General features: G+C 42.6%; 3 protein-coding genes and 1 long non-coding RNA gene across 5 annotated transcripts; 2 read left to right on the top strand and 2 right to left on the bottom strand.

Annotated features, from left to right (window-relative positions):
* The first annotated feature begins 29,653 nt into the window (after positions 1-29,653).
* On the top strand, positions 29,654-41,296 carry MDH1 (malate dehydrogenase 1). The gene is made up of 9 exons (XM_084201702.1): positions 29,654-29,765; positions 35,155-35,253; positions 36,098-36,194; positions 37,162-37,337; positions 38,658-38,780; positions 38,888-39,064; positions 40,198-40,311; positions 40,522-40,611; positions 40,978-41,296. The coding sequence occupies exons 1-9, from the start codon at positions 29,763-29,765 to the stop codon at positions 41,101-41,103; spliced, it is 1,005 nt and encodes a 334-aa protein (XP_084057828.1). The 5' UTR covers positions 29,654-29,762; the 3' UTR covers positions 41,104-41,296.
* Positions 41,297-65,542: 24,246 nt separating this feature from the next.
* On the bottom strand, positions 65,543-69,129 carry LOC311152039. Its single transcript, XR_014616040.1, has 4 exons — positions 68,927-69,129; positions 68,447-68,553; positions 66,743-66,878; positions 65,543-66,115 (listed from the first exon to the last, which is right to left on the bottom strand). It is a non-coding gene; the product is annotated as an uncharacterized lncRNA (long non-coding RNA).
* A 482-nt stretch (positions 69,130-69,611) lies between these two features.
* Positions 69,612-90,196, top strand: UGP2 (UDP-glucose pyrophosphorylase 2). The gene is made up of 10 exons (XM_084203155.1): positions 69,612-69,877; positions 75,389-75,516; positions 76,055-76,162; positions 83,452-83,637; positions 85,071-85,204; positions 85,832-86,129; positions 87,124-87,321; positions 87,478-87,720; positions 88,102-88,206; positions 89,109-90,196. Exons 1-10 carry the CDS (start codon positions 69,859-69,861, stop codon positions 89,214-89,216), a joined length of 1,527 nt encoding a protein of 508 aa, XP_084059281.1. The 5' UTR covers positions 69,612-69,858; the 3' UTR covers positions 89,217-90,196.
* A 91-nt stretch (positions 90,197-90,287) lies between these two features.
* Positions 90,288-137,830, bottom strand: VPS54 (VPS54 subunit of GARP complex). Of its 2 annotated transcripts, XM_084203189.1 has the most exons (25): positions 137,723-137,830; positions 137,287-137,370; positions 128,864-129,025; positions 127,921-128,026; positions 127,785-127,829; positions 126,281-126,359; positions 123,614-123,648; positions 122,187-122,244; positions 119,353-119,738; positions 115,349-115,475; positions 114,202-114,309; positions 111,846-111,901; positions 110,293-110,389; positions 109,517-109,854; positions 107,524-107,653; positions 106,913-107,094; positions 106,094-106,206; positions 104,739-104,802; positions 102,688-102,793; positions 98,867-98,954; positions 97,829-97,950; positions 97,644-97,724; positions 94,281-94,388; positions 93,329-93,423; positions 90,288-91,403 (listed from the first exon to the last, which is right to left on the bottom strand). In XM_084203189.1, the coding sequence occupies exons 3-25, from the start codon at positions 128,997-128,999 to the stop codon at positions 91,298-91,300; spliced, it is 2,766 nt and encodes a 921-aa protein (XP_084059315.1). In that variant the 5' UTR covers positions 129,000-129,025; positions 137,287-137,370; positions 137,723-137,830; the 3' UTR covers positions 90,288-91,297. The 2 variants fall into 2 exon arrangements, with proteins under 2 accessions (XP_084059315.1, XP_084059314.1); XM_084203188.1 differs by having other exon boundaries at positions 122,187-122,318; positions 127,785-128,026.
* Positions 137,831-144,179: the final 6,349 nt, after the last annotated feature.

The raw sequence follows: 144,179 nt of genomic DNA, 5'->3' as shown, positions 1-144,179 counted from the left end.
TCAAACTATGTGACCATAAACCAATCCTCTTTCAATAGCAACACATTTAGACAGATTCCCCCTTTCCATTGAAAGGTCTTTCATACAAGTCTTTCACAGCCAAGATAAAAAAGGGAATTTTCCTGGTAGCATTCTTCACAAAAATGCTTTCAGCTAGAACTGGGAAATCTGGAATGAGGTAAGGTCAGATTGGTGAGGGTGGGGAGGAGAATCAGTCATGTAAACAGGTTTTATATTGCATTTATTACAAACTCCCCTTATTTTCAGTTGCTTCTTTGGAAATTAGCACAACCATGACTGGATTAATTCTCTGTGGGTTTCTCTCTGTACTGTTATTGAGCAGTCATGGGAAAACTCAGCCAAATGAGTATGGCTCTAGTGAAGCCATACATCTATGAGGAAGGGCAATCACCAGAACACAGGGTTTGTCTAAAAAGAGACATTCAAACAGATAGGGCACTTAAGCTGACCTCCCTGAAGTGATGTCCTCATACTTTATTTGAACTAAATTTTTGATGTCTTATGTTGCTGTAAATGAAAAGGAATAATTTTATAGAGCATGTTTGTTGGTTTTCTGGTTTTACAGATGTGATCCTACCTACCCTTCAGGCAGCCTATCACTCACTGCACTGCTTCACATCTGAGCAGGTCTTGCATCCATACCTGTGCACGCTACAAGACTATGTAGACCTGCTGAAACCTCTCTTTAAAGACAACCAGGAATGCATCCTTCCAGTACTATGAGAAACACAGAAACTACAAGAGCCACATCTTTTTCATTACCTACTGCTCATGAGAAAACAAAAGGCAAAGACTTTGCCATGCCTACTGCCACGTCCAGTGTTTCCTTCCCAGTGGTGCACAGTTGGTGCTCCCTTTCCACCGCTCCATGCCCAGAGAGGGGTGCCATCCTGGTAAAGAGCAGCACTGTTATCTCTATTTTTTTGTCCAGTGGTTTTTGGAACACAAGTCTTTACCATCTCCTGGAAGCTGCCTCAAGACATACTGCAGTGTCAAGACACCTCACACAAGTGTATCCATAGCGACTAAATTGCTGACATCTCTACTCCTCTGACCTACTCCCATGGGCAGTATCAGCTGGAGGCCTTAAGTATATTTGTCCATATCTGATGCTGTCTGCTTGTGGCATCCTATAAAATACTTTTTCCCATCAAGATTTTTTGCATAGGGTAATGGGAGAAGAGGAGAGAGGATAGGCATTTCTGCTTACCCAACATCGCTTAAATGTTTTGAGCACTCTATCTACAAAACATCCCCACTGCTGTTGCATTTCACAGCAGCCTCCTCCCTAAAAGCATCAGAAATTTCCACAACAGTCCCCGCAGCTGTTTCCCAATATTCAACTAGTTTGCAACTGAGGGAGCCTTCAGATGGGAATGGCAAAATGCCTGTTGGCACTGCCAGGAACTCCCCTGACTACCCAACTCACTGGAGTGAATTCAGGGATAGTCAGTGGCCTATGTTACACTGAATTTTTGCTTCCACCATTGGCCATCCCAGTTGTGCCTCATTACACTGCTTCTTCATATACATCAGCAACCAGCTGATCTATCCCTAAAGCAGCACTCCTCCAAACAAAGCAGCTTCTGATAAATATCCTGGGGAAGGAACTATTCTCTTCATGTACTTGCTCCCACTTCTTCAGTAGCTGTATGGCCACAACTTCAAAAGTTTTATGAAATCAGAGACCCAAAAACATTTCTCTACAAGACTAAACATGTGCAATCTAATTTCCATTAATGATTATCATGATCTATGACATATGCTCCGTGCTGCCTTACAGCAGTTCAAAATGAAATGGCAAAATTAATAGACGGGGGGGAGATGAACCATAAATTTTCTAGCTTCATTCCCAATACCAAAATTTCTGCAAGTATTACAGGCATTGACATATGAAGAATTGCACAAACATGTTAAAAAAAGCAACAGATCCACAGCATGGAACTGAGTAACACAACATTGCACGATAGGCCCTACCTCCAGGATACCCCGTGGTTAAATTACAAAAGCAGGGAACACAAAATACATCACTCCAGCACGCTGAAGTTATAGAGAGGCATTTCACTTTGACAGAGTCAAGTTGCTCCACATGGAGCAAACAAACTATTCTGGTTCCCCCAAGTGCTCTTCATATCTGACAACACCTTTCTATATAGATCCTTAAGGATCAGGAAGAGCCTGGATACTGCAATTCCTGCATCAGTATATGTCTGAGGACTTTTAAAGGTAGTTCATTACTGTGAAGTCTCACAGCTGCCCTGGCCTTTGTCCTTTCCAAGGATTTCTTCATGAGATGTGTGATACTGAGAACTACATTCCTCATCTGTCAGCCTTCATTCAGGATTGCAAAACACACACCTAAAAAATATTCCATTGCTCGATCACGCTAACACAAGTCATATTAATTAAGAATATGTTTGTGTAATTACATGGGAGAGGTGCTTTGCACAGCAGTTAAAGTGCATGCAACATCTATAATAAGCAACCTTGTGTGTAAGACATTATTACAGTACAGGATTCTTGGTCTGAAAGAAAGAAGTAATTTGAAAATTGATGCCAAGTGTTTGGTGTTTTCTAGGTCACATAAATTGTTATTAGGACCTGATATATTTAAGAAACAAAGCACATTAAATAATATTTTATCTGACTCAATAGGAACAATCATTCTGCAGCATTTGCTGAATAAAGTCAAACACATTTCTTCCAACAAGTTAATTAAAAATGTATCATTTACATACAGCAGCCAAATCTCAATGGCTATTGCAACATTTTGATTTTCTTTAGACCACTTTACCTAAAAGAATAAACATTGATGCAATCAAATTTTCATACCTTAAAGTTATAATGATTACTTTGGTTAGACCTAACTCTTCTCACAGATGCAATAAGCAGAGTTGAACACATTTTGTGATAGAGATTTGCAGGCTAAAAAAACTGTTAGCAGGACAGCTCAAATGTCCTTAGGGAAGCCAGCTCCCCAGTTACTGCCCAAACCAGAGAGCAATATATAGGAATAATGTGCACATGCTCAGCAAATCCATTTTTATGTTTTCTTTTTAATTTTAATATCAAAGTATTCCAAAGCTCAATTATGCTTCATTAGTGAAACTGTGACTATCCCACTTAATTATTTTAATATCTCAGGATTAGACAAGGAATGCAGAATTTTAGTAAAGCAGACAATGAAGGAAACATACTGACTGTTCCAAGAAAAAAAAGCTGTATTTCATGTTTTGAGCCAATCAACGATGAGCCACAGATATTGTATTACAGATGATTGCTTTAATCCTAAGGCATTTTAGGGTGTATTTGAAGTAACACAAGGGAAGCTTGTTTTGATATATTCACAATATAAAGCTGCTAGGAGATGTTTCATAGATTCACACTGTGAGTTAAGTTCTCTCTCCCCCTTTGAAACCAAAAAAGGAAAATACTTGCAAGCAGACTTAAAGTCAAAATAAAACATCAATTTATCACACAGCTCTTTCCTGAGAGATCCCTTTTCCTTCTGCGTATCACAAAACCAGAACTGCAGGCACACTCGCCTTCATCCTGTGCTACAAATCTTTCATTTAAAACTGCTAACTTCTCTGCACACATTTCTCACAAGTTTTTAAACACCATTTCCACCTTCACTGCCTTCAGGAACTCCACAGAAGCACAACTTTACACAATGGCACCACCTTGTGTTTCAAACACCAATTTCCAATGCTTGTGCTGACGTCAACTTCATGCCTTTTCCTCACAGTGGATGAAAAACAAACTTATTCCAATACAAACACATCAAATATGGTAATTAAAATTTTAATATCTTATTTTGTAATATAGAAATATAAAATATAACTATTTCTTTCAAATTAGACTTATCCCATTTTCCGCCAGTTTAAATTTGTGTCATTCACACCCAAAATTAACTACAATAAAACATCTGTGAGCACATTTTTAATTTAGGTTATTTTTCATATAAAATAAATGCTTAGATGCCGATAGATGAGCTATTTTGGGGTCAATTAAATTGTCTCTAAAGCAGGATTTACCTGCTTGGTTAAATGTAAATCACATATATGTATCTTAAACCATTATCCAAGAAATGGATAATTCAAAAATATAAGTCTTGAAAAAATGTTTACTTAAAAGATTAAAGGCAGACATTATAGTCCTAGTAAAACGTGTCATCCAGGGCCCAACCTTTTATTGTTATGGGCAGGGTGGTAGCCTTGCCTTTTAGACGTGGTAAACCACCTTACTAATCTTACAACTCAAAGTTGTGAATAACTTTGCAAATCTTCATCTGTGTGAGCTGAAACACGCGTCCTCACCAAGCTTTTTTTTTGGAAGTGGAAACTGAGGTAATTTTGTACCAAAAAATGGTTTAGTTGCTTACATTTTACAGCGTTAATCTTTATCTTTGAAACTCATTACTATACTTAGGCTGGATCTTAAAAAAAATTAATTTGTGACCTTTTCTTGGGGAAAACAACCATGTTCTTCACAACTGCTCAGTAAAAGAAATCGGTTTAAGTAAATAACATCCACAAAAGTTCCATTTCTACTTAGGGTGCTCCAGTGTCCCTCTTCTCAATGCTGATTTGACAGTACCTAGTTCTTTGAGCCCCCTCTTAAAGGCATTGTGCACCATGCTCTTCAGGCTCTTCATTTCCAATAAAAGCATTCTATTATTCCAAGGCCTAGTCCAATGTACACTGGATTCTGGGATTCAGAATAACCAACTTTTCACAATCTAAACTGTTAATGGTTCTCCTATATCTCATATGCTCCTCCTTACAAACCTAACCCTGGCTGCAGGTGCAGTCCTTCTTATTCTACTCTTCCACCTGCTATTTTCTTCTTCATCTTAATGTAATTCACATTTAAAAAACCTACCAACCACCACCAACAACAATGAAAAATCCCAGCTGTATTTTTATATTACTGGCTACACTCAAGTCAAATTTGCTCAATATAAATAAAGGCAGAATTTATAAAAGAAAATTTTGTCAAAAAAACCCTACACATTTCCTCAGATATTTACAAGGCATTCCACTGCACACTATTTGAGGCTGCTGATATAATGGCCACACATCCCCCTTGAGTCACCAATATCATGGAAATACCTGTTTTCTAAAACCTTCTTGTGCAGGTTTCTGCACACCTTTTGCCAAAATTTTTTAGCATTACATCTTTGAAGGAGCTCCATGACTGCGAAGGTCCTGACAACAGACCTCTTTAAAAAAAGCCAAAGCTGCTGATTTTCCTTCAGCTATGCTGGTGCAATTGCTTATAAGGCATGCAAAGGAAAATGTTCAATTTAGAACCAGTTCAATTCCATGAACCAGTGCACCAAGCAACTCTACAAGCAGTTTGCCAGTGCAATTATGCTAGTGATGCAAGGACAGAACGAGAGCTGTGTCAGCTGGCAGGGCTGCCAAAAAGATGACTCTTAAAACTGCATTCTCAGGAGAGATATAATGAGAACCTCTGATATGGGCAAGGCTTTTTCAGCTGGAGTAAGTGAGGCACAAAAGCTCCACAAGGAGAGGATACGTCAGAATGTGCCTGGAACAGTCCTGTTTCTCCCCAGCATAACAGCTTCTACAGCTGAGTGGACAGTGTGACCTAGCAAGTCTATCTTCTACCAATTATCTACCCTGAGACATCTGTACTCATTCCTTTTCCCCACTCTTCAGCCCTCTGCACTCCAATACCACAGATGTTGCATAAGAGTTGCTGAACAAACACAAGCCTGGCATATTAAAAGTAACCCCAACAAGCCAGAGTTTACATTAATATGCCAGACTATAATCTGGGATGATTCAATTTGTTTTTATAAGCAGCAGAGGCTGGAACAATGAGAGGCATCTTACAGTGACATGTTCCTCACAGACCAAGCCACACTTGCAGGCTTTGCTCTTCTGCTCTGCCCATTCTCTGTTGCAGCAGCAGCACCTCGGCATGCCCCAGATATCTTGCACTGAGTTATAGGCAGGTAAACAGCAGCTTTTTCTAGTCTTTTTTTTTCTCTCTGAAGAAAAGGCTGAGCAATGGTTATCAGTGGCCGTGGTTATCAATGGTTGTAGATATCTGTTCAGCCGCTGGAGAAAAAGGAGTGAACAAACTGAAGACTCTGACAAACATCTTTGTCCTTCCTGAATAAAATGGGATTGTAGGGAATCTGAAAATTTAAATTCACTGCATTGCTTGGTCACACCCCTGAAAAATGAGGCATACTGTGTCAGATGAAAATCAAAAGGCAAATTTAGGCACAAATTAACACAAGGCCACACAATAACTCCATCTCTGTGGACTGAAAGGCCATAAAGGTGACAAATTCCAAACCAAGTTGGTGATGATGACAAAGACAATGATAAAGAAAAAGAATGGTATTTTGACAAGGAGATATACTAAAAGCTGTTAAAGACCAGGCTTCTACAATGAAACCCAGAAGCATTGCAGTCACTACACATCCCATCCCTGCCAGGAAGAAGGCCTTTCACATTAGACTACTACTACCTAATTCCTTAAGTAAATATGGAATAGCAGAAAAATGAATACATACTCTTGATCAAATTCTCATAATCAGAGAGAACTGCCATTGACTGCATGCAAAATGCAATTGCATTTGCATGCCCGTCAGAGCCATGGCTCCTGTTCAACATAAACAAACTTATTAGATCTGAAGAAGTTTAAAATTTTTTGAGAATTCTTTGTTTGAGTCCTTTATAAGCAGAAAAATCCCAATAGCAAAACCCCTGATTTCCAAGCAGGTAGAGAAATTCTGTACATAAATTCCTTTAAAATACCTTTGTTACTGGAGGGGGTATCTAGAACATGAACCATGAAACTTCTCTGTGCAGCCAAGAATTGCAGTACTTAAGGCCTTAAATTGTTTATTCCTTGTCTACACTGCTTTTGATTGTGAATGCTGAAAGACTGAAGGAAAGGCTAAAGGATACAATTGCTCTAGTTCACTGTGCCAGTTCTTGAGCAGGGCAGATTATCACCAGACAAATGCAATAGCTCAATATCATTTGTACCCCTAATTCTCTTTTCCTTGGCACCAAAGGGGTTCTCACCCTGTTGCAGAATGGCTAAGCAGCTTGTGAAATTGGGATTTCACAGTTCTGCACTGATGCAAGGTACAGCTCAGTGCCAATGGTGCACTTGCACCAATTTCAGTTTTCCTCCATTTGTCAACTGTACCCTGTGGACCTGCTACGTAAGCAACTGAATTGTTCCCAAAGCAAAGGCAGCACAAGAACCACAACAATCATCCCAAGGTAAATTGTCCCAGATTGTGCATCAGATCCCTGAGGCACTTTATGCCCCTGTAAGCCCAGTTTAGAAGTAGCAGCATGTGGCACCCACTGACTGATTAACTCATACAATCCACCTTAAGGGGAGCCTGAACATATTGCTGAGAGTTTGATGAATCCATCACGCTGATTGCCTAATGCAGGTGGTCACACATGATCCTTCCTTTCCATGTAGATTTACATAGCAAACATGAAAGAAATAGTAAAAATTCCTTTGCATTCAGAAAGGGGATTTAAGAAAATTAGTTCCTTCTTAAAAAACAAAAAGCCTGTTAAACTGTTGTGCTGCCTTGCAGTAGCAATTTGTAGCCATGCCACTTGATATCCTACAGAAGGCAAACACTTATTGCTGTGTTCCAACATCCACTCTCACTCAGGGTGAACAGAGATTTCTCTTTGCCAAGCGATGACACAGATGGGAGTCCCAACAACATAAGGCCCTGTCTAATTCAAAGGATCCAAAATAATAAAAAGTTTAAGATAAGAGAAACAAACAGCAGTGCTGAAGCATATTATGTGCAAAAATCTTCCAGGGGCTCATGAAAGGAAAGAATTATTGACTTTGTTTTCAGGCTTTATATGCTGATCAATCAATTCCATATGACTCAATATAAGAGGAGGCTTTGCTGTTAGGCAGAATCAGAGCAAAAACTAAGGTAAAGAGGACAGTTTTCTGTATAAGCTGTGGAACAAAACCTCTTTTTTCATGCTGGAAAGAAGTCCAGAATTCGAGAGGCTCTTGCTCTGCACTGCTAACAGGCCATCAAGTTTTATTCAAGACATTTTTCTTTTCTTCATTTTTAGACTTCACTTTCTTCTCTTTGTAGCTCTCATCCCACCTGACAGAACAAGGCAGACTTCTTGCTCTGCCTTACAGTCTTCTGCCATTTCAGCGCAGCTATTGATAGGATCAGTCAGGATCAGTCTTCCTGAAGAAAGTCCAGCTATGTCTGTTGTGCCAGGAGTCAATTTCTGCTCATTCATGTGCAGGTGGGCCAGTGGCCCAAAAGTGAGACGAGTGCATTCTCTGAAGATGCAAGCTTTGGACAGCTAAATGGTGAAGGTCTCACAAACCACAAAGTCCAATTTTTCAAAACCTATTTAAAATGTCTGCTCCAAGGAACAGAGATATCAGTGTCTTCAGGAAGAGGGAAAACCTTTAAAATGTTAAGAAAGTGCTCCGCAATTTTTCCTAGCTTCACCCTTAAACAGACTGACATAATCTTTTTCCTTCTAAAAATCAAGAGCTGTAACATACTTCAGTTCTAGCAATTAAGGCCAGAAGCAACTGAAACTAAGTTCCTACAAAATGAATCAGGCAACCTTTCTGATCGCACCTTCAGCAAGTAATTCAACCTACTGAACAATTTCATTGTCAGTTACATACTGGAAATGTCATTTGTTCTTTTTATGTCACTAAATGACTCTCAAATTTATATGAGCTTGTATATAGATGTTATGCTGTACACAGTTAATAAGGAAAGTATACAATTGGTAGCAGGTAAAATCCTTCCTAGAACAATATTTATATTGTAGGGACTACATCAGTCTTTATCAAAAGTCGAAGTTTTGTACTTCATTAAATTGTGGTTAGTCTCTGTCCTTAAAAACTTAAAAGTTTTGATATCTTCTCATAAACAGGATGATAACAAAAATATGAAATTTTATGTTTCGGTTGTCTCTCTAGAAACAAACCAGCAATTACTATTCATTATTCAAGCCTATTTCTTATATTTAACATTACTGATATTAATATATAAATTGTATTTAAATGAGTTACCTGAGCTAGAAGAGGATCTGAATTCTGATTTAACTTGGGATGAAGTTATTCTTTGTTCCACAGAGAAAAAATGCTCATAATAAAATTATTGCCTGAAATCTCCCTTCCCTCCCTTCCAAAACCAAACCTGATATTTACATCTCCTTCTTCTGCAATCTGAGGAATGTTAACCATGCTTGTGTTCACAGGGACAAATAAAGAGGACAACCAAGGAAGCAATTACAATAAAGGTCTGATCGGCTTCCACTAAAACATATACTTCAGCTTCGAAACAATATGCCACTCAAATGGAATAAACCCTACTTGACACTAAAATTATCAATGTTTGTCATGTCTGAGCACATTTTTGGACTAAATTAAACAAGCAAGTATTGCCTTTATCAAGTGTCCTAAAAAAAATAACATTTAATGGCTTAAAAAGCAAGTCCATGTAGTGTGTTTCTGCCACTTCCTCTTAAAGAGAGAGTTCTGGGCACTTGTAAACTGTGATTTTTTAAATTTATTTTTAAAATGGCATCTTGATTCTTGGTGGATTTCACTGGCAGTTGTGTTTGCAGCTTTGAAGTCTCCTCCAGGTCTGTCATTTGGTAAGGCTGTTGATGGGTGCCTGGGGTGCTTTGTCCTCCGGGAGGCTATTTTCCTTTAATTCATCTCTGATTAGACGCAATTTATGCATTTTCATCTGTTTTATGTAAAGATCAAAGGGATCATGGTTCCCAATGTCGACCCTATTATAGACAAAAGGGGAAGGCTGCACATTTTTGCTTGGTTGCAGTTTAAGCCTCAAAGCACCCGTTCATACTATGCAGTTCTTATATCTCTCATAAACCCACGTTTTATATGGAGACCCATTTGCTTGCCTGTAAACACCTGCATGCTTTTATATTTATAGAAAACAAAATCATGGGGTGAAATTCCCGTTCTCAAATCTGCTACAATAATTTTTGCCCAATGAGAACAAAGAGATAAAAGTTTAAAATCAATATTGCCATAACAATACTCCTCTTACCAGTCCCATTGATAAATCTATGGTGTTTCATCTAATCATGAACTGACATAGCTGGCCCTGCATCAGAAAGTCTGTTCAAAGCTTTTCAATATATTTTTTCTGTCTCCAAGTTACAACAAAGGCTGACTTTTATGAAATTTAAATAGAAATTATTCTCAACACAAAGATAACTTTAAAAGGTATTCCAATAGAATCAATATCCAGTAAGCCTTGATATTAATGACACTGATATTAACACTGTTGTCAACAAAACAAGAGAAAAAATATAGATGTCACCAAAACTTACCTGAAGTGAAAAGACTTCTAAAATTAAGGAAGATTTATTTTATTACCATTTTTTTTAAGCAAACTCAGTACATACGCTAGCAAACATGCTGAGATGGGAAACTTCCAGGATATCATCCCAAGGCACTAAACACACACTGTAAATGCAAATGTCACTTCTCACTTCCAGTCAAACTGACTACCTCTGCATAAGGCTCAAATCTTCCTTTATCTCACTAATCATGCATAGAAAGAAGGAGAAAATATTGTGAAGGCAGATAGAAAGTGGGGAAAGCCCTCCAAAAATCCACTTTTTTGGAAGAGGCATAGCACTGTGCTTGGGAAGGCTTCTCACACAGCAACATCAGGAGAAAAAAGACTGCCTTGGTGGCTTATGATATTAAAGAATTAAAGAATTAGGATTGTACTTCATCAGCAATATCCAGAAGAGAATGTTCTAAATGAGGGACGCATAATAAATGGTGGCTCTTACCTTGAACATAGTGGAGTCTACCCTTAACAGATTTAGAAACTTTGTTAAAATAATTATGGTCATTCTCTCACTGGAGTGACAGAGGGGCTGCATAAATAAAGTGAGGTACAAGAAAAGAGCATTGAAAAAAAGATGCCCAAGAACTGTACAGCTTACTTGTTATGAAGAAGCAGACAAGAGTATTTAGAATTTATACTTTAAAAAATAGAAAGAAAAAATCTATCATATTGTAAAGAACTTTGCAATTTTCTGCTCCAGGCCAAGGTTTTTGCTCAACCTGAGTTACCACATGCCACTTAAAAAAAGAAAAAAAAAACCAACAACCCACCATCACTTCAGGGAAATGATGAAACTTATGAAACTTGTGACATTTGCTATGGATTAAAAGAAAATAATTCTTAAATGCATTACAATGTTCCCGTGTACTTGTGTTCTTCCATAGCAGCCATTGCTGGGATTTTGCTGGTAATTCCCAATCTCCCAGAGCCATGCATGGGGTAACTCATGGCCAGTGCAAACAGAGGAGAGATCCCAGTGTTCACTACAAGGTAATTGCTGTTTTTTCTTTTTTGCAATGCAAAATTGCCCTTTAAAACACTTAAAAGCCTTGAAAGCCACAGTCACAAAACAAGACAGGCTGATTTCTCAGTTTGCATCAGTAACACCACCACAATAAACTCCAGTCTTTGATAGTTTCAAATACATCAAACCCAAAGAACAGTCAGAAAAGGTACTAACACACATCCCTGCCCTGCCAAAACACAGAAAACTCCAACTTACAGGAAATTCAAGCAATAATTATGGTAAAGAACCTCAGGCTGTCAATCTTATCCATACTAAAAAAACAATAACTGAGCTCTTGGAAAACGTGTCTGAAATCAAGACAAATTCTAAGCAAAAATAGCTATAGGGAAAGAAACACCACTGACAAAGAAAACACAGCAGAGTTCTTGAAATTTCAACAGGCAAGGAAACTAATGAGGTACTTAGGAATGAACATTCCAGAAGAAATGGAAAGACTACAAAAAGAAAAAGTTAGGGGCTGCTTTTAAAAAACAAATATTACCTTGAGTAAATAGGTAAACATTCAAATTCATTTCTAGGGAGCAGGAACATTTTTCCTGTTTCAGGTCTGACTTGCCCCTTGCCCAGGGATCCCTTAAACTGCATTCAGAGACATGTAATCAAGTTTATATATGGTAAAAGAATGGAGAAAAAACTGCCCAAGGGCTAAAGGAAGGTCCTGTTTGGAGGAAGGCAGTGGGGCAGGGGGAGACCAGGTGAAGAACCCTTACCTTTCCTCTCAGAAAGTTGTTAAAAGGCCTTGTTTGATTTTTCTTAGTAGAATTCAGGGTCTTTTACTGCTTAACAGAATTCAAGAAGAGAAATTACTTTGGGATCTTTCAAATCTGAAAGGATAAAACTGAAATTCTACATGTAACAAACTGACGCAGGAAAAAAAAGGAACCAGGAATTAAATGCCTGTTGCTTGTGGATTTTTTTTTTTTTTAATCACTTTATGATTCTCTGAAACCATGAAAGAAATTTTCATGGATTTTCCTCTGAAACCTCAGACCAAGACATTTGAAAAAAAAAAAAAAAGGAAATGTGTGACTTGACTGGCAATGGTTTATTCTTTATGAAAAACAAAAATTTGTCTGCTAAAAGTAGTTAGCCTAGGTCTCTTCTTGTGGAATTCAAGAATTCACTCCAAACAATTTGTGGAAAAAAAGGCTCAGTTTGAATAATATTTCCAGCTCAAAACACTGATGCCTTCAAAGTGTTAATTCTGATTAGAAGGCCAAAATGGAATAGAGAGGCAAGAACTAAATTGTTTCTATATACTGCAACTGGAAAACAAAAAAAATATGCTGCCCACAAACAAATAAGCCATTCATCAGACTACTGAAAAAGTAAATTTACAAATTTCTCCCACCCATGCAGCAATTTCAGATAAAAAAATAATGAAGAATTACATTGTGACTACAGTGAAGTTTTCCAGGCCTATTTTAAAATACAGTAAGAAAACAAATTCCTTTAAAAGCAAACTGAAGAACAAAACATGATATAAAATGTTTTTTTTACTCTAATGAACACTGTTTTTTCAAATTCCATTTTTCTGGTTTAGGCAAATAAAGACAACAATAGGATTACAACGATATACTTTTAGTTTCGCAGCCAGGTGTCTAATAAATCACTCTAAAACCCCTTTAGCAACTAAAATTAAAAAGCTTGTTCTAGATAGAGATATGCAATTTAATGCAGCAGGCTTTTAGAAATAAAATCCAGTTTAAAAAAAAACCCTTTTGTTCTCAAGCGTTTACATCTCGGATTAATTTTTAAAGTTTTCTATAAATCTTCAACATTGTTCAGATATATAACCTAAACATGAAATGTGGCAAAAGTCGACAAGTTAATTTATTGCACCCTGTAATCAACAATCTACGCTGATCTTCAGAAAAGATAAACTAGAAAATAGTTGCTCGTTCTGTAAAGGAGATAAAAGCAAATGGGGAACTCTGAAAGTGTTCCAGAAATGCAAATGCATACATCATTTGTGCTAAAGGCAACACCAACAATCTCCCTCAAACGAAGCCATATATCAACGTGTAAGAACAAGGAGGCATTCTTCTGTCAGCAGAAAACAAAGGAAACATCGCCCATGATGAATAAGTGAGTTTTGAAAACAAAATGGCAACAAGAATTACATACAACTTAAAAATTTATTTTCAGTGTTCTTGTATGCCACAACACACACAGGTTGTAATCCAAAGGACATTGCAACTTGTCTGATTTTCCATGCATTGGTGACATACAAGCCCAGCCTCATATTCCCAAACCTCCATGTTAGGTTCCTCACTTTTTCCTCGAGTTTCCCAAATTCCTTCTACATTACATTCAGCTCATTCACTTCTTGTGAAGTGAATGAAGCCATGCCTTTCATTTCCCTTCTCCTTCCTCTCCTCTGACACTACATGCAACTCTGGTGCCAGCCAAGCACAAAGCAGCACACCATGGCTTCTGGAGCCTTCTCAGCCATCAGGACCTGCATAGTTCATGACTGATATCAAAGGCCAAATTGAAAAAAATCCTTGAGCTCAGGTTTTTTCTTGAACAGTCTGGGGAAGGGAACACCAATTTGCATTTCCTTGAATTTAAAAAAAATACATTTACATTTGAAGCTTCTAAGATCTCTACCTTATCCACCAAATGCCTTAAGTCAGCCAACATGCCCCAAAAATGAATGTAGGATGGAAGGTAGTGAATGTGTGAACTGGAAGGTAGACTGTGTGAACTTGTTCCTTCAGCGGACAATAAAAAATAATTCTGTACCCTGACTCAGCAGATTTTACTTATATAAGTCAAGTGATGATAAAAAAAACCAAGAAGGGCAGTAACAATGTTCTGGATATAGATGCATCTGTTATCTATCTGCAAATTAGGGCTGCTACTTCGAACTAAGTGTTTAGTTCATCATTGGAAGAAAGGAAAACTCTCAGGTACATTTCTTGTTAAATACCTAAGGTTGCAAAGCCAAATTAATTCTAGTATATATATATATATATATATACACATTATTTTAGTGCATCATATTTACTGATTTAAACCATAATCTCAATAGAGACAAAGACACAGTTTTCATGACCAACAGAATTATTATTTGCTCACACCAGAAGAGTAAATTTTTACAAACCCCAGCTTGAAATCTATTTTTGGCACATTCCAAATCTGCTTAGCTTTAACACTGACTTGCAAAAGTGTGTAACTTTTTAAAATCATCCATTAAATGATACAACATAGTCATTAAAAACACCCACTCTTCAAAGCTCTGAAAGATCTACTACAGGTAGTCATGTAGGGTGAGCAACATTCTGCTTGCTCCCTGCTCCTCCCAAAGTATGTTATCCCATTTCAGCTGCCACTACTGAAATAAGTATGTAAATCCATAGTCACATTTTACTTTTGAAAACTAGAGCACTTATAAATTGGCATTAGAACTCTGAATTTAAACACTCTGTGATTATGACAAAACTCCACTGTTTAAAAGGCATGCTACTGGGCAATAAATGCCATTCCCTGATTCATTTTCAAACAATGCAACATCTTAATAATAAAAAGGAATGTTATCCAGGCTCTGAGGAAAGATGTATGGATGAGTGATAAGATAAAGTATCTTCAGATAAAAAGAATGAAGGCTAACTCACTGTCCCCAGAAAGAAAAGGTGAAAATAGCAATGCATCTCTACCTGGTGAAAGCCATATGTATTTCAGGATTTTTTTTTTCTGCACCTTTTCTAAAACACAGGTAAAAATTAGAACAAAATTTGATTATTAATACAAAACAGCTGTAATAAGTATCACAAAACCTACTTTTTGGTGTGCATGGATATGCCTTTCCCCAGAGGGATAAAGCTCCTTATACCCTATATCTGCCATATCCAACCACAAACCTGGGCAGATCCACTTTTTCATCACTTATACTTTACAGCAAAAGTGTGCCCTGGAGCAACAATCCTAAAAGGCAAACAATACTTCATTTCATAGCTCTTGCTTAAGTGCAGAAAGTGAATTCTTTCTGTGTATTTCTCAGAATCAGAAAGAAGTGGCACGCATGAAAATATTGTCAAGTAAAACCTGGGAGAGGTCCAAGAACACTTGAAGGTGTCAACAGGACTTTGAGGGGCAAAAGCCACTCAATTTTTTCTGCACAGAGAACAGGACAATAGTTGCCATGCTAAGGAAGCTGCCTGAGTTCTTGCTGAGCTCATTCCTGCTCTCACATTTCCAAGCACCAACTGCAGTTAAGGAAAAAAAAAAAAAACAACCCCAGAGCTTTTTATTTTTTTCATACTGATTCATCAAGATAGTTGTATCTTTTTGCAGCATGATGAGTGCCTAATTACAATGATTCAAATCTCTTGTCACCTTCAGGCTAGACTACAGATAGCAATGGGTTTTAGGCAGAGCAGATAGGGAAAATGAACTTGACACAGCACGCAATGGTTTGTTAAGCACAATATAATATTAAAAACATCACTCCCCTTTTTAATCTAGCCAGGAGGAGGGAGAAAAATCACATGATTTTGAGTTCAAAGTTGCTAAATCCCTTCTTCAGCAGGGGAACATGCTTGTCTGATCACATTTTCAGGCTGAATGCATTTGTCACTCTATCACCTTTCTCCACATTCAGTCCTGTTTTGAGCCCTGTTTTGTTGGCTTCAGACAGCTCTTTCTCCTCCTAATATCACTGTAATTGCTCAGAAGTTCCTTCAGTCTACTCCCATTTTCCTTCTTGGGAAATGGTTATATGCACCCTGGGCCCTCTAGTGCATGGTGGTGCTAATGCATCACATTTCCAGGCTTTGTTTTCCTCTACCAAGGAACTTCTGTCAGGGCACCTATTTTGTTCAGGTGCTTTTATCAAAGGGACCCTATTTCTGCTTTCATAACTTCTAAAGAACGAGGAGTTGTCTGACTGACACCACTCTGACTGTCCTGTGGCTTATTGCCAAGACTCAAACTCAAGCACCTGGCTCCATGAATGGCAACTTCTGCTAAAACCCTGCAAAAAGAGCATCAAAAGCCTAGCAAGAAACCTGGGAGATGAGGACAGAGAAGCAGCTTCCTCACCAGGGACAAAAGTTCAGAACTTGAATCTACTCAATACTTCCAATACAGGTCCTTTCTGAGGCCAATGATGTGCACTACCTTTGATATCAGAGGGCTGCACACCACGGGCCATGGTGGGGGCTCTCCTTGCTGTACTTTCAGCTTTGGCTTAAGACAGAGAGTGAACCCCTGAGGCTGTGATTCCCTCAGTCACTCTGCTGCATGTCCTGTCCAAACCCTTCAGCATTTAGAAAACCATCTTGATGCTCCTCTACCACATTTTTGATTCCTCAGGTTCTATTTCAGGACCATTAACTTAATTATCCATATAATCTCAAACCATTTGCTTGTCTTTCACTTTTTGTTTCTCAGGATAAAAAGGACCTTGCTAACAGGCAAAACTGGAGATGATTAAAATGCTTTAAATAAAACCCCTGCAATTATACTTAGAAAACCCAGGTATTATTACATCACTTAAAAAATTTAGGTTTTTAAAGTAATGAGTGAAATGCCTTTAAAATAGGCAGTATTATGTACATAACTAAAATTTACACTGACAAAGCCTGCAATAGTCCACAGGGAAAACAAAACGTAGCATAATAAAGAAACTGGCAATGGTACAATTAGTGTGAATGGCATCAGAATAATCTGCATTGATTCTCAACACAGCATATAACTTCACTATGTCTGTATGACCTCTAAACTGATAAATCCCATTTTAAAAAACAAATTTAAACACATTATCAAAGATCAACAAACATAGATATGAATGTCCTACGTATGAATGACTGCTCTTTACACCCTGATGAAGCTTTTCAGTCACAATCATTAACAAAGAAAAAGGAAGTCTAATTGAATAGAAACTCTCAGTATAGCCCAAGCTACACATTTTGTTACAACTTCCCAGGTTACTGACAATTAAATGCACCTCTTGACTGCATCACATCCAGGCTATGTTGCTGAAAGCAAGATATATTTTGTTTTGTTTTTAAAATAGCTTTTAAAACAGCTTCTGTGAGCAAAGGTTTTCCTAGTTTTGGAGAAGAAAAAGTCATTATAAGAATCTTGTAAATGTCACAGAACATGAGGGAATAGCATACAAGTGACCAAATTTGCTAATAGGCTTGGAGTTACCAGATGAAATCATTGCAAAGTGGAAGCATTTTGAAACTTGCTTTTCTTTCACCTCAACATTAATTTAAAAACTTCTCTTAAAACCTTCAAAAAGTGCTCATGCCCTTTCAAGCTGTGTAAATTATTTGTGTCCAACAGGTGCAACAAAATATGAAGAAGTTTATGAAAACCAAGAGTGAACTTAGGTTTAACTGCTGCAGATCCATTTAACATAAGGATCATAACCTGTCCTCGTGGATTTTTAAATAAAACAGAGTTAAATTTATACCCCTGACATTTAGCATAATGGAATAACAACTATTTATGGTCTCCCTGTCAAATCTGATAGTAAAGCTCTGGATCACAGAAATTATAAATCTGCATTGTTATCTGGAAAACAAAATGATTATAATAATTTTCTGCTATTACAAACAATGGTCTTTAATGACCTCAATATATATTACTTAATTGCCTGAAAAGACAGAATGCCGGTATGAATAGCATTGGTTTGGCAGCCCCAAATTATGAACAGCCATTGAAATGGTGCACGTTGTCTCTGTTCCTTTCCTCAAAAATATGAGATCTCACAGAAGCTTGCCTACTTTGATATGTAATAAAATTTAAAAACTGAAATGATAAGGAAACAGACAACCCCAAAAATTTCAAGTGGTGTGTTCAGATCTTTTAATTATTAATCAGTTCACAGTTTGACTCCATCTTTCTACCAACCCATTTCTCATGTGGTTCCAATTTACACCATGGGTAAATGGCAATCAAATGGAAACAGTAGTACTGAGCACACAACCTAGAATGTGATAATTATTCTGGAGACAGACATACAGGGATGCCTTTACAGCATCAGTCAATCACTGGCAAATAACCTGCTTTCATGAGGTTTCAAAAAAAAAATTAGTAGATTGAGAAAATTTTTTAAAATATCATAGCAGTTGCCTATTACCATGATTTCTATGACTGTATTATAGATCAGTTTCTGCAATCCTATAACCCCATGTATTCCAAAGAAACTTTAATAATTAACAAATTTTGGACTACAATTTCCAGCACAAAGATCATATTTCCCTCCTTTTTTTAAATTTTAAACACTTCTGTTTTGTGTTTGCATGGAAGGTTTTGGTAGCAGGAGCTTTCAGGGAAGGAAGCTGAGGAGGCTGCTGGAAGCTTTCCCTATATTCAGCAGAGCCAATGCCAGATGGGTCCAGGAGGGACTCCCTGCTGGACAAGGCTGAGCCCGTCAGCAATGGGGTCCATTGCCTCAGGAATAACACAATTATTTCCTCATTATCCTACTCTGAGTTGGTTGCTAATAAATTAAACTGATTTCCCTGAGTTGAGTCAGTTTTGCCCATGACAGTGACTGGCTCTCCCTGACCTTACCTTGACCTTTTTGTTGTATTTTCTCTCCCTCCTCTGTCCCACTGAGCAGGCGAATAAGACAGGCTTTGGTGAGCACCTGATGTCCAGCCAGGATCACCCCACCACAGCTTCATCCATGATCTCTCACCTATAATAAACACTGTTTAAAAATGCATTAATTCCAGGCAGTGTGGAGGTATCTTCTCCCCAAAGAGAGCTGTGACTGACCATTCTAGCTAGCTGCACATTTGGCTCCTTCCATTTTCACAGATGTAAAAGATACAGTTTAATTAATGTATCCACACAAGCAGCAGGGCAAAACAAAACCACTAAATGGCTGTGGCTGGGGGAAGTAATTTCCCCAGAGTTAAGTAATTTCTGTATTTTACTCAAGCTTTTATTTTACATAAGTTTTTTTAGGACTGATACAATTTTAGGGCCTGTCTCACTTCTATCTGTGGATTTCTTTTCCCAAAATATTTGTCTGAGTTGGGTTTGCTCAAATTAAAATCAGCTGCTGCTACAATTCTGTGTGATGCTTCCTTCTCATCCACATTCATGTTAAGGGAAGCAGCAATATTTTCACCATTTTCATTACTCCTCTATTTTCAAACAGAAGGCCAACAGCATAATCTTCACACTAATCCATGAAACAGATTATAATTATATATATGTTAGAAAAGATGCAGAATTTTCATTCTTCTCTTTCCTTGCCCTATTCAGCAAATAATGCAGTATTTCCTTTCATGATGATAACATTTCTTTGATGTCAGCAAAGAGATTTATTAAACTTCATTGTTAGGAATACAAGTAGAATAACTAACTTAGGTGGCCTCAATTACAAAATGGCATTTGCTGCAGTTCATCCATGATGAGGGAGTTTTAAAATTCACAGCATGCCATCTTCTGAAAATCAAGCAGCAGCACTTCACAGGTAGGCCACTCCTGGAGCTTTATGCAAAGGCTGCACTCACATGTCCTTGAATTCAGAGTGACTAATAACCTCAGCAAGGTGCATATTTTAAAAGAACACTCATGCTGAAGCTGGCATTTATTCACTGGCATTATGGGTGGCATATTTTACAGGCTGCTTCTTAAGGAATATTCAACCACCTGCACATTGTGTGCCATTGCACTGGAGCTCAGCCACATGCTGAAGCTGTAAGCGTTGCAGCTTTGGTAATCGGATTCAGAAAACAAGCATGACAGAGTGAAATTCATTTATTAAGTCATTTACTAAATAGGGATACTACTTGATATATTACAAAGGAGACAGACAGAAAAAGACACTTAAGGGGTTTCCCAATACCACATACAAAAAAAATTCTACCCAGAAAACAAATCAAAAAACTTCCAAGAGGAAAAAGTTAAATATCATCACTGACAGATGCCAGAGAAGCTACTCCAGCAAGATCTCTATAGAATATAAATATTTAATTGACTTTTTGATGAAAAGTCAATTAATCAACTTATTCTGCAACAGAATACTCCCAAAGAGTAAGGTCTGCATACTATCTGAGTATTTATTCAAATGAAACTCCCACCAATGTCACTGTTTCACGGCTGTCCTGATTTTGTATTTTAACACGAGAATGGCACTATGTTACAAGTTTTCCAGTACAAGTTTTCTTAGACTGAATTCCACAGGAAGAGACCTCTGCCACAAGTTGAAGAGTAACAAAGTTAACAGCACTCCTAAGAGGTAGGGGACTTTGCCAGCAGTGTTCCAAGAACATTCTGGGCTTTCATATAACTTGTGTCACAAGCTGCATCTCATTCACTGACATTACATCACTATTACTTTTGTCTCAATTTCAACTTAATAATTACATTTACAAAGGAAATCTTCCAATATCTAAATAAAGTAAAAAGAAAAAAAAGAAAAAGAAAAAGAAAAAGAAAAAACACCAACCAGCTGCATCCTGGGCTGTGTAAAAAGAAAGATGGCCAGCAGGTCGAGGGGGAGGACTCTCTTTTTCTACTCTGCTCTGCTGAGACTCCACCTACAGTTCTGCATCCAGCTCTGAAGCCCCAGCAAAGAAATGTATGGACCTGTTAGGGACAGGTGGCTCTAGAAAAAGAGCCACACAAAAGGATTGGAGGAAAGGAACAGCTTCCCTTTTTAAAAAGACTGGGAGACTTGGGGGTTTTTAGCCTGGAGAAGAGAAGGCTCCAGGGAGACCTATAGCCTATTAATACTTAAAGGGTGGCTTATCAGAAAGGGGCAGAGGGACTTTCTACATGAGGTCTGGGGTGACAAGACCAAGGGCAACAGCTCTTATCCAAAAGAGAGTAGATTTGGATTAGATATAAGGAAGAAATTCCTTATTCTGAAGGGGTGAGACACTGGAACAGATTGCCCAGAAAAGCTGTGGATGCCCCAAGCCTGGCAGGATTCAAGGCCAGGTTGGATGGGGCTTTGAGCAACCAGATCTAGTGGAAGGTGTCCACAGTGCATTGGACTTCAAAGGTCCCTTCCAGTCCAAACCACTTTTTGATTCTGTGACAAAAGCAGCAGACAACTCATTACAATTCACTGCATCTGGTCAAGTTGTTGCAACAAAAACTGGCAAAACAGTGGATTGGGAAGCATCTACTTAAATACACAGATCAGGTACAAAAGAGTGGAAACAGCTTTGTACATTAAGCTTTATATTTGCGCCTGCTTATACTTCTATTTCAGGAACGGTCAATATAACCATTAAGCAAGAAATTTTTTCAAATTGATAATAAAATTGGAAATAATGCCACCTAATCCCATGATTTTGAAGTCCATACACACCTATTCTTCCAACACAACTCTCTAATGCATTTTACAAGCCTTCCATTTCTCAAGCAAGACAGGCTCAATATTTACAAAACCACCTAAGCATCCTCCAAAAATAGACTGTCCTTTACAGGTACAGTTTTTAAAAGTTTAGTCATTTCTGTCTAAAAATTATGCTACTAGACAGTGTTACTGCACTGCAGTGGATACTCCTGTCTTCTCAGAGGCACATTCAAATAGACAACCATCTCTCAGATTTTACTCACTACAAGATAATGGATCACTCTACTCACTCAGAAGTTTGAGTACAACTGCCCAGGACCAACTATGATGGAAAAAAAAGCTACTTTATCAATGTTCAGTAGGTCTCAGTTCCCATGAAAAGGGATGTGGCAACTCAGAGCCCACCAGTAGCCCTCAGGAGGCAAGCTGATGCCACCAGCACTGCAGAGGATTCCCAGCTTTCATTATAGGAATCAGTGGCATTCATTTAGCAAGGACAGAGCCTAGCATTGCAGTTAAACTAATGGTATTGTTGATGACACTTCACTAATTTATGTCACACACAGCTATGTTGAACAAACAAACCATCTGCAGTATGCTGCTGTTCTGAATTCTCCCCGTAGGTTTCAAGTCCTTGAATCACATTCCCCTCCAATCTAGTTTGTCAGGGAGTCACAAGTGGTCCAATTACACAGAGAACTGACCCACTACTGCTAAAAAACTGTCTCTTGTGAAACTCCATGAAGGTAAGAAATATCACAGTATTGGCATTCTCCTGGACACGCCTCTGTGACAGTCAAGTGCAAACAGAAAAAAAGTGAGCTGCAGGTGGAGAAGTGCCCTATTCTTCTCTAAAGACCACAGATCTTATTTTTCCAACAGAAACATGGCACTTGTCCTTGTTCTGGCAACACTGAAATAGATAGTAAGAAATTCAAACTAGTGATTTTATAAATCTTTTAGATACACTTTTATTCTTTCCTCCAAACCTTGTAAGCTGAGGATTCACTTCCAAAATAGCTTTCCTATATAATATGGCACATATAGGTTATAAAACCTCAAAGGCTTAATCAGCACTTTTTAAACGAATGTTCATTAATGGGTTTGCCAAATTACCCAGCCCAGAATTGTGTGTATATATTATTAAACCCTATTTTGAGCTTGCATATTACCTTCCTTAAGAGTGTATTAGCTCCTCTGTTTGGTGTTTTATATATTTACAAAGATACTCAAAAGTTTTGTCTTATTAAGAGCAAAATTGCATAGAATGAGAAAAACTTCTTAGGTAACTTTGGAATCTTTTAACTTGTAAATTAGCAACGAAAGCACTGAGATAAGTCTTTGGGAATATATTTGAAGTCTTAATGAAAGGGTCAGATTACAAAAAGCCATAGTGGGAGTATTAGATGAGGAAGCTTTAAAGTTAGTTGCAGTGTATTAAAAAAAAACAACATTCAAATAAATTATTTTTCACTGCAGTATGCCAAGTTTTTGCAGATAGAATTAAAATTGCGCTTTCATTTTAGACTGAGTAAAGCATAATACTAGACTATAATACTGCATATACTAGTGAGATCCAAATGCCCACGGTGTTGCAAGAGAACATTTTCCCTCAGGCATTTGAAATGTAATGCTGCTTTAATATTCTCTGTTGGATATTGTTAGAATGGAATTTCAAATATTTCCTGCAATTTGAGTTAAAGATTACTGAATAATGCTGAGCAGCAGAAAATTTTTGAAGTGTATATCTAAAGCTGGCATAGTAGCTTAATGTCCTGTTGTTTCTTGCTTTAGCAAAATTAATTTCTTCAGTCCTCAACCACGAATTCATGCACCACCTGGAGATACAAACCCATAATTTAACCGTGGTGTATTTCTAGCTCCCTTGCCTAATACACACTGAGGCCAGACCCTGTATGTCAGGCAACTATAACAGGAAAAGGCCATTTCAGAGCAATACTTTATATTCTCCCATATCAGACAGTAAGCAACTTCAAAAACAGTATCTGGCCCATTACTGTAAATAAGTGGGATTACAGGCCATGAAACAAAAGCACATTCTATTATATAGACAAGAGTAAAACTTTTCTATAGGACTCAAAACATTCAAAAGGCTTTTATCCAATTAAGGTCCAATTTTTTCACCACATCTGTAGTAGTGCTTTACCGTGGCTACTCTTTACAGGTAAGAGTAGATGGCAAGTTAAGCAAAAAGGCATAGCTGTATCATTCTAAAAGGAAACTAGAAAAACACAAACTGCAATCATGATTCCTGTTGCTTGACCACTTCATAGAGAAGCCTCCTTCATCCAAAGATGCAGCACCTTTCCAACATTTATGTCATGATATAAGTGGTCCATTACCCAATTTTTTTCTGTGGCCATTGCTCCCTTCTCCCTTGGGCACATGGCTACTCTGAGTTCAAATTAACTAATTCCTCAACACCATCCCAGCCTGACAGGACAACTCTAAATGACTTCAAAACAGGCCCAAAAGTTTCTAACATTTTATTTGAGCATGAGCCTCAGGACCATTGTCATGGGTTCCAACATAACCCTCCCCAACACTGAACTAAAAAAACAACAAAAAAATATATGCATGCCTGGTTTTGAGCAACAGGAAACTCCAAGTTATGTAGCACTGGTATGGACAATAGAGTCCACACAGCTGGAATCAGCTGGAATTTTATTCAGAGATGGGGTTGTTTAGCCCTACAGTGTGCAAATGAATGAGTACAGGTATGTGCAGAAAGTACTTGTGTTTATGTGAGCAGAATGAATAAAGGCAATTTCTTCTTTCTTTACTCAAGTATCAGTAGACATTGAATATGGCCAGTATTATAAGCATATATGCCACTAAAGCCACCCATAGACTCTGCTGCTGCCTAAAAATTGGTTTGGATAAAGTTTCTAAAAGCAGGCCAGATACCTAAATGAATCTATTAAACAGCAGAAAAACCTCCATACAGGAAACAAAGTGTTTAGTTGGCTCTTACACTTATTACTGAAAAATTCATGTTTGAAAGTTATGCTTTACTTACGAATAATGCCATTAAGATTAAAAAAAACCAGTCTTTTCTATCTGTAAAGAATTATATTTTATACAATTAACAAAAAATTCAAGAAATCAACACCATAAGACATCATTCTCCTTCCACCAGTATTTCTAGGGATATTTTCTTTGAAACACCATTTAATTCTTGGGGGTGAAAAGGAGAAAAATTTAGTTTGCATAGTGGCAGCTATTAAGAATTTGATTCTGCAAAAATACAGAAATAAAGTCACATGGATGTTGTAAAACAAGCTGAAATATTTTAAGCAAACTATGTGACCATAATTCATTAAAAAAAACCTAATGAGAAAAACTCTTGTAATTGCACAAGAGATTTGGCATGGAAGAGCATTCATCAGTCATTCTGACATGGAAAGGATGGATAAAGGAAGCAGATGGATTCACCCATCTGCACTGCACCTAAAAAAGGGAAAGTCATCATTGTGGTTGCTAGCTTCTTGTTCAAAATGTATAACTCTATTATCAGGTTATAATGAACAAATGCAAAAGAAAGTCTTATGAGAGAAAAAGCAAGCATTTATTTTCAGTAGGACCTGTTTCCCTTGACTAAATTGATTCGCTTGACTAAATGCTTACCTCATTTAAAAAAACTCTCAAGGACATCAGCTTAATCTTTCATCACTTTACATCTAGTGAGGGGGACGGGTGATGGTGCTCATGCTGGGGTTTTTTTTAATGTTGCAATGAATTAACTTTAAGAGTACAAAGTTTGCTTTGGTAGAACTTGAATTGTTACACAGGTCATCTCCTCTCTAGAATACCAACCTGCCTCTTCTCCTCCAGACAGTGACATTAATGAGTACAAAACCCACACACGGTTGTCACAAAGTCTCTGTTCAACCAAGAGAAAGACAGATTTGTGTTAAGGTAGAAGAACCCAGTAACACTACTTCTCATGCACCAGGAACACAGTCCTTCTGTTCACTTTGCAATAATTCAGAGATCAACTTTGCTGAATTTACAGCCAATATGCCAAAGTCTTTGTGCCGTGTCCAATGTGGTTGTTTGGTTTGTGGGTTGGTTTTGTGGGTTGGCTTTGTTTTTAAGCAGGGGTTCCCTGTAACCCGGACCTTGTAACAACTGTGAGAAGAAAACCCTCCAGAAGTGGTGCTTGGGTGGTGGATGAGGACAGATCCTCCAGGGTCCCTCAGCTCTGGGGGTGCCATTATGATGCCACTGTGCCACCACACCCTCTGGTCAGTGATGGAGCCCTGAACTCCTTTAGGCACCGGAGCACCCACCTCAGATCTGATGCGCACCCACATCAGAGGAGGAGGCCTGAACTCTCACTGTCCCCTGCCAAACCTACAATACCTGCTCATACTATTGACCTACTTAGGGAAAACAAATAAAAAAGAACTTTCTGTTCATAATTGTTATTAATATTTGACTCATGAATAGTTCATAAAGATTACTAATACATATTACATGCAAGCTACAGATCATTTGTGTCTCTTCACAGGCAGCAGGCACATGAGTACAGAATGTGTTATTGCATCCTAGCTACCTGCTAAAAACATGCTGAAGGTTGTAGTAATCAATTAATGATAATTACACAACTTTATTTAGAAAACCAACTAAGCTGTTAAGAAATTAAAAATAAGCAATAAAAAATTAAACCACTTCCATAGAATATAAAATTTCTCTTTTAGAAAGAAAGTTTTCACAGCAAAAACAAAATCTAGATTTTAAATGGAATTTATAATGGAATTTATAGATTAGCTTCTTCGTGACATTCAATGTCCATGTAGTACTACATGACTGAAGTTTAGAAATGAACGGTGAAAAATTTTGTCTGGGACATTAGCACTAGGAATTAAAAAAAAAAACAACCCTGTATTAAATTTCTAAACTACGATTTTAATACTTCTTGTTCATATCTATATATTTTTTAAAATTTATTATAGATTTCTCACACATTTTACAAAATAACTTTTGATCCTCTTAATTCAATTTCAGTATTTTCTTGTAGAACACAGAAGAGATTTACAAAACTATTTCAATTCTAGCGTGTCTAGGTTTGAACCTGGCCATTATATAGTTAATTTTTCTTACATAGTCCTGTGCATTTAAAATGTTAATTATATCACACAGACTTAGCTACAAGAGACATGACTTGGTAACAACAATTGAAAATAAATGCATAACATAAAAAAACTGTTCTAGACATAGAATGATAAAAAGAAAACTTTACAAATTATTGAAAATTAAGTGTAAAAACTTACCTAAAAATATTCATCCGTTTCTATAGATGGCAATGAAGTAAAAGAAAATCCCATCCAAAATACAGTTAAAGAAGACAGCCAGCTGTTAACAGAGAATAATTAATTTTAAAATATTTTTTTAAAAATTAAGAGATAATTCTGGCAGACTACCCTTCAAAACTACTAGTTGCCTTGAAAAACAAAACTTAATCCCCTGAAAATGGAGATTAAAACATCTTAGTACTTCAGTGTGTTGGTGTTGTTTAATTACCAATTTCCACGTAATTCAGTATCTTTTGAGTGCAAAAATTGCAAAGTGTATTTGAAAGTTAGCCAAGAGCCCAATTCACATGCACACTAAATTTCCATTACTTCATTTGCACGTAATGTTTCTATTAATGCAGCTCTTTGGCTTACAGTGCTACACGAAAGACTCATACCAACGAAACATCGGGGAGCAATAAAGAACGTTTTTAAAAATTACATTTAAATTTTGCTTGGAAAACACCAAAGCTTAACAAGTAGAAACAAAATTTAAGAAGGAAATACTAGAACTCTTAAGTTTTGCTGACTTTAAAAATTACACTGCATCCTTAAAAGGCAACATTTAACAGCATCTTTAGTTAAATCAGCACAGACAACAACTGAGTCCAACTTGGACTAATCATACTGGAATTGAACACAAACTGATAAACATGCTTCTGACAAACAAAAGCATTTACACATGGCTTTGCATCAAAACAAATCACTTTCAACACGAAGTAACAAGATTTATTGTTATCTCCAACAGCAAATAATTCCAGGAGCCCAAGGTTGGGCAAAAAAGGAGCAAGAATAAGAGTCTTACCTACAGAAGAAAGTTTGAAAGTTTCAAGTTAAGCTCTTAACTGAAATCCATTAAATCAATACAATCTGCTATGCTGACACAGACAAATCAGTTTACAGCCTGCTAACATTGATTTAGCTGAAAATTGATAAGAAATCAATTAAACTGAACCAATTATGGTCAGTGGAAATTACCTTACGTGGGTCTACAGCAGGTTTTGTGTATATTTAAATCTTAAACAATCTTAAATAGTGTTAATTAAGTCTGTACAACGTCTGGGTGCAGAAAAGGTTAAGAGTCACAAGGGCAAACCATCTTAGGACACTCTGGGAAACTCTATGTTAAACAAGCTCCCTCCTCCTGACCAAGCTTCCCTATGCTTCCCAGCAAGCCAGCCCTCAGCTCTGCTTGCAGCTATTTGGCTTTCAAACTTATCCACAGACGAGAACTAGGGAACAGGCTTCATTGATATTAAACACGTACGGTCATGAGCCGATATGAATGGGTGCAGCTCGAGAAGCTCACCACAGCCGGCGGGACTGCCCCTCCCGCAGCCGGGCACTGCCGCCGGGTCCCCAAGGCTCCTCCAAGCCCCGGGGCCCTCCGAGCTGTGGCGGAGCACGACCGGCAGCAAGACCCGCCGGAACGGGAGCACTTTGCACCGCAACTTGCATATGACACCCCCTGCCCTAAAGGAGCAGCTTCCCTTTTCTGTCGCGGGACCGAAGAAATTGCCTCAGCATACATGCTCCTTAGACTGTTTTTTAAAAAAATACTACTATAAGGACTAGAGTAAGATTTCAAACTAATCCTGCAGAATCATACCGGGGCAAGTGAGACCTTCACAAAATACTTAACCAACAGGGGATCCTGTCAGGATCTGAGGGAAAAGAAAAATCAGCCGTGCTATCCAAGACCTTCTTTTACACCCTAACAACAGTTTACGAAGCTCTACTTTGCTGATGTATTTATGCCGGTACCAGCTTCCCTTACAGCCAGACCAAAAGAATTTACTTCACTCAACAATTCGAAATACAAGTAAATGAGCAGCAGCTTTATTTTTGTACAAGGGATCGCTAGTTTATCCACGCAGTTCTATCAAGCGGAATAGCACAGGTAAGCTCTCGGCTTTACCTGAAAATAAAAAGGAAAGGACCAAGCAACAGGATGGCAGAATTTCATGAAGTGTGGAGCACCGGGAACGCGCCGGCAGCTCCCCAGAGGAGGCCGGGCGGGAGGGAAACGCGCGGGAAACGCGAGGGGAACGCTCTCCCCGTCCCGCGTTCGCGGCTCCGGGATGCTCCGGGGGAGTGCCCCGTCGGTCAGGTCAGGGCAGAGCAGGGCCCGGCCGCGCACTCGCACCCACCGAGCGCTCCGAGTTCGCGGGGCGGGCGCGGGAGCGGCGCCGCCGGCACCGGGGCCTGTCCCGCGCGTCACCGCAGCAACCGCGCGTGCCACCCCCCGCGCATGCGCCACCACAGCCGCCCCCCCCGCCCCCACATCATCGCCGCTGAGCGCGCATGCGCGGCCCGAGAAGCCCGCGCTTGCCGCAGCCCCCACCCCTCCCAACCGCGCGCACGCGCCGCGAAGGCAGCCGCGCGTCGCCCCCTAACGGCCCAAGCCCTCCGCCGCCGCGCGGCGCTTCAATGAATGGGGCGAGGTGGGGAGAGGCAACCGCCAATGGAGTGCGGGGGCGCGGCGCGCCACCCCCAAGGTACGATAGGAGTTGTAGTTTTCTCCGGCAGGCGAGCGGCGCTGGCCGACGGCGACCACGACTACAGCCCCCAGGCGGCTGCGCGCGGCAGCACGCCCCGCCCCACCCCACCACGGCACCTCGGCGCAGCGCTGCCACGGCCGCAGTCGCGCCGCAGAGGTGACCTCGAGCAGCAAGCGGATCCGCCGCTCCCGCAGACATGGTCGGTACCGGGCCCGCGGCGGTACCGCGCCCCTCGGGTTCCTTGGGCTCGGGGCAGGGAATTCGGGCAGGCGGAGGTGGCCCCGAAATGGCGTCGCACTCCCCGCCCGGCCGCGCTGCTCCCGGGAGGGCCGGGGAAGTGAGGGACAGGGGTGACCTGGCGGTGGTCGTGGCGCCCAGAGAAGCCGGGCATGGTGGCGCCCCAGGGCTCGCTGCAGCCCCCGCGGAGCTGGGTGACCTTCCAGGCGGGGACCTGGGGTCGGTGCCGGCCTGGCGGCGACTCTGCCTCTCCCTGTCCCCAGGGCCGTGCGGGGGAGGGCGGGATGTGCCCCCGTCGGAACGCAGCGAACCTCCCTGGCCTGGGGCTGGCACTCGGAAGGGGTGATCGCGGCTGTTCCCGGCGCCGCGGCTGCCGACATTGCCTTCGGGAGAGGGGGGCTGCCTGCGCCTTCGTTCGTGAGGCGTGAAAGGTTTCGGTGCGGTTCGTGTTAGCTCAAGGGAAAGTGCTTGTGAAATGTCTTTATTGGTTCATCCCTGCTTGCTGTCGGAAATCCAGCTGTTTGTTCAGACTCTCTAGATTGTCAAGGAGCCCTTCTAATTCTGCTCTGAGGTTACAGAGGTGAACTGCAGTGCTTTGCTTTTCTGCAGCATGTGTACACAGATATATAAACCTGCACAGAGACCTTGCTTTCTAGGGATGAAAACATCTCTATATTTTTCTAAATTCAATACCCTGTTACTCAAACCTTCACTTGCAGTATTTTGCTATAGAAAGGATGATTGTATGCTCTGAAATGTGGCATATTTCAGCACCTAAAAAATTTCAGTACCCTAAAAAATACCAAAATCTGTAAACTTTATGCTTCTTTTCCACTCCTTCTATTTCAAATGGGGATTTGCAGGAGTGACAACATGACAGCAAACTCTAGTTTGTGTTTGAACTCTCAAAGCATTGAGACATGGATGAGCTGACATGGATGGTCTGATCTCACAAAGAACTTTGATGTTCAGACTTTTCAGAATGTCACTGATTTTAGCTTGCCTTTGCTGTTCAGGTTATGCATGTGGTATTGGGCAGAGGCTTTAAATTTCTTGAAATAAAATCATCTATCAGTGCAGCTGCCATTAATTAGCTCAATGAAATGGAAAAAGTTTTACAGGGCACCTGTGTCAAGGTCATTCCTTAAGGAAGGAATGCCTTTGGAAATGCTTTGGTCTCTGAACCGCAGCACTGGAGATGTTCTTCAAGTGCATGGCTGCCTTGCTGAGACTTTCTGCTACATTTCCAAACATGTTTATTGTCACCACATCTCTGCTTTAAAGAAGAGAGAGCAAAGGGAAAGTTCCTTTGGCAGACTCTAGACTTTGGAAGAGATAATAATTTATGTTAATGATTGAGTAATTATTGTAAAGCGAGCTGGGATAGCTTAGTTGACTAGAATAATGTTCAATATTCAGGAATAATGTTAAGCTGGTGGTATTTTATAGACGAGTTTATCAGCAATAATCTTTATGGAGATCTCTCATAACTGCAATTAGCAATGCAAAGTCTATAACTTGTGTAATCAGGATGTTCCTGTCACAACATTTGATAGGTTGTGAGTTATCTTTCGCTTACCTTTGTAACCTCCTGAATCAGTTTTGCAGTGCAGTGCTGTTTACCAATATGGCACTAATATTTTAGGTCTGCTGATATCACCTGTAATCACAGAAATAACTGAAGCACTGACTTCTTAAACCAAAGTGTGTGGAGTGGGTGTTAAGACCTCAACTTCCTCACTTGATATTGGAGGCTTTGCTTTTATCTGTGATAGTTAGGAGGGGGAGAGAGCCTATATTTGCTGGATTAGATGAAGAAGGGTGCCTGGGGATGCAATGGTTTGTTGCTGGGGCCTTTTTTCTCATCCTTTTTATCATTACTTTTGCTACTCTTTTATTTTCCTAAAGCTTTTTAACTATACATCGGTTGACTGTGAAGTGGAGAAGGCTTTGGAGCAAAATAATTCAGCTAGTTGTTGCTTAATTTGTCCTCTAGTTCCTTTATACCTGAGAGTGAGTAAAGGTCACCCCTGCAGTTACCACAGCATGAAAGTCCTGCAGGAGCCAAGTCACGGGTTAAAGTGTCTGGACATGAATGTCCGGAACCTACAACTTCTGTTGGGGAGCTTCTCATTTCTCTAAAAGCAGCCTCAGACACTCAGTGAGACCCATTTTAATATGATATGTAAGTTTTTTTTGGTGAGAATTATCCACATTTTGTAAGCAGCACAACAAAAACCAAAGTTTTTAGTTTGTTAATCCAGCTTCTGGATTTAAGAGAGAGCATGGAAGTTTCTTTGATGCTAAATTCTCACAATTGGTGCAGATGTAAAAGGGTCTGGGGAATTCACTGAATCCAATGTACTGAAGGTTTGGAAAGGAAAAACAAGTAGGAAGCACTCCTCACCTTATTTTAGCAGATGTGTTTTCCTCCTCCAGCCCCAAATAGGGGACAACAGGAAGGATGGTAGTCAGCAAACATAATTATTTTGAGAAGGTGGAGCTGAGTCATGACCGAAGGTTTGGGGGTTTTTTTAGAGCCTAAATGCTAAGTTTGCCTCAGTAAAAAAATAATAAATAGTCCTGTTCTTACCTTCTTATTTTCTCCTCCTTCCCTCTCCTGTTGTTATGCTGAATACTCACCATAATGCTAGTGGATTGGTTGGCATTTTTTATGTTTCAATCAGACTGGCTTATAAAGTTCATAGAATGGAAAAAAAAATCAATTCACAATTGATTTCAGATACCCTATAAATATAAAGACAAGATGTTTTGCTGCTACCTGTGTCAGTTCTGGAATAGCTTAGCATGGGATCACTTTTTATATGATGGGGATTTTGCCAGGCCAAGTTTTTGCAGCACTGTAACTTTTCAGTACTTATTTTACTAACTAGCGTGGTTAGCTGCCTTAAAAGAGTGTTCGTTGTTCCATTTATATAAATAAAATGTAGATTCTTCTTAGAAACGTGCTGAAAAGTTGGCTTTAAAGTTTGATACACATCCTAATCCGTGCTGCTCATCATCATTCAGATGTTATGGTACATTTCACTGCTCAAGAATAGAGTACCAGAACTGTTTTTGGGATTTAAACCACAAGGAATTGATTGTCTGCTTTCCTTCCCCTCGTAGTGAAGTTTCTATGAAGTTAGAGGGGTGTGACTCATAGTAGGGGAAGTTCAAAAGAGAATAATGCACTTCAACACCATGTAACGGGCAGTTGGGTAACGAGATATTTAAAGAATCATTCCCATAATGAAGGCCAGATCTAAATCTGCAAGTTCAGTGGTTTTCCTTCATCATTTTATCTAGTATGTGATAAAATGGGGTAGATAGCCTAACTTTTTAATTATCCAACACTAGTGTGATGCAGCTGTGCTTGGCTGGTCAATTCTGCAGAGGGAGTACACTGGAAGCCCCACATGGTTTTCCTATAAATATCAGTGACACGAATACTGGTTGGAAAGGATCTGTAGAGGTCATAGAGTCTGCCCTCTTTCTTGCTCCATGTCTGGAAGTTGTCCAATCCAGCCTGACGGCAAGACTTTTGCCACTGATAGATCCTGTCGGAGGTGTTTTAGTCTGGGCCTTGAAAACTGCTGGGGGTGAAGGTTATACAGACCCTCTGGGTATCCTGCAACAGTACCGCATAATCAAGAGTTTTTCTCTTAATTTGTAGTTGTTGCACCCTGTTCTGCCACTACTGAGAGATGTTGGGGACAGTGTTATTTTTCTAACTCTCTGTGAAGGTGTGGTGGTCTGCTGTTAGATCCCCCTTATCCTCTACCTTTCCAGACTGTCCTGACTGACTTTCCCTCAGCCTTATCTTGCAGACCACAGAACCATACAGAACTCAGATTTCCAGAACTGGACTCAGTATTCCATCTGCAATATCACCAGCACTGAGTGCAAGGCGTGTCTTTGCTCTGCAGCTTACACTTTTCGTAATGTAGCCCAGAATGCAATTAAATCACTTCTTTCATGTTCAGTTATGCTTGGTCTGTATCTCAAATGATCATCTTTTAATTTTCTGAAGAAGTGGGCTTGGCATTCCAGCAGGCTGGTCAGTCTGCTTGTTCCTGTCCTAGCACAATCTGCCTTTAGAGAAAAAGTGAAATGTAAATAACAGGTTTACGAAATACTGGGTTATTAATGTCCTTTACCACGTGGCCCATTTTGATAGAATCATAGAATGCTTTGGGTTTGAACAAATTTTTAAAGGTCATTGATCCACCTCCCTGCATTTGGCAGGGATATCTTCAACAAGACCAGGTTTTTCAGAGACCTGTCCAATTTGGCCTTGAATATTTCCAGGGTGAGACAACCACCACTTATCTGGACAATCTGTGCCAGTGTTTCACCATCCTTATTGTAAAGTATTTATTTCTTATCTTGATCTGTCCTCTTTTAGTTTAAAACTATTGCCCCTTGTCATTTCATAACAGGCCCTACTAAAAGGTTTGTCCTAATCTTTTTTGTAAGTCCCCTTTGAGTGTTGAAAAGCCACCCTGGTACCTTCTCTTCTCCAGGCTGAAGAAGCTCTCCAGGCTCTTCTCCAACCCAAACTCTCACAGACTATAATTTTCAATATTAAATAACCTCTGGATTTCTCCCAGTCCTGATTCTGCTTAACAAAGTGTCATTTTGCTACAAGGCAAACCCTTATTCCCCTCTTATTTGCAATATAGTAGCATTTTTGCAGTCTTCTCCCAGTCTTTTGGAGTTTTGGGTCAGCTTGACAAAAGACAGTTGTATTATGGACAGTGTCTGTATTTGTTCATAATGTAGCTTTTGTCTGTGGATTAGTTAAATTTGCTGCCTAATAGTTTAGTGAGGCAGTAGTTTTAAGTCCCCTAGATTATTTGGTTTCTGGCATTCAGTAAGTCTTTGGTTGCAAATAAGCATTCAAAATTCTTAATGGGAACAGCCCTTGAAATTAAAAAAATCAGAAAACCAGTCAAGTGTCATAGCTTATGAAACTTCTGTAGTAAATTTCAAGTATGAATGAGTGGGGTGTATGTTGTATTGCCTTATGTTAACAAGGCAGTGTTGTTAAAGGGAATGCAAAATTTTTCAAATATATCATTATTCCTGGCATTTTGCAAGTTTTCCAGGAGCAATTCTTAAGGATCTTTTTGCAATTGTGGTCTGTTTCTGTAAAACCAAGCAGAGAAATTGCTGGTGGTTCCAGCAGAACCGGAAGTGTGATCCCAGGAGCTGGAGCTGATCCACCTTTAGGCACACACTTTCATCCAGGTTAAATAATCATAACGTTATTGCTGCAGTAACTTAATTTAAACTGGTGTGAGGCTGGGGTGCGGAGCTGTGAATAAGGCTGTGTCCTTTCCTTGCAGGCTGAACCTGTCAGAGTGCTGGTGACTGGAGCAGCTGGGCAGATTGCTTACTCCCTCCTCTACAGCATTGCCAAGGGCGATGTCTTTGGCAAAGACCAGGTAACTCTCGCACTGAATCCACAGAATTCACAGAATGACCAGGTTGGAAGAGACCTTCAAGATCATGAGTCCAACCCATGCTCTGACACCTCAACTAAACCATGGCACCCAGTGCCACATCCAGTCTTTTTTTAAACATATCCAGGGATGGTGACTCCACTACCTCCCCGGGCAGGCCATTCCAGAACTTTATCACTCTTTCCCTGAAAAGCTTTTTCCTAATATCCAGCCTGTATTTCCTACAGCTTGAGACTGTGTCCTCTGGTTCTGTCAGATGCCTGAGAAAGAGACCAACCCCACCTGGCTACAGCCTACCTTTCAGGGAGCTGTAGAGAGTGATAAGGTCATCCCTGAGTCCCCTTTTCTCCAGGCTAAACACCCCCAGCTCCCTCAGCTGTTCCTCACAGGGTTTGTGTTCCCAGCCCCTCTCCAGCCTCATTGCCTCCTCTGGACGCGCTCAAGCGTCTCGACGTCCTTCCCAAACTGAGGGGCCAGAACTGGACACAGCACTCAAGGTGTGGCCTCACCACTGCCAAGTATAGGGGAAGGATGACCTCCCTGGTCCTTCTGGCACAGGAATGAATGAATGTCAGAACTGCAGTGCCTGAGACTGGTTTCATCATAGACACTCGGAATGGTCTAACAATATGCAAGTAATTTCTTCTTTAAGTGGGGAAAATGGGAGTTCTGCTCTGTTATGCAAGCTGTCAGTTGTTGGTTGTGCTGAAGTTGTTTTCTGCAAATGGGTTTTAAATCTTGGACAAGGTAACAGCTGAGTACATGACCAATTCATTTTCAAAACACATTGTGCCCAGCTTGCACTAAAGCTTTTCTCTCTTTCCAGCCTCTTATTCTTGTGCTGCTGGACATCACTCCTATGATGACGGTACTGGAAGGTGTGGTGATGGAGCTGCAGGACTGTGCTCTGCCGCTGCTCAGAGGTAGCCAAAACAATTTTTTCTTATACCTACAAGATGCTGCAATACAATTCTTGCATTTATGAGTCCCTGTAGCAGGCAAGAAGTTAGGCAGAAGAAAAATCTTAGATGATCCTTCCTTGGTTTTGTGTTTTGTGGAATATAGTCAATTTAACTTAGCCTGTAAGCTAGGAAGAATGACATCAAATAGGTTTTGTGGACAGGATTGGCAATGGAGATACCTGGGTTTATATCATCTAATCCTGGGCTTTAAGCCTGGACAAGAAATTGTCAGATAGTTGTGCATATGTGCATTGTATTCTGGCCCAGCCATGAAATATATATAATATATCATTGCTATATTATGTATATAATATTCATTGCTAAATTTAAAAAACCTAATTTAGTCTCAAAAATATCTTCTGTATAAAGATACAAAATGTAAAAGCACTCCTCAAGCCATGTAAACAAGCTGAGTTCTGGAAGTTTAAACAAGCAGAAGAAAGGGAGCAAGTAGGAGTTAGTGTAATTACTATATCACATGACAAAAGAAGCATGTAGGTACCAGCTCTTGTACAAATCAAACCTTCTCTGCTTTGAATTGTTAAAGGGGCAGCAAGACTTCACTTGTGTTGGTCCTTGCCACTGAAATTTTATTGTAAAAGTATAGAAAAGCATAGGTACTTATATACACATTTTTAGAGGCAAATTACATGTATCTTTTTACATAGATTTCTCCTGTGTTTTCCACTTTGGATAAATATTTGTAAATAAAGCCCATTTACTGGGATGTATTTAATCTGTGGCGGTATGATTGTTACCAATCATACCAATGATTGGTATGATTGTTACTTGTATTTTTGGAAGGGGAAGCTGGTGGTATTTTCAGGTTAGATTATATACTATTTATGCACAAAAGAATATTCCTGTTAGCACTATGCCATGAGTATTTGTCTTGCTGAATTCTTTTTCACCTTTCCTTTTTTTTTAGAGGTCATTCCAACAGACAAGGAGGAAGTTGCATTCAAAGACCTTGACGTAGCAATTCTGGTTGGCTCCATGCCAAGAAGAGAGGGCATGGAGAGGAAGGATTTACTCAAAGCAAATGTAAAAATTTTCAAGTCTCAGGGTGCCGCCTTGGACAAGTATGCCAAAAAGACTGTCAAGGTGAATATAGGAACTGAATTTAAAACATTAATTCTCTGCTATGTAGAGATCTGGATACATTGTAGAAGAATATTGCACAAGCAGGAGCCTGTTCAGTGTGGGCATTCTTTTCCTTATGCCCTGGAAAATAGACCACAGTCAAGGGTAGATAAGAAACAGAATCTTAAAGAGGTGGATGATTTAGTCATTAATTTGTTTGGTGAAAAAGGTGAGTCCTGCATTGTATTGCTGTATTCCACACACACTCTGAACTGGTTACCACCAATTTGAAAAGCAACCCCATAAAACTGTGTTTAAAAAGAAGAAGCAGTCTTTTGCTTGTTATCACCCTTTTCTAGGAGAACTGAATTAACTAAATGCAGCTGCCTACTTCATATCCATCTGTGTCCTTTAACATAACGACCCTTAACTTCAGTATCAATATGGAATTACAGTTGCACAAAAACCGGCTTTATTTAGGTTGTTTGCATCTTACTTGGAGCATTAGAAGATTTTAATTGTTCTCTCTCAGATTCCTTCAGCACAGTTAATGGGATCATGTGTCTGCTCTCCCACTGCTCTTAATCTCAGACCCAGACTCCGACTGTGCTTTGTAACTGACTTTTTAGTGTCTGCTGATGAACTTCCTACAGCTTCTAAAGACGTGTTTGCTTCTTTAGCCAGCTGGAATAAAAACTATCAATGTAACTATTGCGGAGTAGTGGAAAATTTACTGAACTCACTTTCAAGAGGGGAAATACAAAGGGATGTTTGCAGATCAGCTTGTGTGTTGTAGAGTATATGGAGTCTGACATAAGTCATTTGAGGCACAAATGAAGGATGAATAAAAATGAGTTTTGCATAGTAATAAATTGATTTAAGTTGAGGCAGTGTTTTACTTCTAACTGCCTATGAACATTGAGATAAGTAACTGTTCAGGCTTTCTTAATTATAAAGCAATTATATAAAGCAGTCGTAGCCAGTTCGGAAAGCATTTAAAAGTGGTTGGTTAAAAGTGTGCTTGTGTCTGTCTCTCTATATCTGGTAGCATGAAGTTGGAAGCCAGGCTGTAGGTCAGTGTACAGATCTCCCTAGAAGTCTTGTTCCCTTTCACACTGGATGTCAAGTTAAAGAGAATACCTACCTGGAAAATATTTTTATGTGCAGTTTTAGAAGATTGGGTGACTATGAACGACACACTTAGACAATGTTGTTGAAGGTAACCAAGAGATTAGAAAACTTAATTTTTAAATAGCTTCTTTGAAGGCCAAGCAGTGTATTTCACTGAAGGGAGGTATTTTGCAGAAATACCTACTTCATCTTTCGTTTTTTCATTTTTAGGTTGTGGTTGTTGGGAATCCAGCAAATACCAACTGCCTGATTGCAGCAAAGTCAGCCCCATCCATACCAAAGGAAAACTTCAGCTGCTTAACTCGTTTGGATCACAACAGAGCCAAATCGCAGGTAAAAAAGGGCCTATTGTGTTATCTCTGCTAAATACAGAGCAATGCTTTCAAAGAAGGCTTGAGAAGCTGAAGTCAGTGCAATGGACATCTTTAATTTCCAATTAGATTGCTCTGAAACTTGGTGTGACTGCTAATGATGTGAAGAATGTCATCATCTGGGGCAACCACTCCTCCACTCAATATCCTGATGTTAACCATGCGAAGGTAAATGTGAAAGGAAAGGAAGTTGGAGTCTATGAAGCTATAAAAGATGACAGCTGGCTGAAGGGAGACTTTATTGTGGTAAGATACCTTTTTTCTTTTTAATAGTCATTCTGTGCTTGTGCTTTCTCCCTTCCTCATCTGAAATTGTAAACAATGTAACTGATGCAGTGAGGCAGCTCTTTTCTCTGCTAAAATAAACCATCTTCAGATATCTTGTTGCTATCAGTTATTTGTGTTGGAAAATTCAAGGCAGGAAAGTCAACATAACTTCTGTTAGAAAAATCCAACTGAAATGCTAAAATGATTCAGCAGAGTTTTGATCACAGCTCATGTGAAACTTGTGTGACACAGAAGCACCACTGCCATTTCACTACAGTGACTTTTTGGGGCAGTTTTGTAGATGAAGTGGGATTATCCATTTGCTGCTCCCCACCCAACAGAAAAGGCCAGCAGATCTTCCCCTGCTCGTGCATGTGCACACACACACTCACACACACACTCACACACACACTCACACTTTCCAATTCTAAATATGTGGCATCATCAGCACCATTTCTGAAAAGGAATCTGAAAAATCTAGGAAAAGCCTGCAAGTTTCTTAATGTAGAGTAGTAATAAATAATAATGTAAGTTAGTAAAACAAAATAATGGTATTAATTGATCAAGAGCACAGGCTACCTAAGTGGAATATGAAGGGAAATGGGTTACTAAAGCCCTAGATTATTAAAACTTTAGCAAAACTATAAAATTTAAAAACTAGTAACTTGAGTATGGTGAGGTAGGTTCAACTATTTTCAGGAATTAAATTAATTGTATGCATTAAGTACTGTAGGATTGAGACCAGCAAGTGTTTCACATTGGTATTCAGCAGAAGACCTTCATTGACAGTGTGTCACTTGAGACATCTGCTACTGTTGACATGCACAAAGTCTCCTGGTGGGAAAAGCTTGAGACATCTGGTTGGTATGACAGTAGTCAGCAAGCTGTAAAGTTAAGGAGTGAGCCTCTGAAACATTGTTACATTTGTGTTGGCACAACTCTTCTAGATTGTATCCCATGTTTGTTTAGTGAAAGAACTGTATCTTCACTGATAAAATAAAATAATTACATGCAGCAGTCTTTCTTGATGGCATTTACTAACAGCATGTTGACCAAGCCATGGTTTTGCTGCTTTACAATTTAGTTATGGTTGGGTTTTTTCTTAATTGCAGACTGTTCAGCAACGTGGAGCAGCTGTTATTAAGGCCAGGAAGCTGTCCAGTGCCATGTCAGCTGCCAAAGCTATCTGTGATCATGTGAGGGACATCTGGTTTGGCACTCCAGCGGTAAGATGTGGCTATTAAAGTGCTTGTTTGCCTAATGCTTTCATTCTGTGCCCACCTCACTGACCTTGAGTGTATGTGTGTTCAGAGGAAAGAATCTGTCTTTTTCTGGAGTAAATTGTGTCATAGGAGATAAAGGATATCGAAAATCATGAAAATTTTGCCTGCTTCTAGCAATGAAAGATGTATTTATCCCTGCCTTTCTGGTTTCAGGGGGAGTTTGTTTCGATGGGAGTAATTTCTGATGGCAATTCTTACGGTGTTCCTGAAGACCTGCTATATTCATTCCCTGTTGTGATCAAGGTAACTAGGCTATATTTAAATCTATATATCTTCTGCAAGACCTATTAAACTGTCATGGGAGCCTGTTAACAGCAGTGTGGGACTGTAATTGCTGGGATGTGGGGGTTTAGCAGTCTCTCTTTCACAGAGAGGACTCTTATTAACCAAGTTAAGTTAACTTGGTTGTCAGCTAAGTGCTGGTGGTAGACAAGTACAATCTGACATGACTAGCTGGTGCTAGTTGCATTCTTTATCTGAAATAAAATTAACTTTTGCCTGATGTGGTTCTGAGGGTCATAAGCTGTGTTTTTATGCCGTAAAGTTTCCTTCATGCAGACACTGAATGTTCTTACATGGAGGGCATTTTATTTGTTTGTTTTCAATCAGGACAAGACCTGGAAGTTTGTTGAGGGTCTTCCTATTAATGATTTTTCTCGTGAGAAGATGGATCTTACTGCTAAGGAGTTAACTGAAGAGAAGGAGACTGCTGTGGAATTCCTCTCCAGTGCATGACTAGGTCAGGAGGAAATACAAAATCATTTAAGAGTGGAAGAATCGAAAAGCCGTCTGTAGGTCCGCTACCAAACACCAATACTGTATCCAAGTCAACTGTCTGTGGCCACTGTGCATTTTAAAGTTCATATGCTTACTGGTACTGTCGTGCCTCTTGAGTTATTAGCAAAATATTATTAAAGAAGTAAAACTAGTTTGTTGACCAAAGTTTTTGTCCGTTCAATACTAGTTGCTTTCTGTGTATGGTACAGGATAATTGTTTGCCTCGGCCTTGGCTACTAACGCACAATCTGAGTTTTGATTAGAATTTGGCACTACTGGAACATGTCTGTGATCACTTCAGCAGCCTCTGTCTCAACTGAAAATGAAATTAGAATGCCAGTAATTCTCTTTGAACTGATAGCTCAGTGACCCAGGTCTGTCACTGGGCAGACTTTAAGTAAATACATTTCACTCTGGTTATGCTCACAATGTTTGTCAATAGAAATATTAAAAGTTGTTCAATCAGATGCTGGCTAAGAGTAGTCTGTTGCACTTTATTTGCATGTTTTAGTTATGTAACTAACACAGTTAGATAGTACAAGATAAAAAAAACCTTAAAAGCCTATTTTAGGAAACTGAGGGAAACTAGTTTAAGCTTTAAGCATTACTAGCTTTTGTAGTGATTAACATTTCCCTTTGCCTGAGTTGGTGTCTGTCCTGTTCTAATAGAACTTTGTCTTGTACTAAAGTAAATCTTGGTCTGTCATATCTGGAGTCATCTCATTTTTCTTTTTTGGTTTGTTTTCATTGAATGAGGATTTGAAAAACAGAACTTCTTTGATGAGAAAAGGAAAGGTTAAACTGAATTATAAGCAAATTGAATGATTTCTTTGAGGATTTACCAGCCAGAATATAAAATAAATCAGCAAACATCAGGTAAGCTTATCCAGAAAAATAAGTCTGCTCTCAGAATATTGCTGTACCTATTAAGTACAGTGACAATGATGCAGCAGAGACTTGTTATATGTAGAGGTGAAAGGGGAGAGAAGCATTTCAGAAAATGGGAATGTGTTGCAGCACAGGGCACAGTGAGTGGACGCTGTGAATGCTTATGAAGCAGCTTTTGCAAGCATTTATGCATTTCTGCAGTCTTAAAAATAGACAGGAAGTGTACACGTTTGTATTTTTTTCACTGTTTATCTCATTCCTTTGAACCCCTTAGAGTTTAGCTTAGTTTTCAGGAGAAAATTTCATACTTCTGTCTTGTCATGGCAGTTTGGGCACTTCCACAGAAATTAAGGAGGGAAGAAAAGCTGCCAATGTGTTGACTGTCTCCTGGCAGTTCCATGCAGAGTCAGTAAAAGCTCATTTCAACATAAGCTCAGGGATCAAGGAATTCCTTGTAATAATTATGCTACAATTTATTTCAAATTAAGGTGTTTTTGCAGTGAATGTTACAGGAGATGGCCCCAGTGCACAAAGTTACTTGGTATAAAAAGGCTAAGTAAAGGAAAAAGTGCACATCTATGCCTGGTAAATATAATAAGGGATGATAAATGCTGCTAGGGTGCTTTGTGCTGTATCTACTTTAGCATCACCATGTAGGGAATTAGCTTTAGGAAAGAAAATCTGGAAGATCTGGATCTTTAGGACTTTTTGATGTCTATTTTAAAGCAGCCTTCTGCGCGAGACAACTAATTTCTTGTAAAGCTTCTAACAATGTATCAGAACACTTCCATAGTTAAGCTCTCACTTGATAGAGTAGCTCTCTCCCCTGATACACTAACCTCAAGTTACCAGTTGCACCGACATTTACCTCCTCACGCTGAGTTTTAAGCACTGTTTGTGTTCCCTCTGCACTTCCCTGAACCAGTTGAACAGGAAATCTCTCACCTGCTCATTGTCCAAATGCTTTGCTATCCTGCTGCTTACAAGCTACCACGTAATGGATGTTCTTTGTGTTGGAAGTTACTCTCCAGTTACTGATTAGGTATTTCCAGGATATAAAGACTTTCTGTGCAGGAAAGGATTTCTCATCCATTCTTTACTTGCTGATTTCTTCAAGAGAACAAAAGCTAGGACTTCAAGCAGCAACTCCTGAGTGAGTACATACAAGCATTCTTTGAGAAACAAATCCTAGGGGAAATTAGGGCTGGAATTGTCAGATCCACTTCTGGAAGGTTTCTAGATGGAGCAGCTGAGAGCATTAGAGCTCCTGACTGAGTCTCTGCGTCAGCAGAAAGGCTCCCAGGGAAGGCTGGAGAGTGTTCAGCCTGGCTGGCATGCCTTGTAGTGGAACTCCAAATCCTTGCATCCTGAATCCTGCCTTTGTGCTCCTGAAACTGCACAAGGCAGGCTGCTAATCTGATCTCTTTGAGCTTCCTTGACAGCTTTCCATTCCCAGCAAGAATTCTTTTGAGAGGGAGAAGAAATTAAGCTTTTCCCCAAATGAGCAAAAAAACTGATTCCAAGTTTGTCTCTCATCATCGTTCTTCTCCTAGGAGAGCTGTTCCTGCTATTTCTTACAGTAACTCAGGTGATGTTGGAAACCCCAGATGTAACAAATTAATCTAAATCAAAGTTATATGGTGGTCACCACAGAGCTTCACCCCTGGGTGGAGTTATAAGGCATTACATCATCTCCAACCAATAGGTTTGAATCTCACTTTCCTCAAGGGAAGGCAGGAGAACTTCTCTGGTAAGTGCTTTCAGAGCACTGGATTTACAAACCAGAGGAAAGATGTCCTGAATGAGCTTACTAGAATGATTTCCTTTTCTTATTCCTCCCCTCTTCCCCAACCTCCCAACCCCCATTTCCTGTAGTTTAGGGTCTTTTTTACATCTATAGACACATTTTGAATTTGAAGTAGCAAATCCTGGAGGGTAGCTATACCTCAGTAATAATAAAAGATAAAGTTACATAAATGTAACTATTTGTAGCTTAAACAGCAGATATTTTAAGTACCACATTTTATTAAAAAAAAAAAAATTCCAACAGCTCTAAGCGGCAGCTTTGCATAGCAGCATGATAAATGCTGCTGAATTAGAACAGAGGCTGAGCAGTCAGCTGCTTAAAATAAAACTCTGTAACTGCAGGTAAATAGAGGAGTGAACAGATAGAGATGCAGTCTTCAGCTTAGCCAGAAATAAGCCCATTGTTTTGATTTTACAGAATCTTGAACTAATTTATAAAAACTTAATTGCACATATGCTTTCTTTTTTCAAGTCTGCTAACCATAATCATGCCAAGACCACCTTAAATCCTAAATGAATTATAAAATAAATAAATACAAATAAAAGTAGTTTTACAGTGCAAGTTTTCTTGGAGCCTCCAGATGGAGCTAGTAGAGAGGGAGTCAGACTGAAAAAGTTTTTTACCTGTAAGCCTGGAGAATATATACCTGTCCGTGAGAAAGCAAACAAATCCCATTTTGCAAGGGGTTGGGGGCCCAGGAATCTTTCGGACAGGAGAGAGAAGGTTTTGACAAAATACCCACATTCTCGCCAGTGTGGACACCTGTCTCCGTGCTATTGAGATGTCTACATCAAAGCTGGCTTCTCCAGGACAAGGAGAATAACCTTTGGATGCCCTTATCACTACCATTGCTTGAAAGATGCCCTTCTCATCAATTCCCCAGTAAAAACAGCACTTGAGATCAAGTTCTAAATTCAGGAAGCAAGTTCTGCTGTTGGCTCTGCAGGAGCCCACAGCAGCCAGATGATCTGTCTTTGCCCTTCAGCTTCTTGTAGCAGATATTTGCAAAAGAAGTTGAAAGCCCTGGCTGGAGGATGGTGTTTGGGGCATAGTCAGTGTCCTTTGTAAGTGATTTGGAAAAGGTGGGATGGCTGTGCACCAGGTGACACTGACCTGAGAGGCAAGTGGAGCAGGAAACACAGTCATCTCTTCATCAGCAAGCAGACAAGACAAGTAATCCTGACCAATTAACTTCTCCTAATTGGAGAAACTGAATCCAGGTGAAGATGGCTGTGCTACTTTTGTGGGCTTTCAAGAGAAAAGCATAAATCCTCCTCATTATGAAATACCACCATGAGAAAACCAAACTGTGTTTGGTAACTTCTCTTTGATGTGGTCTGGTGCAGAGCAGAGCAGAGCATGATAAACATCTGCCTCTTCTGAGAACCAGGAGCTCTGCCTTCCTGAGGAGAGGTGAAGGAGATGAGCCAGAGGCCACCTCTGTGTGTTTAGGGCTCATTGACACCACTAAATGGAAATACCTGGAGGAGGGAGGAGTCAGCCATGGTTACCAGGCATTCCCATTCCTCTCTGCAAAGCCACAGGAGATGAGGTTGGCTTTTCTTGGCAGGTGCCAGGCATTTCTCTGCATGTTGCACAAACAGAGAAATAATTAATACAAACTCCTTGTATGCTATACTCCTGTCTGGCTGCATCACTGTGAAACTAGACATGGGGTCAATTAAGTTTCTTGTTAGTGTCCAGGCTGGTAACAGTGAAATCTGGTGAAATGTTTGATCTCAGCCATCCCAAACCACATCCCCATGAGTGAACTCCTGGCAGCACCTCCTGAGTGCCCCCATTCCCTGCCCTCTGTGGGGCTGTGTTGCTGTTCATGGACTCACCCGCACCGGCCAGCAGGAGAAAGCAGCAGCCAGGCACTGCTGGTCAAGGGCATCTGAAAGGGTGGGGGGTTCAAACTCAGCCACTTATAATTTCACTAGGTGCTAAAGAAATCGTTAGAACAGTTGGTCTAGACCTGTCCCCTGTACTTCCTTCCTCCAAATTTGACTTCATATCTCTCCTCCCACTTGTCACACTGACAGCTAAAATACTTTGCACGGGTCGTGGTGCTATGAAGAGGTGATCCCTTAAGGCAAACCAAAGGTGCCACTTGAGCCACGAGGTGTCCCCACAGGGCAGCTGCACAGCCTTGGGAGGACTTAGAGGGGAGCCACGGAAGAATACACAACTCTGCAGTGCTGGGTATGAAGTTCTGACTTTTTATTTTTCCTTTTTAATTTTTAATTTTTTTTTTTATTTTTAGAGGTGAATGTCTATTTTGTCTTTTGCTAGAAACAGTCCTCCCCTTCCAGTCAGGGAGACAAAGACCCAATCTTTCCCAGTCTCTCTAGGATCACTAGCTCCAGTAGGTGCAATACAGGAAAGCAGATGTTCCATTTTCCTTGTCCTTCTCTGGTCCCACTGCTCTGCTGTTCTCAGTGTGCCTGCCAGACAGAGGTACAGAAGTGATATAGAGAAATGATGCTTCTTGGCCAAACAGTAACCTCCCCAAAAGTGACCAATTTTGGCACAGAAAGTGTCCATCCTAGTTCCTGGTCTTTTCATCCAGACAGCAAAAGGGCTAATTAAGGCTAACTAACTCCTTATGGAGATGACAGCAAATGGGACTTGAGGGTACCAATTCTTGCTGCTGTATGGTTATTTCTACAAGGTGAGATTAGGAAGAGCTCCTTTTGTGTCCCAAAATGTGCAAAAGTTGTGCTTTTTTCTGGACAGCTCAAATCCCCTCAGGCAGAGAGGACCGCAGAAGCAAGAACCCTTTGGGGTGTTCTGAGCTATTTGGTAGACAAAACCAAAAGCACCACCTTGATGTGAAACCAGCGTTTCCTTCTTTTTCACTTTTCACCCAAGCACAGAAATGCTTCATTTTAGTGCACAGAGAAAACTTGATGATGGAATAAAGCCCCAGAGATTTCATTTCTTTTTGGTGAGTGGTGGCAAAAAGAAGGTGTCTCAGAGTTTCTACATTTGCACTTGACTGTTGGGCCTCCCACCCTTCCTGCTATTAATTGAATGAGGCTTTTATGCTAAAATATAACACAGGGTCTGGCTGATGATAGGGCCCTTCAGCACTGGTTGTTTTCCCTTCAAGACTAGAGAAGTCAACAGAAGAAATGTCTGTCAAACAGAAAAAAAATACCTGTTGGAGGGTCTCTCCAAAACTGCAAGCTGCCTGCATTGAGATAGCACTCAAAGTAACCTCTGCTCAAAGTCTAGGGTCCTTCAACCTGGTCCTGTAACCTGGGTAATGACCTTAGCCACAGGATAAGTGGGCTTATCTTGGCTCCTGGCATGGAAATTGCTGACAGGGAATACAGGGAGCTGAAGGGGGCACGCGAGTTTCCTGCTGTCCCATATCAGCTGTGGGGAGGTATCCCACAGCCAAGGGGTAACTGCAGCTCCTCTTCCAAATCCCAGGCTACAAGTGAAACCTCTGGGAGTTGACATTTGTCCCTCTTGAAGCACCCCAGTGATGTGCTTCGTTGACACATTCATCAACACAGATAATCATGCTTGAATTCTGCAGGGGGAAAAACTTGTGGGAAATGTTGCCAGCAAAGTTTTCCTTACTATGAAAAGTACCAGTAGTGAGATCCCCAAACTCTTCATCCGTGAGAGAAGGGCTGCCACGTTCCCGACTCTTACTGCAAACACTTCCTTTATGTCATGAGTCACCTGGTTCCTGGTGTGCTCACAGAGCAGGTGGTGGAGCCCACACCTACCCAGGTGTAAAATGTCTCTTGGCAAAGGAAGTGATACCTGAGCAAATAATCTGTCACCTAATTCACGTAGCTCCTACGTGGTGCTCCTCTGCCTGGGATTCTGGCATCACTGCTGGGAAGCAGGAGGGAAAGGTCAGGGAAGTGAGTACAAAAAATCCAAATCACGTATATCCTCAGGCAAACAACGGAACAAAAAGAGTAGAAGAGTAGTAAAAAAATAGTAAAAGATTACTCAGTGTTTATCTTGGCTTTTTTTTTTTTTTTTATTCCGCTGACAAGGCAAACATTGGGGTGTCATGGCACAAAGAGACTCCTCAATATATATTTTTTTAAGAGTGTCAGACTGAAAAAGGTCAAGAAATGCAGTTTGAGTGACTTCAACCTGAAAATCAAAGCCACAGAGATGCAACCTGATCAAAGCTGCCCTGTGGTTTCCCAGCCACTTTTGCTATTGATTTTTACTGAGTTTGGTTATGGACCTTGATAAAAGCAGGGCCAGACACAAAATCAATGCTGCTTTTCACATGTACTTTTCAGTCCATTATATGCTATTGGTAGCACCTGGTATTTTTCATCATGACAAGTTTTTATCTTCCCCTGGTTAGTTCATGAGCTTTGTCTTAATATGCTTTTTGCCTTTCCAGTAGGTAACACTGTACTCTCCAAACAACTTATCTCTGATGACGTCCCTCATTTTCGGTTGTAGCACCCTTCCCTTTCTTTTTGCATCATGTCTTTTTGCATCCATCATCTTCCATTTACTCCAGATAAAAGGTCTGTTCTTTTGTTCCCCATTTTAGAATGTGTTGAGAATGATCTTGTGTGTGTGAGCTTATGAATTCCCTTGGTTTTGCCTCTACAGAAGTTATGGTTTTGGCTCTAGCACAGGTTAACAAACCTTTTCAAAGCAAAGTGAAGGAAGCTAGTCAGAAACAGCAATTAACAGTGTGGATTTCAAGAGATGGGAGAAAACAAGTGGATGTATTCAAAGATACTGGTGACTGAAGTGCACAAAAACACTGGCAAAACCCCAAAGAGAGGTGACATTAGAAAGAAATGTGTGACACTGTTAGAAAGACAATCTGACCAGGAGGATGAGGACATCAACTTAGGAGGAGCTGATTAAGTGGAAATGAGAGGAGCCAGGCTGGTCTGAGGGATAATCCCAAAAGATACTGAATGAGAATATGTGCAGAAATAGAGAGAATTTAGGGGAATGGAGGAGGAGGATGATGAATTAACCCTGTGGTAAGGAGAAAGCAGACGATGAGACAGGACAGAAGATGCTGGTGGGAGGTGGAAGTAGGACAGACAAGAGGCAGGACGTGGAGGTGTCAGCTGGATGATGTCCCTTCAGGAGCCAGCCCACTGCTCAGGCAGGTGTGAGACAAGCAGCAGCAGTGTCACACCCAGCATGTCTCTGAGGGAGGCTGGCAGTCACCAAGCCCCAGCAAAGGCCACAAGGGCACAGCTGTGGGAGCACATGGCAGGAGAAGTGTCCATGTCCGTGTCCGTGTCGCACGGTGCCTCCGCTGTGTTTGCTTTGGCGTTGGCAAGGCAAACGAGATCGAGCAGGAGAGAAGCGGAGTGCAGGTGGCAGCCAGCATGGCTGGGGGGTGGGCTGTGGTGTCCTGTCTCACTGGAGTCACAGCATGAGAGCAGAGACAGAGGGAAAATGTTGCTTGGACAACTCCAATCGACACTCCCAGGGCGAAGTCTGGGCAAAAGCCAACAAGGGAAGTTGCCGGGAAGAGGAAATTGTGCAGGTTAAAAAGCAAGACTGAGGCAGTGACAGCAGGAAAGCCAGCAGTTGGAAATGTCCCTGGGTGCAGAGCTGGGGCAGGGCTTATGAAATTTTCCTAAAATTCCATGAAGGAGGATGTTCCTCTCATCCCCACTAAGACAGCTATTTTACAAAGCTATGTGCTTTGTAAGGAGCACATGGGATGTGTAAGGACCTCTGTGCTGGAGAAGGCTCTTGTCCTTATTCTCATCCAGCCCTTTCTGTAGCAGGATCCTCCTCTGGACCTAGCAGGAGTCCAGCGCAGCTGGAGAGTGAGGTGTGAGTGTGGTGGGCAGAGGGCAGGAATTTCTTCCATTTTTGGGCACAGGTTCAGCAGCCAGCCAGCCGTACCTCATGCCCGGTTCCACCCAGGTGTGCAGGCGCTGGAGGCGAGCGGGTGCCAGCTGGCTCCTTCTCCGAGATGTGAGTGCCTGGCGTGTCCTGCAGCAACCCTGCGGCTGTGGCTGGCTTGGAAATCCAGCCAAACCCCATCTGCAGCAAAAAGACAATGCAAGAAGAGGCAAGAGTCCGAGCTGGAGAAATTAGCATCAAGCCATCCATGCTGTTCCCATGTGATATACTACCCTTCCTTTTCCAAGGCAGATCAGAGCACCTAACTAACATGGAGCAATCGGGAGGTGCTTCACCTTTTCTCCTGACTCATATCCTGCTGTGGTACACTGGGTACACAGTAGAAAAAGGTTGAGATATCTTTCAGGCCACCATCCTTTAGTCAGGTTCATCCAAGCCCATGAGTTGAGCTGCCAGAAGACTGGGAAGAAAGTGGCTCCCAGGGTACCACAGTTCCAGAAAACATGTGCTCATTACATCAAATGGAGGCTGCACTTTGGTACTCAGACTTAAAGGCTTCTCTTCCATTTATGCCACTTTGACAGAATCGATATTATAAAAAGACAAATTGCTTGGCCAAACCACTGTTTCCCCTCCAGACTCCCTGGGGTGAACACATTTGTGTTAGATTTTATACACAGGAACAGTTTTTTCAGAGATTTATCACATTTACATGAGGGGGAGAAAGAAAGAGCAAATTATTAATCCACACCATTCCCATCTCTCTTGTCATGTCATAGAAGATATGATGGGGTTGTGAGAAGAATTTCCACAATCCCGGTCTGTTTGTTCTCTCTCAATAACTATTTTAACATCCTCTCTCTTTATAGCTGTATAATTGCTACTACATTGGAGCACTTGAAGTGGTCTTCAATTTTCATCCAAGGAGAGGAATGGGAAGAAGATCTTAAGATAGAAAGGCCTTAACTATATTTTCATCCACTATCTACCAGCCCTTCTTTTTTGTGTGGTTTCCTCCTGTTTTTTATTATTTGATTCCAAATTAGTATCATTTAATAAGTGACCATTTCACAGGTGAATCCAGATTTTATTTGCTACATATAAAACTGGAAGTGATACTCCAATGAAGCACTTTGTAAGAGTTTTAAGAGAAATCATGTCAGCTTGGGAGAAAGGAATGGTTTGGGTCTCTCTCCCTGAAAAGTTTATTCAAACAACTTTTCCCAAGCAGTCATAGAGCAGACAGAAAAGAACTGTAATTAAAAAGAGCTTACAAATCAATTTCAAGTTTGAATCAGAGCTGGAAGGGTAGATTAGATGTTGTTATGTTATTTATGTAGCTATTCACCCTTCCCAAAAGAGTAGGATGGATTCAGCTCCGCTGAAGGCTTTATTCAGGGTCACTACTGTGCATAAAAACTGAGCTCCCACATTGCTCACCCCATCATAACCACCACATTCCTGGGAGAAAGAGCATGCATTGGATCTAGAACAAAGTGGAGGCACTGCAATAACTGTTAATATTTAAACACCAGGAGTTTTCCAGCCCTCTGGCAGAAGCCAGAGCTGGGGAGCACGTCCTCTGTTCACAGTGAACACACACTGCCCCGGTGGCACTGAGGACAAAACCTTAAACTTCTCAAAGTCCCTTTGATAAGAGAAACTCAGTCGACCTGGGAGCTGTTGTTCCCAGAAAAAAACATTAATAAAAGTGAGTTCTGCTTTCTCTGCAGTTATCCCTCTTGATAATAAGCTGGATTTGAAGAAAAACCAGGGATTTCCCTGGTTACAAAGAAAAGAACCCCACTCTTTCTAACCACCTAATGAATTTCTAAAGCAACATTTAAGCTGAGTTGTGTTTATTTCACCTGGTCTCCCACTCTGCAGGGCAGCCAGGTGATGGGCAGACATGGTCATCCAAGGCCATCTGGGAGAGGTGGATCAGCTGGAGCCAAGCCAGCCTTGGTTTCCAGCCCTGGCATTTGCCCAGCCCTTGTCAGCTCTCACCTTCAGAAGAGACGTGCGATGGTGTCACAGGTCTTGTCTGCTGCCAAAATACTGGTCCGGACTTCCAAGGATTTAGAGACGGAGTGGACGACAGGTGGAAGACATAATGTTAGAAAGAGGAGGGTATTTTTACAGCTTCTTCTCCAAGGAAGCTGCTGACCCAACAGGGATACATGATGAGATAAAAAAGAGAAGACTTGAGACAACTTCAGGCAATGAGGTCTGGACAATGGTAAATGTCACATCCCTGTCAGGAGCCTACCCAAGTCAGAGTGAGATTTGGTAAAAAAGCATCTATGGAGAAGAGTGGCAATGAAATTTGTCTTTTAAATTTACAGCCCAGGAACAGCCTACTCTACAGTGTGGGACACATCCTGGGTTGTTGCTTTTAGGGAATCTATGTTGTTTTTCCATCTCTAATTCGGCAAATAGCTGGAGTTTCTTACAGAGCTTTTTCAAGAAGATGCTAAGTCACTAAATCATTTTGTCTCATTTTCCCCCGCAAAACTCCTGTTTCTCTGCCTTGCCTCTGCCAGCATGAGAGCATCTTCAAGGTCCCAGAGTCCCACATGACAAATGCCACAGCTGCTCTGCCTCATCCCATTTTTTCCATTTGAAAAAGTGACGTTGGAAAGCGGTTTGTCTTCCGGCGTTACCTCTGAGAACCCACTCTGGCAGGGCAGCTCCACATGCCTGTCTCGCCCCAGGGCCAGTGATTAGCAGGTGTTGCATTAGGGCTGCTTAAGTGGGCTCAGCATCAGAGGCTCAGCTCTATTTATAGCTGAGTTCACCACCAGGGCTGTGCCAAGTAATGGACACGCTGTGGGGCGTCATCCTCTGAGGTTCCTTACAAACCCCTTGCAGTCCCCCAAAAGACATTGCAGTGTGTAAGCACAAAAAAAATGCACCCTTAGGACCCCAAATTATTGCTCTTGGCACTCCCACAAAACCACTGCACTTGGCCTTGGGTGGCACCAGGAATTTAGGTTTGCCCCCAGAAGGTGGCAAGGGAGGAAGGGCCATGCCAACCCATGGGAGACTCCTGCCTGCAGCCTGTGGAATGAAAAGGTGGAATGGTGGTTGCAGGGGATTGCCAGCCCAAACAGTGAGTGCAAACAAGGGCACGTTGGAAGAGAGCCTCCAGCAGGGTGTTATATGTGCCTCCATCTGGGTCATCTCTCATTTCGGGAGAGGTGGCAGGGCTCTCTGCCACATCTCCCGGGAGCTGAGGAAAAGTCACGCCAACAAACAAGGATCTATTTTAATCACAGCCCTGACAACTGTCCCTCCTCCACAGGGGTTTGAAATGTCACCTTAAAGACGGGGGCTTGGTACATGCTGTACAGTTTAATGAAAAAAGTCATGTGGAGCCTCGTGGATAGAAGTTTGCTGAGTTATACTGGGAAAATTAAGCACAAGTCACCCTCTGTCTGGATTTGGCATCAACACATTTATCATACTAAAGTCATTTTCCATGTGGTGGTAGTGAAAGGCCAAATTCTGCTTCTGCGTAGTCAAACACATGTGCTGTCATTGAACTGGGACCCAGGACGCTACAGATGGATTTATTTACTTCGTCAGGAATTGCTGGGCCTTGGTAGCAGCACACATTCTTTAATACCAACTGGATGTGAGCCCCTGTGGAGCAGATTTTGGTTAGTGTCCCTTGCAGTTTTCTGTGTGTACTTTAAAGTCCAGACATGCTTAGCCCCACTATTTCCCATGAAAATGGTGAATCTCTTAGTGGGTCTCAAAAAAGTCTGAATTTACAGCTCAGTCTTGAAAAAAAAAAATGATTTAACAGGAAAAATTCCTGTTAGAATTATTGGAAGGAAGCTTTGGACTCTGTGATCCTTGTGAGTTCCTTCCAACACAGGATATTCTATGATTGTACAATTCAGAAAGGCAATGTAGAGTTTTAATCATCACAGCATTTTAATACTTAAATTCCTCTTGGTGTTCAATTTTTTCCCTTGCATTTTGCCAGTTAACACTTAGGCGCAGAATTAATTACGAAGGATCAACTCTTACAGGTTCAGTCCAAGTGCTGCTCATATGAGTACAATTGCCTGCTTATAGCCTCCTTCAGAGGATTAGGAAATTAAATCTCTTTAACTGAATAGCACTGGCTATCTAATTTTCACTTCTCATTTCATTGACTGCAACTGCAGAATATCGAAAGAACAATATATGGTAAGAATTAATGGTACATATTTGGCATCTGCTCCCAATAACGCATTTGGGGAACAGACAATTGGATAAAAAAGGAGGTCAGGGACCACAAATAAGAAAAGTATTTCTTAAGGACTGATGACAATAGATGCTCTGTCTCCTGCACTAGGAAAATGTACTGGTGTTTTACTGCTGTGTTTGTTATTTAACCACAGGACAACTCACAGCCACTGAAAATATTCCACTGAAGTCCTAGCATGCTGCTGAATCCAACAAGTATGTATTTTTAAGGGGGGGAAAAGGCAGAATTGTCTTCTCCTCCCCACCTGAAAGGGGTACAAGAAGACAAATGCCTCAGGAGCCGGTGGGACTGGGATGAGGAATGGCTCAGTAACCCTTCCCTGTCTCCCCTCGCAGCAGCCAGCGATGAAAGGCGCACTCAGCAGGAGGGGCCATCAATGCCAGGATTGTAATGCAGCTTTCCCTCCCTTCCCGAGGTCAGTCTGCAGCCTTCCCGGCACAGAGCTGCCTTTTCAACAGCCCCCGCTATTTCTGGTGCTTTTTATCCATCTCCTCATGGGACCAGCCTGGCTTCAAAACACCGCAGGGGACACAGCCAGAGCCTGCTCCAGGAGAGCAAAATGAGAGTGCTGGATTGACCTGGAAGATGTGGAAAGCTGTGCGTGAGGAATTACAAGCCATTACCTTATTACATGCTTGAAAAAAGGTACAGAGAAGCCCAGCTAGCTACAGCTCCACCAAAAACACGTGTGGGAAAGGTTTAATGGGAGCCACGAACTGCCAAACTCCTCCCATGCCAGCACCCCTCCTCCCCAGCCTGGTTTTTCTAACAGCAAGGATTGCTGCCTTGCCTAGTGTTTAGCTCTGAAGCATCCACTGCCCCACAAAGGCTGTTATGAGCCTAATTTATATTTGCTGTTTATGCTGGAACATTAATTTGCCTGGCAACCATGGGTATTTTTCCCACGCTGGTTTACTATTATTTATGTGCATTCACAGTGGCAAGTCTGCTTTGTACAGGGTTTATTGGGGAAGAGATTTGCTTGGTTTTCCTCCATGCTGGCTCCTCCATGGCAGCTCAGCTGGGTGCACTTGTGGGGCCAAATGCAGAGGTTCACTTGAGCCAGGGAGAAAAATGCCTCTATTCTCACTTTGCTCCTGCTCCACCTTGGCACTGGGAGATGACTATTTTCAAAGCACCTTGAAAGAACTCTGTGGCAGTTCCAGTCTGCCTTTCTCTCTAGGTGCCTGCCCAAAAGCACCAGGGATCTCTTCTCTACGCAAAACACCCTCTCTACTCAGGCACCACTTTTCCCATCACGGAGCTAGAAGAGGTGCTGGGAATGGTTTGGGATAGGGGGTGTTGGCTTGGCCAAAACTGTTGTGGCTGTGGTACAATATGACTACAGAGGTGATAATTTGGGAATATCCCTGACCACCTCTGCAGTGTGAGTTAGTATCTGCTGCTGTGAAAACAGCCTATGGTCAGGGGTAGAGGTTTTGGACTTTTCCTCTTGGGATTTTGGGTCCAGACTGGGTTGATGGGGTGGTTCCTCCTGCAAAGACATTTTCTTTTCAAGGGGAGCTGACAGCTTGTATCTCCTCGCCTCGGGAAACATGAAGCTGCAGAATACTTCTGCAGCTCCTTTTCTTCATGCTTTTGTTAGACACAGCTTCACAATCATCCTGTCCAAGTTGGGAATGTACATTTGAGATGGTTTTTTTTGGTACTGGGGGCCAAGTGGCAAAGAGCAAGTTGTAAACACATCCATTCCTTAGCCCCCAGGCACATTCCAGCTGCCTTGGGGGTAGGTCACCAGGGAAGCTGTGGGCTGGGATGCTTTGAAGGGCTGTGCTGAAGTCATGAGGGATCCACACCCCGTGCTGCTGACATAATCACAGCAGAACTGCAGGATTCACAACAGTGGAAGATACAGCCCTGATAATTTAAATTCTGTTCTCGCATTCTCTGCTTGTTAACTCGCACATTGCTGGATGTCTCTGGGTTTGGTTTGGTTGGACTCTCCACCTATGCCCTCCCAAGCTTCAGAGGAGGTGGATCAGAAAGAAGCAGCTAGGTCCTTATTTCAGAAAAAACCCTGGATCAGGCTCTAAGCACTTGATGTATGGGAGAATGTAGACACACTGCTTGTCATAAAGCAGAGAGGCAGACAGCTGAGCTCAGGTCCAGCTGGCTAGGAACAGCCTTCCTACAAAGGTACAGCTCACCTGGAAGTGCTCCCTGAGCTGCTCATGGTCCAAAATTATCCTCTTGCATCTGGGACAAGGAGGGGATTCAGGACTCTTGTCTTCCTAGCTGGTCCAGAGGAAATAGAGAGAGAAAAGGCATTGCAGCTGGAAAAAATGAAGCTACCAGGGTGAAACAGAAGGAAAGTAAGGGGAAAACATCATGGCAGAAGACAGTGGCTAGGGAAAAATTAGGTTTAGAGTGGGAAATATCTGCAGATAAAAGTCATAGGAAGACAAGTGAGGGATAAATGTGAGAAAATAAGAAACCACAGGCCACCAAAGTGATTGCAGGAAGGTCTGTAAATGTGCTTCTTTTTTATTGGCTGTGATCGAGACATGATCCAAAAATGCTCCAAGATCCAACTGTGCCTGTCCTTCGGTCTACTCTGATTCTCTCTCCCAGAGCAGCATTTCTTCTGGATCAAATATTTGGGCAGGTGAGGGTAACAGGAAGGTTTCAGGACATGAAGAAACCTTTGCATAATTTTATTTGTTTTCATTTGAGATTGTTAAGCCACGTAAACATGTATTTTTATTTAAATTGAAAAATGCTCATACACGTACTGAATCGTCTTTATCTATATCCAAGTAGCTCTTTCCCCCCATGCAGAAACAGGTTGCTTCTCAGATCTTCATCCCACTTAACCATAATTTTTCTTTTGAATGCCCTGGCAGCAATAAAGCTCTATGGAGCTCTCCCTCTGCTTTTGGAGGGAATGAGGTTGGTGCCATCCCTCCCCTAATCCACTGGGTGTGGGGCTGGCACTGTGTTACCCCACAGCTCATACCTGCTCCCCAGCAAAACCTCCCACTGCAGGAGCAAAGTCCTTCCTAAGATCTCTAATCTGCCGTGGAGCAAAGGTGGCCAAAGTTTTCCCTTTGCCTGAAGCGCTGGTGCTGGAAAGGGCAGGACACCTGGTGTGAAGGAGACGGAGTCCCAGTTTTCCCCCAGCCATTCCACCAGGGTCCAGGTCCCCGATACTGCCGGCTGGGCATACTGGTTTAGCTGGATTTTCACGTTCCTTTACTTATCACAGGTTACTTCTGAGCAGCCCAGGACAGGGCTGATCTGCCCTGGGAAGTGAGTGGGAGGGAATGCAGTGTTTTGGCTCCTCTGTCTAAGCTCCTGTGCCACCCAAATGCTGGTATCCAGGACCTCGAGGTGCCTGGGGTGAGTAGAGGTGTCATTCCCACGTGTTCAGAGACCCCAGCTCCCTCCCTCCCTCCCTCGCTGCCCCACAGGCACAGGGAGGCTGGGATGGGATTGTGCACACTTGCCAGCAAAACACTTTTCCTGCCTTATTTTACTGGCAGGGAAATGTAAACCCTTGGCTGCACTTCTTTGCTGACTCAAAGCTGTGATAGATGATGCTGCAATCCAAATGTCACCACGGCTGTGACCTTACATCAGGTGACCGGGGTCGCGGGTCTCATGACTGCTGTCATATTTTTGGAGCTGTGCTTAGCCCAGGGATAAGGCTTCCCTTGCAACTTCCTTTCTCTGCAAAGATCATGGTCACCTGTGTGCAGTCCTCTGCCCTGGGACACACCACTGGCAGCTTCTGGGAGATCCTGAGGCGTGAGGAAGGGGCAGCTCTTGGGCTGCTGGGGCTGGTGGGATCCTCTCTGTTTTAAGAGGGCTCTTCCCTCTTCAAAGGCCAAGCGCTGGCACCTGGTGCCCAGATGGTAACTTCCAGGCCACCAGTGCATCCCTGGCACTTTGGCTTCAAATGTTCTGTGGACAATCTATTGCTTTGAGTTATTTGAAAACAATATGGGAAGGTCCTTTCCTTTCTCAGTACTACTAATGCAGAAAAGCTGAGCTCTTCTTTTCAGGTTTGTATCCAGTTCAAGATACGTTTGAGGTTTAGGGAGTGTTCAGTGATGGAAATTTGTCAGAGTCCACACCGAGGGGAGTTTTACTGGCTTGTTAAGGTTAAGGCACCCCTGGAGGCACCTGCAAATGGACTCAGCAACGTTTTTATTCTGCTTTTATTGAATCGATATCAGTCAGCTCTTCAGATAGTTGCCTGAATATATTTTGTTTTGTTTTTATTTGTTGTGAAAGACCTGACTCTCTTTGACCAGAACGATGCTTTCATTTCACCTGGGGGCAGATGGGACCTTTGAGAGCCCCATCAGCCTCATCTGCTGGTGGTCTATGATGTGTGCCAGTCCCTCCAAATGTGTATGGAGATCCCATTTGCTTTAAGAGCATTTTACATCCTCCCAGGGTATTTTAAGGCTGGGTCAGTGTAAAGTGGCTTTTGTATTAAGGAGTATCAGGCCCGGGGATTCTGTAACTCCACTTACTGCAATTCTCCTAATCAGCTTGAAGTCTCTAATTAGCTGCATTAATGACTCAGCCCTGCAGACAACTCTTGAAGGTGAAGGGTGACATGCTGGAGTTGCTCCCTTATCTGGGAAAGGCTGAGAGGTATTGTGTCTTTTTTAAAAAGGAGAGTTGAGCAGCCAAGAAATTTACCCTCTCCCCAGGTTTCATTAAGGGCATTAAAAGCCATTTGATATGTTCAAAAGCCATATCCACCTCTCTTCTGCTCAGATCAGGTGTCCCTCCAAATCAGCTTTACAAGATACAATTGCCCATCATTTGAGTTTCCTGGAGGTCTCTGGTTACATCATCATTTCAGATCCATCAGGTGAGGCCCAGGTTTGTTCAGGACCATGGTTTTCCCCAGGGAATTGTGGCACCTGGAGGGCAGTGGGTGATATGCCTGGCTGGATCCAGCTCCAGGCCGGTCCATGGAGCAGGGGCTTGGGAGAAGAAATGAGTCCATTCTGCACAAATTTAATTAAAGCCTGACAAGAGAATGGAGGAAGTTCTTGACAAAAGGGACTATGAAATTTGAAAGGAAAGCTGCTTTGCCGGCTCTCGTTGAGTGAATAGCTGCTGGAGTTTCTTGGGTCCCCATAAATGGCTATAATTTGCTTTTCAACAGCTTCTACTAATGGTTTTGCAGAAGTATCTCATTAAAGTTTATGGGAGCTTCTAATCTTCCAGAACTCTAAAAAATGCAGAAGTTGCTCTGTGCCTTCACACGAATTCGTGAGCTGATCTCATCAAACTTCCATCTCCGGAAAAAAGTCCTGTGCTTATTTCCTGACAAGCTGTCGTGTTTCCAGCTCGGTGGCTTTGTGTCCCCACTCCACAGACAGCCAGATGAAATCCACTGTCCCACGGGGCTGCAACCAGCCCATGGCAGGGGAGACCCAAGAAGCTACAGCCCGATCCTGGAGGTGTCATTCACTTGAGAATTCAGGATTTTAATGCCTGTTGCAAGGTTCTCTGCTGCTGGGCAGGTAAAAAATCATCTGTAGCAGCAAGGGTGCTGCTGTGCCCAGCCCTGCAGTGCAGACATTGCAGCTTTGGGCCTGCAGCACCGTGTGGAGCATGTGGGGCTGTGCAGGGCTGCTGGGGGGTGCAGCCCCCTTCTGCCCATGAATCCTGGCTGTGATAACTGCATTCCTCATGGGACGGAGTCCCTCCCTGAAAGAGGGATCGAGGCAAGCAGGCGCAGGGGGTGCTGCTCCCACAGCCCTGCAGGCTGCCTTAACCAGCTCTTGCTTTACCATGCCAGCTTTTGGGACGTCTGTCCCTCAGGGATGAGCTTTCCAAAGGGTCTGGCAGGTGGATTCTTGCATGCTGGGGGGCCACAGCACCCCACGGCATTCCCGGGAGCCTGGAGCCACCTGGGGGCAGGGAGAGGTGGCCGTGACGAGGGAGGGAGGGTGGTGGCTCTGCAGCTGGAGGCAGGGTTTGGTCATGCCATACAGCTGCTGGAGCACAGCCACATCAGCACTGACACTGGCACAGAGGGCAAGGAGGACAGCTGGCACCTGGGCTGGGCTGGGCAGAGCTGCCACGAGCTGAGGACCAGCCCCTTGAGCTTCAGGCTCAGCAGGAGCAGCACCAACCAAAAATGCCACATCCCCCGGAGATGGACTACCTGCCAGCTTAACCTCTTGCATGGCCATTTGACTTTCTGGTCTTCATTTTTTTCAGCCTTTTTCCCTTTGCATGAAAAACAAGCTGCTTTTTTTTTTTTTTTCCCATTTTTTTTAAAAACTTTTTTCTCAGCCCCAAACTTCCCAAAGGGGCAGAATGACAGGCCCTGTCCCAAAGCTCAGTGTGGTGGAGCATGGATGACAGATGCCAGGGTCGTATTACACATCTAGCTGTACATACACGTACATGCAGAGCGTTTTCAGCTGCTGCCTGGCCCGGCCCTGGGTCAGGTCCATGTGGCTGACAAAGCCAGCAGCATCTTCCCCCCACACCCCGGAACGTGGCTCAGCACGCCGGCCATCGCACTAAATCAACTTGTCGCTTGCCTTATTTGAGGCTTCCAACTGGCGACACCGCAGCTCCCGCGGCGCGCCCTTCCTAACAAATCGTTTCCCAAAGTTTTCTGCTGGAAGCCGCGGGATTTGGCTCCTCGGTGGCGCTTGTATCCAGCGGGAGCCCCCGCTCCCGCCGGCCCCTCGCAGCCCCCATGCGGCGGTGCCGCCGCCGCCGCCTCCGCGCAGCCCCAGCCCGGCAGCGCCAGGCGCTTCCCGCAGCTCCGGACAATGCCCGGGAGCCCGCCCGGGCTGCGGAGCTGGCTCCCGTCAGCACGGCCAAACTCCTGGGAAAGCCCCTTCACTCAAGCAGAGAACTTTTATTGCCTTTGATAAGCTTGTAAAACATTTCTGGCTGCTTCTGGATTTCTCCAGCAAAGACGTAGCAGACGATTAAACTCGCTCGTGTTTTGCCCCAGAGCTTAACAAAACTAGGGCAAGAAAAAAAGGGGGAAAGTGCTCTTGAACAGGTCAGGTGTGGTTTAGCTGGGGGAAAAGCCTGACTTTGAAGCAGCCACCTTCACACAGAATCACAGATTGGAAAAGATCATTGAGTCCCTAAGGTCATTGAGATATTCAATATTTTTGGAGGAATTTGATCAGAATCAGAATCCCATTTGCAGAATGGGAAATGCTGTTGGCTTTCAGGAGTTGTTGATGGGCCAAATGCAGCTCTTGGAGCACATGGCATTATATGCTCCTGGCAATAAGCACAGCCCAAGGCAGTGGAGGCACCCCAGGTCTCCTGTCCCTCAGGAGCTGTGGCTCTGTCTGCTGCTGGGATGAGGCTGTTTGCTCAGGCTCCTCACTGGCCTCATCTTGTCATTCAGAGACCTGGTTTCCTATCCTGACCTCTATTTCTGAGGTGCTGAGCAATGATCCTTAGGAATCACTCACTGTGCTTCCCTTGACAAGGGTTTTTTGGGCAAGGACCTTCAAGGCTCAGTGTATGCCAACCCCAGTGGAAACTTCATCAGGGTTGAAAGTTTTAGGACATCTCCTCTGTGAAAATGTACCCAGGACAGAAGGGTCTGGCTTTATATCTGTGATGTTTCACCCTTCATGGCCGCACTCAAAGCACAGTTTCACTGCATGGGTTGCACTTTCAATAAGCATGTCCTTGGAAATGGATAAAACATTAAACACGTTTCACAGGTAACAGATTTATCATTCAACATTCAAAGAACAGTACTGGGGGCAAACTTCAACCCCCTCCATCCTGAGCTTGGTTGGAAAGGATGGCAGCTGATAGTTCTCTGAGAGGATTTGTGCTGCCACCAGCAGAGCCTGAACAGCTGTGAGGTCATCCAAAAGCATCCAAGATTCTGACTTTGCCGTCAAAAAAGGATTATGATGACAATATCATGGAATCCAATGGTTGGCATTGGAAGGGACCTTAAAGTTCCAAACCACCCCCTCACTGGGCAGGGACACTGATGTGCAGTGGTGTGGACACTAGAAATGAATTGTTTTCTGATGTTTCATCTGGCTTCTCCATGACTATTTAGCAGCATGAAGAAAACATTTTAGCAGGGGTTCCAGCTGAAGTCTTTTGTCTCTCTCTAACTAAGGAAGGGAAGCAAATGTGGCCTTAAATAAAAGGATTTACTATGTGGGAGAAACTGTGAAAAAGGTTGTTTCACAGACATGGGACTGGGAAGTCCAGTGTGGAGCAGGCAAGAACTAAAGGGGTGAAATCCACTTGTTTCCATCGCAGAAGGGGTGAAAAAGCAGGGCAGGCTTCATGGGGAGTCACTGTCCTACCACAAAAGTCCTTGAGAACATTTCCAAGGGGCTCCAGGGAACTTGCCTGGCAGTGGATGGCTTGGCTAGAACATGGAAGAGGTGAAAAACATGTCCATTTGTGGCAATATATGCATCATCTTTTCCTTTTTATTATAAACTGCATTTTCAGAGAATGTTCCCAAAATAGGCAGGTCTAAAATGAAACCAAAATGAAGGCAACAAGTCATTGATGACAACTCTATGATTTGAAACAGGTTGGCAGCTGGCACTACCTGCCTTCCTCCTAAATCTCCCTAAAAATGAGCACCTGAAGGGAATTGGGGGGGGTTCAACAGGACCCCAGCAGTGGTGCATATAATCCTGCATGTGACAGGGAAGGAGGCTGGTGTTCTGCCAGTAAGGGGCACAACCATTACAAGAAATAAAACAGAAATTAATTTATTTTATGCACTTCAGGAGGAGAAAAAGGATTATGTGGACACACTGGGGTTGGTCTTCTGCTTGGTTTTGCAGGACTAGGAGTTGGCTGAAGAGCACCATTCCCTTTCTGGGACAAACTGTTCTGTTGTTGCACGTGGGCTCGTGAGCACAGGTTTAATTTTCCCTCAGAAACCAACTGGTTGGTAACTGTTCAAGAAAAAATATTCAGAAATGTGATGAAGAGGGAAAAAAAAAAGGCATCTCTCTGGAGGGGACATTGGTGGGAAGAGAGTTTTGCTAAGCTGGGGCTGCTGCAGAAGCCTGGGCATGATCCCAGCCCATGGGAGGGAAGGGCTGCTGAACAAACAGAGCATTGAATGATGCCAGTAGGTCTTTCCTGTGCATTTCTGCTCCTTGTTTGCCTCAGGGATTCTTGTGTGTGTGTTAATAAACTCAGTAGCAGTTAGAAGGAATCTTAGATTTTGTTTTGTTCTTGTTTTTTTCTCTTTGTATTTGATAGCAAATGGTTAATACAGAATTGCAGGTGGAAGAAGTAGATTAGGGGTAGTTGTTAAGTAAATATGTAGCCAAATTTTTTTTTGTGATACGTGGGGATAGGAGACGGACATTTTTAGTATGGATAAATTTGCTGTTCTGATTTGTGGATAAATTACCTTATAATTAAGGGTTAACCCTTCTCTTTCACCTTAAGCCTCTGCTCCTGTTCCGTTCCATGAGAATATTACATATTTCCCTTCTCATCCAGATTCTAATGTTACCTTAAATTAATCTTGCTTTAAAATTTACTATTAAACTTCAAAATAAAAACTAAAACTCTCTGCATCTTGTTGTATGAAGCATAAACTAGTGCATTTAGGCATGTGTCTCATAACTGCTTGAAGATATTCCCTGTTTTCATAATCTGAGACTTTGTATTAGGATATGTCAGTAGTTTAAATTTCTCCCACATGATCAAGAACAGGAGCTGTCCAGAGAGGAAACCAGAAATTTCAGCCCTAGAAAGGGTCCATCAGGAACCCCGCCAAGGCCAGTAAAGGCAAAAGCCAGAGCAGATACAGGGTTGGAGCCAGGCTCTTCTCAGAGGTTATACAAGTGGACACAAGGTGGAAGAAGAGAAATTTCAGTTGGATACCAGAAAAAACATGTTTTCCATGAGAGTGATACAACAATGGAGCGCAGTGAGGCTGTGGACTATGTCCTAGGATATGAAAACCTTGGACCTGAGCAACCTGATCCAGCAGGAGTTGGAGGAGGGGCCTCCAGAGGTCCCAGCTCCAGAGCTCCTTCCTGGCCTCTGTTTTTTTGCAGATCTATGGCTCATTAGGTAAACCCCATGGTCTGTTGGTAGAGAAACCTGAAAAATTACAGTAACTCCTTTAGTCTTGTTCTTAACTCACCTGTTTGGTGCTTTTCATAGCCAGGTTCACCACGCCCCAGTGCATGCCCTTTCTTTCTGCACGTCCAACATTTCAGACCCAATTTCTGGCCGGTCAAACACCTCTTCATGCTCCGCTTGGCCAGGTGGAGTGACCTGAAAACCATCTCTCTCCCCTTGACTCCAGCTGCCAGGCAGGCACCAAAATCCTACTGAGATGTTTCACCAAACCCACAGGAGGAGCCACCAGCAGTGTTAGTCCCTAATCCTCTGGGCTGGGAAGCTTTGATGTCACCAAGCCCAATCAGCCTCGGTGGGGCAGCAAGGAAGGTTTATCACCTAGAGGCTGAGCCCCATCCCTCGCAGACCCCCAGGCCAGGCTCCCAGCACCAGCACCCCAAGGTGCCCCACCATGCTCCTGGCTGCAGGGAACCTGCCTGACCACGGGTGCAAGCCTTGGGAGGTGGATGAGCCTGGCTTGGCACTGCAAGGCTCTCCCTGCCTGGGATTGCTGGGTGGGCACACAGAAGTCCAGTCGTGGTCACTGGGTCTGAATGAGGTCCTGGATCCAGCCCTGGGAGCGCAGGGGAGGAAGGGGAAGGCTCTCTCACCCTGCTGCAGGCGTAATGAGCAGTTTTTCTCCCATGTCTCCAGCACTTGGCTTCCAGCCCCGAAAGGAAGAGCACCGTGCCAAGAATTTCCACGGCTATGTCCAACAGAGCAAGCTGACACCTGATTTGCTGTTAATTATAGCGGTGGGAATAGGTCCAGGGCAAATGTGAAGGGGTGACAACCGGGTGGCGATAAGGACAAGACTCATCTGTCGTTCGTCATAAGGGCTTGTCAGGAGGGTTTTGTTTTCTGTGAAAAACCAGTAGGAAGACTTCCAGCACACAGAGAAGCAGCTGGCAGGAGAGGACCTATAGGAAGCCTGCCTTCCCCTCTGGCTGTCTTCCCCCAGCACCTCAGACCAGCGGGGGCTGCGTTGCTCCCAAACCCCCTCCCAGCCCCTCAGCGTGGTTTGCGTGCTGGTGTGCCACCAGGCGCCAGCCACCACAAAATTCCTGCAAGAAGGGAGGTAAAAATAGACCCTGTATTGCTCCAGACCTTTTGTCCAGCCTATCTGTGGGCGAAATAATCCCCATGCCCTTGTGAGGCCCGAGCAGTTCCAGCTATTCCCAGCACCACCGGACTCCCTCCAAACCAGGAGACCCTGCCCTTGCAGCCTCTCTTCTGCTCCTCCTTGGATAATTTACCATTCAAGAATGCTGCTGCTCCAAGGGGGAGCACCCAAAACCTGTAGATAGTCCCTGCTGAGGTTGTTAACAGGAGATTTTTACAACCAGGCTTTTGCGATTCAGTGGCTTTCAGCTGTTGCCCCAAAGGTGTGCTGTGTATCCTTGCTTTAAGCATGGAAAAGAGAGAAAGACGTAGAATTAAAAATATTTTCTTATTTTAATTTAATTTAATTTTTTATTTTGTTCCAGCATTGTACCACGTGGAGTTGAACAATGTCTGTGTGAGCACAGCATGGGGAGGGAGAACCCTGTTTCTTAAATTAAACTAAACTAAAATGAAATGAAATGTGGATTTTGATAATTTTTTTAACAATTGGGAAGGATTTCAGAAAGCAGTCACGAGTTTCTGCACCTCATGTTGAAGCCCTGGCGTATCACAGACCGGTGCCACAGGGATATTTTTTAATGATGCACTTTGAAACCTTTTATCTGTTTGGTGCTATTAAACTCGCTAATGCTTCACGTCCTGCCCGGCTGATACCCAAGCACGGATTGTTTGAACTCGGCTGCTCCCCAGCCTGCAGGGATAATTGGAAGGGGAAGAGGGAGTGGGAGTGATGGTGATGAGCCTTCACTTGTTTGGAAAATACTGCAAATGGGTGTTGGTCAGGAAACAAAGCTCTGGAGCAACCAGGAATGTGTCGGGCAGCTGCTGCACTCGCTGGACAAACAGGAGCCGGAAGAGCTCAGGTGCAACCATGCCCTGTGTGCCACACCCAAGGGGGCCCAGAGGTGGCTTTTCACTGCTGCCAGTCACTCACTGTCCTTCTCGGCCAAAATTCAGATTCAGAAAGAAAAAACGAAAAGAAAAATTACAACATATAACTATATCTATTATACAGGTTTTATACAGTATGAATACATACATCCGTAATATAAATGTATATAGATAAAATATATATAAATCTTTAAGTAATGAATATTTATATTATATACACACACGTGTGTGTGTGTATCATGTCTACTTTGCTGGATGCCTGGATGCACCTGGAATTATATGTATATAATATAAATTCCTGAATTTATATTGTAGACAAAGTCATAAATATATATATTTAGATAATAGAGAAAAATATATCATATGTGTATAATACACCTAAGATATAGAAATCACATATACATATTATTACATATATGCATATCACTACATATATATTTGTTATTGCATATATACATGTTGCAATATTAGATCTTGTATATATTGTATTATGTATTGATATCATATGTATATTATACACACATCTCTATTTATAGTATATATTACTATTAAATATATAAAATTTAGAAAGAAATGGCCATAAAGCAGCTGTGTTATGATTTATATTTTTTGGACAACAACAACAACAAAGATTTTTCTATTCTTCCCTAGTCAGTAAATTAAAATGTTCACACCTTGGCTGTCCAGCTGCCTCCCAGCCACATTTCCTTGGCATTTGTAGTGTCTTTTCCCCATAAACACACAGATTTCCTTTATCTGTTGACCCTTCTCAGCTCAAACAAGTCAGTTCATTGGCAATAAATGAAGTGGCTGAAAAAGAAAGGAGGGAGGGAAAATAAATGTCCTAAGTGGGAACTTAGTAAGGAGAGCTAAGGAGGAATGAAATGAGTGAGATGAAAGGGTCTTCAGTAGGACTTTTCCACCTCCCCTTGTCACCACCCACTTGAAAGCCAGGAATGAGCCCATCCAAAACCAACTCTCCCAGCCAAAAACTGGGACGGGGAGTAGGGCTGGAGTAAGGGACAAGACCAGTACTTTTGGCAGCATCTTGCACTGGTGTAAGCTTCTCAGTTGATGAGACCAAAAGAAATCACTACTACTGTATTTATTTTATTTACGAGGCATATTTACGAGGCAGTTTATTTATGAGACACAAAACCAGGCAGTGGTTTGGGTTCGGTGCCTCTATCCCGCTGCTCCTTTGTGATGCCGCCCCGGGTTCCTGGAAGATGCTGAACCCCTGGCTGAGATGGTGACATCAGGCACTGAGGGAGCAAAAGGTTCTTTTTCACTTGGGGCATTTGGACCTCTCTTTGGTGTTCCCGTGTCCTCTCAACCCGAGTGACACTGACTGACACCACCAGCGCTCAGTCTTGACTGCTCCCTTCCTTCCATAAAATGCAGTGAAGGAGGGAGTGTTTTCCCCTGGTTCCACCACAGTGACACAGGTTACTGGAATTAGTTTTATTGCTGGCAGATAAAAAGTTATCTCTGCTTATTACCCTGTAAGTCATGCCTGTAATTATCCTTCCAAAGGACAGCTGCACAAAAGTTGGCCCAGTCCTATCCAGAGATTACCTAGGTTGTGTTTGGCTTGCAGGTGTTGGATGTGGCATCATAGCAGAGCTGGGTTGTAGGAAGAGAGGAGCAGGTTTAAATTGAAGCATCTTAATTAACAGTGGAAGGACAGGAGCGGGGCTGATCTTGCATTTAAGATAACAGCAAGCTCCCATCAATGTTTAGAGAAAAGGATCAGGATTTTGCTGAAGTTCTGGAGTGAATACAGGACTTTTTTCCTGGTGGATCCAGGGCATAAAGAGGAGCATCTTCCCTGATGTCAAGAAGGTAGCATGCAGTGAGCCCTGTACTGTCTGGTGGTACAAAATGAAAAGGGATGCTCCCAGGTCCAGTGGATTGGGATGCCAAATTCACAGGGTCTTTGCATTTTTGGTTTTCTTAAAAGCCAGATAACAGGCAGATGCAGAGGTGAGTCATCCCACCCCAAAAATGGACTGGCTCATCCTGGTGGTTATCTGGTTTATCCCAGAGAACTTACAGGGAGCTTCAGCCAGGAGGGACGAAGACCGTCCTGCCCATTCCAGGCAAGGCTGCACCCATCCATCTCTTGAGACTGGAATTCAGCAGCACCCTGCCAATTCCCACATCCCTCTCCTCATGGTAACAGGGCACTGGTCTATTTGACTGGTCTGCAGTTGGACTCTGTGTGGGTGTAAGGATTCAGTGATGCATTACATATGATTTTATATTTTATTTTAAATTTTTATTTAAATTTTATGAAACTTAAAGCATGTATTGCAAGGCCATATAGAGCTGATTTTAAAACAAAAGAGAAAGTAAAAACCAGGGTGGTGATTTACCTGCAGGGAGCTGGGGGGTATTTATGGCAGGCAGGGTCACTGGGGTTTCTACCATAACTGCGTGTCACCACAGTGCACAGGGAAGCCCAAGTACTGCTGGGAAGTGTCTGCAGGAAAAAATAGGGAAAACAGTTGACAAAGAGAGAAATCACAACCTAGCTGAGGAGCAACGCTTGGCCTCTGGCACCTCCCCAGACCTGAATGTGGCCATGAACCCGGGGTGGAAAGCCATGGGTGGAGATGCTTTAACTCACGGTACACTCCACAAATCAGAAATACTTTACAGAATCACAGAATCAATCAGGTTGGGAAAGACCTCTGGGATCATCGTGTCCGGCCTATGACCGGCACCGGGTCAGCCCGGCCGCGGCACCGACTGCCACTTCCAGGGACGGTGACTCCACCGCCTGCCCGGGCAGCCCGTTCCAAAGTCAAACCCCCCTGTCTGTGGAGAACTCCTTGTCCCTGGCCAGCCTAAACCTGCTCTGGCGCAGATCGAGGCCACGTCCTCTCCCAGGCGGACGGCGGCAGGATGAGAAGAGGCCGAGACCCCCCGGCTACAGCCCCCGAGCCCCCTTTTCAGCGGGCGCAGCAGGCCCGGCCGCCGCTCCCCGGTGCCGTGCCCCGGACGCTCCGCTGGCCCCGCGTTCCCGCGGCCGCCGCTCGGGGCCGGTGGCGGCTCCCGGGCCCCGCCCACTTCCGGCGGCGGCGGCGGCGGCGGCAGCGCCGCGCGCGAGGGGCCCGCCGGGATGGGCGCGGGCCCCGCCCCCGCCGCGGGGGGAGGGGGTGGGCGGGGGCGCGCGCGGCACGCGGGTCCCCGCCCCCCGCCCGCGGTGCCGCAGGACGAGGTGGGTTCGGCGCGGCCGCCGCCGGCACCGCCCGGCCCGGGCGGGGGGGCCCCGCGGCGCGGCCCGGCCCGGCCCGGGGCGGCGGTGGGGCGGGGCGGGGCCGCCCCCGGCCTGGCGGCCGCGCGGGGCGGGCGGAGCGCGGGGCGGCCGCGCCGGCCCGGCCCGGCCCGGCCTGTCCCGTCCCATCGCGTCCCGGAGCGGGGAGGAGCCGCGCCGGGAGCTCCCCGGGGAGGTGGGCGGCCCGGCCCGTCGGGGAGGGGAGGGGAGGGTCGGGGGTGGTGAAACCCGGGGCGCGGCGGGTCCGCCTCTTCCATTGATGAAATTTAAATTGCTCGGGGTTCGCCGCCCGCCCGCCGGCCCGGGAGGGACTGCTCGGCGGAGGGGCAGCGCGGCGGGCGGCGGGCGGGAGCTCCCAGCGAGGCCGGGGTCGCCGCCTCTCCCGCCGCAGCCTCCGCAGGGGCGGCAGCCGCGCTCCGGCCCTTCGCTGCCCGCCGCGGGGCGGAACCCCCCGAGCGAGGCGCTCCGTGTTGATCCAAGTGCTTGTTTATTTATTAAAGCGCGAAAATGTCGGCTCTCCTGAAAGGTAAGCTGACGCGCTGTGTTTTTCTCGGCCCCTCTGCCGTGCGCCCGCGGGGCTGCGCTCTGTTTTGGGTCCGCGCTCCCGGTGGCTCGGGGGCAGCCGCCGGGCTGCGGTGTGTCCGGGCTGCCCCGGAGCCCTGTCCGTGAGCCGGCGGCGGGGCCGGCCCGGCTCGGTTCGGCTGTGCGGGCGCACGGCGGAACCGGGCGGCGGGGCTGCGCCCAGGGCTGTGCGCGGCCAGGGGCTGGGGGATCCTGCGGGACCTCGCCAGCACAAATCTCCCCTGTCCGCTAAGCCGTCTGCTAAAGTTGTGGGAGGATGGATGCCGAGGTTGAACGTCTTCGCTTTTTTCCTCTTCTTCTTTCGTTTCCTTTTTTTTTTTTTTTCCCTGAGGCTTGAGTGTGTTTTGGCGTTTTTTGATCCCGGTAGGCTCCGGCGCTCTCCTTTACTCCTCTCCGCATGTGTGAGCGTTTGTGTGTACGTGGTCTGAGTTTCGGATTCCCTGTGAAACAGGGAACCAGCCCGCAAGAGGTCATTTTGGGAAGAAAAATTACTTTGGTGCATTGCCGTTGCAGTTTTCTTTCCCTGTTTTCCTATATTCCTCGTGGTGCGGGTGTGCTTTTTTTTTTTTTTTTTTTTTTTGTAATGAAATATGTACCTATAGGGTTCCTTAATATAAATCCACGCAGGCCTATCGACAAATGGAATGCTGCCTGCAGAAGGAACACGAGTAGGTCGTATGTTGTACAGACTTGGGTGTTGCAGGCAACTGAGGGCCTTGGCAGGCTCTGGGAAATCACTGTCCATCACTTAGTGGATGTCCAGGGCTGGACAATGCTGGCTGTGTGAAGGCATCACCTGTCTACAAATGCCCTGTGACACCTGGGCAGAAAGCAGGCAGCTGGAGGAGGAAAGTGTTGCCAGCATGTTGCTCAACGGGCCACTCTGAAAGTTATCAAGATAAGCCCTTGTGAAGTTGATTAGGAAAATATATTGCTAATTGTTCTTTTAAAATGGAATTGGCTTATCTCAGGCTACTGCTGAAGGTAGCCATCTTGCAGAGAAGTGCTGTTATTTCTGAAACAGAAAGCTGTAGAAACCTATGTAATGATCATAATTGGTTTTTAAAATATTACCAGAGGTTGGACAATCCTGAAAGCCTTAAAAAAAAACCCCAAACCATCCACTGTTTAGATACTCTTTTGTCAGGCCAATAGTACTAAAACATGTTGTCATGTCAAGTGATATTTTTAGCATGAGGATTGTCTGCTAAACTGGGAAATTCAGCTGTGTCTGACTGTAGCACCTAAATTCTTGGTGTGTTCAGCTGGCAGGAGCAGCTTCCTAGGTTGCAAATTTCTGAGTTAGCTTAGGCTAATGTGCTCATCTGTCAAGAAGAGTCAGGGCATAAAGGTTTCACTTCACGTACGCTTCAGTCCAGCATGTGTTGGCAAATTTTGCCTGTAGTAGTAGGAAAATGTTTGTAGAGGCTGAGTGGGTATGTTCAGTTCTAAAATTCAAAGTAGTGTTTGTTAGCATTGCACATTATAGTGTGGGTATTTAAAGAGACAGACTTTTATCCCTGCCAGAGATAAAAATTGCCTTGAACTTTAAGTGGAATCATTGGAAGTTAAGGCATTCACTCTGTACCCTGAGCACAGAGTTCAAGGGTAGAGCATTTAAAGTTTAGCTGAGTGTTGTAACTTACTGGCCACCCTTCTTGGGTTTTATGCATTTCTCTGGCTCCAGGGAGACCTAAATAATTTTCTGCTGTAGGACTTTCTGTATACTTACTTGGATTGCAAAGTAATCACAATTCATAACCCTCAGCCCAAGAGATTCCCTATTTTTTTGTGAGAGAAGTTCTTGCTTGACTTGTCCCACAACTCCCTCCTGTGCTGCCTCCTTGTACACATAGTACCAAGGCAGTGAAGTTCTCTTCTGAGCAGCGGGTTAATGAACAAAATTAATCAATCTTAACATTTTCTTTGCTTTTAATGTAGAATAAGAGGAAGGACAGCAGAAAGGAAGTATGTGCAAGCCCCTCAGTAAGAGGTGACCACTGTTCTGTTCTTGTGCAGTTTTCCTGAGGAGATCTGCCTCTTGTATTGTTCCTGGTAGTGTACAAAGTCCTCCTTTCTATTAGCTAGCTCTGATATACCATGATTTGTTTTTCCCACGTCACTTATAAAATTAGGCATCATAAACCTGCCAGTACTCTTGTGTGCTGTAGCTTGTGCTGTGAGGGCAGGGGCCAGGTTAGCAGTCAGAGCAGAGCACAAAAGCCTGCTAGAAATAACAGTGGATGGGGGCAGGAGGGTTGGAGTGAAATTCTCCAGGCATCAAACACCACCATGAACTTGACTGAAGTGCCGGCCTGTCTCTGCTGCTTGGGGGAACGCTTTCTACCAAAGGCATTAACGGGAGATATCCTGTGTGGTTGTTTTTGCAAAGCCCAGTGTTCTCCGAAGTCTCAGCTATTTAGTCATGCTCTTCTGGTCTGTGCTCATTTCCTGTGTGGGCAGGTCCCCCAAGAGTCTTCCACTACCTTATCCCACCCTTTTTTTTACGTCTGATGAGTGTTCAAGAACACTGGTTTCATAGAAGTGGGCTTAGGCTGAAATATGAGGCATTGATTGCGAAATAGTTTGGAAGAGGCATTTCTTTTTAACGTTATTTGGGATTTTATGGCCACGTCTATCCTTGGAAATCTCTTCCTGCGATTATCCAGCACCCCAGCCTCCATCTGATTATTAAAGGGCACACTAACTACTTTTCATTATGGCCTTAGGAATTTTTAGTTACCTGCAGGGAAGAACTGCTTTCAGCTATGCAGTTGCACTGGCCTTTCAACTTCCTTGTTGCTGCTGGGTGGAAAGGGAAATCAGTCTTCACCCAGGCTGTTAAATTCAGCTGTAGTTTGTGTTAAAGGACTGCAGTTGTCTTTCTGCCAGCTGAGATGTGTGAATACCAGCTCCGTCCCAAAAGCTCTGAGGGGCAGCAGGAACAAGGAGAGCCACATTCACTGATATCATGCACCAGTGCTGCTTTGGGGAGCCTTTACAGAGTGCAGCCCAAGTCCTGGTGGTCATTTCCAAGATAAATGCTCAAAGCCTCTGCCTCACAGTGGCATGTTAAGAGTAGAAGAGCTGTGGCTTGCTGTTTTTCTTTTTGCTCTTAGTTACAGTATTCACATTCTTACCCATGCAGAATAGATACTTTTCTTACACCAGGCAAGCACGTGTTTTTATGGACTCCAGCCATATCCTTCCTCTCTCTTTCCCTGTAATAATAATAATTGGACTAGCAGCACTAGCAATGCTCTGCCTGAGCAGCTGTGTCCTGACACGCTGGGTCTGGGTGAGGCTGAGGGGTCACAGTAGTTGATAAATGTTAAATGCAAAGCCTAAATATCCCTCAGTGCTGATGAAGGGTATGGCAGTGGCAGCTTTGGCAGGCTGGGGTTCAGTAAGAGCTGTCCCATCCAGCTGCTGCTGGTACTGGAAATAGCAACAGGTCTGCTTTGCTTTCGGGTGACGGTGTTGGTGATCAAACATGTTTAGCATTTGCTCATTCAGTTTGTGAAGAACTTAGAATATTCCAGAAAAAAAAGACCCCTAAGCTAGGACATTGGCATATATTTACTTTTCTGATGTCTTTTTGTCTCTATTTGTTTGTGATGTTGCTTAGTCTCTAAGTGCTTTTTTCTGGTAGACACAAGTCTTTTGGTTAATATGAGCAGAACAAGCTCTTCCTACTTACATGGCAGCCCAGGGAGGCTGGCTGTGCCTCCCTCAGCCCCCAGTGTGTTCCACAGCACGACTGAAGGTCTCTGCTGAGACTTGGGATTTGCAGAGTTCCTTACGAGATGTGTTGCATCACACTGGGAGGTTCAGATGTTTTACAGGCCGGCCAGAAATGAGAAAGGGCCGCGGTTGTTGTTGTTGTAGCAGAAGTGGTGTATTGTAACATGTTGCAGGGAGGATTGGAAACATGTGAAAGCATCTCCTGGCAGTGGTTTCGGCGTGCATCGCCCCAAAGGGGGGGAATGAAGGGAGTTCTTGTAGCAGTTTGGTATTAAGCATGAAGCTGGTACAGACCTCCTTGTTTTTCTGTAGGAAAAAGTGCTTCCTGGTGGAGAGCTGCCTGTGTTTTCACACATTTGACCCGGAAAGATACGCCTAGCAGGCTTTCAACTCTTACCTGCTTTTACTACTAAATGAAGCATTTGATTAAAAAAGGACCTATTGTTCAGGGTACTGTTCATCTTGAGCTGGTGTTTTCCCGTGTTGCACCACACATACTATGTGCACTGCAGCACTTGTCTGTCTTTTTTTTTTTTTTTTTTTCTCTCCCTCCCCTACCTGCAAAACAGTGCAGTCAGGAAAATGGCTTCTGTGGGCTTCAAAGCAAGGATTAGATACTGTCACTGAGGCTGAGGCTGTGGAATACTTTGCTTAGAAAAATAAAATAAAATCAAAATTGCATTAAAATGAACCATTTTTGGCTTTCTTAGACATTCTCAATAGAAGAGCCTTTTAATGCATGTTCTCAATAAGTAGACTTTAAATGCAGGTTCCTCTTCTAACAATGTTTTCTGTCAGTGTTGCTCTGTTCACTTGTGAAGTTGCCTCCTGTCCCTTTTTTGCACTAGTATTCAGGGTGTTTCTAAAATCCAGCTATATTTGGCAATACATCACTCTCTGTGTTACAGGGAAGTGATCACTCAAGGGATTTGGCAGAAATTAAATTAACTGAGGTCTTTAGAGAACATACTCAGAATGTCTTTTGAGAATACACTCGCTTCCAATGCTTTCTGTTGGAAAATAAAGTCGTGTTCTCTCCCGGTTCTTTCTGCAGGGTGGACTTTATAGAATATTTGTGTATTTACTCTTTTTCACATTTGTGGAGTTTATCACTCTCAAAAACAAAACAAATGCTGAAGTGATAGACAGCCCAATTTTCTAGGTTGCTTAGTAACTGAAATGCATGCTGTAGTGTGAAAATACTCATGACAAAGTAAGGGAATGTTTACTGGAACAAACAGAAGATCCTCTGAAAGTGCACTGTGTAAATAATTAAAGCTTATGTTTATATTTGCTTGTGGAGCAGAGGGATACCTTCAATCACAGTATTCTACATAACTTTTCAGTAAGAAAATTCTTATTTTTCACAATTCTACTTGCTAAAGTGTGTTGATGTGATAGGATGTGACTTCTCTAGTAAAAAAGTGCAATGCTGCAGATTTTTGGATACTTCTTGAGACGGACCATTCGTCCTTTGGGGTGCTTTTGAGTTTTGAAAGAAGGGTCATTATTCTTTGGCCCAGTTTAATATCTGTTCCCCAAGTAACTAGGAACAAAAACTTTAAATTCCTGGAATGCTAGCACAGTGATAAAACAAGACTGGATTTTATGAGTTTATCAGTCTTTTTAAAGAAAATTGAAGGCTGTTTGTAGTCTAAATAAGTTGGTTTGGGGTTTTAAAAAAAATAATTTTCTTTTATTTTCATTCAAGATTTCAGCCAAGCAATGTCTCAAGCTGGCTCCTCACAGTTTCAGGAAGTCATTCGGCAGGAGCTGGAGTATTCAATGAAAGTAGAACTTGATAAGATCCTTGCGACCGCACACTCAAATGAGATAGAGGTAAGGAGCACGGAGTGGATGCTGCTCAGAGCATGAGAAATGGGATGCAGGACATTGAGGCAAATCTCAGAAAGGAGGTAAATCACAGATTTCCAGGTCCTTTCTTTTAGGATGTGCTCTGATCCTGTGTGGAAGAGTAGCCAGGATACAATGTCAGTAGGAGACTTTCTCTTCCCTCTAGACTGGGTGATGGAGTTATTAAGTGTTTAATCATCTTTAGTTATTAAAGGTTCTGTGTAATCTTCAATGGATTACAGAAAAGGAGGGTAAAGCTGTTATCTTAAATGTTGGGCCAAATTGTAGTGGTTATGATTTTGACAAGACTTGTTGTGTATCTAAGTTGGTTTTGTACTCTGAGTTTTAGTGAAAATGAGCTTTTGGTAACTTCTGGAATTTTACATAAAGTTTAGCATGTCTACTTGAGTGCTAATGAAATTACTCTAGCGAATAGACTGTACATCAATTTGTAGAAATGCTTCTGTGATTGAGTAGGTGTGCATTGAATGCCAGCATTAACTAATGCATTTCTTCTTTGTAGCACACTAAAAAGGACCTGGAAGGATTTAAGAAGCTATTTCATAGATTCCTACAAGAAAAGGGACCATCTGTGGACTGGGGGAAGATTCAGAGACCTCCAGAAGATTCTGTAAGTTGTGATTATGTGACAGTGTGTAAGGAAAATAAAACTGATAATTGCTACTTAAGGCAAATGATGTATTCACCATTGAATGGGTCTGTCTGATGTGGTTCTATAAAACCATGTAGGACAACACTTTGGGTTCTAACTGAGAAATAATTATTTGTTGACATATGTTGTATGTCTTCCTGAACATCAGATTCTGCTTACCATATGTGTCAAGTTCTTTGGTATTATTTTGTTAGCTGCTCTGGGAGCAGGGGAACAATAATGGGACAGATGCCACCTCACCATTTGGTGCCTTCTCTGGAGGAAACCTGTGTTAAAGGGGAAGTAGGGAGGACCTTTGTTGTTCCCCTTTCCCTCCTGCTCGTAGAAGAGGGTTGCACATCTCAGATGAGACTGTTTCCAGCCATCCTTTATGTTTAATAATTTGAAAGGGACATATGGCAAGTGGGCTGGGTAATAGAGCTCATTTAGCAGCTTCTGTAACCTGCAACAGCTCAGCAGAAGTGAGGGATCTGGAACAAGGAGTTGACTGTAGGGGGGTTGGAGCCTGATTTTCTAATGTTGTCTATGTTGTTGTAACTTATAACCTGTAATTTGAGCTGCTGCTGAAAAAGCACCATGTATTTTTTCAGCACTGTTTAGTACTGAAATAAATACTTCCTATTAAACCTAACCTCATTTTACTGATTCATCAGTGGCCTTAGGCTGTCCTTTGACTCTTGTGTAACGAATGGTGTAGTTGTGCTACAAATTCTTGCTTTTCCCAGCCCAGTGATCTTGGCATATTGCAGGAGCTCTGTGTGCTCCCAGGCCTGTGGTTTCTCTGAGGCTCTCTGTGTGCCTCAATCGAGGCTCTGTTCCCCATGAAAGGCAGGCTGTCCAGTTACTTCCAGAACAGATGCAGGGCTGCTCTATAAAGCGTTGAAGAATGATGCTGTTTTAGAGCAAGTCTAGGGTTTTTCCAAGGTTGAGTGTTTTCTTTTAACTTCAAAAACATGTGATGTCTCTCTCTTCTGTACTGTAACAGTGAATGAAGTGTTGCTTTGGAGAGAGAAGTCTGCCCTCAATGAAGAGGCCAGGGTGGGAAATTGGAGTTCTAGATAAGATGGCTTACAAGGAATGCTGAAGAAAAGGGGATTTCTTTCAGTGTAGGTGCTGAGACTCTGAGGGGATGAGAGGTCTTTTAAATATGTAAGAAGGTAGTTAGGACAATCAAAGGAATAAACTGTTCCCTGTGCCAAGAGAAGGGATTAAATTACAGAAGTTTGATGTGAGTGAATGAGTGCTTTGTGGAGAGGAAGAGCTGTTGGCTATTTTTCAAGTTTTGCACACCTTCAGTGGAAAAACTTACAAGTCCTGTAAAGGTCTGAAAGTGCCCCAGGTAGGACATCTGGAGCAGATGTCAAACTGGAGGTGGTGGTAAGGCTCTGAAATAGACTGAGGGCATGTACCCAGGCATGGGGTATTCCCAAGCATGGCAAGCTGCTAAAAAAGAACTAACTTAAGGTCACAGAGGGCTGAGTGAGAAGGGCAGAATTAGAAAGAGTATCTCTCTTATTTCCTTATGGCCTGTACTGCTCATATTTCCTTATGGCCTGTACTGCTCATTCTCAAATGTGTCCCTATGCTATGTAGCAACTTTTGATGAGAGAAAGGTAAAAATTCTGCAAAATCAGTGACCTTCAAAATCAGGTGACTTCTGGTCTGATGAGATACATGCATGATGGGAAATGAAATTTTGCTTCCTGGCATGAACTCTAAATCAAGTAATCATGCTTGTTAAGTGCCACAGAAGAGAGCTAGGGCAAAATACCGGCTAACAAACTTCCTTCCATGCTTTCTTCACATCATAGTAAATACCCCTTTCTTTAGGGATACTTGGACTTCCTGATCTGACAGTAGGTGGATTTGAGTGCTTGTGAAAACTGAGAGCAAAGTTAAATTTCTTATTTTTTTTTCTTTTCTCATTTTTGCTGGCCATAAGATTTCTATCTCTCCCTGCTGTATGCATCAGTCATGTCAGGGACATACTATGGAAAATGAAAAGGGCTCCTCATAAGACACATCCCAAGGGACCTTCTCCCAAATTGTTCTTTACTGAGGAGTATGAAATATGGAATTATTAAATGAAAGTTGATGTCATAAAGACCAGAATTTCATAATTACTGGTCTAGCTAGCATGGGTAAGAACAGTATGAGCTTTTAGAAGGGCTAAAGAGGGATAACTTTTGAAGGGCTGCAGTACTGAGTTCTTTGGGGCAGGTATCCATCTGTGAACACATATTTAGTTTGAGTGCTTCAGTTCCAATTGAGTTTTCTTTTCCCAGCTATAAAACCTCAGAGCATATTCTCCTCTTGCTCTTGTTAAAACAGCACCAACAGGGGTTGGTGCATAGAAGAAGTGTTTGCTGATAATCTTGCAAGTGATTTATAATTGCAAGTGACTTATAATTGCCTGTAGAAATGACCTTGTTTTATGAGGTGGTGGGATGCTTGGCTGCATGGATAATTTCACACTGCAAGGATCATGGCCTAGAAGGCACCAAATTCTTTGCAGTGTGAATTTATTTGCCTGTGATTGTTTTGGAGAATTGCTTTGCTGCTGGGAATTCTGGCAAGTCTAATTTTCAGCTGATCCCTAGTAGAGCAGAAGGCATATGTTGAGGTATCTATGTGCCTCTGTGTGTATAAACACACAGACATACATGTGTATCTGTAAACAGAGACACACAAATAATCTGCCAAAGTATGGGTTTGTTGCTTTTTTATTTATTTAGCAGCTTAAAAAAGTTCATGAATGTCATGTGACTCCACAAAGGGGAAATAATTAGCATTGACTCCATGATTGCAGAAGGCTGATAAATTGCTTTATTGTTCTATCTTATACTATGCTGTACTTAGTAAGAAGCTCCTAACCCTTACAGACAGTCCCATACAGCTTTGACCTAATTGGTCAATCAATCCAAACATCATCCAGTGTCCAATTAAGAAATCACCCTTTGGTAAGCAAATCTCCATAGCACATTCCACATGTGCACAGCAACAGGTGCAGCAAGTGGAGATAAGAATTGTTTCTCATTCTTTTCTCTGATCCTCTCACAGCCCTCCCCAGGACAATGCCTGGGGAAGTCTGTGCCTGCTCTCTGTGGCCAGAGAGCTGCTGCCACACATGAATAGTTTATGGGATATATGGCTTTGTCTGTTGGGTGGGGAAGAGTGTTTCAGGTTTTTGCCCAGTGCCAAGGGACAGTGCTGTGCAGAAGCAGAATTTCTGATGAGACTTCTATGGGCCATCTAGTGTGTTATCTGTTGTATCTGTTCTCTGAATGTAGCTTCTGCTTCTTCCTGAAGACAAGTAAAGTCTCCTGTCAGTAAATTGAAACAGAAATGATTGCTTTGTAGTATTCCTGTTTTTCTCTGCAATGGGAGATTTCATCCCTGACCTCCACATTTTCAGTGTGACAGCTTATACTGATGACAGTAACAGAAGATTGAACCCATTTCACACTATATTGGTAAACCTCTGACTTGTTTTTTCCTTCCAGATGCTTTGCTTGCATATGTCCAAAGGCTTACAGTGATAGCTCGCATAGTTAGGACCCATTACTGTTACAGTCTCCAGAGAAGAAAGTTCACTGAGAGTGCCAGTTAACAGGGAGAGGAGGTAAAGAATGTGGACATGGCAAGTGTAACTTAATCCCCTCGATGTAGATTACAGCCATCTGTTTGTTTGAATTGGAAGCAATAGCAAAGTCCTGCTGGGAGGCCTCTGAGAACTGCAGTGATCAAGTTAACCTCAGAACAGCAATGCAGAACCTCATCTGGGATGTAAAGAGAGCATCTGAAGCAATGTGAGTGTGAAAGGAGCTTGTCTATTAGAGCCTTTGTTTTTTTCTTCCCCAGAGGTTGGATTCTTGTCTGCAGCTCAGGTTGTCACCTCAGTGAGCTATATCATGAAGGAAAAGAATGAATGTTATGCCCTTACTCGAAAGCTAAATATTTTCTTAATCTTCAACTTTGGAAACAAGTTTTAAGGGTTCATAGAATCATGGAATGGTTTGGAAGGGATCTTAAAAATTGTCTTGTTCCACCCCTCTGCCCTGCACAGGGACATCTTCCACTAGACCAGACTGCTCCAAGCCCTACTGAACTTGGCCTTGAACACCTCCAGGGATGGAGCAGCCACAGCTTCTCTGGCTGACCCATTCCTCTGCTTTAGTACCCTCAGAGTAAAGAACTTCTTCCTAAGATCTGATATAAATCTCACCTCTTGTAGTTGGAAACTATTCTCCTCCTCCTATCTGTATCAGCCTGTGTAAGGAGTCTCTCTTCCTCTGTAAGCCCCCTCCAGGTGCTGGAAGGCTGCTCTAAGGTCTCCCAAAGCCTCCTCTTCTCCAGGCTGACCACCCCCAGCTCTCCTCACCCTGACCTCACAGGAGGGCTCTTCTCTTTCTGATCACCTTTGTGGCTCTCCTCTGCACTGCTCTAACAGGTCCACAGATTTCCTGTGCTGAGGACTCCAGATCTGGGTGCAGCACTGCAGGTGGGGTCTCATGAGGGCAGAGACCTCTTAGTGTGGTGCTATTTCCAGAACTGTCCCTTGGTGCTGAGTAAATGTTTCCTCAAACTGTAAGTACATATTAACTAATAGGGGCGCGTCCTTTCCGGTCTGCCCACCATGACAGCCCCGATGCTCATTTTGTCTGTCTCTGACATACTCTTGCAAGCCTCCTTGCAGTAGGAGTAGGCTGCTGGAATCTGTTAGTCAAACTCCCAACATTGCCTCATCCAGGCTGTTCCAAGAAATCACTTTTGTGACATTGGCTGCGAAACAAAAGAAGCTGCATGTGTCATCTTAGAGTCCTAAACCAGGGCTGCCAGATGTGTCCCAAACGAGTAACACTGCAGCCATGCATCTGTAAGGCATGGCATTCCTGCCCCTGCTTTTTCCTGAAGAATTTCCCCATCAGCACCTACTTGTCAAGCACACAGTTCCAAACCCTTAGAGCAAGAATTGATTTTTATTGCCGTGGAGCACTCTCCTGTTATGTATGGGCTTGTAGGCGATGAGGTATTTGTGCATATTAGTGCCTGCACATGGCTGGAACTGCTGGATTGATAGCACTGGCATCCAGCAGTCCTGGTGCTGCAATGTTCCTGCTGGAACTTGACTTTTTGACATTTGTTATTCTCTGAATTAAAGACCCTTCAAGATCCAGGGCTTTATTGCCAAGTTGATGTTTCCAATGCCTGTGCCAGAAGAAACTGAAACATTTAGTGAGGCTGAGTCATAAATTTTGTGTTGTAACTGGTGCAACATCCAGTAAACTGAGTCCTTGATGGAACTGTTACCTTCTTCAGGAATTCTACTCTGAACGTCCTGCAAATGCTGGTTTCAGGCATGCTAGTGAAAGCATCAAAAGGTACTTGGCACTTTAGCAAAAGCAAATGATCTTTGAGGCAGTCTGGCCCCGAACTGAGTGTCAGACTTTCTGCTTTTTGGTAAGTGATGCAAGAAGAACATAGTGAGACTTGAAAGTTGAGATAATTTTTTTGGATGTTCAGACAGTGTCAGAACATCATAGATGTGACTCACATCCCACCCAGCTAAAGCTCGAGATGAGATGTTTTTAATCCATGTACAAGTCTAATGCAGGGTGTTCCTGACCTTGGAGTGGATGGGAAGCAGTAAATCTGAGCGTAAATCTTTGTATGTCCTGCTGGTAGCAGGGTGTTCATTGAGCTTCCTGATGCACCTCCAAGACATTAAACCCAGGATTTATCATCTCATTGTTAATGAGAAGAGCAGTTGTTTTTCAGGTTGTTTCAGCCTGAACATAATCTCTGTTGTTGACAAAGCACAGCAAGAGACTTTTTGTGCACTTCTGTTCCTGAAAATTTCTTGGCAGTTTGGAAGGAAGCTCCTGCCTGTGTCCTCATGAAATGACAGTGATTGCGGTGCTGTTTCTGTCCCAGCCATGAGACCTCCACGTGGAGTTTTCTTCTCTAGCCATGCATCCTCTAGGCTTTCCAGATCCCATGGGCAGAGTTTCCCTACTGTGAGGGATCTGCCCTGATGTGCTGCCCGTGGTGTCCCGGAATGCCGGAATTGCACAAGCCGTCCTCCCTACCCCCGCGTATCCCAGTGAGAAATATGACTCTTGTTCCAGGGCAGTGTGAATTTCCATTTGAACCCCAGCCCTTGCCCAAAGCAAACACAGCTCTGAAAACTACTCTGTATTTGGTTTTGGAAACCACTGTGGATCTTACACACCCCTTATCAGAATTAAAATAATGTTCTAGCTGTTAAAATGCTGCAGCTCTGGAACACCAGGGCTTTTCTTCAAAAGACAATCTCTAGAAGGGCCGGCTGAAAGATAATTGTATTGATTCTGGTCTAACAGTTTTGGCATGATTCTTACTGAGGCATTGCTACCATTATTTCTTTGACTTAGGTGCTTTTTGTAAGGGGGCAACAGTACCTAATGTGAGGCATACTGTCATTATGAGCCTGATTTTGCTCTCCATCATGAGCCCCAAATGTAGCCCAGACTCTGTTTTGAAACCTGTAGGAAACAGCTGTCAATCAGGTAGAAGACTTCCTGTAAGGTCTGTTATGAGCTGGATGAAAACATTCTGAAAAGAGCAGAATAAGAACTAGGAACTCTCTTCCACTCCCTATCATGCTGTCAGGAGAAATGAAGTGTATCAGAGTAGTGGCTGGAATAAGAATCAGTGTAGACTGAGTTAAAGAACCAACATTTTCCCAAGAATGTTGCCCTTGACAACGTCAGAGGGCAAAAAAAAAAAAAAAAATCTATGTGTTTAAGCTGCTCAGGGAAGGAAAGTTATATGCCTTGCATGTAGAGAAAATTCTTAAATTGTAGCCTGACTGGAGGGGGAGAGGGGCCATCCTATGGGGCAGTGAGTTAGATGGTCCCCAAGGAAACCCCCTGCCCTTCTGCAGGGCAGGAACAGGGTTCTGACAAGTGGTGTAATTGGCCTGACTTCTCATCTGAATGAAGCTAATGGTGCCTGGTGTCACAAAGTCTGTAGAACCTCTTGAGAAAAGAGGTTATTATAGTAACAAACCAGGTTATTTGTATCATAACAAAACAGTTACTGTATACTCACTTTGCAGATGTTCCTTAGTGTCATAAGGCATGTGAATAAATGAGTTTTATCACCAGATTGTAAGTTTTGCAAGATTTTAGAGAAAGTAATTTCTTTCTGAATATCTGACTGCTGGGTTTGGGGGTTGTTCCTTTGTTGTTCGTTTGTTTTCCCAGATCCAGCCCTATGAGAAGATCAAGGCCAGAGGCCTGCCCGATAACATTGCTTCTGTCTTGAACAAGCTGGTGGTGGTGAAGCTCAATGGTGGCTTGGGCACAAGCATGGGCTGCAAAGGCCCCAAGAGCCTCATCGGGGTGCGCAACGAGAACACCTTCCTGGACCTGACCGTGCAGCAGATCGAGGTAACGTCGGATGAGCTTTGCTCGCTGCGTTGGAGGAGGCAGCTCACACTGAGCTGCTCCTGCATGGCTGGCTAAGAGGGATCAAGTGGAGGCTTGCCAAAAGAAAGAGGAGAGGGAGATGAGGTCTGGTGCTGGGGTGAAGCAGAGAATTCCGTTGGGAAGAACAGACACGAAAGGGACGGCGCCGTCGGTGACTGAACTCTGTGCCCCTCACACGTGTTAGCACAAGTGTGATCCAGGCTGTGCACACCAGCCTGGACAGGGGGATGGTGTCCAGGAACACAAGCAGTCACACTGTAGAGCTTGTCTGGCCTGGATGACTCCTGGGCTTGTTTCCGACTCCTCCAGCTGCAAGTTTCTCTTTTCAAAAAGGGATTTTTTATGTGCGTTAGAACAAAGCTTTTCACAGCAGCTCCAAGTTCCTTCATGCTTTTAAACTCTTGCACTGGAAGAGATTGTTGGCATTTTCCTCTGAGGAAAGAAGAGCAAAAGAAAATAACAGCTGCTGGTGTTGGGAGAGGACATTTTGGCTTATGTTTTTAATGCTCAGTATTCCTCTTAGAGCAGAGAAGGAAGACAATTATTAGAGTAGGAGGTGGGGTGTGCCTGCTCCCTGGTTTCTGGAGTGCCAACAGTTTTTGCCTCAGTGTTTGGAGTGGCTCTCCCATGTGTGTTGATGGTTCTGTGGTAAACTCAAATTTACATCCAGCTGATGCCCTTTCTCCAGAGCATCACTGTGGAAGTCTCTGACTCCACCAGAGTGTAATGACCCCAAATGCTCCAGCAGAGTAGGGTGAGCTGATACATGAAGCTTAAAATTCACTCAAGGGTCTTTCTCTTTTCCCCCTGCCCCGTCTATTTTCAGCAGAACTGCTGTGATCTCTGATTATTTTATTTTTGCCTTTGTTGTGCACGTGGAAATGCTCTTCTGTATTTCAGCTCCATGCTATAGATTCCCAAATAATTAACATGGTGACATTTCATTTATTATGTGCTCTTGATACAATTGTCCATCTCTGTCTGCTAAGAAAACGTGGAAGTGCTTCCTGTGCAGAGACAGTGTGGAAATGTCACCTTGACAGACTACAATGATTTGATGGAAAACATGCCTTTTGTAATCAACAGTAGCTAAAACTTAAAGGGATCATTTTGTGGCATTGTGGTTTCAAATTTTAGCCCTCAATGCAGGTTTAAAACCAAAGATTCACTAATTAAAGATACATTAATTAGTGTGGGTCTTATTTTTACAACTAACAAGGATTTATTTTCCTTTACCTGATTTATTATTATTTTTGTAGCATAAGTGCATCTCTTTTTTTTTACTCATGCATTCATTATTTCCATTTCACCTAATTTCTTTCTCCCAAAATCTCAGGTGTCAGGAGTTAAAGCTAATAATACATGCTGAATTTACCATTTATTTCCCACCTCAGCATTTAAACAAATCCTACAACACCGATGTTCCTCTGGTTCTCATGAATTCCTTCAACACAGACGATGACACAAAGAAAATCCTGCAGAAATACAGCCACAGCCGTGTGAAGATATATACTTTTAATCAAAGCAGGTATCAAAAGACTTCTCCACTCGGGGTAGAAGAAAACAGCTTGTTTGTCCATAGTCCAAATGGGGTGCATTTGAGTTTGATGTGCTGGGGTAGCAATGGTGTCTTCTGTACCTGTGTTCAGTCTCTTTTGGGCCTGTGCTGAGACTGAAACATCAGGGGGTTGGGCAGAGTCCAGGGCAATGTATTAAAACTGGGCAGAGGGGGGGTGTGGGCCCCAGTTTCTAAGAAATGTACAAATAGTGGTGTACTGGCTGCTGGCCCCTTGATTCCTGAATTTTCTGTCAGTATCCTTGGGCTCTGGAGGGAGACAGACCATGGTTCCCTATTAAGAACAACTGTAGTCCAGGTGGCTGTTGGGGTCAGAGGGTGTTTGATATGCTCTGGACCTTCCTGTCAGAGGAAAGCTGGTTTGCAGTGTGGCCTGAGAACTGTGCCTTTACATCCTTGAGTGGATTGCATTCTGTAGCTTTTCAGTGACAGCTCAGAATGTGGGAGGGTCTTTCAGTTCAGAATACTCAGGAAAAGCGCACTTCCAGAAGCCCATGGAGCTGCACCTTAACTGTAATATTTTTATTTAATGCTAGTCTGACACTGGTGAGGATGTAACAAGACCCATTGTCCTCACAGGTATCCCAGAATTAACAAGGAAACTCTGCTGCCAATAGCCAAGGATGTCTCTTACTCAGGAGAGAACACGGAGTGCTGGTACCCTCCAGGCCATGGAGACATCTACGCCAGCTTCTACAACTCTGGGCTGCTGGACAACCTCATTGCAGAGGGAAAGGAATATATTTTTGTGTCCAATATAGATAATTTGGGTGCCACTGTGGACCTTTACATTCTTAACCACCTCATGAACCCACCCAACGGAAAACGCTGTGAATTTGTCATGGAAGTCACAAACAAAACCCGGGCGGATGTGAAGGTAAAGGGAGATGGGTGAGAGTCTGAGAGTGTTGGTGGCCATCTCCAGCCTCCTCTCAATCCATGGATTCAGGCATACACCCAGTCTCCTCAGAGCTATTTTAGGCACCATTTCACACATCCGCTCAGATCTAATTTGAGATGCACAAAATCAGCAAGTTTAGGAAGTTGTAATTCATGGAACAGATTTGATCTGTGCTCTGGGCAGCAGCAGATGAGGGGACAGTCTGGGCTGGCCTGGAAGCACGAGGGATTTGTGCAGGGTGCAGGTCACAACTCTGCACCTTCTCCAAACTGTCACATACACTGGGGGCAGAAGCTTGAAGGTGGAACCTTGAAAACAGCACTGAGGGCTGGTTTGCAGCAGTTGTGTCTCACAGAAAACTGCCTGAGCCACGTCCCAACCCTGCATTGCACAGCTCTGTGTGGCACAGCTGCCCATCTGCTCCTGCCCTAGCCCCTGGCTTTGTACCAAGTCCAGGAGTGGCATTTCTCAGAAGTTTATGACGTGTATCAAATATTTGTAGCTTGCAGTAATTTGTCCTGCTGCTGTGCTCTGCCTTTCTTTTTTCGTATGTGAGAATGAGGATTTGGATTTTCTCTGTATTCATTTGGGAAGCTCTGACTTAGCCCTATAAAAGCACAGCAATGCACTGTAAGAATGCTTAGATTTAATTTAGCTTTTTCCATCATCTAACAAAGTACCGCTGAGGGTGATTTTTGACGACAGCAGCATTTGCAAAATATTCTCAACAACCTTTGTTAAAGGAATTAACTGTCTTGGAGTGCTGAAATATGATTTTTGGACAGTCCTGACTGTACTTTAAACATGCTCTATAATTAGTAACCTGGTAGCTGGTTACTAAAAACAAGAAAGTGTTTTCTCTGGGGTTCAACTTCAATGCCACCAGAGCAGTGCATCTGCCTGTGTTGAGGGGAGGATTTCTCTGGCTTCTCATGAACAGGACTTAAGCCCTCTCACTTGCCCCTTGCAGGGTGGCACGCTGACGCAGTATGAGAACAAGCTGAGGCTGGTGGAGATAGCTCAGGTCCCTAAAGCACACGTGGATGAATTCAAGTCTGTGTCGAAATTCAAAATTTTCAATACCAACAATTTGTGGATAGCTCTGTCTGCAATTAAAAGGCTGCAAGAGAAGAACGCCATTGACATGGAGATCATTGTTAACCCAAAGGTAATCAGCTGGCAAGGGTTTAGAGACACTGGCCCAAACTAAGTTTCTGGGTGGGTGAGAGGCACTGCTGCCTCACAGAGCCAGACTGGGCATGCTGGGCTCCAGTTCTGGGTGCCAGGACCTGCTCCAGGTGTTCACGTGAGTCTTCTCTTCCAGACTCTGGATGGAGGCTTGAATGTTATCCAGCTGGAGACCGCAGTTGGTGCTGCTATCAAGAGTTTTGAGAACTCTCTGGGGATAAACGTACCTCGTAGTCGTTTCCTGCCTGTGAAGACCACCTCGGATCTCTTGCTTGTGATGTCCAATTTGTACAGCCTTAACGCGGGGTCTCTAACGATGAGCGAGAAGCGCGAATTCCCAACAGTGCCTCTTGTCAAACTGGGAAGCTCCTTCACAAAGGTAAACACCTGGTGTTCAGCTCTGAATAAAGACACAGCTCATAGCAATAACTGAGTGAAAAGTGAGGTTTACTTTATCTACTTCTGCCCACCTGGGCCTTCCCTTTTGCTCTTTGTGAAGGCTGTGAGAATACAGATATTTGCCGTGCATGTTGGGTGCTCCTGCAGCCCTCAGCGGCTCGCCAGAGCTAGCCCAGCCCTGGTGGGCAGCTCCCCTACTGTTCTTCAGCTTGTTTCTAAAAGAAATCACAATTACAAAGTAGCAACTTTTATATTGATGCAGATGTAGGTTATAGGAAGGTTCCTGAAGAGTATTCAAGAGTCTCCTCCCATGCTTGTCTTAATCTTTAATACTGTTTCTTTTATTTTCTCTTTCCAAAAGGTTCAAGATTACCTGCGGAGGTTTGAAAGTATTCCAGATATGCTGGAGCTGGATCATCTCACAGTTTCAGGTGATGTTACATTTGGGAAGAATGTTTCATTAAAGGTGAGTGTGAGGTGTGGATGCTGCTTCAATAAACATGATTGATCTCTGCTCGTTGGCAATTGATCCTGAGGCAGTGCCAGTACACAGAGTCCATAGGAGCTCTCCTGAGAGTTGGATAACTGGCCCAAAGATGGCAGAGGCCATGACTGGACAGTGACCCTTGTGATGGAGTGCAGGATGTTGCTGCCAGAGCTGTGGCTCCATACAGGCTCAGGCTGAGAGGAGGTTTATTTATGAACCTTGAAAGCACCACAGACGTCACATCTCTGTTCAAACACTGCTGCCACCTCTGTCCTTTGGCTCAGCCTCACCACCCCTTTTCAGACCCTTTTGCATTGCTTTGGGGTTCTCAATTTAGTACCAAATGTTGGAGCTGAGCAAGTTTGTTTCTTTCAAATTCTTCCTTCGGATCTTGCCAGTCCTGGCAGCACCTGCAGTTCTCTAGGGCTGTTTAGCAGCTGCCAGGGGTGGAAGGTGGTACTGCATCACCTGGCACAGGCTCAGGCTGTGGGCTCTGAGCTGTCCCTCTGTCCCCACATTTGCTCTTCAGCTGGAACAGGAGCCTTCCCGGGACACACCCAGGGTGGGGGAAACATTTTTCCACTTCAAAGCAAGCAGACAAGAGCCCTTAGAGCAACCATGTCTTTAAGTTACCAGTTCTGCTTGTAGGCCATAGGAGCTAGCAAGGTAATTAGAGAAGTTCCAGTAATGCTTGTTTAAAACCTTTGTTCTGGGGGGAAAAGACCCCCAAATGTGTATGCAGAAACAATACAACTAAATGCATTCAGGCTCTGGCTGGGGTACAGCTGACACTTGACTGCTCCTTCAGACAACCTATACCCTCCTTCCACGTCAACAGGTAACAGGTTTCTGAACCCTTGTTTTCTTTTCTGTCTCCCCAGGGAACAGTCATCATCATTGCAAACCATGGTGACAGGATTGACATCCCAGCTGGAGCTCTACTAGAGAACAAAATCGTATCTGGCAACCTGCGGATCCTGGACCACTGAGTCCAGGAGAGGGCACGGTCAGGGCTGGGGCTGCTCTGCCCAGCCAGCCTCCTCGTGGAAGAACCTTTTAAGCGTTAGAAATCTAAGTACACAGAGGGCCTATGCTTTGTCATCTTCACAGTACCCTGCAGTATTAATTTAAAATTAATTTCTCTTGCTTATCTTTAAGCAGCCACATAAGCGCCATGGATGTGCGTAAGTAATGCTTCAGTCCTTAAAGAGATTCTGTAACTCAGTTAATATAACCTTGAAGTGCAATACTGTTTGTCTTGCGGGAAGATGGACAGATCCTCTTTGATAAGAAGTTCAGAGGCTCACCCTCGACCATTCAGTAGTTTTGAATTGCTTGTAACTGCAGAAATAAAGCTGTGAAGCAATACATGTGGGACAACATGGTTGGCAACTCCTGTGACGTTTTAGGAAGACACAGTTGAAAACCAAAAGTTTCACTACTGCTAAACAGGCTCTTAAAACCCTGTATTTCATGTGCTCACAACCTGTAGCCCTCTTCAACCCCCCCCCAAACTACAAGTGGGATGTCCTATCCCAGTTGTATGTCGAGGTACTGGGGTAAGGCTGTCAATACCTCCATTTCCGTATCGTGAGAGTGGGAATCATCCGTGTTCCAAACTTGCCCAAAGAATCCAATACTTGAGAAAAATGCCTCAGTAGCCACGTGTGGTGTTTGCTTTTTCACATCCCATTTAAGACTGGATCTCCTGTTAATATCCTAATCTTTGATCTGCCCTCTTTTTTCAATAAATGGATCACGTTGACTACACCTATGTTCATATTGTCACAGCCATGTATGTTAATTTATCTTCTCTTAAGTTTCTAAATTTGTACAGGAATTGAAATCCCTGTCCTGATCACTATTGATTTCTTAATGTTTCTCTTGTATTTACATGCAGACAACTTTATTTTATAAGCTTAGTATAACACTGGTATGTATCATTAAAGAAGTTGGTCTTTAAAAACAACTGTGATTTTAGAGCTTTATTTTGACTGACAATGAATGACACGTGTTATGCTACCAGGTCAGCATGCCTGGCTGAGGGCACCACGGGCACACAGACTCTGCAGCAGAGACCATTCCATCAGACATGATCATCTCAGGGTTAGGCACTCGACTGGGGTCAGGTACAGAGGGGTGAGGTGAGAAATGCAGGCACTTGTACTGAGTACTGGCAGCCTCCAGTCTGTTAAAGGTAGGATTAAAAACTCCAGAAGACATGGATTTCAGCTGCACTCTCCTTAACAGTGCAGCTTTTTATAAGCAGCCTAAAAACTTTAAAATTCTTCCTGCCCATTCTTTGTGTCCCTGACCCTCCCCACTGGCAGAGGCGTTGGGCAGCTGGAGGTGGCCATCCTTACACAGGCCTTTTTCCCACCTCCCAGTTCCCCCAGGAGCCCCACTGCTACCCTGTCACTGCTAACCAGGGTCAGGTCACTCCTCTCTCCCACAGGAACAGCTTTGAGGAACTGGCCCTTGCTTAGAAAATCCTGTCTTCAGATTTAGGTCCTGAGAAATCCCCTGGAACAGGACTGCTCCCTAACAAAGCTGAATCCTATATGCGAGCAATCAAAAGACATTTATTTATATAAAGTTCTGTAAAAAAATAAATTTTAGAACAGCATAGTTCCATAGAGAAAAACATTTTCTACAGAGTTCCAACTGCAAGATTTTTATATTGTACCATCATTAAATAAGGTGGGACACCATGTGAATTTCATTGCACTAGAAGAAATGCAAAGCATCTTTTTAATATAAAGATATACAGAGCATTCTAGACAACTACAGCTGTGTTACAGCTATGTGTTCTTTTGGATTTGGTCCAAAGAAACCTGAGTCTGTTTCCAGAGAGAATGAAAAAACATTGCACAGACAGCTGATCACTTGTTTCTTGCTGAAGGACACTGGAAGGATCTCTCCCTGCAGCTCCCTCTGAGTCTAAGCTCCCCGACTCTCAATCCTGTCCTTTCTGGGGCTCTGGGCTCAAGTATTCACCTCACCGTCGTCACACTGCTTAGAAGAGAGTCAAGTCTGTTGTCAGAGCCAAGTGACTGCTCCCAGTGGATTATCACCTCTTCTGCTCCCAGATTTCAGCCATGTTTAGATCTAAGTTGTTAAGGCCTTTCAGAGCTTGAAGGTTTCCAGTGTAAAAAGCCACATCTGAAGTAACCAGCCTGCAGAGAAACACACATGATTAGAATGTGACCCCATCACATCCACCTGGAATGCCTGGACAAGCAGACAGGGTTTGTTGAGGACTTTGGCACACAATTGCTACAATACATGTTCACATCCTATGCCTGGATTAGATACTTTGAGTATTAGTTCAAAACTCAATGCTATGGATGTGGTTTATTTTACAGCAGTGATCATCCATAACAGGATTACTGCTGGGTGTAAAACTAGTTCTAGGGAAGGGAGATCAAACCATGAGTTCAGAAAACTCAGCAGGAATTAGGCATTTAAAACTTCTATTCTCTTGCTGTAATCCCAGGCTTATCTAGACTTAAACCCCCCATTCCATTCCAACTAAGAATATTAATTATTGCAACATTAACTTCTGTATTGTAGGGGGTAATGATTCTATGATTCTAGCATTAATGTAAAAAGCAACTGAACAGCACAACAGCTGTATTGTTTGTAACAGTTTATACAGAATTAAAATCCCTCAGATACTGTTGAAACATGTCAGGGATCATGATGCTTCTTGCTAGCAAGATGTAGGAACAGAAGCTGCATTTACATAGCAAAAAAGTTAACCAGGATTCACAGGCCTTGATTTTTACTATTATTACAGAAACAAGCAGTTTAAACAGAATGAGGATCAGAAACCAGGTTAAAAACCTGGTCAGTGAAGACTGCTGGAACAACAGCAAGCGCCATCCAGGGTTTGATGTTCCCCTTCTCAAACAGGCCCAGCTCCCTAGGGGTACTCTGTGAAGTACAAAACTGCTGCCATCAGACAGTCCTGGGCCAGCTGAGACCTCCCGACTGCTGGGAAACACCCTCAGCAGGTCCCCAGGAACACCTGCCCCAACCCTTCTATCCAAAAGGAATCCAGGCCACGCAGCCACAAGGACAGAACAAAACCAACAGCACAGGATGAAGACAGCACAGCACCGTGTAGGACTGGAAATGCCGGTGAGAGACACCCCGAGCACACCCAGGGCCTCTCACTTCAGCGGGGGCTGCAGTGGATACTCTGTGAGCTCGGTTACAAACACCTTTATAAATACCAAAGGCACAGAACCAGCTGAGATAAACTCTTGCACAAAGTACAAGGAGGAATGCACATAAACAGGAGATGCAACAATAAACTGGAAAGGAACAAAACTTTCATTCCAGTGACACTTGAAGCACTACCAACTTTCTTCGACTTCTGCAACCTAAGACAATCTCTTCTTGCATGTGAGTAGGCCCATGAGTTTCATTCACCCTTGCTACACTGCAAACACATCACTGCCCCCAGGACATCAGGAACAATTAAAAACTCCACTGTTTCAGGGAACACAATTCAGCCTGCAAGAGGCTTTTCCTGTGAGGTGGGGACAGCAGGCACAGCCAGGCACCCTCTCTCAGGACAGGTACCGCTGACCTCTTTGGGATGGAGTGGACTGTGGTAGGGAAGGGGAAAAGCTCTGTGAGCATAATCTCTGTTTCAGATCTAGTTCTGCTCTAAAAACCATTCCTGCAGAGCTGCCCACTGCACAGATGAAATGCTGCTTTCTCCTATTTTTACTTTGCCAGCACCATGAGTCACCATCCACGTTTCAAAACTGCTTCAGGAATCACACAATTCCTGCTAATTAAACTGTGGCTGCTGCTGTCACACAAAGGGAGAGAAAGCAATCCATGAGCTGAGGACACCTACCAGCAGGTTTCCAGTCAGACAATGTCCAGCTCCCAGTCTGTTACCAAGTGGATTGCACTCCTAGTTACTGTGGAATGGCACAAGTCATGCCCTTTACTGTAAGCAAGCTCCAAACGGGACATACTAAAACACGGAGCTGTGATTCTGGAATCATGACTTCCTTGCAGAAGATACCCTCCCAATGCCTGCTTATTTAAATAGTGAAAGGAGAGAAGAGCCCCAGCTCACCCATTCAGAGGTCCTCCATCATTGACCACATTGAGGTGGGCCAGCTGCCTCTTCAGGTGGAGTTTGTAGCTTGCGTTAATTCGTAAAAACAACATCTGGAAGAAAGCACAGCAGCAGAGTAAGGAACTGTGCCCATGCTCACATCACTGCCTCCAAAGGTGAAACACACTGCCAACACCCTCAGTCACTGACTTCTGGTTTTGTTTCCGCAACTCACGTGGTCCCTCCTTCTGCCAGTGCTTCAATCTCACCCTTCCGGCCACACACTCTCTGAACCATACAGGACACCCTCACTTACTCATTGTGTGTGGCACTTGGAGGACATGTTCTTTGGAATGTGAATTTTCTCCTCTGTTGTTTGAAGTATCTAGCAACTTGTACTAAGCCTAGAAGATAACAAATCTTTCCTGTGCTAGAAGGGATCATCTAATTCGGTATGAAAGAGGAACGACAACTTGAATTCGATGACTAAATCTGGGCTTCCTGTCCTTAAGGTTTACAACTCTGCAGTAGCAATGACTGCAGCAAACTCCTGCAAAAGCACATCTGGCACAATCTGGGTGTGTAATACATTTAGGGACTTTTGGAAGCCACTGATTCTGAGCAGTGTTACAGAATAATCCTCTCAGAGGGCTGCACTCAAGCCTGAAGTGTTGGCATTTGCATAGCATTTCATCACTAATTCCTGGATTGCCATCTCTAGACATTAAAAAGCAGCTCAAAATCCTGAAATCCATTCTTTTTCTGCACCTCACTGTTCTCCCTACACACTGGAATACTTCCTTGTATCAGCTCAAGCTGTCCGTGTGACTGCTGCCAAGCCCTTTTAATGTGTGGGTTTCACCAGGACTCAAAAAAGAATTCCCCTCTCCCCAGATAAAGTCTCTCTTATTCCCAAGGCCATGTGCATTTACAAGAGAGCTGTGAGTTGAAGCTCAAAAATAACATTCACCTGAGTTTGCTCCTCAGGAAGGAGATCATATATAGCTTCATGCATCTTTGCCATTTGCTTGCAGATATTCCTGAAGCATGCTGAAGGAACAGGGGCTTTCACTTCATACTGGAAATAAACACACAACTAGTTAACTCCTTTCTGCCACTTTAGAATGGTTTATGTAGGAGAGCTCCCAACAGCCACATTAGCTCTGCTTTGCTAATAACATGAGGAATCAAGATCCATTTAGCACACCACAAATTAAAAGGGAGGCTGGGCATGATCAGATCCAGCCAGGAACTGCAGATGCAGGTCCTGTGGCTGTGAGCTGGCCCTCTCCTTCAGACTGGTATGAGTCAATGACAGACAAGCACTTCTGCCCCTGAGAAATGTGCTCCTTGAGTACTTCCCCAGAGAAAACTGCTTGTCTAGGATCACGCATATCCACATTTCTGAAGAATCAAGGAAACTATAAAGAAATGGAAACTCCTGAAATCTCATCTATCTGCCATAAAAAAAACCCAAACGCAACCACATCACAACCCCACAAGAATACTGCAGAAATATGTTGGAAAGCAGAGTAAAAAAAAAGTCCCTCCTCCAAGTGCCTGAAATCCAAGAAACAAGGCACTGGAAAACACCAGATGGCAAGAGATTTGCTACAAAGGGAACAAAATTCTTATGTCCCCTCTCTGGATAGGGAAGATCTGAACAGGATTTCAGAAACACTGAAAACCTGTCCCAGAAACAGTGAAGCCAGCTCTGCAGTTCCAGGCGGAGAGGCTGTGCCATCACAGGCCTGGGTGGCACACTGGCAGGTCACCTTTGGGAGGGTGACACTTCCCCAGGGAGCATTGCATACTTCAGGAAAGAACAAATCATTGTAACTACATAATTTACAAACAGACTGGAGGGGATGTCTGCTTTCATGCAGGCCTGAACTGTAAAAGAGAACAAAGCTTGTCTGAGCACAGGAGGAAAAAAGAAAAGGGGAGTTTTGAGAAAGTCTTTACAGAAAATCCAAACTAATGACCTAATTCTGATAGAAGAAGTAGCAGAAAAATAACACTTCCTGTTCCAGGGAGCAAGCACCCAGCCTGAGGGATCAAGCATACCTCAAGACCAGGAAGTTAAGCAAGAAACTGTTTCCAATTTCCCAGCACATTGTTAAACCAGAGGGAACTGGGAGGCTGCAGCAGTGGCTCTTGCATGATTACAGCCACACTGAACTCTTCACTGTCACGGGGAAAAGCAACATCCCTGGGAGGAACCCCAAGATCTCCATTTTTATGGCCATTTTTATGTGCAGCTGAGGTCAACAGCTTTAAAACCACAAGGGATTAGAAAGAACCTCACTGCTCTTCTGCCCAAACAGTCACAAGCCAGCAAGTTCCAAGAGAAGCTCAGAACTCGTACTGGATTTTTTCATTTGTGGTAATGAATGAGCCTTTCCCATTTGCTGAATTTATTATTTCCACTGTTCAATATCCCCATTCCTGTTGTACTTCCCTGCCAAAGACAGCTGTTGGGAAGTGTCCATGCTGCTACAAACTGCCTTGTCTCAGTGGCACTGGGTGAGGACAGCTCCCATGCCATGGAGCTCCCAGGGGAAGCACAGCCTGGAAATGCAGGAGTAACTTGCTTGCATTACCCAGTGCCAAGTCAACACCCTGTCCACTGCACCAACTGTTCATCTCCTACAGAGCAGGAATTTCTGGGTTTGAGGTGTGCCAGGCACTCACTGCTATGGAACTCACTTGTGCAGATTTACACATCTCAGAGCAGGTGACCACTTCATCCACAGGAGACTGAAATAATGTGACCCAGAAAAACACCTGAATCCAGGAACACATTGGCATGGTTGTACTGACATATATATTTGCAAATGTCCTGGGTTATGTTCTTCACAGCCTTCAGTACCAAGATTTCATTTTTTAGGAACAAGATGAGCCAAATGGTGGCATGTGCTAGGAATGGAAGCAAATCAACCATCCTTTGGTCCTGAGCTCTGTGGGCTGCATTCACAGGGCCAAGCACTGTCACTCAGCCTTCAGGAACTCTGAAGTCCCAGTTTACATCCTGTGTCAGCTCCCAAAGGGACAGTAGGCTGTGAAGACGGAGGGACAGTAAGAGATGAGTTCTCACTAACTGCCATCAAGAACATAAACTGCATTCCTGCTTTGTTGCAGGCTACACGTGATTAGTATCAATAATGTAAATTCTTGCATTTGTCTTTTATTCTCAAGAGAGACAGTGGCCAAACAGCCACGTTACTTCACATAACAGCTACTTTTATGTGGAACAAAACCCCCAAAAACCAGCAGACCATTTTGGTCTTAAGAGCATAAACATATTTTCTTAGAAAGTAAACACAATAGGAGCGGGAAATCCCAATTTAAATGCTTTTGCCTTTTTTTTTTTCCCCACCCTAAGTTTAGGCAACACTACTTGACAGACCAAAGAAACAGATGAAATAAAAAAGCACAACATACAGTAACAACAAAATAACAGAAAGAGCAAGGAAGACAGAAATGCTGCCTGTTGCAACTGCTCCACTACAGCTCTCAGCAGCCTGTCCCCAGCCTGTATTCCCATGCTTCTCATGAGCTTCTTGAAGGAAGATGTAGGCCCTGGCTAATCAATCAAATTTGTCACTAAAAAATGAATTCATCTCTGTCATGAAACAGCTTATTTTTACCTCCAAAACCCTAAGATCCAAAGCACAACACTAAGCTTTACCAGGTCATGTACTTTATGTATCTGCGGGTCAAGGATGTGTGTTCTACCCTGAGGTGACCCAGAGTAGATCCAGCCCAAGACCACGCTGTAGCACGGCTTAAACACCAGAACACACCAGGAGTACTAATGCTGCTCCAGAGCAGGAACTGCTGAGCACAGACCTCCAGTCCCCAGGCCTGCAGCCCAACAGATGGACTGGTCCTTCCCCTCCAAAACTCTTCCTCCTCAGCACTTTCCTGCTGTTTCCTAAGGTGCCGGAAACGCCGCCCTCGCTGTTGGAAAGAGCAGGAAACGGGATCTGCTGAGCCTGGCTGCAGACAAGAGCTGTCAGTGGTAGGAGAGCACTTCAGCTCCTGAACACTCGAGCACCTGTGCCAGCCACAGCATTGCCATTCCTGCTGAAACAGCCAATGAAACATTTCATTTTCCCGGGAGTCAAGGTGACTGACACCCAGGTGGCAAATGTGAACACAAGACACATTCATGAGAACAGCACAGAGCTTTCCATCTATATAATTAAAAGAAGTTCAATCAAGGCCTCATTAGGAAAGTTTAAGACTCCATTTGAAACATCTAGACTGTATACAATGAGAACTCCAGTTGCAATTTAGAGAGTGTATAATTATTTCCATAAATCATTACCTTGGATAATAGTTTGTCAAATAAGCTATCCATTATGGCAACGAGCTTTGCTGAAATTTCAGCTATGTGGTCGTGATAATCCTGTAAGGGAAGAAAGCAGGTTTCATTTTCTAGTGGCATTCATGTTCTTCAGAGTACAGTTGAAAAGCAGAACTCTGCGTTTCAGGAAATGCCAGAAGAATTACCTTTGTGATGTGGTCAAAATGCCTGAGCATGCTGAACTGCTTCGGCTGCAGCCGAGCTTCGAAATGAGCCCTGATAATGGGAATGTAGTGTACGATGAGCTGGAGGCAACGTGAAGAAAGGGCTGTGAACCCAGGAGGAGAAATAACGTAGTTATTACACAGGAAAAGTCATTTCTGTATGGACTGGGTCTCCTTTGACATAAGTAACAGACCTGACACGATTTCACATGGTGGGCTTCTGTCTGTTCTAAAAGCATGGTGGTACACGTCTGTTTACCTGGGAACCCCCACCCCGTGAAGATGCCAGACTGGTACCTGGCTGCTCACACCCACCTTGATGAGATGGGATAAAGGACTGATTTTACAAGAGGCTCCTGGAGTGTTTACTCAACATTTTGAGCCCTGAGCACAGGCAGACATCGGAGAGATCTCTAAAGACCTGACTCATCAGCTACTTAACCTCAGCAACCACATTCTCAAGGCAGCAGTGTTTCTGCTGCAGTGGTGTACAAAACACCGTGCCCTGCCAGCACTGACCTGCCCTGAACCTGCTCCTGCTGCAGTGCCAACAGGATCCCAAAAATCAGGCTTCTCCCAACTCCAACAGGGCCTGAGCCAGCAGCAGGACACACACTGGTGCCCGTGTGGTCACCATGCTGGCCTAAGATTCTACAGCAAAAACCTGACCCAGCTGCGGCCCACAGCTTCTCAAACCATTGTTATCAGGCTGTTCCCTTTCCAAAAGGGAAATGCAGACTGGCAATCTCACCAGTTTCTCACCCTGAAACATAGGAACTCTTAAGTTTAAATGCCTGCTCCAACCCATCAAAGGGTTGGAGTCAAAGGCTCTTAATTTCAAGAGAAAGTTTAAAACTACACTCCAGGCAGGTAACTGGCAAGGTCTCACCACCCTTTGTGCCCACACACAGCTCCACAACTCAAACACAGCTCATCATAGATATTTAGGGCCTTTCTGCACTTGGGTTTTTTAATAGGGAGGAGAACAAGCTTTGACATTTTAAATACAGAAATCCATACCTAGGTTTTTCGTAGTGATTGTTTTCAAGCCAACAACTTGTAATGCACCGGCTCCAAGCACTAATTGGCAACTTCTAGAGTTGAAATACTGTGAGAAAAAGAAGGTCAGTGAAAACGCATGTTGACTTTTTATCATCTACACAAACCCACAGTTTAGAAACACCCTCAACAGAATGTCATTATGAAGGCCAGTTCCAGAGTTTCACTAGTTTTCCTTAGTAGAGTAGCCACATAATATCAGAGTGGAAAACATCAAGACAAAAGGTTTCTGCTCAGGCTCTTGACCTCCACTGCTGATGTTAAAGGAAACTTGAAGGCACTGAAACTCCTTCCTGCTGAGGTCACTGAACCTATGTTTGTAACACTATGAAATACTGGATTTAACAAACGATGCACAGAAGACGAAAAGTGAATCCTGTAAGAATTCCAGGTATAGTGGACAACTCATGCTGAGACTTTCCTAACTTACTTCCAGAGAAAAGACGTTATAGGCCAACAAAGCCTCTGGACATTAAGACAGTTGCTGTCAGCAGGTTCTGTTTTACACTGGAATTCTGCTTCCTCATCCAGCTTGAGACACCAGATATTCCAGACTGGGCCTGGGTGATGCAGCAGAAAAGCCATTGCTGCTGTCCCCAGCTCCTGCACTGAAAGTACAGCAGAAATCCCTGGGCTCATATTTGAACAGAACTGTCTGTTGGCATTGAGAGGCAAAACTTAGAGAGACCTGACCCTTTCTCATACACCTGAAGATGCAGAAGAAATTGTGACAAGGCTGCCCTGCAGCTTGTGTCAGCAACACAGAGAACTGCCCTCACAAAGACCTCCTTTTTGAGGGCAGGGGCATTATTCTGCTTCACTGGTCTTTCTTCAAAATAACGTAAGAACAAACCCAAAATTTCAACCCTCCTTGTGTAAAAAGGGGAAATAATTTCCTGGCTGTTGCCTGGTGTCAGTCCCAACATGCAGGCCCACAGAGGCACCATGAGCCATCCCCCAACTCTGAGCTGCCAGAATGGTGCACCCAGGGCTGGAAAAGCAACCCAGACCTCATCCCACAGCTGACCCAGAGCCACGTGCAGCCCCTGATCTGAGAGAGGCAAAACAGACAGGGCAGGGCTGAAACTGCCTCACATCCACTTCATCTTCTCCAGGGAGTAACAACTTTTCTTTCACCTCTGTGTGAATTTTGAATAGAATCACTGAGCCAAAAGCTCAAATTTTTGGGAGATTTTTTTTCATGAAGATTTTGGGGATCTATCCCAGAATTTTGAGGGATTTTTCCTGGATGATTAAAGAATATTTTCCCTCAAATATTGTGTGGTTTTCCTGGATTTCTTTGGAGACTTTTCCTAGAATTTTGGGGCTTTTTCCAATAGATTTTTAAGGCTTTCCCTGGAATGTTTACCAATTTTTCCAGGAATTTTTTTGGTGGTTTTTCTGGAATTTGGGGGGGGGTTTAGTGGATTTTGGCTGGAGGTTATTTTGGGATGTTTATCCTGGAATTTTGCCCCCTTTCCCTTGATTTTTTCAATGCTTTTCTGGAATTTTTAAGGGTTTTTTTTCCCTAAAACTTGGAGGATTTTTGGTCAAACTTCAGTGGGTTTTCCTGGAATTTTGGGGAATTTTCCCTCAAATTTTGAGAGTTTTTTCTGGTATTTTTTTGAGATTTTTCCATCCACACATCTCACACAGCTTAATCTCCTCTGAGGCATTTAGTTCAGGTTAGTGCTGACTGTGAGGCAAACCATCAAAAACTTGGTCTGTAAAGGGTGCTGGCCACACGTACTGTCCCTGCCTGTGGTGGCAATGACTGCTCCCAGGTGGCCCGGTGCAGACAGAGCAGGGAGGGAGCCTGGAACAGAGCAACACCTCCTCCTTGTGCCTGCTGGGAGGAAAGCATTCCTGCACCCAGCAGGAAGCCAGGAGCCTTCTCTTGTCTGCACCACCTGAACAACCCCAGTAATTCCAGCCATGTGTGCCTCTCACAACACTGAGGTGCTGGACTGTGCCCAGAGAAGGATCTGCTGAGAGAGCCAGGGGTGCTCAGCCTGGAGAAAAGGAGGCTCAGGGGGACCTTTTTGCTTTCTACAATTCCAGGATAGGAGGGTGTAGTCAGGTAGGGGTCAGTCTCTTCTTCCACAAACAACAGGACAAGAGGCCTTAAACTGTGCCAGGGTTTGGATAGTAGGGATAATCTCTTCACTGAAAGGGTTGTCAAACATTAGAACAGGCTGCCCAGGAGAGTGGTGGAGTCACCATCCCTGGAAGTATTTAAAAGATGTGTAAACATGGCCTTGGCAGTGTTAGGTAAACAACTGGACTTGACTGATCTTAGAGGTCTTTTCCAATCTAAAGGATTCCATGATTTCTCCCATACACAGGTGTCATTTCACTCAGGCTGCAGTCCCAGCTCAGAACTTCCTGGAATTTCATTACCTGGGAATGCTTTCCACTTTCCATTACAATCAAGTCTAGCTCTTGCTACTCTCAAAGTTTGCTGGCTCTGACATCTGACAAACAAAAAGGCCAGTGCCAGGACACCTGGAGTAGCTTTGTTTTGTTCAAAGTGTAATAAATGAGCTTTTGTTTTTTCTAGCTTTTCTTGACATCTCTTCAATTGATGGCACCTTGCTGACAGATAAAAAATACAGCAATTAAACTGCACATGATTCTTGAATACCAAGAAATAAACCACAAATGACAGAGCTAGAATGAGATAAGGTGAGGGAAGTAATCTGGCCAAGTTTGATGCATCCACTGCTATTCTACCTGTGAAAAGGTCCTGCAATTCCTGAGGGAAGCAGCAGCTGGAGAAGGAGACTTGAATAGGAGCAGGCTCAGACAGACTGCTCTGCCTTGGATAGTGCTTTTAAAAGGGAAAATTTGTAGATGATTCTGAATGACAACTGCAGGGAGCAGTCTTCTTGCATCTGGTTATTCAAATACCAACTACCAATAGGACAAATATTTAAAGGTCCATCTCCTAGAGTTTCCCCTCCCCTGCCCACCACCTTATGTAAAATATCCTTTTGGAGATTGAATCTGTTTATCTTTCATTGACTATGCTCATGTTCAGAACTCAAATACCTGATATGACCTTGGGGGCAAAGATACAAATGAAAACCTTGACATAAATTAGCTGCTAGGCTTTGGAGCCTGTATAAACACATATATACGTGTGTATCTATGTGTGTATCTATGTGTGTGTATATATATATATATATATATATATATATCACAGTTTTACGGTGCATTAATGTGCTCCTTTTATTATTGATTATTTATATTACCTTGCAGTGTCTGAGCTTTACCAGCTTTCCTCTTCTCTAGTAAGAAATAAATGACCAAGAGGTCCTGGTGTTTCATCACCTTTACATTTTACAACAGAACCTTCATGCCATACTATTTTTCATGCTTCTACAGACTGTACCTCTACCTATTTGTAAAAACCAAGGGACTTGTTTCCTTCCTCAATACATATATGTACTTCTGTGGCATCTGGGATCAAATTGCTTTTTGTTTTTCAGCAGCATTAATTTTACACCCAGCCTGAAGGACAGGCAGTTATGTCAAATACTACTAGATAGGATTTCCAATATTCCAGGTGAACAGCCAGAGTCAATTCCCACAACAAATTGCATCTTTAATGCCTTTGGCTTGAAAGCTTTCCTTATGGCACAGTGGCAAACACAATGATGCTAGATAATTTTTATAATTTATATGAAATCCCAACAACACATGAGCATTATTGAGAGGAAGACATGTTCTCTGCACCCTGCCTGCCCCTGCTTTGCACTGGGGCACATCTGGAGCCATACCTTCAGTAAATCCGACAGGCGGGTCAGCATGTCAGTGGTGATGGAAGGAATGTTATCCACACACTGGCAGTACTCCAGGATTATTCTTATTAGCAGCAATACTGTCCTGAAAGAGAGGAAACAGCCAAATATGTCATCTCAGTGCATAAAAGAAGCTGAGAAAGTCAAACACAGGCCAGTCATGTTGATAGAAAGCTACCCAATGTTAGAGATTATAGCATTGAATAAATCCACTAACTGATGTAGAGCAGAAGTGAAACATAAAAGGAGATTTACATAGTGATAGTTACAACCAATACCCACTCCACAGGGTAGTGTGTGGAAGAAGTATTTTATATGAAGGAAAATCTCTGAAAAATACATAATAAATGCTAAGGAGTCACAAACAGAGAAGGCAGCTGTGAAGAAAGAGCACCAAATATTCAAAGATGCTCAACACCTGTAATTTCTCCTGAAGTCAGCAGGCACTGGAGAATTTGGGAGCTACTGGATGGAATTAAGAAGGCTCCCCATAGAACAAGCATGCTCCTTAGAATTCAAATTCACAGAAGGCAGGAAAACTGACGCAAGATCAAACGTTCAGAGTAGATATTTTAAAATTTCAAGAAGTTAACTCTTTCTTCTTTAAGACAGTAGAGTGCAAAAAGATAAGTCAACTGAAAATAAACATGTGGAGAATGTTTTCTGAACATGAGGCGTTTGTGATCAATGCATTTTATTTGATTAGATGCAATGAAACTGGATGTAGAAGTGTGTAGGAATGAAACAAATATTTGCACTGTGAAACTCTCACTTGCTTCAGAGAGCTAAATATAACAAGCTTCAAGTGAGCAGAGGTATATTATCAAACACATCATATATTAAGCAAATTTTATCCTTTAGAGCAATGCTCCTACTCGACCTGAAATGCTCTTCAGCAGTGATATCATTTGCCTGGCACAGAGGTTCTCAGCCATTAGATTCTGTTTCCAATTGAACAATGACACATCATCATGAAGTAACTCATAAAATGACAGCTGGTCCAAGACATCCTGTACATCACACCTTTTAAGTTGCTGCAAATTGATGTTAGAACTCTGGGGAGTGGGATCTTCCAGGCTTTACTCCCTCTCTAAAAACACTCTCATGCATAATTAATGCTTAAAGCCTCACAGTCTCTGGAAACACAGCATGCTTTTAAATGAAAGAAATAAGTGAGTATCACACATTTGAAAATGTCTCTGATATAAGCAGCTTTAAGAAACCACTTTCCAATTCAAATCAATCAGGATACTAAGAAATAGCATATGCAGCCTCTGAGATGGCCCATATCTTATTCTGAATAAGATAAGCAACCATTCAGTGGTGGACTCAGGTATTTTGGTGCTGTCCAGCCTGGAGAGAAGAGGGCTCTGGGGAGACCTTATTGCAGCCTTTCAGTACTTACAGGGGCTTATAGGAAAGACAGGGACAAACTGTGACAGGACAAGGAGCAACAAACAGTTTTAAAGTAAAGCAGGGTAGATTCACACTAGACACAAGGAAGCAATTTTTTACAATGAGAGTGGTGGAACATTGGTACAGTCTGCCCAGAGAGGTGGTGGATCTCCTAACCCTGGAAGCATTCAAGGTTGAGTTGGTCATGGTCCTGAGCAAGGGCAAGGTGTCCCTGCTCACTGCAGGACAAGATGACCTTTTAAAGTCTCTCTCATCCCAAACCATTCTACGAGCCTACAATTTTTGCCAGAGATAACCTAGATTGCAAGAAATAACAATGTGCTCAGAAGACAAACCTGTATTTTCAGGTGTGTGTTTTCATGAAATAATTGGAAAAAACCATTCAAATAAAATTATAAATTAGAACCTAGCCACTCAGAGAAAAAAATGGAATTTTAATGTAGCAAAGAGCTTGTAGTGTTTTGTAACTGTTGGGAACCAAAGAGAAACTAGTCTGTGAAAAGGAGAGGGACTTTTAATTTAAGTAAGATTGCTAAAGCTGTTAGCATTCATCACAGTTCTAACTCCAAAGTTCTTGCCAACTAACCCTGCTAAAAGAAAAGAGTGCATCTTACCCAACTGTTGCATATTTTTGTCCTTCAACAATAAGGAATTCAGCTGGCTTTCTTTCTTCGGTAGCTAGATATTTTAGTAAGACAGGAAAAAGAGTGAGTTGAACTAAAAACAAGTGCAAAAAATGCTGTTTATAAAAATGCAGTGTTTACTTGATATTGTTTGAAAAAACCACCATTTCTGTAGCAAGCACTTCTCTCTTTTACAGTATTTATTAAATAGCTGATCACCTGTCAAAATTTTTATGACCCACAAAGTTACTTCATTATCTGCTATGATTTTAGATCAAAAAAATCTCATAGTCCCACAGTCATTATGGACTTAAAAACTCCAAATACAACAGGTTACAAATAGAAGAAAGCCAAAAAAAGCCACTAAGTTTTCTACTATACATTCTCAAGTGATTTGCTGTGTATATTAATATTTTAGCTTCAAATCACTTTTTCCGCAGGCTTCATAACAGAAGCTCTTACTGATGCAGGTTTTCATGCTAAATTATCTGCTTGAAGCAGGCTGCAGGAGGTTATTTTATGAGCAATAAACAAACATATTTTGGTGTCACGTTCCATAACTGGAGTGATTACTGCTTTAACACATTCTCTGTTATCTGCTATGTTCCTTCTGGGAGATCAGGGCTTCTCCACCATGACATCACTGTATTTTCTTCCTTCTAATCTCTTGCCATTCTTCTCCCCCTCTCTGCATGCTTTCTTCCTCTTTTGGTTATTCATCTCCCCCCCAATCACTGCAATGTTGGATAAGTATCCTCACAAAGTAAGAACACATTAAGCATTCCCACTGTGCTCATGGGAAAGTGGGGGAGAAGGAGGAAAAAGTGACTTTTCTGAGGTCAAATGAGGTTTCTGTGGCAAGGTAAACAATTAAATGAACATGAGTTTTCCCTTCCATGAGCAGGCACATGGCACACTGCCTTTCATTTGAACTGGCAGATGAAGTAGTGGGAAGGAGCAGACTTTGTTTCACACAAGGAGGGCTGAGCACAAGCATGTGCTCCTCAGTCCCTTGCAATTCCTCAGTGGTACCTTGTGGGAAAAGACTGAATTTGTGCAGCCTCTACACTGGGAATATTTGTATAAAAAGGCAGCTCACTCCCTGTGCTAATACTCCTGAATATTTCCAAAAAATAAACAGATAATCTTTCAGCACAATATATTTCCACCAGTAACAGAAAAAAATAAAGAAAAATATAAGAGAACAGCTATGAACTTTCTTCCCATTCCCCCAAAGGATAGCAAGCAAACACAGATCCAGCGTGTCATCAGAATATGTCCATCAACATTCAACAGCAGAATTTGCAGATAATAAATTCATTTCACAGCAGGACTGCAAGACATACCTGTTGGTTTTTTTTCAGGGAGAGAAATTCTGCCATCTGACACCGAATCAACGAGGTCCTGGAACTCGGCAGGAACTTCAGCTTGCTTCCAGCGCTCATTGTCCAAAAGCAGGCTGGTACAAACACAAAAGAGAGGAGGCTGAGAAAGAAATACCTTGTCTTGACATTTCTTGACTGTAATGCTGAAAAACAACTTCAACAACAACCACTGGCCCAAGATGTCATGTCAGTCATCTTCATCAGAAGGAGGTGCCTGACAATTGTTAGTAGCAAAACAGAACAACACTGTGCTGGTCTAGAGATCTCACAATTCATTCAATCTGTCATAGGGGACCAAAAACTACAGCAGGCAATAAAGCTATTTATGAGATCACTGCCAATGAAATAAAGGATAAATACTGGTATTTTAACAGCTTTTGATGGATAAAGAGCAAAGAGACTTGACGGATGTTACTGGCCAGGCTGTTTCTCTGAGGTCTGGGTTTGTTTGGTTTTTTTTTTTAGAAAACAGCTGAAAGTGAATTATTCTTAAACCCCTGAAACAGAGCAATCCTGCTCTTTAAAGCTAGTTTTGTGTACTTTCTGTAGCCATTACTGTTCTTATTTAGGCAACTGTAGAACAATCCAGTTTGAAGAAATCAAGTTATGAAAACATTAAAAGCCTAAACCAACTGGAAATAATTGGGGTTTAATACAGTTTTTTCACTCCTGATTTTAAGTATAACAAGCTTACTGATGTTCTAGGCAACAAAAGATGGTGTTCAGCTGGCATACGATACATAAAATTCTTCCTGGCAAATACTGTCTACCCAGAGGTACCTTAGTTTTGTCTTCCTCTCCTCATGAAACCTATTTACAAATCTATTGGCTTGACTCTGAAGAGCTCCTCTCAAGGACATGCTTTTCCTGCCACAGATCTGCTCAGTATCCAAGATAAAGCCTTCCATCAAGCGAGAAAGAGTAACGAACTCGTTGGAATTCAGCTTCTCTAGGAAGCCATCCTGCACGCAAAGAAAACCATTGTAAGGAGACATACCACCACAAAAATCCAGAGACTTACAGAAATAACTAGTCAGCATATCTGAGGGCTACTACAGTTTGAAGAGGCACATTATTTAACCCTACACGTGACAGAGTAGACTACAGTGCAAGCTGCTACCTTGTCACAGACACACATTCTCTGCTTGAAGCATCAAAGACAGCAAATCAGAATATTAAAAAGAGAAAGAAACAGGTAGAAGAAATCAACACTGCCTTGCAATGATTTATGTTAACACCGGTGTGCTCTGAGCATTACCATACAGAGCCCGTGGCAGCAGAACAGTTTCCTTTCATGGATGCCACTTCAGAACCCTCATCAAAGCAGTAACCTAGAAGCAAATGCTCACTAGCATGAGGCACCACCAGTAGTTCTGACCCAAGCTCCTCACCTTTGCTCTTGCCATGAGGAACTTGACTGAGCGATCGTGGCAGATATCAGAGGCGTTATAAAGTAACTCTTGGATATTGTTTGCCAGCCTGACCAGCTCCAGGTCAGTCAGTTTCATGTCCTCGCCGATCCTACAAATGACAGAACCAGCTGGCTGAGCATCAGTTCATGGAGCAAACAGGATTTTTGCACACAGAAGGAAAAAGCCTTGCAGCAACTGTGAAATGCAGTCAGTTAATCACCAAAGTTACTTTGTACAGATGGGATCTTCTAAGCTGCTGTCAAGGTCCTGTCAGCCCCTCATAGCAAGGAAATGCATAACAGCACAACCTTTTCCTTTCTTTTGATTTTGCATTCTAATTGCTATTAATGGTCTAAGAGTAAACATGATGTAGCCATTACTGATACAATAAATGTAATTAACAATTTACTGAGTTAAAATTTACCCAGTTCCTGTGAGACTTCAGCATCACAAGCATATGACAAATAAAACACAGCACTTTTCTTCTGATGCAAGTGTAAGGCCTAAAATAGATACTCTGCACTCCCCACAGCCTTAATCTACAGGCTGTCATTCTATTACCTCTTCAGGCTACAGGCTCTTAAGGTGGTGCTTTTTAAAAGACCTTGTATGACTTGTCTACTGTTCTGAGGCCAGCACTTAGCATAGCTCCGCTGCTCATGGTTCATGACATTAGTGAAGAACACAATCTTCTGGGCCAGCCCAAGGACTGACAGCACAACAGAAGAGAACTCAGAACACTACAAGCAACAACTGGGCCAACATTGTTCTGTGTATTTTTACTAGCCTGCTCCAAACACAGAGCAAAGGTGCAAACAAGACCAGAAGAGTGGCGAAGTAAGTTCATTTTAGAACAAAGTTATGCAACCAGCCTCAGAAACAACTTTATTCCTCAGAAGCTCTAACTGGATGGTGTATTTTTAGCAAACTTGGCAAAGTGCTCCAGAATAGTTTGGATCCAACCCCCTTCCCTTTCCCTGCTCTTCCATGTAATCCTGGACTCCTCTTCAAATCTCATTTCTCCTCCAGCACACGACAGATGTTCAGATATACAAAGGCCTGTGTTTTATTCACAGCATAGTTATTTAAAATCCATCTCCTTCAGCCAGCATTGTCATTTGGTGGGGAAGGTCTCTATCAAAACTAACAGCTGTTTCAACACATAAGTACAGACACTCAAGGACCAAGCAGCAAGAGCAGGCCACTTGCTGTCTTCCATCTCTCAGAAGGGTAACAAGTGGTATTTCAGTTTTGCTTCATGTAACTCTGTATCCAGACATGCTGGCTTTTGAAGTGGTTCATGCCCGAGTCCCACACACATTATGTCTGGTTCTTTTCAAAAGATAGGTCTGACTTGCAGCCACAAATAAAGGGTGCATAAAAGGATGCCAGAAGCTCGGAACTCTGGAGACTGGAGCACCTCAGGGCAGCAGTGCCTATGTAACCAAAGCACTCAGATGGATTTATTTATTTATGCAAGTCAAATAGGTGATGACAAACAGAAGATTTTTCTCTAGAATTTATCAAGGTGTATTCCATGAAGCCATCTTAAAAAAACCAAGCAAACAAAAAAAAAAAACCCAGGAAAAATAACCATAAGGAACATGGACAGGGAACAGAAACACTTCTGGCCTGCTAAGGCATGACAAACAATCTGTCTTTCAGGGACTCACATCTCTCCTGCACTCTACACAAGCAGCCTCCCCCCAAAAAATAATGGAGAAGGGGCTCTTTTCTGGAAGAAGTGACATAAGTCAGTCCCTGCACCACTACATATAGAGGTGAAAAAAATGGAAATATAACAGTACACTCTGATGGTAGTCTCTAGGGGGAGAGCCACTACACTTCACCTACCTAAAAAGCACATTCTTCCAAAGTAATTTTTGTACTGTGTGACCAGAAACAACCGCCTGCACCTCACCCCTCGTTCCGGCCACGCTGCCAGGCGGAGACAGGCAGGGTGCTCACTCACATCATCTCTACTCCTCCTGGAGTGACAGAAGAGGACGTGTGCTCCTTGCTGGACGAGGAGTCGGTGGTGCACTCGGGCTCCGAGACGGAGTCGCTGCTGCAGGGCTCGCTGTTGGGGGAGGTGTTCCTTTGGGAGGCCGAGTCGGCTGCTCCGGCCGGGAGCTCCCCGTCGCCGAAGGCGTCGCTGATGAACATCCCCTCGTGGGTCAGGTAGGCCACCTCGCTGTCTACCATGCTCTCCTTAGCAGAGTTCTTCTGCAACGTGTCCTCCAGGTCTCTGTTTTTTTGGTTCTTGTCTAGAACCAAGAAAACCACGCTACGGATAGTATTTAACGTTGCCTAGAATGAAATATAACTTTTATTACAAAAAAACATCCCAAAACCCGGTGCCAAAAGCTTGTGCTAGAAAGAGATTTTATTTGTTGTGTAATTAGTATTTAGAGTCAGACTCATTTGTCTGATGGCAACCAATATCTGATGTTTCTGAGAGGTGAAAGAAACCTCATTTGGAGCAATCTAACACATACAAAAGTCCTGTCCTAATCCCTAGCAGCTTAGAATAGAAGTAATAGAGCAAAAGAGGTATTATCTCTTCGTCACTGCTCTCTTTGTTAGCACTAATCATTTTTGCCCTGGATGCCAATATGCACATCTCCTTTCAATCAGAAGTTTGAAGTCTACAAGCAAAACCAACATCTTAAGACTTCAAATGGAAAAGCAACTTCATTCCCTTTCATGGCTGAACTGTATGAAGTTCTTTGTAGATTAATGTCTTACCTTTACTCTCTTGAGGAAGATAGTGAATTTTGAAAAAATATTCTTCAGTAAATCAAACCACTGAGGAAAATTCATCATCCTCATCTGGTCTGCAAGCCTAAAAAAAGAGCAGTATTCAGCAAACAGCAATTGTTTGCTGGCCAAGATGCCTACTGGCACATAAAGGAAAAGAAAACATGCTTTAAATGGAATTGCAAATATAAGGAAAACTGTGTAGACTTTTACCTGGCAAGCGACAGACACCACCTAAACAACAGTCATGATCAACACAATGCAAGTGGAGAGGGGAAGGAGGGATATAGGATTAGATCATACTATCACAAAATGAAAGCTTCACATTTACCCTTTAGCTCTTTCCTGGGCATAATGCTCTCTTCCCTAGGATAAGTATGTGCTACCTACAAGGGATGGGGTTAATAACATTTTCACAAACCATGTGGGAGGAAAAAAAAAATTACAAAAAAACCTACATACTAAAAAGCTGTGTTATTAAGCCCACTTAAAGGCTCTATTTGCAAAGCATTGCAATGAGACCATTTCTGCTATGAACGTACAAGTCAGCAGTTTGTGGCAAAAGGGCAGAAAAATAATTGACAAAACAAAAATTAAACCCTGTAATACACAGTTAGGACCCAAGAGCAGAAGACTAAACACTTGAGAATGGTGATCAAATATCCAATGTGTAAAAATGACCCTGTGCCCAGTCATTTCTCAATCTGGGTATGAATTCCATGCAGGTTTTGCAACTCACTTTGCTTTTTCAGCTGGACTATTTTTATTATCTTGGGGTAACACTTTGCTGAGTCAAGTGAATCATAAAGCCATAGAAAACACAGAAGCTGGCAGGGGCCCCCTGGGGCCTCTGGAGCTGCCTTGGCCAAGCCCTGCTCAAGGCAGGTCCAACTACACGGGGTTGCTCTGGGTCAGTCAAAGCCTGACCATGTCCCAGAACACAGACTCCACAGCTTCTCTGGGCCTGTGTTCCAGTGTTTGACCAGCCTTCTGGGAAACATTCTCACTACAATTCAGCTGGAATTTCTCATCTTCCACATTACACCCACTGCCCTTGGGGCAAACCCTGATAGGAGTCTGGCTCCATCTCCATCTCTGCTCTGGCATTTGCTTGGTGAGGTTCCTGACGGACCATTTCTAGGGCTAAAATTGTCTGGTCTCCTCTCTGGATAGCTCCTGTTCTTGATTGTGGGGAACTTAAACTCAAGACATGCTTTAATACTAAGTCCCAGATAATGGCAACAGGGGATGCTTTCAAGTAGAGATGTATTCAAGAGATATATGCTTCATGTAGTGAGATTCACAGAATTTAGTACTAATTTCAAAGGTAAATTTAAGGTAACATTAGAATATGAATGAGAAGTAAAACAATATCCACCCAGAGGTGGACAAAAGCAGTCTTAAGATGCAAGAGAAGAAATAATCCTTAATTATAGAGAAATTTAAGCAAAAATTAGAATAGTAAATTTATCTAAGCTAAAAATCATACTATCCCCACCCACCAGCACCACAAAAAAAAAAAAATCTGGCTGCATACTTACTTAACAACCACTTCTGTGTCTATTTCTTCTATCTGCGATACCGTATTAACCACACACTGTCAAATTTTAAGGGGGAAAAAAAAACAAAACAAAAAAAGATCTTAGCTTCTTTCTAACCACTGCTGAGTGTCATAACAAACACATTAAGCCTCAAGTTAAATAAGGAAAAGTAAAATAAGAAAAGAAAGAGATACTTGTATCACTTGACAACTTGTTTCTCTAAAAACAAACACACACAAAAAAAAATCCCCAAAAAAATCCAACCCCCCCCAAAAAAAAAAAAAACCCAAAGCAACTGGTGCATACAAAACTGGCCAGCTTCTTCAGGTCTCCAGTATAATCAATTTTCATTCCAAACACATCTACAGTTCTACAGCCATTTCATTCATCTCTTTTCCCATTACTTGTAAGCCCAAGGTACAAATCAACTCCACTCAGACTGAAAAAAGGCTTTTCTCCCAAATGCCAGTCAATAAACTGAACAGATGAGTAGTAGAGTGTGAACTCATCTTGCCTTTAAGCAAGTTTGTACAATCCCAAAGGTGACTGAGGGCTGCCACCTCAAGCTACAAGGGTTTTACCTCTGCTCTGAATAATAGTGGTCAGTACAGAAGCTTCTGAAGAAGAACACAACCTTGTTCTTCAACTATGCAGTGTGCTCAGTGCTTACAAACGTGGCAACAAAAACCTACTTAAATTCACTGACCAAAACAGCCCAGCAATGCATTTGAAGAGGAAGCACATTTGAGGTGTGGCAAGAAAAGAGTTTCCTTTATTAAGGAAAAGTACCCCTAAGAGTTGAGACAATGGGCCACCATACAAAAGCATTGCACTAACCACACAGGAATTACACAAATCCTGCCTATTTTCCTTATTGAACAAAAATTTACACTGGAATTTGATTAAACATTGTCTACTATTAACCAGAGGGAAAACCTGAAAAACCCAACTTAAAATTTTCCCAGCAGAATGCGAAAAGCATTTTGAGACTGAGAATGAGCAGAAAAACAGGGTGTGCTATTATATGATCAAACTAAGAATCTGAAGGGAAAAAAAAGTCTCCTAATGACTGCTGATACAGGCAAGTGAAAAGCCAGTGGAGACTGCCAGGCAGATGAACCGCTTTATCCTGGTGTTTTTCTTTTTTTTTTTTTAAATTTACTAGCAATATGGGCCTAGCCACCTTGTACAACCAGACCAACAGAACCACGGGGCTACAATGTGAAAGGGATTAGAACAGACAAGTCTGGCTTAAAACAAAAATCTTTAAATAACAGTATTAAAAAACCAAATCCAAACTTTTAAAAATTAGGTTCCCAACCCAGCCCACAATGCAGCTGGGAACTGCAGACTATCCTATGAGGACAGGAGATGCCCAGCTCAGCACCTATCTCCCAGCCTTTGAGATACAAATCAGAGGGAGTTCACAGCACATCAGAGCATAACTCTAAAAAAATCACCTATCTCTAGGGAAAAAAACCCCTTTCTTCCACAGTATTTTTACATTCATGGGAAAACAAAAATGAGTAAAACTGAAAGTACCACACACACCCCCTAAGTTCAGCCTGAGATCTCTTTGCAAACAAAAGTCATCATGTCACTATCCAAATTACCCACTGTATTTCCCCCAAAGCAAGAATCTGAATTTTGTTCAATTATTGATTTTAGCTGGTCTTATCAATAAGGTTTTTTGGCTTGAAATACTCTGCCCTAAATGGCAAACCACCACACCAATGCAGAAAAGGATTTGGGGCTTAAATTAAGGATTTTTTAAAGGTAAGCACTTCTACCTTCTCCATTACCTCATCTTGCTCTCTCAGAAACAGGCAAGGATATTTTCCAACCTTTTATCATGTGCCTGTGCTAGGTCTGTGTTAACATAAAGCCAATATTTTCTGTACCATTTGCAGGGAATTCATTTGTTTAAACTGGCAAGTTCTTTGATTCTCCTTTATGTGTTTACACCAAGAACTCCAGGGTTTTGCTTTACAGTGTGCTGGGAAGGAGAGATTTTTAGTGTGGTTTTGGAGTGTTTGTTTTGTTGTGGGTTTTAATGAAATGTAGTGCTATGACACAACTCTACTATTTCAGAGAGCCACGTGTTAAGAGAAAGGGAAGTTCACAACAACGTTAATTTTACAGAAAAAACAGGGAGTGTATGTTACCTACACCTTCCAAAAATTACTCTGTAAAGACCTTTGTGCTTCAGGGAGCCCTTAAGTGTCTGCAAGCTCAGCTGCTCTGAGAGGCCATCAGTCACCAAAAAACTTCATCAGAGCTGTTATTAATGACTAAAAAAATTATTTGCAAGGGGTAGAGAAAAGCTTGTCAGGTACGTTAGAAATGTTTGTATTACCTGTTTAATTATATTCTTTGCAGTATTAATCATTTCATCTCCATATATTTCATAAAAATTTAGCTTCCTTTGTTTTAGAAGTCCAAATACTAGAGATACAAGTCTCTCCTATCAAGAAAAAAGAAAATTAAAAAAACCACACATGAAAAATATCAAGGTGAAGACAATAAACAATTTTAAGAAATTGCACAGCAGTAAGACAGTTCATGTATCAAGTACACAGTGAACAGTACTTAGGTCAATCCAATTCCTCCAGACTAATGCCAGGCTTTGCCTATACAAAAAAGTTCCCTGTGACAACACCAGCTGAGTCTCTTCCTCCCACCCCTTTTCCTGCCAATTCCTCAAGTGAGCTCATTCACAAGTGCTTAAGCCTGTGGATATTTCTAACCATGAGTGAGTTTCCTGATCCTGATTAAGACTGACACCAAGCTCAGCCCGAGTGAGAGGCTGGCACACTGCAGCACAGAGGGCAAGGAACCACAGGGCAGAAAGGGGAGCATTGCAGTGCTACTGCCAACCACTACATCTCATGAAATGGATTAAACAAGGCTGGACAGGTCATAGGCTCTAGCAATTAATAAAGAGCCCTACAGGCAAAATCCAGAAAAATCTTTTCTGGGCTAGAAAGCAAACACAATAGCCTAATCCTTGTATGTTTATGATCTTCAGAGGAATGAGGAATATATATCTATACATACTGCAAATGAAGCATGCATTCAGGGCAAGCATATGCTCGGTATAAGCACCCATAAAAGCATGGGGAGACAGAATAAGAACAACATGCAAATATCAGCTTTCATTGCAAAACTTAAATTTTACAACCGAGTAGATCAGAGTCCATGTTCTTTTCCACTTACATACTTAGGTTCATGAAGTGAACTCAGTATACATTTAATCACAGAAAAGAGAACTGATTAATTTGAAAAAATAAAGTGGGCCTGGATCGCAGTTCAAAGTTTAATTAGAATTATTTGATCTTATCAAGCACAAAAATAAATGGGCGGGGAGAGGTGTGGATGAGAAGGTAAATAGTCTAAAATTATAGTGTTGCTACTAGAGACCTGAGAGAATTAGTTGGTGCTAATTAAGTATGTTAAAGATGCAAACATATTCATGAGACAGTTTATTTCAATAACAGACATACCTCTTCTAGAATTTGGCAATCATCTTCTAGGGGTCTATTTAAATCATTGCGAGCATAAGTTGAAAACTCTGCAATCATCATTTTATCTATCAGTTTTTCCAGTTCACAAAGCTGTGAGCCAAGATGCCTAAGAAAAACAGCCATTGAGATATGAGCTAAATAATCAACCTGAAAACGAATCATTAGTTCACAGTTGAAGAAAATAACCACCCAGCAGGAAATTTCCATGCAATCAACACTGGCTTAATGGGAGGCTCCAATCTTTCACTCTTCAGAGCAACTGAAATCATGCATTTTTCAGAGGCACTGTCACCTTACACCAAAACATATGGACTTGAATATTGATGGAGGATAAAATTTGGAAGTAGGGCTTTTTTCTTTTCTTGGAAGGTGCCAAGTACCTCTCTGCCCAATGAGGTGAACCAGAACTAAGAATACTCACTGCTTGTCAGCATAAAGGTGTTAAAAGGAAGGAATACTTTTGCTTGTTGAGTTCCTCAGATCATCAGTCCACAAGTTCTTCTAATTCAAACATTTGAGCTTTTGATGTGATAACAGATTAAATTCACATGACAGGATGGCTTTCATAGAACACACAGGAGTTTTTAAATTTGCCATTTTTTATCCTACTCTAAATGAAAAATATTTTTCCCAATTATGGGAGATTTTAGACCATATTTTGCAGACTGTTGTGATACAGAACCACAAGGGAACTTCTCACATCAGAAATGTCAACCACCCTTTAAAAGTGTGAATTTCAGAGATGTCAAACACTCCAGGCTTTTTAACTTCCACTAACAGCTGGGAACAAGAATCTGTAAAAATCAGACTGCCTTTTCTTTAACAAAAACAAACAAACACAGACACTTTGCAAATGAGAATTAAGTGGAGCTGTGACATTTTAGATAAGCCTAGATACAAAATGGGGGGGATGAACATGGCTTTCGTGCAGGGTCAGTGTAGCCAAATCCTTTGCTGTCATAACTTATGACTCCTGGTTTCTCCTCCTTGCAGAAACCCAGATAGCCAGCACTGAGCTGAAGTCCAGGAATCTTGCTGGATTTAAGTTGAGCAGATTAACTTATTTATTTTAATTTCAAGATGACCAGGGATGTACCTGCTTTTGAAATCGTTCAATAATTCATTGGAATGGACAAAGCAGGCATATTTAAAATATCTAATTTAAGCAAAAATAGTCTGTAGAAAATCCAAGCCAGTTGCATCATGGGCATTTCAGAACAAACACAACAGGAAAACACCCCAAAGATTATTATAACTTGCGAGACTGCAGGACTAGGAGCCACAACACAAAGGCTCTTACTGAGGTAAGCATGAAGATGCTCCTTGGTATGTTATTTCTGTGCTGAACTGCACTGAAACACACCAAAACCTGTCCTCTCAAAACTCAGCTAAGGAAACATCCAACAATAGCTCCCAGCACCTACCCTCACCACTTTGTCCAAGAGGCTCTAATTCCTAGCAGCCACAAAAATCCCTCCAACCTGAAACATTCAGGAACAAGTCAAACCTTAATTCACACTCCAGAAAAACACCTTGGTAATTATCTCTTAACAGGTACCACTCACACATCAGATCCTTTCAATGAATACTGAATATGACAACTCTACCATGGAAAATGATGACTGCAGGGTAAAGCTTCTTTTTAAATACATAAATGAGAACTATTTTTCCATGCATCAGCTTTTACTGAATAAAATACTATAAAAGTGTGGTTTGCCAGCATTCCTGGGGGGAAAAAACCCCAAAACACAAACCCGAAAACCAAACCACCCCCCACCCCCCCCACCAAACAAAAAGCACTGTATCTCCATCACCTCAACAAGGACTGTGAAAAGGATGCAGAAAGTGTTTTCGCAGATTTTTAAGTTAGTTAACACATCAGCTTTCTTTTGTAAAATTAAAAGGGTGAACTTGAAAAGGTTAGAGCTCTAAAACTTTAATTCTATCCTACAGTAGCAAGCAGTTACAACTGACACATATCATTAGTGACATGAACCCAGACTAAAGACAGCAATGTATTACTTCACACAAACTTTACAATTTTTAAATTTTTTGCTACAACTATAAACAAACTGCATTTTTCTCTGCATACACTATGACAAGGGAAAACTTTATTGATGATTTGAGTAATTTTCTTACTGCTTTATACTGAATGATTCTGACATGACTCAATTGAAAACACCAAATTCTACAAGCTGCCATATCAAGACTAAAACAAGATGTTGGGAGTTTTTTTCATCAGATATTTATTAAAAAAATAGTAATTATTTAGAAAATGTGTTATTGCTTTAGAAGTATCTTGCTAAATAAACTGGGTATTTAACTCACTTGACAACTGCATCATTCCTGTTCAGAATAAAGCAAGAAGATACCTTTGGATTTTTTTTAGGAAAATCTGAAGAATATGTGCTTTTTAAAAAATTTATTTATTTTTAGAAACACAACATTCTACTGAGAAATTTTATCAAGACTTCCATCTTTCCACTGCATATTATTTCTTCACAAAAGCTATATACACAGGCCACTGTGAGATTTGGAAACTGTGCTGGGCTTCTCAACTGCATTTGCATTTCTGGTGGGGTACAAGACTTAGGTAGCTCTTAACTCACCTTTGTGAGCCTTTACTGTCCAAAGCAGAGAGGACATTTCCCACACACATCACTGTCTGTAACTACCAAAACAACCAGCTAAGCTTTACTCATAGAAATTATTCTTTACAGACAAGATGATTATCTAAATATGTTCCACACCTGAGGGTAATTTTGAAACAATGGCACATTCTTGGGACATCATGCCAATCAATGACAAGAGAATGGCACTCTCTGCTGACAGAGCACACAGGTTACCCAGCTGCAAAACACAGCTGATTCTGAGTGATGCTGTCACAGGGCTGTAGAACTGCACTGACTTGTCACCAAGGTCAATACAAAGGCGACTCAGTCAAGGGCTCTGCACCAGAATCAAGTGGTTGATAGCAGGAACACTAAAGAGGATAAACTGCACGGAGGCCTCTGAAGAGAGACAACTTACACTTTTTAGATGGTCTGTTGCTAGGTTTTTTAACAAAAACACTTACAGCAACATTACCTAAATAATTTATTAGCTCTTTTAATTTTTTTTTCTTTTTTAATGCTTTTTCTAGGACATTTTTCTGAGAACTTTTCTACATACAAATTGAGTGTTTTTCCAAACTAGCTAGAAGACGTGTTAGGTACTTGCCAGAAGAGATGGACAAGAGCAGTAACTATATAAAGTTCTGAACATTCATGTTGCAGGTACTGAGCAGCAATCATGCTTCCATTCTGAAAGCTGTGGATCACTGGGCTGCAGGAACCACAAAACCTCTAAACAAAGCACCCCTCACCCAGCATCAACTTAGAAAACTTAGCACACAGCTCCTCAGCTGGCTGATGCAAGCCTTGCAGCTGATTTAACCACACACTGCTTCTGCCAGCATCATGCCACACTGGCAGCTTTGCATGCACCACTTTTAAAGTATCTGTATCTTATGACAGCTTATTTTACATCAGGTAGAAGGATTCTACTGTGTTAATATTCCTGCTCCTTTAACAACTCCAGCCCAGGTCAGCCACTAAAGACACAGGTTCAAGGGCCCATTCCTGGGGTGCCTGCAGGAGGATTGCAGACCCCCAAGCGGAAAACACCTCAGCTACAAGCCATGCAAGATGAAAGTCCAGCCACAGCTTTGCTCTCATCTCTGCACCCCTAAAACATCTGTAAACCAGAACAGAGGACAAAGCATTTAGATGTAAAAAGTTCACTCCACTCCAAAAAAACCCCACCCCATCTCTGGCAAAGGCATTAGTCACACTGCTTATGCCACACTTACATTTTATACCGTCTGTATTACGTCCTCTAAGAATGAATGAACAAAGGTGGAACAAATCCCTTCAGCCAACATAATGTGCTCAACACATTCCAGCTCTGCTTGCATTTTATGTATTTCCTACATGGTTACCTACCGGAAACTGTGAATACCTTGAAGCTCTTGCTGTAACACCTCTTGTGTTGTTGCTATTAAATCCAAAGCTCCAACATACTCTGAAGTGGAGAGCAGCAACTGTACTGTGGGCTGTGTTTGGTGTACAGTAGCCATTAACTTCAGTTTATTGTATGCTTTTATACAGTTATTTCTGGTGAGTGACAGTCTTAAAACTCGAAGCGATCCTTCACACATTACTTTATCAATTTTAGAGATTTTCTCTCTAAGCAATTTTACAGCCTGGGAGGTTTTCCTGAGGTAGTCCTGCAACTCATGCTGAGAGGTCATTGCATGAAAAAATGCTTCTGAACGGAGAGAAATCTGATGAGCAATATTGACTTCCACAATGTCCAGATAATGGCTCAGCTGGGAAGAGGAGGAAAGAGGAAAAACCAACATTAATGTTATGACCTGGAAGTTTTATCGCCATACAAATACACTTTCAGAGTATTTGTCTCATTGTATCATAGGGAAATTTTGCTAATAGAAGTTAAATCCCTTTGTTGTCGTGGTTTAATAACTTCTTAAATTATCTCAAGATCACTGAGGGAAGACTGATTTGATGCCTTTCCTGCTTGAAAATAAAAAGTTAGAAAAGCAAATAAATCTAAAATACCCAAAGTTTTGTACCACATGGTTTCACACTGGCCACAGAATACGGACAATAACCAGGAGACAGCTCTGCATACTGGCTGGCGAGCAACAGTATATATATGCAGATAAGCTATGAAATTTGGGTCACTGAAGCTGCTAAAGGTGCAGCCGCTATATTTGATAACACACCACTGGAATGGCTCTGCTTATTTAAAAAGCTGTAGTACCTTCTTTGTACAAAAATCTCCAGGGTATCTCTGGCTGCAGTTGTACTTCTGCCAACCAGCTGGAATTAGTACTAAGCCTATTTCCTGTGTGCTGGCACTGTGGGATTCCCAGAGACAGAGTACACCTACATGTTCAGATCCTGAAATTCAAATTCTCCATGTCCAACAGTTACCAGACCACTGTGCTGGTCTGATTCTTTGACTGTAATAGCTCTGTGTTTTGGCTTAAGCTGAATATGCAAACTCAAAGGACTGAGGCTTTGGGATGCTCATCTGAATGTTAATACTCAGATGACCTGGTTTCTCAGAGGTGCCAAGCATTCAAACCTCCTGCTGAATTTCAAAAGGCCAACCAGAGATGGAAAGGAAATCCAGCTGGAGAATGTCTCCTCCTTGGAGTTATTTTCATACTGCTCCCCATGGATACAATAGGGAATTATACAACATACAAACCCACCTTTTTTGTTCACATCTAATTTAATCAGAAGCATCCTCCATCAACCTGCGGTGACACACCTAGCCACAGGGAAAGCCAAGACAGACTCTGACACAGGGATCAGAGAAAGGGCTTATTACAAACAATTATTTATGTTATTGGACCAACCAGATGCTCCAAGTCCCTTCACTATGCAAAACAAGGTAGAAAAAACAGAGAAAACAGCACCTGCTTCAAAAAGCTTCCAGTCCCAATGTAGGGCAACACATGGGAGGAGGTAAAGATGACAACACCATGAGGAAATTTTTGAAGTAGATCAACAGCAGTCTAAAAGATCTTGCTTAAGACAAAGTTTTCAAAATCCTGTTGGAAAATGGTGCCTGGAGCTAGGGACAATTACAGCAGCAGGGTGCATATTTACATGTGGTAAGTGTAAACCTCGTGCAGTTCAGAGGCTTTAAAAAGTAAAACAACAAATGTGGACTCATTTCAGTCATATGAAGCAGTGTTTTCACTCCTCTGCATCAGTGAGGCCTCTGGGTCTGTTTCAACACAACTCCTTTCTTGTGTCCTTGCTGCTTCCAGGCACATTTTGGGAATTTCACAGCATATGCCAGACACTGCTTTTTCATCCTCAGACAACAACTGCCCCAAAAAACTCCAAAGAAGCCTTCCTCCAACTTTAGATGTGGATGATAACCTAAAAAACCTCTGAGTTAGCCTCCAGCAGAGCCTGTCACTCCTTCCCGAGTTGGCAGGAGAGGAGGAAGACTAATTCCCAGAAACTTGGAAACACCTTCCAGACAATCTCATGTTATTTTTTCCTAAGGTACCTTATTTTTTCCTAATGTACCTCACTACTCAGATTTTCTAAAAGCATTTTATGGGCATTTGTACTGTAAAGCTGACTCACTGTGAGATTTTCTGTATTATGACTACATAACTAGCAAAAAAAGATAAAAACAACCAAGAAGAGACTTCTGTTTCCAATATGAAAGAAACCACTCTGCTTTCATGTTCTCCTTTGTGAAATGCAAAAACAGATCAGTGCAGACAACAACAAAAGTAAGAGGAATCTCCTAAAACACAAACACCACAGGATTTAGTATTGTTTTTAACATAGAAACTACAGTGCCTTGAATCTGAAATTTTCCTGAGATGTTGGAAAGTAACAGTCTGACAGAGTGTACAACCTGTGCAATCCAGCCTTCCCTTCTCACAGACTGCTCTTCCTCCTAAGAAAACTACTCCACACCTCTGAAGTTCTCCATATATAGCTGTTTCAGTAAGTTACAGCTGTCGTGAAAAGCCAGTTGTTACATCATACACAGATTCTTTTTTTTCAGATTTGACAGATTTACTAAGCAGGGAAAAAAAGTTCTCTTTCAGTAGGATGCTTCCTGCATGACTGCCTAACAATCTGCAGCCTGATGTAAAATGAGAGACAGCAAAGCCCACAATGAAGTCTCAAGAAACACTACACAGCAGCAGCCATGGAGTTCCTTTGCAGTATCCACCAGCACTGATGGATAACCATAACTTGTGTCAAAGTTGTACCTTTTCTTGAAGTAACTTGGAGGAAGCTGCATCACGATTTCCTTTTCCACCAGCGGTACTAAAATGAGACCATGGTAAAACGGCATTAAATGTTAAGGAATCTTCCAAGGCAAAATCTGGTTTCATAAAAATCTGAAACAGAAAAACAAAAGAAATAAATGTGCCTCACTCACCCCTGTACTTTTTGCCCCAGTTAAACACATATCCTGTCTCTTTAAGCTAACAGAGACCTTATTTGTCGATTTCAAAATCCAGATTTTCATTTATCTGGGCAGACAAATTCACTCCAGACCTTACAACCAATGCACTTTAAAAGTCATATCCTTCTGAAAGTGGAAGTCACAGCTCCAAAATTACATATGGATTCAACCATCTGAGATGACCTAAACACCCCAAGTGTGCAAATACAGGCAGCTTTGAAGTGCAGGTGGGCCCTCTCAAGGATCTGAGCAAAGCTTCTCCACTAACAAGGGCATCCTGCTGCTGATCTGCTCATTCCTGGGGCCACAGCTCCCACCAGGCTGATCATCCAACTGGCTGTCAGGGCGCAGCATGTGTTCCCTGGGAGGGAGCAGAGCCTCAAGCTGACATCCTCTAGGCTGGATGTAGCAACTGCGATGGGAACAGGAAGAGTCAGTAACATGTAACATTAACCACACCTCCTGGAGAACTACTAGTCTAAAATTCTCTCTGGTAACATTATTTATACTTGACAAAACCTTGAGCTTACAGGCAAGCAGTAGAACCCTCTTCCTGTTATTAATGAAGTGTATTTAAAAGGTTCAACGCAGACTCCATCATCACACCACACTCAAGCATTCTTGTTTCCTGGACTTTAAACACTGCTGCGACAGCTACTCAAGTCACAGCCTACACGACTGGCACAGAGATGCTGACCATATTAATACTCTGACTCCTTACTGTACCTACTAAAAAATTATTCAGACTAAAATGGAATCTGGAGCTGTGTCTTTTGCAACTGACACAAAAATCCACATCATGTATGCTCCATGCTTATATGCAAGCGAGGTCTGATCACGGATTCAAGTAGTTAAACGTAATGCTGAGTTGTACACTAGGCAATATCCAAGCTTTTCTCAAACTATTCACAAAGGGAAGTTTTCCCTTCCTTCTAGACTGGCTAATTCTGCTCAGCTCTGAGGTCTTAACTTCATTTATTTAAAGATGAAAAAAATGATGGTATTTGTATTATACTTTAAGAGAAAAACTGAGACCATGGAAACAGTAAAAAAAAAAAACCAAAGCAAATCATCCTGTCTTAAAATTCTGAGCACCACAGATCCTCTTGAGAATCAACCCAAATTATCAGTGAGGACAAAATTTCTACAAAGAACACAGTACATGCATATATCCAACACTTCATGTGAGAAAGCCTTACAACAGCTCCAAGTCCACAGAAGCCATACCTTAGGTACTTGTTCCAGATCTGTCCTGGATTTATCTAAAATTAAACAAAACACAGGTAGTCATTCATGAGCAAACAACAGGAAACAATTCCCTTGAACAAGTGAATCCCATGAGGAAGTTTTCAAGACAATGATGCCATGTTCCTCATACAGGGGGAATAGGTTTACAAACTGAAATGAAACTTTCTGACTGAACATGAGGAGAACCTTGATGACATTAGGACAGTCAAGCATTGGAGCGGGCTGCCCAGAAGGGCTGGGTACTTCAGAGATTTTCTGGATATATGTTTGTAGATATTTTCTGGATATTTCTATTTTTCTTGGTAAAGCTTTGAATGGCTTGGTCTGACCTCACAGCCAAATTGGCTTTGAGATGGCAGTTGCAGTAAGGGCCTTCTGAAGTCCCTGCCAACCTGAAATATTCTGATTCCTTGAAGTACTCTTTTGTCCTTTGCAGTTCAGGTCTCATGCCCAGACTACTCAAGGGAGCTTGCACTTGGCTGCTTTGGCAGTGTCAGTGTTTGTCATACAAAGCAATCCACTTAGCACTTCACATTCATTAGTGCACTGGCAAGGGCCAATAAAAAAGGTCCTTCTAACATCATCCCAGTTTTAATGCTTCAGACTGTAGCTGCCCATATAATCACTTTTGCACAGCACTTGGAGACTGGATGCACTAAGACTGGCAAGAAGGATGAACAAGGGCTTGGGCCAGAGTCCCAAGCACTGACCAAGCTGCACAGCAGCACTAATTCCCATGGAGTATGCTGACCTGACAATTGCAGAGGGTGAGAGAACTGAGTTGGGAAAAGAGTTAATTCATTATATCCCATCAGAACTCGAAGAAAAGGCCAATTCAGACTTTTGAGGTTCAGCCAAAATCCCCTGTCCCACCTTACTCATTACTTCAGTGGGCATTATGAAGAGGGGGCACACTGGAGGACAAAAAAGTTGAGGAATTTAAAAGCAATAAACCCATATCTCTGCTGGACAGTCTGCTCAACCCTGACAAACATGGCAAGTGCTACCCCAGCATCAGCTCCCATACTGCTCTCTTTGGTTTTCACTTCATTTGTCTCTTACTTTATTTGTATCAAAGTACAAAAGGCAACCTTGGAATCATCCTGCTGTCCTCAGCCTTTGGACAGACCACTTCTTACAGGAGTGAAAGGCTAAGTCTTGTGGGATGGGTTAGAGGAAGACAGGAAACAGTAACAGCAGAATTTACAGAAAATCACAAGCTTCAGTCTACCAAATGATGCTTCTACTAAGAACTGTCCAGCTACACAAGGAGCTCCCAGTTACTTTGGTGACAGCTACTTTCTCTTTTTAAAAACACTCAGACTCTTAAGATGGATTAAGGTGAGACTGAAGAAGGCACTTTGATTTTGCAGTATGCAGCACAGACAGATTCATTCTGGAACAGCTATTCCAAAGTAACACCAACACAGAAAAACCCCACAGAAGGGCTTCCTTTTGCACAGAAGAGGAGAAAGAAAGTCAGCAGAAACAACTTGATCAGAAGGAGTAAACTACTGAATCCTTTTTGCTGTATTACCTGTAGACATTGATATAGATAAGACTTACCAAAGAGACTGATAAATGAACGCTAATGTTTTTGAGAAAGTAAATTAAAATAAATAATAAAAACTTTCTCCAAGTTACATGTGTTTCTTTTATGTAAATTTTTTTTCTTTTTTCTTTTTATTTTGCCCCTTGCCTTCCTTCCTGTCTAGTTTCCTATTAGTTGAACTACTTCCATGAAGTCCTGAAATTCAGCCTCCACACACAGGTTTGAGCTCCCCAGCACAAGGCAGACCTAGACATACCGGAATGAATCATGTCAAGAGCCACAAAGATGATTAAGAAACAAGGAGGAGAGACTGTTTAGACTGGAAAAGCTCATACAAGGTAAATGTGCTTAAAGATCTGATGAGGGGGTGCAAAGAACACAAAGCTGGTTCTTCTCAGTGGTGCCCAGTGCCAGGACAGGAGGCAGTGGGCAGAAACTGATACATGAAAGATTTCATTTGAACACAAGGAAGTATTTTTACTGGGAGGGTGGTAAAACACTGAAACAGGTTGCCCAGACAGATTGTGTCATTTCCATCTGTGAGATTCACAACCCAACTGGACATTGTCCTCCCATAGGTGGCCTTGGCTTGAGCAGATGGCCTAGACTAGATCATTTTGAGAAATATTTCCCACCTCAGCCATGATATGATTCTCATGGCAAAGATACAGGAAAGGTACTTCAGTTCTTCACTGAGAAGCCAACAGGTGATAATACAAATTTGATGCAACAGTTTCAATAGATCTTTAAATAAAAAGCAGTTAAAGAAAACACTGCCAGGGCCACAATGACCTGTCACAAATCCAAACACGCCAAGAAAAAGTTTAAAAGCAGCTATCACTAATGTTTTAACCTACAAAATGTCAGCAGTGGTCATGAATACCTCTAAGCCTACCACATCTGAGTTTCCAATTCTTGTTTCAAAGAAATAATCAGCTATTATTTTACATGAAGATCTCAAGCAAGTAACAGAGACAATTAGTAAATTATAGAATCAGTGATGAGTAACATTCATAACACTTGCTACTGATGTTATAACATTCTGATACAAAAAGACACCACTTTTTAATGACTAAAGGAGGCTTTGACTGTACCGTGAGTGTGTAATAGTGTCCCATCAAAGGTATCTTTAGGAGTACAAATATTCTTGCACCTTTCATGAACCTTCTCTCTCTGTAGAAGAGAAAATATATTAAAGAATTATTCTGATGCTTAAAACACAGATTTTTTTCATTTGAAGCAAAACATTCAGTGAAACACAACTAAATAATGTAAAATAATTCTGGCAAGTTCACAGTATTTTCTTCCTCTTATAAGCTCAGACAAAGTTTGTCCAGGTGAAAGGTACTAAAAACTTCAACCTATAGTGGATGTGTTGTTCTTTTCCTGTATCTTTACATCTCAAGAGAAAATGAAAACAGAAACTATTGAAGAGGTGTAGTAACTTCTCTACATAATGATAGACACTCATAGATCAATTGTAATTACATATACAAACACTTATTTGCTGACTAATCCAGGAATCACACTAACACACAAAGAATCCTTTTTCATTGCTAAATCAAATTGGATGAAAGTAGAAATTACCTGCACATATTACTAATGAGTACCTTGCTGAAACCACATATCTTGTTTCATCATGCTGAGCTTCGAATTTTAAACACCACCAGAGACTACAATGGTGATAAATTATGTTTCTAAAGAGCACCAATGTTAACTAGATTTCTGCAAGAAGCTACATCACAGCTCAGGTCCCAGTTTCAAAACTTTCCTTCATTTAGCAGTCACTGCATGAAGTACTAATTTTAAAGGATGAAATCTTAAAACATTTAAAATGCAGAATATGTGAGTTAAAGGCAATAGTTCAGTTGTAGTTCATTTATAAACAATTCCCTTCTACAGTCTTTAACTCTAATTACACAAGTAACATTTCCTGCAGCTAATTCTGAACCAACAAAAAAAATAAGGAAGTTACAAACCAAGGAAGCAGAGAACAGCAGGAGACTTCTACATATTCTTTCAGTTAAAAAAAAAAAAAGAATACTACATACTTACTGACACTTGTATTTTTAAGAGATTGTAGAAGTCTCCTACTGGTCCTGGTGTCCTTAGGTGTAGCTTACACTTCCCTGTTACAAAAGAAATCACCAAGACAATAGGCCTCTTTATAGTTTAAGAAGTTAATGTATAAATCTTTCAATGTTTAGATTGAACACTCCTAAAAAATATTGCCAACCCTTGCAGCATGTAGTCATTTGATCCAAAGGTCTGAGAATGCTATGTTGCATTGTACAGCCCAATCCTTAAACAACCAGAAAGAACAAATATGAACTGCAAGCCCTGGTGCAGAGCTCAGTACTCAGAAACAGAAGTTAAAAATAACATGAAATTGCCTCAGGACAATTCAGAGTGCATTTTCCACATCATGAGTTCTGATATTATAAAACCAGAAATGTCTAATGAAGACCCAAACAACACTGAAAAAGCAAATTAATTATCAACTAACTGTTCAGTGGGCTACTAGCCAGGATAATCTAATTAGAAGAAGGTTCTCTCTCTGGTTCCTAGGACTATGTGCACCTAACTAGGGGTTCTTACCGGAGTGATTTCCTGTTGGTATAATGCAAAATGTTCCTTGGTGATCTGTGGGAGGTAGAATGAAGGCGTGACTTCAGTGTCCACAAAGTCCACTCCCCATGTTTTTGTAAAGAAATCAGATTCCCTTTTTGCTAACCTAGGATCATTTAGTGCTGCTGGGAGATTAACTTTGGAATGATAAATAGTCCATCTTTGCTGATCCACAACTAGAGATGGGCTGTCATGTAAGCTATTGGGATTGCCTGCAGCACAAAAGAAAAGACAGTTTGTTAGGATAAGAAACAAAGCTGAAAGCTTTTGCTAAAATATGGCTCTTAAGCAAACCATATTTTACCAATTACATACTGATTAGAATTATCTATGCAAATGACCAACGATATTCTCCTTCTGTAACACTTCACCTTGCATTTCTTCTATGAGATTAACCAACTCAAGTTTTGAACACAGAAGTGGTGTATTGATACTCATTAAACAGATTTCATTCAACATTAGTTTCCACTGAAGAGAAAAAGATTCCAACCACGAGCATATTCCTAATAACCTGATCTTGATCAGAATGAGAGCTGCAATTTGTTAGCATTATATGTCCTAATTCTTAGGATCCCATTCCACTTAGTCCTTTGTGTAAACTAAGCCTTAGTGCAACACAACAGCTGGAACCATGACCAAAATCTGGTTTAACAACAGCACCAGTGACTTAGTACTACAGACAGGTCACTTGCTTCTTCCTGCAAAAGGACTGGGATGTCTCCCAGAAGGAATGCAGTCAGGCTCCAAGCACACTGGACACGTCTGCTACCAGCTCTGTCAGACTGCACCCTCTTCTTACATGGAGTATGGATCACACTTGTAATGTGAAATGATGCAAGCAAAGTCCCACCTATAACGGGGACACCTTAAAACAAGCTGCACATAGTCCCTCCTATTGCTCCAAAGGGACACTGGGTGGTATAAAAAAGAATCACAGTGTGCTTGGAAGACTATGGCTTAGTACACTACACAAGAAATACTGACTGGATAGCTGGCAATGGTTCAGCAAACTGAGCTGCCTTCTCCCTCTGCCTGCATACCAGCATTACCTGTGGGTTCCTTCGGACACACGTCTGGCAGGGACTGCGCAGGGCGAAAGCGTTTCGTGGTGTCCACTTCTTTTTTAAAGAAAGCATCGCTGCTGTTCGACTGAGGCACTGGTGAAGAACTGTGGCTTGATGCCATTGCATAAAATCACCACTTGATAAAAGCTAAATAGGGAACAATAGATATCAAGGCTTTAATAAAGCTCTGGGGAGACACTGTATCAAAACAATGACACTCCAGTATTGTTTTTAACTGCAATACTTCAACTCACACATTTCAACAACAGGAGAAAGTTTATTTTAAACACAAAAATAAAAGGCAGAATGTAAAAACTTCATACTCTGTTCCTCACACACCTGTAGGTTTGGAGGATAGCCTGTTCCTGGGGACAGCAACAATAAAATGTTACATTTGAAAAAAAAAAAAAAAAAAAAAAGGCAAGTCTTTCTGGCACTTCTTCCTTTCTTGCCATAACTATTGCAGCCAGAATGCACACATTCACAATAGAATTTCCTCTCAAATATCAGGAAACCTTGTACTTGAATCAGGAAAACTGACAATTCAACTTTTATAGCTGCCTAGTAAAGTACAATTTATTCCAGCATAACGTATTTGCATAGAGAAGACAATTAAATCATAGATCAAAAAGCTCCAGAGTAAGGAAAGTCCCACTAATTTTCAGTTCAATTTAAAGATCCCAGTTTGAAAATAAATAGCCTTAAAAATTTTACACCAGGGCTGAACTTAATGAGTTCTTTCCATCTGTAAACAAAACTGCATTTCCATCAAAGTATCAGACAGTAGTACACTGCACAACTATTACAGGTTTGAGAGTTTATTAAAACTGCACAGCTCAAGGAGTGCCTGTTCAAAGGGACTCATCTGCATCCTCGCCTTTAAGGAGAAATTAAACACATCTAGCAAGATCTTAGCATTTAACTACTAACCCTTAATGGACACTTAAATTACTCACTACCCTGTGAAGGAGCACAAAAAGATTAAAGGCCAATTTTATCTTCAAGCGCTAAAGCAGGCACCAAGGGATGGCTGTATCTCACCGTGTCGGCTTCCAGCAGCACCACATATATTATAAATCTCATTTGGAAAAGAAAAAGAACAGGTTCTATTTTGTTGACAGTGTCCTACAAAACAATTCTAAAAGACATGTTCAGCTATAACAGAGCATCCCAATGAAGAGGCCCATAGTAAGGAAAACTTACTAGCAGACAGAGAGTGGGAACAGTCAGAAGTAGTCAGACAAAAAACCTTTCCAGACATCTGACAGATCTTCCTTAAATATCATAAAGCATTAATCTCTCTCCCCCAAAAGCCCCACAAAACCCTTTTTCTCTACTACTTTTATTGCTTATGTTCTTCCCTTGACAATTCCAAAGTAATTTCTTCATTTAGCTCTTCTCAAATGTTTTGGGGTGGTTTTGGAAAAATCGAGTATATTATGATAAAACACTTATTTTAGCATTCTTAAAAAACACATTCAGTGCTATGTTGCCATGACCAAGTCTCCTAAAGGCATACAGTAAATTTATCTGCACTTGGAACTGCTTCGAAGTGCTGTATTTGCAGTTTTTCTCCTGAAAAAGCCTCTGTAATATGAGCCACAGTCTGCTCTAGTTAGATGTATGAGCAACTCGAGCAATGCACTGAAATCTTGTAACTCTTGCAAGCCTTTCATTAAACCTTTCTTCTTGTCTAGGATATGAATTGTCTCAACTACATAAATCCGAGTGGAGAAAATGCTATCTGTGTGATGCTAGCCAAAGATTTAAAACAAATTTCAAAGACAAGTTAAGACTGAAGAGTAGCTCAACACCTCGGCATTTCAAAAACAAGCTCGGCCTACTCTTGCATAGGTATTTTCAATACTTATCACCATGAAATATTTACTGACAAATCTTAAAATGGAAAGGAAAGAGTACAATCAAATACTAGTGCAGGCAGTAACCTTCATACTATTGAGTGGATTTCAACAAGATACAAGGCTTCATAGGCAGAGGCCTTCTTAAGTGGCATGCAATCTGATGCTGTACTAAATTATTCATAGCTAGCAGCTATTCTAGTACCCTCATAAGTCAGGACCTTATGGATAATTAACCCCAATGAACAACCACATTTGCACAGGAAAAAATTCATCTCTGTACTGCCCAAAACCAGGCATTCCTCAAAATGCAGTCCTTAAATTGACCAACAAGGTCTAATTTCAGAAAGACAAAGAAAACTGGACAATAGTACCTGAATTAAATCCACATTACAAAGGAATATGTGCCAAGCCCACATAAAGGCAAAAATCCTGCCCTACACTCATCTCTGTACACTAACCTTACCCACAACTGAAAAACTTTAATTTGTTCACCAACGGAACAGCAGCTCCTTGTGCTCCACTACATTTTATAGACAAATGCATCTATAAATAGCCCCTAAATCAATATTTTAAAATACACAATAATAAACAAATTTGCTGATTTAAACATACCAAAAAAATGAAACTCAGTGTTAACACAGAACAAAACTTCTGCAGAGTATTTTAACTCATTCAATTTTCCATGCAAATGAAAGACAGGTAAATACAGTTAACTGCACTAACTGTGCAAAATGACTGGCAGGTAAATGCAGTTAACTGCATTAACTGTGCAGAGTGAATTATGAAATGGTGAGTCCCCTGAGTCTTTTACTTAGAAGAACATATGGCTGTAGTAAAAATATGTGACTGTATAACTTCATGACATCAGTGTTTAAATTATATACAATTAAAATGGGTTAGATCAACTGTGTTCTCTCCAGTAATCACCATAATTTACTCACATTTTGTCTAGCAATGTGTATTAAACTAACCCAATTAAAAATGTTTAGAGGTTAGACACAAAAGTAGTGATGGAGCCTGGAACCCAGGATTATGGCTCTACTTGCAACATGCCTTCAATATATTACATCTGTTTTGTACACACTGTATTAATTTCCTTATTTAAAAATACTATATTAAATTACACTGTCATTGTAATGACTTAATACCACTGAAGTTAAACCAAATCACAATGAAAATAACTCTGATGATCTGAATTGATAGTATTCCTACAGTTTGAGCACACAAAGAGTTGTATTTCAACTTACAGCCTCCTCTTTAAAAACATTCTTGCTCAGTAACATGCTCAGCAAGTACAATATGACACAGCTGTACAACACAGCATGAACAAACCACTGTGGTGACGAGAGTAAGAGCCACACGTTTGGGTACTGCACAGTCAGCAAAGAGGAGCTCTGAGCTAGCACTGCATTAATCACATGAGGTTATTTCTGAGATGACTGCGCTGTGACTCTTGAGTTTCGCACCCGAGGTTTCAGCTGTTGGAAGAGAGCACAACAAACAACAAAGTGTATTACTCAGAAGTAATTGCACAGGGTGGATGTAACTCCGGAGAATGTGCTTGTTTTTCTAAGTATCAGGACTTGTACAAAAGTTCTTCAGAAACTGCCTTTCCATATTCTAAGTGTAATTATTCACATGCTTTGTTTTTCCAATATCATTTATAGAATCTGCTCTCCAAATTTTATTTCAGCTTCAAAAATAGTGACACCTAAGAAGAGACACTCAGCACTCAGGGGGAAGAGCCCTCAGGGTTCCAACTGAACATGCAACACTGAGCAAGCTTTCCTTCAAGTATTCCCCATTGTCCACAACAAGCCACACTTGGACACCAGCAGGCACTTTTCAAGGGATATACTCTGCATCCCAAAGGTAAGGCAGGAGAAGTTTCTCTGTGAACACAAATGGCATGCTAAAGTCCCTGCTGCTTATCATGACTTTGGCAACAACAGAGCAAAATTAAAATAATTCAAGCACTCTTCTGGCTACCCAACATGCTTTGGAACAGAAAACTATCAGAAGCCACCCACAAGTCAAGCTAAAGCAAGATATTGAACCATTTCTAGAAGACATGATATATACCAAAGATATTTATTAATGAAAAGCATGCCTGAAATATAACTAGAAGATAAAAATACATAAGGGACTCCTTCCAGGACCTCAACAGCTAATAAATGGCATGCTGTTATTGGCCTAATATATTTACTCTGTCCTCAAAAGTTCAGCTTTTCCTATGTATTATTACACAGCTCTAAATCAGCAGGATTTCACCCTGTAACAGGGAAACCATGGTACGAGCAAAGTACACAGCACCTTTGTAAGACAATGTGAGCCAGACTGCACTAGTGCAAGCTTTCACTTTTTTTTTTCAACCAGCTAATTCCTCAGGCTGAAATTTCCATGCTTGTTCCTGGTGTCCTGAGACAGACACCCCTGTTGCAGCAGGGGAGCCAAGGTTAGCTTGAAGCAGAAACATTTAAGCAGCTTCAGAGACTGAGGTTAAAGCTGTGGGAGCTGCTCTGCTAAGCCAAGTTCTTACTTCCACCCTGGGGTTTCAGAGGAGGAAGATGATGACTGTCAGGGGAATGATGAGGCTAGAGTCAGAGGAGAGCTGCAACTTGTGCCCATGGCAAGCCACCCACATTTGGAGCACACTCCAACATAAAACTTCTTCACACAACTTAGAGAGGAGGCCACATGAGCCTGGCCTGAGAGCCTAATAAATATAACTATATTTGTATTCATAAAAAAATCCACGTACTTGAGTGCATTCTGCACACCCCAACAGTATCCCCAGTCTCATGTTCTCACACTGAGGGTGTACCTTCTCTGCAAAGTTAGCATGACTGATGACCATCCGGGTTAGCCTTGCTGGGATGAAATCAACCCAAGGAAGCAATGTACGAGTTATCTGCACTTCCCATCAGCCCTGCTTAGCCACACATGCTGTCATGCTCCAGCAGATTCTGTAATTCCTCAGACTGTGCTACTTTCCTACCAAACTGCAGAATGGGGACTGGGGAAAAGCAAAAGCACTTGAATAGCCCAAAGAGTAATACCACCACCCTCCCCTTGAATTGTCTCCTTCATAAGAACATCTCAAAACACACTCCTCAAACAGGGAAAGAGGCAAGAAAAAACAGTAGTCACTCCAAAGAAAGAAAAGAACAGCTGCATCTCCACTGCAAAGCACCATGGGTAGCCTACAAGGCCAGGATAAAACAACATCTGACTTCCATATTATCACATTTTGTACTGCACACTTTTGCCCTTCCCAGCTGTAGCCACATGAACAGCAGATAAAAAAAAAAAATTAAAAAAAGCTTTAGCTGAGCTTCATTTCTTTAAACACAGGAATAAAAGCCTCTGAAAAGAATTACCCCAAAATGTCCCATCACTGAGTAATGTCTTGTTGTTTAAAATAATCCACAAGTGTAAACATTTTGTCAAAAACTGGAAAGCAATTTATGTCCTTTTAGACAAACTATCTGGAAAGTAGTATTTCGCTTTTATTCAGGTACGAAATAAACAATTATACTAAACACTTTTGATGTACCCACTGTAGCAAATGTACTTCCTCTCACCTGGAGATCCAACCTCCCAATGCTGAACACTAATTTGAAATCAGACTCTGTGCTGGATAAACAGACCTACCTACAGCTATTTATGCCATTATGCACCCAGTTCTTCCACACAAGAGGTGTCAGAATCGTTCAGAAACAATCATCAAAGCAGTAAAAATATGTGTCAGAAAAGGCCTTGTGGTTAGTTAGTTGCCCACACTATCACACAAGATGAGAATGAAGTCTCTTTTTCCCTTTTTTCCAGTCATCAGCATTACAGTGTGCATTATCCCCTTGAAAACCAGTGAAATGCGAGCATCTTACAGAACTCCAGAGAGATCCACACAGCTGAACAAAGACCAAGGAGCCCCAGCAGGCATTCCTGCTACAAGTCTGTTAAAGGTAGAGACTGCAGAGCAGTGGCATGTGGAGAAAAGGCAGAACTGCACCAGCCCCAGCAAAAATCCCAACACTGAGGTCCTGATGTGACAAAAGGAGTCCAACAGATGCTCAAAGCAATTTGTGTCAAGAGCATGATTCCCTGTATAGCCCCTCCACTTGCCATCTTCAGCAGGACTAGGCTCTTGTTCATCAGAAAATCCTAAAAGTATGAATTTTCAATTGTGGCATTCGTGTCTTTTCAAAGCCTTACCCAAGACCTGAACTGGAAGTGGCTATGAGGGAGCCAAATAAAAATATTTCACAGTTTGACATTGTGCATAAAGCTGTGACCAGAGACTAACAAAAAGCAGGCCCAGTGCACCTCACATCAAGTCCTGACACAGGATGCCAGTTCACTGTCACTCTACAGGGCAGGTTCTCTGCAAACAAGAACATCCAAACTTTAACTTGGTGAGCAACAGAGCATGCCATCCATGTTTGCTGATAGTCCTTATGGTATTAATACCTGCCCAACAGAAGATCAAACAAAACTGATCACCTCTATTCACTACCTTTTCATCCCTCAAACAGCTTCCATTTACAAAAAGAATAAATAATTCCATGGCATAAAACCCAGTATGGTCATGCTACACCTAGAATGCCAAAAACCAAAAGGAAGGTCTTACACTGCTGTATAAAGTCCATACTGCTGTATACAGTCTGAGAGTGACTGTATAAAAATGATGGAAACTCTCTTAACATATTGCAAAGCGCCAGACATGCTACCCAATTCTAATAATCTAGCCCTAACACAGACCCGCACACATCCAACTTTTTTTTTTTTAATTTAAGAACCAGATTGATACAGAAAAAGCTGGGATATTTAAGCTATTAGGTATGAGTACCTTGGAACACCTGATCAGTACATGGACCTGTCAGTTTTGAGTATGAAGGAAACACGTTAACAGTTCTTCACATTCTGCTGAGAATATTCAGGGTTTTTTTTTTAAATCTAGCACCTAGGTAAGGTGGGCGCAAAAAGCTAAAAATATTAAGACAAATCCTAGATTTGCTGGTAAATATGATTTGGACTTACTTATATGAGGCCCCATAAAAATGTGCATAGAACATCCATACTCATGCTCACCTGCTCACTCTTGCTACTCTATTCATAAAACAAGACAAGAATAAGGAAAGTGTGAAGGGGAAAACAAAAAAAAAAAAAAAAAAGGAAACCAAAGAAAAACGGAAGAAAAACTGTGAGCTTCTCAACTGGAAGGACAATATGATGTTCATGGGCCTTCTCTCTTCTTCAGACTCACAGCTCCTCATTCTCCCCAAACTCTGCAGAAGGAAAGCGGAAGTGGCTTCTTCACAGAGTTGCTGCCCCAAAAGAAGAAACAATACCTACAGGATCATGATTCCATTTCCCAACCTCTTCCTGCTCAAACTGCCAGAGAGAAGCCTGCAATCTGCTTTCTCCACTCATTTCTAGTGACACCTGACATTTTCCAGGCAAACAATATCTTCGTTCAACACTGGAAATGTGCCTCTCCTTCTCCTCCCATGAAGTTTGTGCTCGTCAACAAGGCAAGATTGCTGCACACGTGCCAGACTCCCACTACAGAGAAAGATGGTGCTGAAGACAGAGGGACACTTGGGACAGATCTTGTTACTGGCAAATGGGATAGGAGAGGTAGAGATGCTTCTCATTGTGCAACCTTCTGCCCTCACTGGTGAGGCTGCCCAGCGACTTTTGTGTCAACAGCCGTGGATCTCCTGTCTATTAGTCCATTTTAGGCACTGCTCTCCTACCCAACAGATACACCAATCTAATGCCCAGAGCATTTCAAAGCATGTCTGCATTATGGTCTGTCAAAGAGTCACACTGGCTCTCAGGTCACAACAGTAATTACTGCAGCAACTACAACAATTAACATACTGCAGTTGGGCTTTTGAATAAGAGAGCAATTTCTTGCAGGGTTGCACAGCAAGAGCTCCACAAGTCCACAGGACTTCTCATTCAGGACTTCACCAGTTCAGGTAAGACAGGAAAGTCAATACACCACCTATGCTAGAAACTCAAAAAAAAGAAAAAAAAAAGAAGAAAAAAAAAAAGGCAAATCTGTAGTGTAGCCCAGTAATTACTTTGATGAACTTTAAAATAGGCATTCTATATTTTATTACACTGAATTGTGATAACTCTGTGTCCTGTAACAGAAATCCTAAGTATTTAGAGAGTACAAGAAAAACAGAGAAGAAAAAGGGACTTAGAAACGCACTAAGGCCCAAACTGGATAGTCAGAAAGGGAAAGTTTCTGGTGGGATTGCAGAAGGTTGGTATTTTATACCCCCATATGTGTATTTCTCTCAACATCACATACCGTCTTTGAAAAATTACAGTAAAGAAATGCAAGAAATTAATCTCCCCATCACACAATTTTAGGAACATCTACAAACCTAGGAACCATCGCATTCCTACACGGCTTATGGAACCAACAAGCCCTTTTAGCGCTCCACATCCCAGTCTATCCTGGCTGCCATGCGCCAGAGGAAAACACTAAATACTTGCCCTAAACGTTAGCTCCCGAGCCGGCCATACCTTTTGGAGAACACGCCAGGAGTATCTCCCGGAGGCCGTCGTCATATCTCTCCCCGTGGCATCGTCGGGAATGCTGCCGGGGACCTGCGGGACGGTGACCGCATGAGGGAGGCCCGGCCTCACGCCGACACCTCCGCACCCTCCCCGCGCCTCCCGCCGGGCACCGCCCGCTGCCCACCGGGGGTTACCATGGAAATTCGGAACGGGGATTCGCAGGGAAGGAGGGAAAACGGGTTGCGGGCAGCCCCCCCCCCCCCCCCCCGCCCACCTCCCGTAGCGTCCCTCCGCTCCGTCGGCCGGCCCAGGCCGCCCGGGCCGCCCACACAAAGGGCACCCGGGGAAATTAAACTTTCCCGGCCGCTCCCCGGGGGAGTCCCGGCGGCGGGCGGGGGCGGGAGGCGGCGGGGCCGGCGGCGGGCGGGCCCCCGCGCTGTACCTGAGGCGCCGGGCGGGATGCGCGGCCTAGCGCGGCTCCTCCGCCGCGACACGTCGGTGCCCCCGCGCAGGGCGGCGCAGGAAGGGCCCGGGCGCGGCGGGAGGAACCAGGCCCCGCCTCTGCCACCGCCCGGGGGAGGAGCCGCGGCCGAGGCTGGCGGAAGGGGCCGCGCTGCCGCCCGCCCGCGGTGGGGTTGCGGTGCCGGCATTTGGGAGCCCTCGTCACCGAACCCCTCCCCCGTGGGTGCTCCGCAGCCGGTTTGGCTCAGATTTATATTATATGCTGCAATTCTCCGTCAGGCCAGAGAAGCGGCTGAAATAGAGGGGCGCGTTAGGTCGCACCGGAGCAGTAGCAGCCTCGTGTCGGATCGTGCCTTAAAGTGGCTTAAATTCTCGGCCGTAGCGCTGTGCCGGTCAACAAAACGCAGGGAAACACTGATTAATTTGCAACAGCGATTCCGGCTGTATTTAATAACATAAGCGTGGTATTAAACATGCTTATGATATTAAATACTTGCTTATAAGCATGTTATGGGCACGAGTGTGGAAATCCGTGGGTTACACGGGCTCACGTGTGGGCTTGCAGTTCACTAACTCGTGTTTGTGTCTGGTGCTGGCCCCAGACAGACTGGGCTGAAGATGTTGTTCTGCTCCTTGGTAGTCAAGGTTGGGAGAGGTTTGTTCGCTACAATTTGTTCTGCACTCAGTCAGTAAATCCCAAATGGATATCACCAGGATCAGGCACTCCTTGATGACTTCCTTGAGAGATGTGTATGACCTGACCAGTGCTCACCCTTTAAAAAGTTGAGTTTAAAGAGCAAAAAACATAACACTACCAGAAAGAAAGACTAGTTTAATATTATTATTACTTCATAACTGTGGGCTTCAGTGTCAGTAGCCATCCCTTATACCTTTCATAGGCAAGCTTTAGAAAATAAAGATGTACCTTCTCATGCTTCAGAATTCCATCCTTGGCTTTCTGGAGTTAATATAAGCACAGCTCAAACAGACTTCTAGGAAGCTAGAACAGCAAAAGCAGTCAGAAAGCACAACTATGTTAAATATTAAATGCTTGTTAGGAAGCCAGTGGGGATTTCCCTCCAGCAACCTGTAAATGTCACTCACAATATTTTCATAGCATATTTTTCCCCTACCCAGCAAAGAAATGTCTTTGTGCCTTACAACCTTCAATGTGCTCAGACACTCCTCATGGGCAAAACATGGTGGCTTGGGGTTTTTCTGGGTTTTTTCCCTTTGGGGATCACATTAGTTGGAGTCCACCTGACTCCTAATCCCTAAAATATGACACAGCACCAATAAAGTGAGCAAAGAGATCATGAACATAATGTAAAACTGATTGCTGTCAGTCCAGACTGCAGAAGGACTGAGTTTGCAGAATTCAGTCACGTGGATAAAGGTAAGGAAATTGGAGAGACTGTAGGAGAGAGGTGGTGTTAGCCCTGTCCTCCCTGGGGTTCTGCTTTATGTTACTTGCTGTTTAGCCAGACATAAGTCCTCGGCTGTGTGGGTTGAGCATGGCATTCCTGCCTCAGCATTGCTGCCAGCTGGCTGGGAGTGTCGCCATGACTCCTGCAACTACTCACAACTGAGTTGGAAAGTTTGGATTTGACCAGAGTTCACAGTTTGCTTTGAGTAGTCTGACCTTCTGGAATTGGACCTGAGAGTATCTATACAACCTCTTTCCACTAGCAAAGAAACAGATGGGAGGGGATGGGAAGAGAGCAGAAGGCAAAAGGAAAAGGAATCCCCAGCAGAGAAGCAGCTGTATGTGATTATTAACTACAGACAATGGTTTTGAAGGGAAAGCCCTTCCTACAGGCTTAGTGGTAAACCAATTTTCCCCTCTTTAGCCCTATGGGTCAGCCTGAGGCTGAAGGTGAGTCCTGCAGCATGGATACAAATTTCCATGCCTCCCATGTATGAATCATGGGTTGATCCACTCACTGCTGAAATGTGTCCAATCCTGGTCAGCAAACTGAGCCAGAGCCAAGTCCAGCTGTGCAGGACTGACCTCAGTGCTCAGCTGCTGAGGTTCATAACACTGTTCTTGCAGCATCTTCACTGAGTCAGGGAGCTATCCCAGTGGGTTCATCTCAGTGAATTGGTCAGAGCAGCTTTAAGAAGAAATTTTGCATCAGTTGCTTAGCATGAAATGACCTTTAAGTAGAGCTGGCTTACCCCTCAGTTGACATTTGCCCAGGAAGCCCTGATCTAGCTGAAAACCCCGGGTCTGTGTTTCTCTTGCACCAGAGAGGTACTTTCAAAGCCAGTAATTAATTGTGTCAGAGGTGCAGGGGAAAGCCATACCCTCAAAGTGACATTTGAGCCATGCACCGTCCCGTGACTTTAATGTTTTCCAGTTGCAATGATAAGAGTCATGTTATCTGCTCACACAGGGAAAGTAACATACGTTTGATTTTCTACCTTATGTTTCATTGACATTATCTCTGAGCTAAATGTTGTTACTGTTCTGCTGCGTTTTGTATTAACAGCAAAGCCCTCTGTTCCCCTTGGGAAAAATAAACTAGAGCTGCATCATCTTTGTGGATCAGAAGGAAAGGATGACAGCCATGAGGTTGCCTCCTGCTGCTTCCTTTTCCGACTGTCACCTTTCTGCTAAACCCCGTGGTGGCAGTGACAACGCCAGTCCAGCCTGAGAAACCTCCTCTCCTCCAGACCGTAGGAGACTCAGTGGGTGATTTCTGGAGACTTTGAGAAGAAAGGCTGCTTTAAAGCATAACAAAGCTCCCCAAGGCACGTGGCATGGCTGGGCTTGTGAACTGTGCTGTTCGCAGCCTGAATCGCCCTGTGGGTAAGAACAGCCATCGCTTCACCAGCAGAGCTGGTGAGGTGAGGAAACTGTGAGTCAGTCAAGCAGAGTTCACTTGATCTGTTGTCAGTCTGCCTCCCCACGTACAGCTTACATCCACAAACAAAGTTTGCTTTTATGGCAACATTTCAGTTATCTGTGCTTCCTACTGATTGCCAAGGGCCACGTCAGCTCTGCAGGGCAGCGTGACTCAGCCCAACAAACACCCTTACCCTGGGCACACAGGACTTAGTTCCACAAAGGCTCTTCCAGGGAAAAAACTCCAACCCCAAGTAGCTTTAGCCAGGAAAATCTTTCTACTGCTGCTTTTTCATCTATGTGAGTTAAACTGGCATTTTTATAAAACAACAGAAATATGACAGGTTTTTTTCCTACACTCATGCCAGCTCAGGAGTCTTCAGGGGAGTCTTCCTGGAAAAGAAATGGGAATCAGTGAGTTTTGTGCTGTAGAAAATAAACAGTAAAAAGAACAAAGTAGCTCGATGTTTTCTCAGATACAAGAGACATTAAAAAAATAAGGAAATTCTTATTACTGCTCAATGGCAGAACTAGCAGCCAACTATTGTAAAAGCTGGGTCATCTCTAGGAATACCTGACCTCCTTTCTTGAGATGTCATAGTGTTTTAGAAGGTCTTTGCTTACAGGGTCCTGGTACCACTAGCTTTCAGTTTTCCAAAGAAAACCTTTGCTCAGCTTGCTAAAAACTGAAGAAGGTACTGCAATCCATAGGGAATGTGAGGGAAAATAGTGATTAAATGTAATTAGAGGGGCAGGTCCCCCAGGAACCCTGAGTGTAGTGGGTAATCTTGTCTCTAAAAGGGCAGCATTAAACAATGATAGGAACAACCAAACTTCGAGGAAAAGCTCTCCTTGAAGGAAGCAAGGGATATAAAAGAAATATGTAAAATAATGAACACTGCAGAGAAGGCAGATGGAGAGTTTCTGCTCTTCTTGTCTCAAGTGATGTGAAGGGATATTAAGACTGAATATTTCATGCCGGTAGCAGGGAACATATTTCCAGGCCTTGTTTAAGTGGAGCGTGGTGCTCAGTGCCACAAGAAACCTTTCAAGACAGGAGCTTAGGAACATAGGAACATGCAGAATGAGATGCCAGTTTTATAGGGCAACTGGCTCTCAAAATTAACACAGATGACAATTTGGAAGATTATTTTTATCATGTCAACCAAATGCTAACTGGTGGAACTCAGGTTCAGACCTCTGACAGGCCCACCTCAAGGGCCACCCCTTCACACGGCTCTTTCTAGGACAGTTTCTAAATAGACGCCATCCAGACACTGTCATAAGATAAGGACAACCCATAAAACTGGGATGCCAAGTCTCTCCTGTTGCTCCTGAACGCCCTGGCATGTATTCCTCCATGTCTGCAAGGGCAGCAGAGCTCCTTCTGGCTCTGGGTCATTCCTCAGCACCTTAGACATATTGCAGATGTGGCTGCATTACACAGGGTTCTTGGTTCTCTCAGTCTCAGTAAAGAGGCCACCTAAAATTAAAAGCTCTTCTGTATCTGGAGGGAGCCCATTTTATCAGACAGCAGTTTATTCTGATGGAGTACATCAATACCTGAGTCATCAGGAGCTCTGCCTTTCTTTCTGTCAGCTTTCCAGGCTAGCTTGTTATGTGCACAGCTCCTTTTCAGTCCAGCCACGGCCACTCCAGCATTACAAAAGGAGGAATTCTAGTGGGATGCTTTCAGGAAAGTGTCATGGAAAACAGTCTGGTCCAAGCAGCACCTCAGGCAGGCAAAAAGCTTTTGTTTCTGAGATTACTTGTAAGTCAACATGTGCAGTTTCAAAGCAAGTGATGGTTGGAAAAAAAAAAAGAAAAAAGTGCAGAAAAAATGAACCATATTGGTACTGAGGCAGTAAGGCTGGCATCTTAGTGACTTTTAAAGAGAATTGTGACGGTGATCACAGGGGTCCCAGGATGAGGGAAGAGACGAGAATCTTGACTCTATGTTTCAGAAGGCTTGATTTATTATTTTATTATATATATTATATTAAAAACTATACAAAAATAATAAAAGAAAGGATTTCATCAGAAGGCTGACTAAGAATAGAACAGGAATGAATAACAAAGGCTCAGGCTGACTGTAACAGTCCAAGACAGCTGGACTGTGATTGGCCATTAATTAGAAACAACCACATAAGACCAATCACAGATCCACCTGTTGCATTCCACAGCAGCAGATAATCATTGTTTACATTTTGTTCCTGAGACCTTTCAGTTTCTCAGGACGAAAAATCCTAAGGAAAGGATTTTCCATAAAACATGTCAGTGACAGAGAAGAATTTGATTCTAGATACCACAGGGTTCAGAGATAAAGGCCCTGAGTTGTAGATGTTTTTAGACTTTGCTCTTGTCTGGGTTGCAAGACCTGTGGGTAGAGGATACAGCCAAGGTCACTCATAGCTAGTGCAGGTGTCACACTCATACTGCTGAGAGGAAAACTACACACCTTTCTGCATTTTAAAACTCTGCGACTGAGAGGCTGTGGAATGATGAGGATGCCAGATTAAATGAGGAAGCAGCACCCTCACTGCAGGCTGGCCCAGCCAGCAGCTTTCTGAATGGTGCCTCAGTCCTGTTTTTGACCTTGACTGGAAATCCCAGGGATTAAAGCAGGTCCACAGGGAAGATTTTTTTTCCTCTAAGGGCGTGCTAGGTAACAGCCATGATTAGGAGAGCGATCTGTGTGAAAATCATCATCAGGTCTTTAATGGCACAGTTTGTCTTCACTTGTTGTACTGTGCTCCTACCCTGAGCTCATCTCAGCTTCAACGCGACTGCTGGGATTTAAGTCAAATGTATTTCCAGCAACCGCTTTGCATTACAGCAGATGGCAGCCTTTCCCCAGACTTCCAGAAATGAGGAGTACCTGGATTTCAGACAATCTTTTCTTGTCCCCTGGTGTCTGCTAGCGGCAGCAGAAGCCTCTGTAGGAACCAGTAACTGATTCAATGCAGCTAGAGATAGAAGCAACACTGAAATCTCCTCCTTGCATTTGGAGAGCTTGGCTTCTCACCAGAGGGTGATCAGCTCTTGCACCACCTCTTTATTCATCGAGGATGATGTTTCCCTTCCAGCTTATATCAGAGTCCAACACTGAAGCAATTAAAAATCCATGCTAATTCATTTCTTCACCTTGACAACAACACATAACAGAAAACACATCATCCTTGGTGGGGAGTATGTCAAAATCAAAGTGATATTTCTCAGCACTTGACATGCTGTATTAAAAAGCACCTCTGCTAAGAGACCTACGCAGCTGGCTGAATAAACTGTGGTGTGGGTGAGGCCTCAAATTACTTCATCTGCTGGTGACTTTTCAAAAGAGACTCAGATAGGCTCTGTGGATTCACCCAGCCCTGGAAAGTAAGAGGAAAAGTGATCAGCACTCTTCTGTCCTGCCCCTTTTTGTTCCAGAAGAGGAATGCTTACTGGGACAGGGGTTTTTGAAATGACCATAGCCAAGCTCTTTCTAATACCTCCTGGATCCTTGGAAGCATTTCTTATTGCCACATAGCAACTCTTGTCAAAAAAAAAACCCCAAAAAAACGAAACAACAAAAACTTGTCCAAACTGTGTT

This window comes from Fringilla coelebs (assembly GCF_963513975.1).
Source record: "Fringilla coelebs genome assembly, chromosome: 3".
Taxonomy (NCBI): domain Eukaryota; kingdom Metazoa; phylum Chordata; class Aves; order Passeriformes; family Fringillidae; genus Fringilla; species Fringilla coelebs.
The sequence above is the reverse complement of the archived record's forward strand: the minus strand, read 5'-3'. Positions and strand labels throughout refer to the sequence as shown.

Bases quoted from the DNA above. Each gene is read 5' to 3' on its own strand.
- VPS54 (XM_084203188.1), bottom strand. From the start codon at position 128,999: ATGGCATCAAGCCACAGTTCTTCACCAGTGCCTCAGTCGAACAGCAGC. The intron at 98,955-102,687 runs GTATGGCTCCAG...TTTTTCTCACAG, and splicing joins GCCTGTCGGATTTACTGAAG to TATTTCAACTCTAGAAGTTG. The intron at 91,404-93,328 runs GTGAGCTGGGGC...GTTTCTCTGCAG, and splicing joins GATGGAGGACCTCTGAATGG to GCTGGTTACTTCAGATGTGG.
- MDH1 (XM_084201702.1), top strand. The intron at 36,195-37,161 runs GTAGCCAAAACA...CTTTTTTTTTAG, and splicing joins TGCTCTGCCGCTGCTCAGAG to AGGTCATTCCAACAGACAAG. The intron at 39,065-40,197 runs GTAAGATACCTT...TCTTAATTGCAG, and splicing joins TGAAGGGAGACTTTATTGTG to ACTGTTCAGCAACGTGGAGC.
- UGP2 (XM_084203155.1), top strand. The intron at 85,205-85,831 runs GTATCAAAAGAC...TTGTCCTCACAG, and splicing joins TATACTTTTAATCAAAGCAG to GTATCCCAGAATTAACAAGG. The intron at 87,322-87,477 runs GTAATCAGCTGG...CTTCTCTTCCAG, and splicing joins AGATCATTGTTAACCCAAAG to ACTCTGGATGGAGGCTTGAA.